Source organism: Eubalaena glacialis, chromosome 9, assembly GCF_028564815.1.
Source record: "Eubalaena glacialis isolate mEubGla1 chromosome 9, mEubGla1.1.hap2.+ XY, whole genome shotgun sequence".
Classification (NCBI taxonomy): Eukaryota; Metazoa; Chordata; class Mammalia; order Artiodactyla; family Balaenidae; genus Eubalaena; species Eubalaena glacialis.
This window is the reverse complement of record NC_083724.1, coordinates 34,663,062-34,782,540: the sequence shown is the minus strand read 5'-3', so window position 1 is coordinate 34,782,540 and position 119,479 is coordinate 34,663,062. Positions and strand designations below refer to the sequence as shown.

At 48.8% G+C, this 119,479-nt stretch overlaps 3 protein-coding genes and 1 non-coding gene across 7 annotated transcripts; 2 read left to right on the top strand and 2 right to left on the bottom strand.

The window, feature by feature from the left end:
* Positions 1-2,060: 2,060 nt before the first annotated feature.
* Positions 2,061-58,123, bottom strand: CORO2A (coronin 2A). Its single transcript, XM_061201110.1, has 12 exons — positions 58,070-58,123; positions 28,089-28,289; positions 12,816-12,932; positions 10,309-10,458; positions 8,899-9,078; positions 8,048-8,164; positions 7,332-7,436; positions 6,500-6,596; positions 5,466-5,578; positions 5,050-5,140; positions 3,877-4,151; positions 2,061-2,559 (listed from the first exon to the last, which is right to left on the bottom strand). The coding sequence occupies exons 2-12, from the start codon at positions 28,287-28,289 to the stop codon at positions 2,428-2,430; spliced, it is 1,578 nt and encodes a 525-aa protein (XP_061057093.1). The 5' UTR covers positions 58,070-58,123; the 3' UTR covers positions 2,061-2,427.
* Positions 58,124-63,057: 4,934 nt separating this feature from the next.
* On the bottom strand, positions 63,058-104,749 carry TBC1D2 (TBC1 domain family member 2). Of its 4 annotated transcripts, none has more exons than XM_061201106.1 (13): positions 104,090-104,749; positions 100,552-100,693; positions 98,049-98,196; positions 92,406-92,539; positions 88,086-88,282; positions 80,637-81,032; positions 76,749-76,859; positions 74,857-75,044; positions 73,281-73,757; positions 67,638-67,758; positions 65,130-65,315; positions 64,244-64,365; positions 63,058-63,609 (listed from the first exon to the last, which is right to left on the bottom strand). In XM_061201106.1, the coding sequence occupies exons 1-13, from the start codon at positions 104,747-104,749 to the stop codon at positions 63,402-63,404; spliced, it is 3,090 nt and encodes a 1,029-aa protein (XP_061057089.1). In that variant the 3' UTR covers positions 63,058-63,401. The 4 variants fall into 4 exon arrangements, with proteins under 4 accessions (XP_061057089.1, XP_061057091.1, XP_061057092.1 ...); XM_061201107.1 differs by having other exon boundaries at positions 63,519-63,686; positions 104,090-104,531; XM_061201108.1 differs by lacking the exon at positions 100,552-100,693 and having other exon boundaries at positions 104,090-104,178.
* Positions 104,750-110,126: 5,377 nt separating this feature from the next.
* Positions 110,127-111,018, top strand: LOC133098329 (acyl-protein thioesterase 1-like). Its single transcript, XM_061201104.1, has one exon. The coding sequence runs from the start codon at positions 110,234-110,236 to the stop codon at positions 110,948-110,950; it is 717 nt and encodes a 238-aa protein (XP_061057087.1). The 5' UTR covers positions 110,127-110,233; the 3' UTR covers positions 110,951-111,018.
* An 8,154-nt stretch (positions 111,019-119,172) lies between these two features.
* Positions 119,173-119,279, top strand: LOC133098473 (U6 spliceosomal RNA). Its single transcript, XR_009702174.1, has one exon. It is a non-coding gene; the product is annotated as a U6 spliceosomal RNA (small nuclear RNA).
* Positions 119,280-119,479: the final 200 nt, after the last annotated feature.

The window sequence follows — 119,479 nt, the reverse complement described above, 5'->3', positions numbered from 1 at the left end:
CTGATAAAAATTACCTATCCCTCTCCCTTGCTGTGAAATAATTTAAATAATTTATTGTAGATGTAAAAAAAAAAAAGAAGGAAAAAGAAGTTTGTTCATGGATGCCTTCGTATTGTTTTTAAGCACGAGGTCTGGGTCCCTTAGGGGTGGGGAGAGCTTGAGAAGGAAGGGATGTCTCTGTGTCGAGGAGGCATGCGGGAAGCTCTCCAGACAGGCCCCACCTCCATGCCTTGCAGCCAGTGCCTTTTGGGCTTGATGATTCTTCATTATCTGAGGTTAGGTCTTCCCTTCTGAACTTGGGGATAATAACACCTAGCTGACCCGTATTAGAGTAGAATGTGTCAGTGATTGAGGGTGGGAGTGCTTTGTAAACTGTGACATGCTGGCCGCAAATGAGGTGGGAAAGGTAACCCCATCCAGTGGAGCTCTGCTTCCCTGACAATGCCTGGGATCTGGCCTTTGGCAAGCTTGGCAGGCCCCAGTGACTGAGTAAACCCGACAAGGAACATGGGCACCTGGTGTGTGTGGGCAAACAAGGGGACGCAGCCATGGCTCGGGGAGGGGGCAGTCGGGAGCACAGAGCCCTCACTGTGCTGCAGTCAGGGTCCCAGAGACACCCAGGACAATGCTTCTTGACTTTTTTTAGGAGCTTCCAGCATGGACTTAGAAGATAGGGTTGAAGTCCCAGATCCTGTCTGGCGCTCATTGTCCTCATCTTCACTGCAAATAGGTACAGAGGGACTAGCCCAGTGGGTCTCTGTCCTCGCTGTATTGCAGAATTACCTGGGAACTTATAAAAACATACACAAGGCCAGGCCCTACTTTGGAGATTCGGCTCCAACTGGTCTGGGGTTGGGCCTGGGTATCTGCATTTCCTGAAGGCTCCCAAGGGGATTCTAAGGTACAGCCTGGGTTGAAACCTACCAGGCTAGGTGGCCTCCTGCAGTTCCCATCTTAGCTCCAGGATCGCCCTGTGCAATGGGCAAACTCATCGTCCACATAGCCTTGGTAAAGAGGGGCACATTTAACTTCCAACATTCCCCGTCTCTAGCTGGGTTGTTGTACTGACCACTGAGAAGGAGAGAACCTTAGAGAAAGGGCTCAGAATACAGATTCACAAAGGAGGGACACAGAAAAACTCTCAGGTCGGAAGGGAAGTCAGGGCCATCTGGTCCCGCTCCCTTGCCTAGTGCAGTCCTCCTTCTCCAGAAACCCTCATGGCTGGGCGGCCATGTGGCTCTGCCGGCACACTTCCAGGCTGGGGCTCCCTACCTCCTGGGGACCTCTTCTATTACCTTGGGCTGAAATCTGCCTACATCATCCTGGAGGAGGCAGGCTCTGTGACCTCAGGGCTTTGGTGGTGGCAGTCAGTAGCCACGGGCACCACTCTGCTGTCTGCATCCCCACATAAGGGATAGTGTCTACCCATATTCGGCTGATTCTGGTTGAAGAGAGAGAGGATGGCTTCCTGTCTGTGTTCTACAATTAGGCTGAACCCTGACTTACTTCCCTGAAGTTAAACTTCCTCTGCCTCTTTGTCAATGTCTTTGGAGTTCCTGCAGCAAACCCAGATCATCGCCCTACAAGTAGTCTTCCTTAGGTCAAGGCCAAGGTTTCTTATCTCAGGTGGCAGATCCTATAGAGGGCAGCGCATTCCAGGGTCCCCCTTGTTCAGATGGAGAAAGTGAGACCAGAGAGGTAATGACTTGCAAGAGGTCACTGAGCAAGTCAGGGGCACAGCTGAGGCCAGAACCAACAGATTCCTGCCTTGTGGGCTGAGAACTGCACATCTGCTACATCATAAACTGCAGAAAGGCAGACCCCGGAGACCAGGAGCTCAGCCCAGCCTGGCCATGAACTCTCTGGGGACCTTGATTACTTGCCTCTCTCTGGGCCTCATTTTCCCCACCTGTAAAATAAGGAAGTTGGGCCACGTCACTGGTTTTCAAACTTCTAATATTTTTTTAGTAGCAGAATTATGTATTCCATAGAAGCTAATATATAAAACAGAAAGAAGGGGAGCTGACTGGTAGGAATGGAGGCGGGGGGGCACAGCCCTCCTGACTTAGCCTTCCCCCCTTGCTATGGACCACAGTTTGAAAACCACAGGAAGGTTCACCTCCTAGGACCTTCCAGCTCTAACTTTCTACAATGTTCTTCCCCTTGAGAAGTTACCGTGGACCCTTCAAAACAATTAAACAGAAGGCAAGGTATCATCTAAAAAGAGTCAATTCAGACACTGTTGTTTCAAGAAGGCAAATAGAAAATCGGCACCAGGTCCCACTGGAATCTTTCAGCGACCAAGCGTTTCATCTCTGGTAAAAAATACAGAAATAGTGGCTGTTCTCGGGGGACCTGTGGTTTGGTTCCGGACCTCTCCGTGAGCCGAGTGGTGTCCCTGAGGGCGAGGAGGGCAGAGGACCCTGCTCAGAGCCTCTCTGAGTCCATCCGCAAGTTTTTGATCTCCAGTTCCAATTGTTTGGCCTGGACCTCACGCTGGGTCACCAGCTCCCGGAGCCTTCGGATCTCATCTTGTTGCCGATAGAACATCTGCAGCAGCTGGGAAAGCACAGAGCAGAGGGGAAGGTCACCTGGGTGTCCTGGGATGCAAGGGGTCAGGACACCAGCAGAAAGCATTAAACATTGCCCCTTTTTGACTCAGAAAGGTGGGTGATTACATTTACATGGCTGAGGCCTGAGGGGACAGCCATGGCATAGATCTTTTACAAAAACCTAGTTTTCTTCACCCAATAAATGAAAATCAAAAAGTCTTAACGTTTCAGACATTTTTTGCCTCCTTAGATTTCCCCATGAGTGGAGCAAAGGATACTTGGCCCTGAAGTCTTGGAGATTGGAGTTTTCACCACCGCTAAACTATGTGACCTCAGGCAGGTTACTTACCCTCTCTGAACTTCAATTTCCTCCTCTGGAAACTGGGGGTCAGAAAACTAACCTCAGCATTATTATAATTGTTGCCACTGTATAGAATGGTACTAGATGTTGGGTGTTCCCCCTAAGGATTTCGTTATTCCACTGGATGCTAACAACACCCCTACGAGGGTGGTAGTATTAGTACCCCCACTTCACTGTGGACACTGAAGCTGAGAGATTCAGCCATGCCGCGGAGCAACTAAGCCCATGCGCCACAACTACTGAGCCTGTGCTCTAGAGCCCGCGAGCCACAACTACTGAGCCCACGCACCACAACTACTGAAGCCCCCACGCCTAGAGCCCGTGCTCCGCAAGAGAAGCCACAGCAATGAGAAGCCCGCGCGCTGCAACTCGCCCCCGCTCGCCACAACTACAGAAAGCCCGCGCGCAGCAACGAAGACCCAAAGCAGCCAAAAATAAATAAATAAATAAATAAATTTATTTAAAAAAAGAGAGAGATTCAGCCCCCGGGTCCAAGGTCCTAGAAGTAGTGCTCAGTAGAGCCAGGATCAGAATCCCTCTGTGAGACACCAGCCCTTGTGTTTTTAGCCGCTACACGCTCCCAGGGCTGTTGAGAAAACACAGTCAGATGATATATCGAAGTGCCTACCTACCCAGGGCCTGGCACACAGTAGGCACTTAACAAATGTTGACTCTGAGCGCACAGAAAATCCTAGAGCATCAGAAGTGGAAGGGACTTTACTACCTACCAAGTCAAACCCTCGGCATTTTACAGATTGTTCCCTACCACCTGTAAGTAAACCCACCATCTTGACACGCAGATGGTGCTCATGACGTGTTTGTGAGTGAATCAGCAAAGTGAGTTAAGGGGCTAGGCCAGGCCACACAGCTGGTTATTTTCCTCGCCTCTCATGTTCTCCGCCCCCCTCAGCTGCTCACAGCTGCTCCCCTCCCCTGGCAGGCCTACCCCACCCTCGTTCGCACCTCGTTCTCTGTCTTTGGTGGGGGGCATTCGAAGATGTCAAAGCCATTTGTGAACCAAGTTTTCTTCTCCTCCAGTCTGTGTTCTGACGCCCACCGTGGCGCCCTCTCCTCCAGCAGGGAGAGGGGCCTCCGGCCATCTTCTGCAGCCAGCTTTTCTGTCTGGTTGAAGAGACGAGGCGAGGTGTGGGCCCTGGGCTTGGAGAGGGGTCTCTCTGGGGGCAGAGGCTGGGGGCTCAGCAGCTCGGAGCCAGGCCTAAGGGACATCAGGACTGGCCCTGGGAGGGAAGCAAAGGGCTGGGTGAGGACTGAGTGCCCCTGAGCAGGTGGGCATGGGGGGCACTGACACACGCAGACACACACAGAGCCACACGGAGACACAGAGATACACATGACACGTGTGGGCGATATGGCCACATGCAGACAGGCACAAACCCACAGACCAGGGCAAGCAGAGTGCAAATACACACTTGTGTGATTATCTAAGCGAGGCATGGTTTGTAGGGGCTGCCCCAGAATACCGCGGGCTCCTCGCGCCTGCCCTGCGCTCTGCCGTCTACCAGTTCATGAATTCTCCCAACACCCCAAGAAGCAGGGGAGGCAGGCATCACGGCTACAGTGAGGAAACCGAGCCCAGAGAGGAGCGAGACTGTCTAAGGGTTACACATAAAAGGGAGGGGGCAGCAGGCAGCTCCGGGGGCCGCAGCAGGGGTGGGAGCACACACTGCCTCCCCCTGCGCAGGCCCTTATGTTGACAGGCCAGGGAGGGAGAGTCAGGGCAGGCAGGGTGGACAGAAGGGCCCGGGTGGGGGCTGCTGCCTAGAGGGTTTCTGGGGTCAAAGAGTAATTGCAGAGGTGGCGGGAGGATGGGCAGGGGGCATCCAGCTGAGACTCTCCAGTCACTCTGCACAGCACAGAATTTAAAGACGTTTTCCTTGGAGCAAAATCCCTTGATTCGGAGGGAGTTTCCTGAGTCACTTGGGACGAGCCCCTCCCTTCCTGGACCCATATGCGACCATCCTAACCACTGGGAACCGACTGTCAAGGACCAGTCCTCCGGGGTTACAGGTTATGGGAGGACACAAATACCAGCCAAACCCCTCTCAGCTACTTGGGGCCACTGGATGCTCCGTTGTCCCCCACATTCACCCGAGGCCTTTTCTCTGCCTTCCTCACCTTTATTCATCCCACTGAGCCACTCCTGGGCCGTCAGAGAGGGCTGGGCACCTGCCGTGGGCGGGTAGATGTCCTCTTGGTAGGATTCCGACTGCAGGAGAAGTCAGGACAGTGAAAGCGGGGACGGTGGGGGAGGGCCCTTAGAGATCCAGGGGTGCAGACTCCCCTCAACCCCTGTGAGTTGAGGAAACTGAGGCCCAGAGAGCAAAGGGATGTGCCCAAGGTCACAGAGCAACTCAAGAGCAGAGGTGGGAGGGACAGCACGCTGACAACGAGAAAGGCTTCCCTTTGAGGAGGGGCCATCAGCCTCCCTGTTGCTCCCCCAGGGGCATGGGCTCCAGGCTCCAGGTCCCAGGGTCCTTCTTCTCCAGGAGGGGCTCCCCCCCTCCCTCGGAGACGGCTCACACCACCCTTACCCGCCGGGGTACAATCATGGATATGGGCTCGATGAGGCTTTTGGTTGTAATCAGCTTGTAGAAGCGGAAGATCTCACAGGAGGACACGTCAAGACCTCTTTTTGGCATAACACCTGTGGGGAGATGACCAAGGAGGGCCAAGAGATTCCTCAGGGTGGGCTGGGGCCCCAGGGACCCAGGGTGAGTGGCAAAGCCAGGCTGCACACTTGGATGTGAACAGAGACCAGCCTCTTCCCATTATCCTTCCTTTAACAAACAGTCCTACATTGGACCAGGCCCCGAGCTGGGGAAATGGGGTTGAAATCCTCAGACTTTGTCCCCTACCTTCAAGGATTTTAGCTAAACTTTTACAGGAAGTGTGCTCTGCTCAAGGCCCTCCATCACCCTCCCCACACCTCCCAACACAGATGCTCTTAATAGAGCGATGCCAGCGTTCCTTTGATTAGTGTTAGCATGCTATCTTTCTCCATCTTCACTTGTTTTTTTTGGTCGCGCAGCGTGGCCTGCGGGATCTCAGTTTCCCGACCAGGGATTGAACTCGTGCCCCCTGCAGTGGAAGCACAGAGTCTTAACCACTGGACCGCCAGGGAAGTACCTCCATCTTTACTTTTAATCTAGCTGTGTCTTTATATATAAGTGGGTTTCCTGTAGAGGGCATATAGTTGCGTCCTGTTTTGTTTTGTTTTGTTTTTAATCCCTAAACACACTTAAAAAGTAGGGCCTCTCTTAGGTCAATGTCCCCGATCTCCTTGCTGCTGCTGTAACTGCTTAACTTTCAGCTAGAACACCTTCATCCTCTCCCCATGCTGTGCTCTGCTTCCCTTTTGGCTCCTCAAGTCTTGCCTCCTCCAGTAAGCCCTCCCGGACTTCTTCCTGCGTACTCTCAGAGAACCTCCGCATACCTCAACTAGAGCCCCCATCGACTCAGAGCATTGACCCGCTGTCTCCCCTCCCCAGTGAGGGGCCCTCTAGGGCGAGGCCTGACTCATCCCTGTCTCCCCAGGCCCCAAGTGGCCTCAGTGTCCCACACTCACCGATCCCCTTCTGTGGGTTATAGGAGCGGTACTCGGTCAGGTAGTTCAGGTGAGGTTTGTCGCTGCTGACCTCATAGTAGCGGATGTTCCCGTCTCCCTGTGGAGGGGAGGGCACCACTCAGAGCCGGGTCCCATCAGCCGCCCACCTGGCCCCCACTGCCACACAGCAGAAACCTGGAGAGGACTGTGAGTGAAGAGCTGGCAGAGCCGCCTCTCACAAGGGCAGACCAGAGGACTGGCACCAAGGCAGCAGGGCACCAAGGCACCTCATTTTAACACTTAGTCCCCCCAACCATGACCCAAAGCCCACACAGATGCCTCCAAGGGAGAGGCTCTGGGAGCACAGGCCTGAACCCCACTCCCATCTGAGAGCCGCACACAAAGGTCAGAAGTGGGGTTCCTGAGACCATCCAGTGGGTCTTACCCCTGGGGCATTTCTGGTTGTCACTGTCATAATGACTGGGCGGGGAGGTGGGTGCTGCTCCTGGCATTGGTGGGTAGGGGCCAGGGATGCCAAATACAAGATAGTCTTACCCAGTGAAGACCTGCTCTGCCTCAAATTTGAAGGTGCCCCTGCCAAGAAACACTGACTGGTCCCTCCTTATCTGGACCCAGAACTGGGGAGGGACTAGCTCAGGGTGTCCGGCAAAACCCTGGCCCCAGGTGTTCTTGTGGAGCCAGGAAGGTGGGAGAGGGGCGGGGCTCACCACAGGGGGAGAGTATCTAGCCACTCTTGCCTGTCCCTGCCCCTGCCCTGTACCCCAAGGGCCCCAGGCTGCGGTCTGGCTGCCAGTGGCACCAGGCAGCCACCTCCCTCCCGTGTCAGACTGACCTTCCCCACCACGTAGAGCATGTTGGTGTCCGAGTCATAGAACGGAAACAGCACGCCTGAGGAGCCATCGAGGTCCTCCTCTGCGAGAGGCACAGAGAGGTCATCCTGCAAGGGAAGGGAGACCAGGAGGGCCTATGGGTCACTCATGGAGTGCACCTTGGTGGTGCTAAGAATTCCTGTCACAGGGCTGTGTGTGTGTGCATGTGTGTGTGTGTGTGTGTGAGAGAGAGAGAGAGAAAGAGAGACCACCTCCTTTTCCCTTGCTAGCATTTTACCTTTAACGAATGATTTCTCATACACATGATGTCACTCCAGCCCTCCACCTCCTGTTTTATATCTACTATAATGCAAGGAGATTCAGACAGAGAGGAAGCGATCTGTCGAACTCCAGCCAAGTGCTCCTTGAAATTAATACTACTTGGCCTGGTCTTCATCCCCATCCCCACCCCCACCCACCTTGAACAGGCAGCTCCTCTTGCCCACACAACTCCCTATTTCACTCTAAGGGCTTGCTCCAGCTGTTCCCTCTGCCTAGAAGGCCCTTTCCTTCTCCTGCCCTCCCCCCCATCCCCAAGTCCTGGTCCCAAACTCAGCCACCTCCCCTCCCCCACGCCGAGGCTTCTCCTGGGTCCTGACCCCTCCCCTTCCTTGAACAACAAGATGCACAAGGTGTGGCGCTGGTGAGGGGTGCTGGTGGGGCTGCTCGGGAGACTCACCTGGTCCCACAGGGCCATCTGCCGGTTGTTCCATCGGGATGTGCCCGTGGACAGCAGCTTCTTCAGGTTCCCCAGAAATAGCACTTTGCTGGCCCGGTGCCCCTTATAGCTGGCTTCCTGGAGGGACATGTGTGGTCAGGGACACCCTGTCTTTGCTTACGCTGCTGCTCCACCTGGAATACCTTCTTTTCTCATCCCAGCTCTGCCTGGAGAATCCTTCCAGAGGCACCACCTCCAGGAAGCCTTCCTGGGTCTCTCCCATCCACATAAAGTCTCTCTCACTATTTTTGTTGAGAGTTCTTTTTCTGAGCTAGGACAGAGGCAAACTTCGGCCCAGCTCCATGTTTTTGCTAAAAGATTATTATTGAGCATCCACTATATGCAAGGCATGGGGCTGGGTGGCCACTGTCACCTGGGATATCTCATTTAACCCTCCCAGAGGAAGAACTAATGGCCCATTGTTGCAGATGAGAAAACAGACACTCAGAGAGCAGAAAGTGCTTGTCTAAGGTCACACAGTGGATAACAGTGGTGCCCTGAGGTTTCTTGACCCCATGTCATGCCTCCTGACAGAGGCGAGGCACAATGACAAGCTTTGGAGTTACACCAGGTTCCAGTCCCAGCTTTCAATGTGAGCAAGTCCCTTAGCCTCTCTTCAGCCTCAGTTTTCTCATCTGAAAAATGGGTATGACATATTTTACACCCCCCAATAGATGGGGATAAACACACGTGAAGGCTTGGCCAGAACATTAACATCATTACTGCCCTGTTCTCAGACCTCCCCCACCCTGCCATGCCCACTCCACTCCTCGCTCCTCTGACCCCAAGCCAGACCCCAGCCCAGCACTGACCTGGAGGACGGCCCCTGCTCGGGGATCGACAACCCGAATCTTGCGGTCTTTACAGGCAGTGGCCAGCAGGCTGCCGTTGGTGTTGAAGGACATGGAGAGGATCACGTCTTGGTGACAGTTAATTGTCTTCACGGGGCTCACGATTACAGCCTCCTTTGTATCCAGGTTCCAGACCATCACCTGCATGGCAGAGAGCCGGCTCTGAGCACAGTGCATCACCCCCAAGCCCCGCCCTGGCCTCCACAGTCACGCGCCAGCCAGGCTGCAGTGAAACACGGTATCCCCGGGAGGGAAGCCACAGATGGCAGTTTGGCCAAGAGGCCTCGGTTGGGAGGATGGGTCTGCCGGCTGAAGCTGCCACGTGGCAGGAGGAGAAGTGGGGAGTCAGGCTGTCTGGCAGTGAAAAGAAAACACCATCTGCTTGGAGCAATGAAACATCCATGCTGGGAGGACCCCAGGGGACCAGATAGTCCAGGGGGTTTCAAACAGTCATTAGCAACAGTTTCTACCACACAGATAACAAGGGTTGCCATGTTTAGCTACACAGGCTGTGCACTGCACAGCTCCAGGGCAACCCATTCCCGTAGTCTATAATGCGAATAGCGCCCCCTGGAGTTGTGTACAGATAAACTGTACAACCATAAGCAGTAGCACACCCTACATAAACAGATAATAGAGCACTTCTGATCAGAACAGGGTAAAGGCCTCTCAACCACTCCCATCCCACATCAACCCCATTTGTGTGCAGACTGAGAAACTGAGGCCCAGAGAAGACAAGGGACTTTCCCAGGTCATACTGCAAGTCAGAGACGGAGTGAGAATAGAATCTAGGTCTCCTCTACTGTGAATTTTCCCAATCCACAGGGCCCACAGCTTGTTAGCTTGGAAGTCAATGGAGCAGGGGGAGGCATCTCTGGGCAGGGTCCAGCCCAACCCCTCCAGGAAGACTAATGGATTGAATAGTGTCTCCACCCCCCCCACCCCCCCCACCCACCAAACTCATATCTACGTGGGACCTCAGAATGTGACCTTATTTGGAAACAGGGTCTTTGCAGGTGTAATGCATTACAGTGAGGTCATACTGGATTTGGGTGGGCCCTACATGCAATGACTGGTGTCCTTGTACGAAGAGGAGGGGACGTATAGATACACAGAGAAGAGGGCAGATGACAGAGGCGGACTGGAGTGATGCAGCTACAAACCAAGGAATGCTTGGAGCCACTAGAAGCTAGAAGAGGCACAGAAGGACTTTTCCATAGAGACTTTGGAGAAAGCATGGCTCTCTCTCCTAACACCTTGATTTTGGATTTCTGGCCTCCAGAACTATGTGAGAATACATTTCTGTTGTCTTAACCCACCAAGTTTGGTCATATGTCAGGGTAGCCCTAGGAAACTAACACACAGACCCACCTTGTAGTCATAGCCGGAGCTGAAGAGGATACTGGCAGCTGTGGGGTGCCACTCTACCAGGCCCACTCTGCGTGCGTGGCCCACCAGCTCCTTCTTGAAGGCTGTGAGGTTCTTTGCCAGCAGCTGCTTGGGGATGTCCCAGATTTTAATCTGTCAGGGAAGACACGGCCCAAGGGAAGGGTTAGCCGGGGTCACCTTGGCCGCCCACGACCCTGAGCCACAGAACTGGCAGTGCTCAGCAGACAGTCGGGGGAGCTCTCTCTGTATCTACCTCTCACTCAATGGAGAGGCAGCTGGGGCCCCTCAGAGAGACAGACGCTTTGCCAAGGTCCTCCAGCCCAAGCAGGGGCTGGAGATGAGCCTAGGCCTCTGGTAATCTTTGCCATTCTTAGCGACCTGAGGCAGTGGGTGAGTGGATGGGCCACAGGCCTGATTCCCAGGCTGGATGTCAGAGCAAACCTGCCTCTCAGCCTAGAATACCCCTCAAAGTACAGTGCTCTACCCCCTCCTGGTCCCAAAGGCTCAGGGTAGAGCTTCAAATGCCAGGAGAAAGGGTTTATGCTATCTCCGCAGGGAGCTAGGGAGCCAGCGCAGTCTCTGGAGCAGGGCAGGGCAGGGACAACCCCCAACCCCTTCCGTTATAGGGGTCCCCTTGGATGGCCCGGAAGACTAAAGGCCAGAAGGCAGGGTTGGATGGGGTCACAGGCCTGTATTCCACAGTGAGGGCCTGGGAGGAGGGGCTGGGGATTCCTTCCAGAGCAGTGTTGTTGAGGATGGAAAGGGCTTACATGGTAGGAAGTCATCTCCCCATCACAGAGGCATACACATGGAGGAACAGAGGATGACAGAGGGTGACAGAGCCCAGGTTGGTGTTGACTTAACGTCCCTTATTGTCCTGCAGGGCTCTCAGGCCCCTATGTGGTTGTATGTCCTCTTTCTCTTAGGATATATGGGCTTTCAGGTAGACTTTGCTTTTAATTCAGCATTTATTTCCTGGTCATCTTGGATTTCAAACTAGAAAGCCAGCCTCACAATAGTGCCAGGCTCCAGAAAGATGGAGTCTGGTCAGGGCTGTTACCAAACAGAACTGGACCTGGCTGGAGGACAGACTCTGGGCAGGCCTGTTTGGTAGAAAAAGACACCATCCCTCAGAGCTAGAGGGTCATCCCTGCCACTCCCAATGGTTGTGTCCACTCCTCCTGCCCCCGAGGCAACTGGGAAGGGATGGGTGATGAGGCTAGCTAGGAATTTAATAAAGACCTTGAAGGGAGCCTTCAAAGCAGGCCTGAAAGGGCAGGTATTCCAGGAGTGAACACAGAGTCAGATACTTGATATCCTGTCAGAAGCCCTACACTCATTTGAGACAAGGTCAGTTCTCACAGGGCCCGGCTGTCCCTCTGGTGAAGCCACGTCGGCAGACACTGTCCTTTATGCTCCTCAGCAACCCTTATATGGAAAATGACACAAGTCCTCTTATAATTTTCTACCTGCTTCTCTCTATGAACGGGTCTGTTTCCTTTGATCAGACAGTGAGGCTATTTCCTTTTTTTTTGCCTTGGCTGCCAGGCAGCTCCAAGCTAAGCCTGGAATTCAACAGCTGCAGCCTCCAGAGTTAAATTCCTCCATCTGTGGCTGCTGCTCTTTAGGGAAGTGGAACAGCTCAGTGGAAAAAGATCGGGCTCTGGAATCAGGCCTTAGTTGGAACCCTGGCTCTGCCTCCACACACTGTGTGACCTTGGGCAAATTGCCACACTTCTCAGATCCTCAGCTTTTGCATCAGAAAAACATCCTACCTTGTGGGGTTGCTGGGAAGACTGAGTGAAATGATATGTGTAATGAGAGTCAGGGACACAGTGGGCTCACAATAAAGGGTAACTATGACTTTCATCCTTATTTCAATCATCTGATCATATCTGTGTCTTTTGTTTTAAGCCATACGCGCTGTTTTATAAGTAGGCAGAGAATACGTTATAAATAACACCAAATATTGTTGAGTCAGGGACTATGATCCTGGTACAGAACAGGGGCTCAAACAGTTGGTAGGACTGAAGCTTTTGGGATGGTTTTGGTGTTCACATTCATTTAATGCTCCCACTCTTATTCTTTTAAATCCTCCCTCCCCACTGTCTATGAGATTATGTGGCACAATATTTTCGGGCCACAGTAAAAATGCCCTTCACAGCATTTTATAGTTCCCCCAAAAGATGGGCTTTCCCACTGGGAAATGAATCTCATTGGATTTTCATTAGACGGTTGGGAGCTATTATGCTCATTTTATAGATGGGGGAACTGAGGCCCATAGAGAGGAGGGGTGGTACCCCAAGTCCCACAGAGCCCAGAGCTTCTCCTCCTCAATCTAACTTACCCCCTCCGCACACAGTGACCTCACCTCGTGAAGGATGAAGGAGTCAGGAACGTCAGAGCTGAGTCCAGACACCATTCCGTCTCCCTCTGCCCCAGTCCCACTCCTCTCGGGAAAGAGAACCGCCTCACGCACTGACACTCACCGTGGCATCTTCAGAACAGGAGGCGATCTCAAAATCATTGAAAGGGTTCCATTTGACATCTAAGACGTTCCCTCTGTGCCCGCAGACCTTTGGGTAGTGGGGGTCCAACTTTCCCGTCTGTAAAACAGTACCCAGGAAGGTTGGGGAGGGAGGGGGCTAATTCCACTTTAGCACCTGGAGGGTCCCTCGGGCAGCCAGCAATCACCGAGTAGACAAGAAAACGTACGGGACAGAACTGGGAGTGAATCTAGGACTTACCACTAACCCCTGTGTGATCTTGGGGGAGTCACGGCACTTCCCTGAGCCTGAGTGTCTTCCTCAGTAAAATAGAGGCGATGGTAGGTATTTCAGATCATTCGTGTGAGGATCATAGGAGATGAGGTGTGGGAAGGGTCTAGCACAGTGCCTAGCACATGGTAGGTGTTCAGTAAAAGGATGTTTCCCTTCGTATACTGCTGGCGGGAATGCAGAAATGGTGCAGCCACTGTGGAAAATAGTCTGGCAGCTCCTCAAAACGTTACACAGAGTTAGTATATGACCCTGTAATTCTACTTCTAGGGATAGCCCAAAGAGAAATAAAAACATAGGTCTACAAAAAGACTTGTACACCAATGTTCACAGCAGCATTATTCATAATAGCCAAAAGGTGGAAACAATCCAGATGTCCATCAATGGATAAATGGATATCTGAAATGTAGTATATTCACAGGATGAAATATTATTCAGCCAAAAAAGGGAATGAAGTACTGACACATGCTTTGACGTGGGTGAACCTTGAAAACATCATGCTAAGTGGAAGAAGCCAGACATAAAAAGCCACATACTGCATGATTCCACTAGAAGATGTACCGGATGTGGTTTCACTGCTTGAGCAAATGAACACGTCCCCTGGTACCTGGAATTCAGAACCCTGAATAATGATATGAAAAAAAAAAAAAAATCCAGAATAGGGGGAATTCCCTGGTGGTCCAGTGGTTAGGACTCAGCGCTTTCACTGCCGAGGGCCTGGGTTCAATCCCTGGCTAGGGAACTAAGATCCCGCATGCCATGCAGTGGAGGGACGGGGGTGGGCGGTGGGATCCAGAATAGGTAAATCCATAAAGACTGAAAGCAGATTAGTGGTTGCCTAGGGCTGGGGGGAGGGGGCAATGGGGAGTGACTGCTAATGGGTGTGGGGTTTCTGGGGGTGATAAAATTATTTTCAAATTAGTGGTGATGGTTACACAACCACGTGAATATCTAAAACTCATTGAATTGTACACTTAAGTGGTGAATTTTATGGTATGTGAGTCATACTTCAATTAAAAAGAAAGAGCATTTCCTTCCCTTCCCCTCTTTCCTGCTGAGAATTCCCATTTAGGTGCTAGGAGGACACACAGTTTTCACAGCCCAGGCTACACAGCGCTGAAGCTGAGATTTCCTGGGCCATGGGACAACTACACCAGTTCATCCATAGAAACCAGCAGCTGGCAGGGACCAACACACTCATTTTACACACCACACTGCATGGCCCTGGCAGTACAGGGACCAGGACCAGGCCCTCTGCCTACCAACGCAAGGATCCACTAGCCAGCCTCAGGTTCTAGAGCCCACCCACCGGAAGGCTCCACTTTTATATCTAAGTGAGGGAGAAACTGGAGAAGAAAACTGGCCAACACCCACCCATTCACCCCATCTTTACGAGGAACCTAGGGGACGGGCCCTGTGCGAGGTGCTGGGTGAACATAAGACGTAGTACTTGACTTCACAGAACTAACTGCCTCAGGATATTTAAAAATTAATTTTGAAGAACAGAGTGAGCTCAGGGAATACCCACGGTCTCTCCTTCCCTCACCTCCCCAACTCTGCAGAGACCACTGCACTCTTGTGGGACGTCCTGAGACCGTGCCCAAGGGAGACGAAGCAAAGACCAGTGATGGTCCCTGGCCTTGCTTACTAGGGCAGCAAAGCAGGGAGCTGCTGTGAGAACAGACACAGGACGCCCCTGTTCACCCTTGGCAAACTAGGGGACAGACAACCGAGACTCTGGTTCACGGCGGTTTTATGCATGCATCTTAGTAGCTCTGCAAACAGGCTGTGGTCCCGGGCTCCCCTTCAGAAGTACTCTGCCCAATTCCGATCTTGCCCCTCAGGGAAGGGTCTCAGAAACCTCACCCTAGACTGGATCCCTTCCTGGAGGGGGAACGCTATAAAGCACATTATTTGACAAACTGGAATGTGAATGGTAGATTAAAGTATTGTTGCAACGTTAAACTGAGTGAATTTGGCAATGTACTGCAGTTACGTAAGAGAATATTCCTATTTTTAGGAAACACACAAGTATTTAGGGATAAAGAGCAAAGATGTACGTAACTTACCCTCAAAGGGTTCAGAAAAAAAAAATACTTTCACATACACATTCAGAGAGAGAGAGAAAATAAAGGAAAGACTTTGGACTTGTGTCATTTGATAATGATGTGTGAGGAGGTGAGCGAAAGTTCCATTTCTTTCAGATGGGTCTGGCTCCTCCATGGATAGAGAAAATGAGCCCCTGGGCAGGGAAGAGAGCCTCAGTACATTGTCTGCCTCAGACCTGGAGGTGCCTGAGAGCCACGCCTGGCTCTGATGGGTGCTCCTCCCAGGCCTCTAAGAGCAGAGGCCCCAGCCTCACACAGCTTCTCTTCCTTCTCAGCAAGCAAGGGATGGCTGGTGCTCCCCAGAGGCTGTTAGGCTCTGTGCCTAAAAGGGTTTGTGTGGAGGACTGACATTAACAGACATTAGCCAGTCTGATGGGCTATTGACCGGGCTGCTAAAAGCCCTGTCAGGGCAGGGACATTTATAATTAGGAGGCCACTGCTGCCTTTCAGCCCATTAGGCCAGCAGTCAGCCAGGGACAGGCTTCTGATTTACGGGGGTGCAGGCTCTAAATCAGAGGAGATACACCTGCCCTCCTTGTAGACCCCAGGCAGCTGCTCAGCCTGGAGAGACGCCACCTCCGAGTCTCTGAGGGGCCACCCTGGGGCAGACGGAGTGGATGGGACTGTAGGACCCATAAGGCAGAGCCAGGTGGGTGGGGGACCTCAGTTGCCAGGATGGGAGAGGATGTAGGGCTATTGTTGTGACCTCTAGGGCTCAGAGGGAGCCGGCTGTCCCCAGAACAGCATCAGAGTCATGGCCTCGGGTGACCCTCCCCACAGCCCAGGTGGACATGGGAGGCAGAAGTAGGCTGCACAGTGTAGAAGAGGTTAGGCAGGCAGGCTGATCTGGCTTCCTGGGTTTGAATCCCTGCTACAGCACTTATTGCTGTGTGACCTGGGGCAAGTGACCTCAGCTCTCTGTGCCTCAGTTTCTTCATCTACAAAACGGCAACAGTAGTAGAATCTCATAGGGTGGGTATGAGGATTAAATGAGTTCATACACATAAAGTGCTTAAGACTCTGCCTCGGGAATCCCTGGTGGTCCAGTGGTTAGGACTCAGCGCTTTCACTGCTGGGGCCTGGGTTCGATCCCTGGTCGGGGAACTAAGATGCGCAAGCCGCGCAGCACGGCCAAATGAAAAAAAGAAAGAAAGAAAAAAAAAGAAAAAGACTCTGCCTGGTACATGGTAAGCTCTCAGGAAATTCACCAGTTTAAGTTCATCAGAACTCACACATTTATTAATTGTGATGATAATTAATCACAATTACCCAGTTTTATTGTTGCTCAGTATGTTTCAGAGGGGCCCAGGGGTGTACTTAGTGTGAGGCCAAGCTTCCATCGGGGGCTCCTATCAATTCCTACACAACTGATGGGCAATGGCTCCAGGGGGGCCCTCAGTGAATAAATTTATGTCTTGATGGTATTCCCACTGACGGACTCAAGCGCATTATCACATCTATAAGGAAGAGGTTTGCAAGTATTTTCTTCAGGAATCATAATTTAGGGAGTCATTTATGTGCCAGGCCCTGTGCTAGGGGCTCTGCTAATATTATTTACCTCCAACCACCCCAGGAAGTAGTGCAAAAATCTCCATTGATAATGCAGAAGCTGGGGATCGGAAGGGTTGACAATCAGAGCCACTCCATCCACGGCAGAACCATGAGAACTGGGAAAGCTTCCTCTCACTCTTGGTCTGCCTCTTGCTATCCTCACGCCATAGTTATCATCAGCATCATGCAGGCCTTTCACTGAGGACCTACTATGTGCCAGGTCCTATGCTGCGTGCAAGTGGTGGCAAAAGATGAATTACTCATGGTCCATGCCCTGCAGGAGCCTCCAATCTGTGGAGGTGACAGGATGTAGTGTACTCAGGGCTCACAGAGAGAAGCAGAAGCAGAAGAAAGGCCCGGGGGGGGGATTAATCAAAGAAGCCTTCCTGGAGGAGGAGGCCTTTCAATTGGGCCTTAAAGAAAGGGAGACTTTGACCAGGCTAGGGTGAAGGGGAGGCATTTCAAGTCAGAAAGGCTGGGCCTTAGGTAGGTTTTAAGCAGAGAGGATCCTAAAGCAGACAGCAGGGAACGTAGACTGATGGGTAGGACAGTAGAGGAGGTCAGAGAAGAGGGGAGAGGCTGTGGGCATGGAGACAGTCACCCTGCACAGACAGAGATGCCCATGGAGAGATGGACAAGTGGACAGATGAGTCATGTCCTAACTAGAGGGGGTGAGACTTAGCCAGAGGGTTCCCCAGAAAAGAGAGTTGAGCAGGGGAAAGATGACAGGAGTGTTCCCTAATCCTGAGAACACACGTGCTGCTAAAATGCAAATCATGTTCCCAGGAACGTTTAGGGCAGAGCGTCATTCATCAGCCCTCCCCTCACATACACAGATGAGCATGGGGAATGTTCACCACAGAACCCCACACCCAGGGCTGGAAGTGGTGAACTGCAGAGGCTATCTGGTAACCCTGCTTGGTTACCTCCAGAGATGGGGAGCTCACTTCCTCCATAGCTGGTTTATTCTACTTTTAGACCTTGCTGAACTGTGAGAAAGCGTTTCTTACTCGGAGCCTGGTGTAGCCTCCCTGTGGCCCTCCCTGCTCCCCTCACTCTCCATTTCTGGTTCTAGCTCTGTCTTTTGGGACCACATAGATACCTCCACTCCCATCCCACTCCCCTGGTCCCAGGCCAGCTCCTTGATATTTGAAGGCAGAGGACCCATTCCTTGAATATGTTCTTTTCCAGGCTTAAGAGACCCCTAGAACTGGAAGAGACATTCCCCCCAAATAAAAAAGTAAAATAGACTAGCCCACACCCTGCATTTCTAGAAGGGGAACCTGAGTGTGGAGGGCACAGGTGTATGCTGTGGAAGGCTCTAAGGTTCAAAACGTCAGCTGGGATGGGGATGAAGGATTTTGATGAGAAAGGCAGGAATTTGTGTGCAGGCAATGGGGGGTCCTGGGAGGTGTTTAGGCAAGGAAGTGACATGGTCTGACACAGGCTTAAGAAGGGTCCAGCTGGCCTCTAAGAGCGCAGCAGTGAAGTGCTCCCCTCCCCCCTGCTCCCAGACACTTGTTCGCCATGTGTCCGTTTGGCCCCTCAGGCCCATGCCCGACTCTGGCCTGGTCCACTCCCAGTGATGCTGCAGGGCCCACCCCCAGGGCTCTGCCTGCTTTTGCTGGCATTCCTCCCGACCTCCACACCTCACAGCAAAGTCCACCTCCCACTCTGATGGGGTGGGTCTGCTGTAGGCCGGGCGCCAGGGTCCAGAGCCCAACCTGGCATGTCCCCAGGCTCAGGGCAGGCCTGTCCCCAGACCTTCCCACTGAGCCTTTGTTCCCAGAGCACAGCCCTTGGTTGCCTAGGCTGCAAGAGCCACCCTGCAACGGGCTCACCCTGGGTCACAGCGTGCCAGAGGAAGGGACTGCGGAGTCACTCCCCTCGGGACACCTGACACCACCTGGGACAGCCTGGCCCTTCTGAGAATAACTTCTGGGACATGGTGGTGAGGCCAGGCACCTTCCAATCCTACGCTCCAATAAAGAATTAGCTAGCTTGTCTCTTCCTTCCTTCCTTTACTAACACTCTCTGTGCCCGGATGGGACTTAATCCCTGGTAACTGACAAGGAGCCAATGTAAACCAGAGGTAAACCTCAGGAGTGCAGGTCAGCTGAATGAGAGTGGGGCCCAAGACCATGCCCAGGTCTGGGTCCTCACCCTTCCTGCTCAGGGTCCTTCAGGCAGTCAGCTCCCTGAGCCTCAGCATTATCATCTGTATGATGGGGCAATACTTCCTAGAAAATGGGCTAATAAAGGCACAGCATAAGCCCTGTCCCCGCTGACTACATGAAAAAGGGCCGGCAGGCCTATCTGCCCAGGTAGGCACTGCACGATGGGACCAGCATGCGTGTCCTTTCCCTCTCTCAGCCTCTCCCCTCTGTTCCATCACACTGGATGTGGTTACTTAAGAAAATGCCAACCAAATGCAATGCGTGGACCTTTCTTGATCCTGATTCAAACAAACCAGGTGCAAAGAGGCATTTATGAGGCAATCAAAGGCATTTTTACATAACAGGCAATCGGTTGGCACAGGAGATATTGTTGATGCTGTGATCCTAGCATTGTGGATATGTCAGAAAATGTTACTATTTTTTAGAATTGCAAACTGAACTTTGTGGGGGTAAAATGACAAACTGTCCAGGATTTGCTTTAAAAAAAAACTTCAGAGGGGACTTCCCTGACGGTCCAGTGGTTAAGAGTTCGCCTCTCAATGCAGGGGGTGCGGGTCTGATCCCTGGTCGGGGAGCTGAGATCCCACATGACTCGCGGCCAAAAAAACCAAAACATAAAACAGAAGCACTATTGTAACAAATTCAATAAGGACTTTAAAAATGGTCCACATCAAAAAAAAAATCTTAAAAAACAAACAAACAAACAAAACTTCAGGGGAAAAAAGGGGATGGATGAAGCAAGAGTGGCAAAGTCTTCAAGATTCTAGAATCTGAGTATGAAGAGTTCATTACATTGTTTTTAACTTACCTTTGGGTTTGAAAGTTTTTCCTAATTATAAAAAAGAACTAGAATAGAGCCTAGCTGCTGAAAATGTAGTCTGTAAACCAGCAGCATTGGCATCACCTGGGAATAGAGATGCCAGATTTAGCAAATAAAAATAGAGGCTACCTAGTAAAATTTGAATTTCAGATAAACAGCAAAGAACTTTTTAGGAGAAGTATGTTCCATGTAATATTTTGCTTATGCTATAAAATTATTTATGAAAATATCTTGGCAGTTTCTTATAGAACTGAACATGTAACTACTTTATGATCCAGGGATTGCACTCCTAGGCATGTATCCCAGAAAAATGAACTTACTTATGTTCACACAGAAACCTGTACACACAAATGAAACTTCAGTTCCACAATAGACCATTCCTGTATATTGAAGTATGTTTTCTAATTAATATTTTTATATTGCTATGTTTATTCTACTTCTTGAATTGATTCCTTTTAGGTATAAATTCTCTTCCTTCTCCCCTCTGATGTTTTGTTAGTGATATTCATGATACAATAAATTCAAATAATATTAAAAGAAAAAAAAAAAAAGAAACCTGTACACAAATGTTTAGCAGCTTCATTCCTAACAGCTCCAAACTGGAAACAGTCCAGATGGCCTTCAACAGTGAATGGTTCGACAAACTGTGTGCAACCACACCACAGAATACTACTCAGCAATAAAAAAGAATGAGCAGTTGATACACACAACAACCTCGATGAATCTCTAGAGAATTATACTGAGTAAAAGCAGTCAAGTGCAAAAGGCTACATACTGTATGGTTCCATTTGTATGACATTCTTAAAATGGCAAAAGTATAGAAATGGAGAACAGATTTGTTCAATTGATGAAAATTTATAAGCGCCAACTGTGTGTGCCCAAAAGGTGATATATGGGTAAGCAAAGTACTGGTTCTTCCCCCCCCCACCCCCCATTGCAAGTACATTAGGAGGTGCTACCAGAAAAACACAAGTGACTCTAATTCAAAGTACTCAGGGCATGACATCCTAAGAAAGGAATGTGTTGTAGAATATGTCATAAAAAGGAGAATGCTGTGGACATTTGGGGGAAGGATAAAAAGTGGCTCTTCATGAACATGGTACATATCTCCATTTACTTAGGGCATCTTCAATATTAGTATTTCAATGATCCTCTGTAATTTTCTCCTAGTAAGTCTTTTTTTTTTAAAATTTATTTATTTTTGGCTGCGTTGGGTCTTCGTTGCTGCACGCGGGCTTTCTCTAGTTAGGGCGAGCGGGGGCTACTCTTCGTTGCAGTGCATGGGCTTCTCATTGTGGTGGCTTCTCTTGGTGCAGAGCACGGGCTCTAGGCACGCGGGCTTCAGTAGTTGTGGCACGCGGGCTCAGCAGTTGTGGCTCACGGGCTCTAGAGCACAGGCTCAGTAGTTGTGGCGCACGGGCTTAGTTGCTCCACAGCATGTGGGATCTTCCTGGACCAGGGCTCAAACCTGTGTCCCCTGCATTGGCAGGTGGATACTTAACCACTGTGCCACCAGGGAAGCCCTCTCCTAGTAAGTCTTGCTCATTTATTCCTAGGTATTCACTCTTCTCTTATTCTACTGAAAATATTTACATTTTCTAAGCACTCTTGGTATGTAAAAATGCAATTCATTTTTGTATTCTGATTTTTTATCCAGCCACCTTCCAAACACTCATTTTCCTTTTTTTTTTTTTTGCATACAGTTTATTTTGACAATCAAGATATGGCACAGTTCCATCACCCCCCAAAATACCTCCTGCTGCCCCTCTGTAGCCAACCCTTCCTCAACTCCAGCCACTGGCAACCAGTGGTCTGTTTTCCATCCCCATAGTTTTGCCTTTTCCAGAATGTCATATAAATAGATGCATACATATTTGTCCTTTTAAGTCTAGCTTCTTTCACTTAGCATGATGCATTTGAGATTCATCCTTGTTGTTGTAGGTGTCACTAGTTGTTCATTTGTTTTTTGAATGTTTGAATTTTATTTTATTTATTTTTTTATACATCAGGTTCTTATTAGTTATCTATTTTATACATATTAGTTTATATATGTCAATCCCAATCTCCCAATTCATCCCACCACCACCCCGTCTGCCACTTTCCCCCCTTGGTGTCCATACGTTTGTTCTCTACATCTGTGTCTCTATTTCTGTCCTGCAAACCGGTTCATCTGTACCATTTTTCTAGGTTCCACATATATGCGTTAATATACGATATTTGTTTTTCTCCTTCTGACTTACTTCACTCTGTATGACAGTCTCTAGATCCATCCACGTCTCTACAAATGACCCAATTTCGTTCCTTTTTATGGCCGAGTAACATTCCATTGTATATATGTACCACATCTTCTTTATCCATTCGTCTGTCGATGGGCATTTAGGTTGCTTCCATGACCTGGCTATTGTAAATAGTGCTGCAATGAATATTGGGGTGCATGTGTCTTTTTGAATTATGGTTTTCTCTGGGTATATGCCCAGTAGTGGGATTGCTGGGTCATATGGTAATTCTATTTTTAGTTTTTTAAGGAACCTCCATACTGTTCTCCATAGTGGCTGTATCAATTTACATTTCCACCAACAGTGCAAGAGGGTTCCCTTTTCTCCACACCCTCTCCAGCATTTGTTGTTTGTAGATTTTCTGATGATGCCCATTCTAACTGGTGTGAGGTGATACCTCATTGTAGTTTTGATTTGCATTTCTCTAATAATTAGTGATGTTGAGCATCTTTTCATGTGCTTCTTGACCATCTGTTTGTCTTCTTTGGAGAAATGTCTATTTAGGTCTTCTGCCCATTTTTGGATTGGGTTGTTTGTTTTTTTAATATTGAGCTGCATGAGCTGTTTATATATTTTGGAGATTAATCTTTTGTCCATTGATTCATTTGCAAATATTTTCTCTCATTCTGAGGGTTGTCTTTTTGTCTTGTTTGTAGTTTCCTTTGCTTTGCAAAAGGTTTTAAGTTTCATTAGGTCCCATTTGTTTATTTTTGTTTTTATTTCCATTACTCTAGAAGGTGGATCAAAAAAGATCTTGCTGTGATTTATGTCAAAGAGTGTTCTTCCTATGTTTTCCTCTAAGAGTTTTATAGTGTCCGGTCTTACATTTAGGTCTCTAATCCATTTTGAGTTTATTTTTGTGTATGGTGTTAGGGAGTGTTCTAATTTCATTCTTTTACATGTAGCTGTCCAGTTTTCCCAGCACCACGTATTGAAGAGACTGTCTTTTCTCCACTGTATATCCTTGCCTCCTTTGTCATAGATTAGTTGACCACAGGTGCGTGGGTTTATCTCTGGGCTTTCTATCCTGTTCCACTGATCTATATTTCTGTTTTTATGCCAGTACCATATTGTCTTGATTACTGTAGCTTCGTAGTATAGTCTGAAGTCAGCGAGTCTGATTCCTCCAGCTCCATTTTTTTCCCTCAAGACTGATTTGGCTATTTGGGGTCTTTTGTGTCTCCATACAAATTTTAAGATGATTTGTTCTAGTTCTGTAAAAAAAAATGCCACTGGTAATTTGATAGGGATTGCATTGAATCTGTAGATTGCTTTGGGTAGTATAGTCATTTTCACAATATTGATTCTTCCAATCCAAGAACATGGTATATCTCTCCATCTGTTGGTATCATCTTTAATTTCTTTCATCAGTGTCTTATAGTTTTCTGCATACAGGTCTTTTGTCTCCCTAGGTAGGTTTATTCCTAGGTATTTTATTCTTTTTGTTGCAGTGGTGAATGGGATTGTTTCCTTTATTTCTCTTTCTGGTCTTTCGTTGTTAGTGTATAGGAATGCAAGAGATTTCTGTGCATTAACTTTGTATCCTGCAACTTTACCAAATTCATTGATTAGCTCTAATAGTTTTCTGGTGGCATCTTTAGGATTCTCTATGTATAGTATCATGTCATCTGCAGACAGTGACAGTATAACTTCTTCTTTTCCAATTTGTATTCATTTTATTTCTTTTTCTTCTCTGATTGCTGTGGCTAGGACTTCCAAACTATGTTGAATAATAGTGGCGAGAGTGGACATCCTTGTCTTGTTCCTCATCTTAGAGGAAATGCTTTCAGTTTTTCACCATTGAGAATGATGTTTGCTGTGGGTTTGTCGTATATGGCCTTTATTATGTTGAGGTAGGTTGCTTCTATGCCCACTTTCTGGAGAGTTTTTATCATAAATGGGTGTTGAATTTTGTCAAAAGCTTTTTCTGCATCTATTGAGATGATCATATGGTTTTTATTCTTCAATTTGTTAATATGGTGTATCACATTGATTGATTTGCGTATATTGAAGAATCCTTGCATTCCTGGGATAAATCTCAGTTCATCATGGTGTATGATCCTTTTAATGTGTTGTTCGATTCTGATTGCTAGTATTTTGTTGAGGATTTTTGCATCTATATTCATCAGTGATATTGGTCTGTAATTTTCTTTTTTTGTAGTATCTTTGTATGTCTGGTTTTGGTATCAGGGTGATGGTGGCCTCATAGAATAAGTTTGGGAGTGCCAAACACTCATTTTTCTAATAATTTGACTCCACGTTCTTTTGGTTTTCTATGTAGACAATCACATTAGTAAACAATGCGGTTTTACCTCTTCCTTTTCAATCCTTATACCTTTAAGTTATTTTTCTAATCTTACTGTGCAGGCCAGCACCTTTTTGCTAAGTTTTGTTTTTTGGTTTTTTTTGGTTTTTTTGGCCACGCCCTGGGATCTTAGCTCCCTGATCAGGGATTGGACCTGGGCCACGGCAATGAAGCGCAGAGTCCTAACCACTGGACCACTAGGGAATTCCCTAAAGGGATGTTTCTCACATTCCTTCTTTATGATCATGTTTGCACGATATTAACAAAGATATCAAATATCACCAATATCACCAATACTGGGAAAAACTGATATCATGTGTTACATGATGTAATGAACTGAGGATACATCATTTGTTTAATACTCTTGCCAAAAATGTATACCATGAATCTAATCACAAGGAAACAATGGGACAAATCCAATTTTAGAAATGTCCTGCAGTATGGACACCAAGGGGGGAAAGCAGGGGGTGGGGTGGGGTGTGGCGGTGGTGGGATGAACTGGGAGATTGGGATTGACATATATACACCAATATGTATAAAACAGATAACTAATTAAGAACCTGCTGTATAAAAATAAATAAATAAAAATTTTTAAAAATTGAAAAACAAAACAAAACAAACAAAAAAAGAAATGTCCTACAAAACAGTGGGCCTTAACTGCTTTAATATGTCAATATAATGAAATAAAGTAGACTAAGAGATATGACAACTCAATATAATGCATGATCCTGAGTTAGAGTCTGTATACACACATATGGAGAGAAAGATATAAAAAAAGATAAAAAGTAAATTTGGCAGAATGTTAACTATTGGTGAATCTAGGTCAAGGATAATCATATATTCAAGTATTTTTGCAACTTTTCTGTAGGGTTGAGATTCTTTCAAAACAAAAAGTTTAAACAATTCTGTTTCCTACATGTTAGTGAAATTCCCTTTTCCTAGTTTGCAAAGAATTTTTATCATGAATGGGTATTGCACTCTATCAAATGCTTTTTCTGCATTTATGGAGATGACTATATGGTTTTTCTCCCTTCATTTGCAACATAATGATCTACATTTATAGGTTAACTAATATTAAACCACCCTTAGTTTCTGGAATAAATCCAACTTGCTCAGAATATATCTTTTTTTAATTCAATGCTAGATTTGATTAGCTAACAATTTTGCATTCATCTTCTTGAGTGATATTGGCTTGTAATTTTTCTTTCTTGATCTGTTCCTGTCTGGCCTTGGAATCAAGGTTACACTGGCCTCAGAACAAAAGGGGAGCAGTCCCTCTTTTCCTATTCTCTGGAAATGTTTGTAAAAGATTGGAATAATCAGTTCCTTGAAAGTTACATAGAAATTGTCTGTAAAACCACATGGACCTAGTGTCACCCTTACGTGTGTGTTTGTGTAAAATATAATATAAAAAAAGTGCATAAAATGTAAATGTTCAGCTTAATGAATTGTTGGAAAATAAATTTAAACATATAACTGCCATGAACTATTACTAGCACAAAGGAGACTCCCTGCTATGAAATACTTTCCAATCATAACTCCCTCCCTCCCCCAGGGGGTAACTATTATCCTGGCTATCTTCCCTTGCTTGCTTTTCTTTAAGATTTTTGTACCTACTTATGCATCCCTTAAAGTATAGTTTAATTTAGTCTGTTTTTAACTTTAGGTAATGACATTGTAATTTATTTGGTTTCTTCCCTTGACACTGTCTTTATGATTCATCCATGTGGTGGTATGTGTTTATATTTTGATCCTTTTCATAATTGTGTATATTCCACACTATGGATATACCGTAATTTATTTATTCAATTCTTGGACATTTGGGTTTTTGCAGTTTTTTTGATAACATGAACAATGCTCCCATGCATATTCTTGTGTTTGTGTTCTGGTGACATAAGGACACAGTTCTGCATGGTAAATACCTAGGAGTGGAATCTCCAAGTCTGTGCATTTTCCTCTTTAATAGAAACTGTCACACTTTGTTCCAACACACGTGTGCCAGTTTACCTGCCACCAGAAGTGCCTGAGAATTCAGAGGGCTCCGTGTCCTCATCATCACTCACTATTATTAGATTTTATATTTTTGCCAATCTGGTGGGTTGCAGTGGTATCTCATTGTGGTTTATTAACGAGGTTGAGCACTTTTTCAAATGTTTACTAACCGTTTGGATTTTCTCTGCTATGAGATACCTGTTCATTTTTTTTTTCCCCTAGTCCATTTTATACATTCAGGAAATGAGCTCTTTGTCATGATTACTGTGCAAATATCCTTTCTCACTCTATGGCTGCCTTTTCCTTCTTCTGTTTTCTTTAAGAGAGATTTTTATTATGCAATTTTTAAAATAGTTAAAGGACCATTCAGGCTTTCTATTTCTACTTGAATCAGTCCTGACAAGTTATATTTTTTTGTAGGAATTTGTCCATATTGCCAACGTTTTAAAATATATTGTCATAAAACTGCTCAGATTAGTGTCTTATATTTTGAAGCTCTACTGATACTGCATTTTGTTTGTTTGTTTGTTCTTGGTGTTATTTGCACCTTCCCTCTTTTATTCTTGACCATCTCTCCAGAGGTTTGTATATCAGTCTTTTCTAGGAACCAACTTTTGGCTCTTTTGATCCTCTTTAATTGATCTTTGATTCTCTTTCACTGATTTCTGATCTTTATTACCCCCTTCCTCAAACTTTCTTTGGGTTTACTCTGTTGTTCTTTCTCTAACTTCTTAGGTTGAATATTTAGTTGTCAATTTTACGCCTAATATAAGCATTAGTGCTATAAATTTCCCTTGAAGCACCACTTTCCCTACATCCCATAAGTTTTGTGATGTATTTCATTCTCATTCATTTCCAAGTATTTTTAAATTTCTAAATGAATGGGCATTTAAAATTTATCTTTTGTTATTGACTTCTAACTCAATTGCATTGGGATCAGAAAACCTGATCTATGAGATTCCAATTTATATTTGTGATTTTAACTTCTAAAAGGGGTTCTAAGTCTGTTGTTTGTTTTTTCAGCGGATGCTTACTCATGCGGGCTTACATGCTTGGTGTTCTCAGTTGATGAATTTCCCTGATCTTAATCTGTGGGAATCCTGTTCACATTGGAAATGCTTTCCTCTGGAGAAACCTTCTACCTGCTTCTGCTGCAAACCAGAGGCACAACCAAGCCCGGATCCCTCTAGCCCCTTCAGAGACTCTACCTCAAGGCAGAAACTCAGGATTCTGAAAAGATCTGCTATTAAGTTAGTCTATATGAAACCACCATTTTGGGGGTCAAAAACTGTTAAATATCAGCAATTGCATATGGCCCAACTTACACCGTCAACCTTTGCCGCAGGACAAGCCTGTTCTTCCTGTTCACTTGCTGCTTACCTCTCTTACTTAAATTTCGGCTCAAGGTTTTTTTCCTTTCTTGGAGAGAGGAGGAGGCTTTGGAGATTTCCCCGGCAATGCATTAAGAATTAAATGTTATTCATGAATGAATTACTTTGCAGTGGGGTGGAGGGGAGGTCCTACGAGTCCTAAACAACTGCTAGAAGCTGAAATCCCAGGAGAGGTATACTTTTTCAATGAGAAAACCAAGACTCAAAGGGGTGAAATGACTTATTCATGGTCACATGGCTGGTAACAGGCAGGGCTAGGACTTGAACCCACATATGGAACCAAAACTGAGGCTCTTTCTACTCTCCCTCTGTCCTGTGCTGCCTCCAGAGAGCTATTTGGGTCTGAGCTTAGCAGGCATCCTTACCTGGTGCAAGGGGATGACGAGGAAGGCCCCCCCACCAGCACACTCAGTCACGACTGCAATGAAGTGGGGGTTCACAGCACAGAAATGATTGTCGTGGACGCTGCGGGTGATGGGCACGGAGTCGTAGCAGTTCTCCTTGCTGGCTGGTTTGCCAAAGACATGGCGGAACTTGGAGCTCCGGTACTGGGGGTGCCATGACATCTGCAGGAGACAAATGGGACAGAAGGGCTGTGAGGCTCCCAACCTGACAGCAGGACACACGGAGTCCCACCTGGAGAGGACATAAGAGGGCAGGACCAGGACAGCGGTCAGTTCTATGAGGACAGTGACGTGCTATGAAGGGCACCCAGGTGAACAGGCTATAATTGTGGCTACTTCCAGGGACCTGGTGAGATGGCACATAACTACTGCTGACCTGTTTGCTTTTCATCCCTTCGTGTGCGAAAACAAAAAGGCAGAAAAACCGTAGAGAGAACTCACCCCGTTCCCTCCCCTATCCAGCACCTCACCAGACAGGCCAGCCTCCCCACCCAGCTCAGCCCAGCTAAGTGGGAAATATTGTGTCCTCTGGAGCCAGCCTGCCCAGGCTCCAATTCCAGCTCTGTGCTTGCCAGCTGGGTGGGCAAATGACTTAACTTCTGAAGTCTCAGTTTCCTCATCTGTAAAATGAGGATAAAGAAAGTATCTGTCTCATAGACTTGTCATGAGGATGAAATGAGATGATACACTAAGATCCCTTGCTCAACAGTAATAATTATTACCACTATCATCATCCAGGCATCTTGACCTTCCCTTGCTCCTCATCCGGCCTTGTATTTGTTCACTCAATATTTACTGAGTACCACCTGTGCCAGGCACTGGGGATCTGGAGAGAGCAAGCCTGAGCCCAGCCTTACAGGAGTGAAGAGTCCTATGAGTGAGGACATTAGCGGAGTCTGGGCCACTGGGACCCAGTGTGCTATAGGCAATAATGGACGTTTGTACATGGCAGTCAGGGAGGGCTTCCCAGAGGAAGTGACACGTGAACTGTGATTTGAAGAATGAGAAGGAGTTGGCCGTGTAGGCTGGACAAGGGTGAGCTGGGGGAGAAGGTGTCCCAGGCAGATGGAACAGCCTGAGCAAGGGCCCTGAGATAGAAGCGAACGTGGAATGTTTGGGAAACTACATGTGGTTTGGTAAGATTAGTAAGGAGATGCTAAAAATATATATATATATATATATTCACACACACACACATATTCATGTAAACTGGATGATGTGAATGAGGAGAACATGAGCTGGAGGGGTGAGCAGGGCTAGATCATGAATGGCTTGAAAGAGGGTCTAGGGCTCATTAGTGGCCAAATACATGATACCATGTGGCCTCCTCTTGGCCCTGCTGCTGCTCAGTTCAAACCCCCTCCCCTCAGTCTCGCTGACCCACTGGGCCCTCCCATCTACGCTCCCCATGCAGCCAGAGGGATTGTTCTGGACACCAAGCCTGGCTGTATTCCTCCCTCCCCGGCCCCCACCTTAGATCACCCTTCGATGCTCCCCATTCACTGCTGCCCTACAGGATCAAGGCCAAACTCAGCTTGGGTCCCACCCCATATCCCAAGATTTCGCTTTTTCTTGCTCATCTTCTAAACGACTCCTTCCAGACAAAGAACACCACACAGCTTCCCTGGTACCTGCTCCTGCATTTCCAGTCCTCTGGGCCTTCACCCTTGCCTTTCCCTCTGCTTGGCTTGCTCTTCCCAGCCCACTGTTGTCTGTACCCATCACTATGAGTCCAAACCCTTCCTTCCCCCAGCTCCCAGGTGCCCTCCCTTTACACAGCACCAGGTACCCATCAGCCTCGTGGCGGCAGGTCTGTCCTGTGAAGCTCAGACATTTCAACCTTCCTTTAGGGACCTTTGCCCAAAACCCTGGCTGCATTTGCCAGAGCTACAGGAAGTAGCACAGAACGCAGGGACTGCCTAACAATGCCCATCCAATCCCAGAAAGGATGTAAGAAGCCTTACAGAAATAGAGAAAACACAGATAGAAGGAAATTAAAAAAGCCGTGGTGAGGAAATGGGGACAGAGGGAAAATGCAGGAACAAAAAGAGATCACCTGAAATGTAGGGGGAGTCAAGCTACGATTGTGTGCTGCCAGGACCAGCACACAGGGGAGGTTTTGCGTCGGAGCTTCCTAGTGGTCAATTCGACAAGGGAAACAGAATCAGAAAGGGATTTACTCAGTGTCTGTAAGATAAATGCCTCCACTTGCTAAGGAGCAGCACAGCTTTTCTCTGCACTGAGCCCTGAGAGAAACAGGTCCTAAGGATCATCTAAGGAAAGAAGAGCAAGGATAATGATCTCCCTGGGGTCTTGGCAATTAGTGGCAGCTAAGGAGTTGCCTGGGGCCTGGGCTGCGGGTGGGAAAGTAGGGGGCAAGTCAGCAGGCTCAGCTCCTGGGCCCCCACCCCTGCCTCGCCTTGAGCAGCAGTTGGGGGTTGGGGTGCAGGGCGTCTGTCTGTGGCCCACGGTGATGCTCACCAGACACTTCATTGCTCCCCTCACATCCCAGCCTCCTTGCAGTTAGGCAGCCACTATTAGTCCTAACTAGTGGATCGTGGGTAGAAGTGATGTGTGCCACTTCCAGGCTGAAGCATGTAAGACCTGCCGGTGACCCTCCAGAACTCTCGTCCTTGGCTGGAGGGATGAGGAGGCCACATGTTACAGATGGTGCAGCTTCCATCTTCCTGGGTCCCCAAGGGACTGTGTGAATAGGGCACCTTGCCCCAAATTGACTCATATAGCATGACAGAGAATTAAACTTGTAGAGTGAACCACAGAGAAATAGTGGGGATACTTGTCACAGAGCATAAGCCTACCTGTCCTGACTAACACATTGCCCCAGGCAGGCCCAACCAATGGTACACAGGCAATGGCTGCCTGTGCTTGGTGTGGCCAGGGCACAGGAGCCTGCAGCGAAGAGGTGGGCAAGCAGGCAGGACCCAGATACCCTCAGAAGCCGTGTGAAAGGACTTGGACTCTGAGGGCAATGGGAGCTGCTGCAGGGGTTACAGCAGGGGAGGGGGAGGACCAGTTTTCGCTTTTAGGTGGATTCCTCTGATTGCTGAGGTAATCATGACAGTCGCCTGGGCTGAAGCAGGGCAGAGGGGATGGAGAGGATGGGATGTGTTAGTGAAAAACATGGGAGGGGGATAAAGCAGCCTTGGTGCTGTGCCCATGGTGGGCTGTGGGGTGAGGGGGCCAGTCATGGCTGCTGAAATCAACATGACCTGGCCAGCATCAACAGTCCTGGCCCCTCTGGCCACTCCCAGTACTCTCCCTTCACATCTGGGGGACGGCTCTGGTTCCAGGTTCAGGGTCAGGGGCCGTAAGAGGCCTGGGCAATGCTCTCCTGGAGCTCACAGTCACCTCCATGGCAATAACAACTCTTAGTCTTGGGTGCTTGCTATGTGCCAGGCTCCGTTCCAAGTGCTTCCCCTGTATGAACTTAGGTGCTACCTTGCTCCCTGTTACAGATGCAGGGGTTGAGGCAGAAAAGTGAAGCAACCTTCCTGACGTCACACAGCTAGGAGGTGGTGCAGCTCTGTCTCTGGAGCCCTCAGCTCCAGATAATGATGACGAAAGCTCTTTCACACTCATTACACCTTGGATCCTACCTCAGCCCCCAAGGGGAAGTGTCATGACCATTATTGCCCCTACTTCACAGAAAAGGACAACGAGGCTCAGTAAACCAAGTGGACGTCCTCTGGCAAAGGGGCTATTGGCCTCCACTGATGAGGCCGGCCAGCCTCCGAGCAGCGTTCGACCCCTGTGCCGAACTCCTCTCCCCCATCCCACCCCACCTGGCTCCAACACCTTACCTCCACTGCCAAGGTTCTTCCAGACTTGCAGCCATGAGGGAAACTTACAGAAGTGGGTGGGTGGCACCAAGCCAGGTGGGCCGTCTCTCCCTTTGCCCCAGGTATAGGACTGTGCATGCATATATGTGGGTGAAGTTTGTGTGAATGTGTGTGCACTGTGCGTGCAAGTCTGTGTGCGAACACTGCACTGATTAGGGTGTTCCTACGTGCTCGTGTACCCCTGTGGGTGGGTGTGTACCTGTGCATCTGTTTGGGTGTTTGTGTCTGTGCATGTACTGCACATGCGTGCCTGTGTTTATCAGTGCATGAATGAGTTTAAGGACTCAGCAATTCAGAGAGCAGGAGTTTTACTTTCCCCACAAGCAGGCACTTGCCTGAAAATGAGGACCATAGCGGGCCTTTAGCACTGTGAGGCTCTCGCCCATGGGCTGGGCCAGAACACCGATCCGGGCCAGGTTTACCCCACGCCACTTGTCCTATCCTGCCCGGTCCCATCCAGCTGGGCCCACGTCAAAGCCACAGCAGGTCTTCTTAGGCGTAGCGGGCCAGCCCACTAGGGCACAAAGCAGGGGGTGGTACCCATTCTGGCTGCTGCTATCCCAAAGGTGCTTAGCTGGCCTGATGCCATGGGATTAGGCTCTTTGTGCTGTGAATTCCCTGCCCTGCAAAAAGATTTAGTCATCGCTGGGTTTAACACCCCACTGAGTTTATTTTTTATCTATTTATTTTTATTTTTTGGCCATGCCGTGCAGCATATGGGGAATCTTAGTTCCAGACTAGGGATTGGACCCATGCCCCCTTCTGTGGAAGCGAGGAGTTTTAACCACTGGACCACCAGGGAAGTCCCCACTGAGTTTATTTCTCAGTGCCTGACAGTGGAATGGCTTGCTGCCTGTCCTATCCCTTACAACTCTCCTGAGGCCTGTTGTCCCCATTTGGTGCAGAGGAAGTGACTTGACCAAGATCAAATTAGTAGGAGGAGTGGAGATGGCAAGCAGAAGCCAAGACGTGGTCCAGATGCCCCTCTTCCCACCTCGTGCTCCTCTCTGATGTGTGTGAGAGAGATGGAGACAGAGACACAGAGATTTTCCTGCCTGGCCCCAGAGGCCTATCTTCCCAGCCCAGCCCTGAATCATTGCAGGACAAGGGTTAGCTGCAGGGTGGCTGAAACCGAACCCAAACTGGGTGTGGTACAAAGCAGCATAATAGATTATTCATTAATTGCGCTGTTCCTGGCCTCAGGGAGAATGAAATTACCTGATTTGGTCTTTGAACGTCAGAGGTGGGGAGGAGTCTGGCATTCCTGGCTACCATTGTCCCCTTAGTAAGTTTCTGTTTCCACATTTAATATTTGGAATTGTATTTTATTTTTTCCCTTAAAACCTGACCTTGTGGTCATCGAGCTGCCCCCAAACACGCCTCCTGGGAGGGTCTGAACCACCACACTTACCTCAGCCGCAGTTAAAAGAGGGAGATTACAATCACAAGTTTCCTAGCTTTACAAAGTGAAAAAAGATTACCATAAGGGTAAAGGACTCTGTATTTGAAGGTGATCTACAAAGCAAGAATTAACACGATACTTGCCTAATTATGGGTGGGTCCCACGTCTTGACTCTAATCCTGGGTTGACAATTATCCATCATAGAGTTTATCTAGATCCTGGCCTTGACCCCAACCTTGACAGGAAAGCACCTTTTTAATTCACCCTAAGTCCTTACCAGGGCCTCTGATCCATCCACAGGAGGGGGTGAGATATCTGGCTCAGGATGCCAAAGCCCAGTTGAGGTCAAGGCCCCCCTGCTGTCAATGCAGGTCTCTGCCTAACCATGGAAGCAAGAAGAGACCTTGTCGCTCTCCACAGAAGGAGGGTGACCAACTGTTCTGGTTTGTCCAGGATGCGTGTGGGGTGGGTATTCCTGGGATGCAGGACTTTCAGTGCTAAAATCAGGAAAGTCTCAAGCAAAAAGGGAAAAGCTGGTCAAATTGGGACTTGAACCCGGACAAACCCAGATTGGGACTTGAACCCATGGCCTTTTTTTTTTTTTTTAATTAATTAATTAATTAATTAATTAATGGCTGTGTTGGGTCTTCGTTGCTGCGCGCAGGCTTTCTCTAGTTGTGGCGAGCCGGGGCTACTCTTCGTTGCGGTGCACGGGCTTGTCATTGCGGTGGCTACTCTTGTTGCAGAGCATGGGATCTAGGTGTGTGGGCTTCAGTAGTTGTGGCTCGTGGGCTCTAGAGCACAGACTCAGTAGTTGTGGCGCACAAGCTTATAGTTGCTCCGCGGCATGTGGGATCTTCCTGGACCAGGGCTGGAACCCGTGTTCCCCTGCATTAGCAGGCAGATTCTTAACCACTGTGCCACCAAGGAAGTCCTTGAACCCATGGTCTTTTAATTGAGATCACACACCTGGTCTCGGGACTTAATGAAGCTCAGGTTCTTGATGTCTCGTCACAGAAAGAATTCAGTGAGAGGCAAAGAGACAGGTAAGAAGTAGGTTTATTTAGAGAGAAACACACTCCACAGACGGAATGTGGGCCATCTCAGAAGGTGAGAGGCCCTGAAATATGGGGTGGTTCGTTTTTATGGGCTGGGTAATTTCATAGACTAATGAGCAGGAGGATTATTCCAACTATTTTGGGGAAGGGGTGGAGATTTCCAGGAAGTGGGCCACCATCTGCTTTTTGAACTTTCATGGTTGCTTTTTGAACTTTGATGGTCGGCCTCAGAACTGTCATGGCGTTGGTGGGTGTGTCACTTAGCTAATGAATTACAATGAGCATATGAGGCTCAAGGTCTACAGGAAGTTGAATCTTCTGCCATCTTGGACCTAGTTGGTTCTAACCAGTTTTCGTCATGTTCTATGGCTATGCCATACTTTTAAAGGTTGTGCCCTGTCCCCTTCCCTCCTGTTTCACTGCCACCTATCATAGAGGCCTCCAGAAAACTTTCACCCTATTTACATGCAAGGATTCTACAGTAAGTCACTAGTAGCCTTGACTCTGACAACTTGCCTGTGAGACAGAAGGCTCTAGAATGAACTTCTTAAAGAGCCCAACATCCTGAACCAAAGAACAGAACACCTCAAAGCAGAAAAATCCAAGGTCTGTAAAGTGCTTATTCTGTGCAGGGTAAAGGGGAAATTCAGTCACTGTTCTCCACATGTGTACACTTCTCAGGGAAATGGCTGAGAGCGGGAAAGGATGAGATGCCACCATATTAACTGGCTGCTAAAGCACAGGGCAGTGGTTTGTAACTTTGAATGTACATTAGAATCACTCGAATCAGGTCACTGGGTATGGGACCCAGGCAGCAGCTCTGTCCAACACGGGAGTCTTTAGTCACACATGGCTTCTAAATTAAAGTTAAAATCAATTAAAATGAATTGAAATGTAAAATTTGGCTCCTCAGTTGCACTACCATTTCAAGTGTTCAAGAGCCACACGTGGCTACCGGCTACCCAACTAAACAGTGTAATTATAGGACGTGTCCACTGTGCCCATGTGACCTTGGGCCAGTTACTTAATGTGACTATTTCCTCACCAGTAAAATCAGGCATAATAACAAATAATAGCTAACACATTGCTTACTATATGTGAAGCATGTTCCAGGTACTAACTGGACCCTGACAGCAATCTGGTTAAGTACAGGTGTTAGAGAACCATTGACTGAAACTGCCCGCCCTGGCCAGGCACGATAATGACCTCTTGCAAGAGTTATCTCACAACAGGAGGTCCCAATAAGGAACATGGAACTAACAAGCTACTGCCAGACAGAAGAATTCAGGAGGGGCCAAAAGGAGGGAGCAGACGCCAGCCTATAATATATCCTACCAACCTCCCAGAAACTTTCGCGCTGGAGTCAATCTTGGCTGAGAGATGCGCGCCCCCAGGAAGGACCCTGAGTCAGAACAAATGCGGACACAAGCAAGATGATTGGCCAGAGACAACCTGGAAACTAACCTCATTATCATAAAACCTGAGACTGCGATCCACGATCCACGTGGCAGAGCAATTCTCCTGGGTTCCCTTACCCCACTGCTCTCCGCCCGGGCGCCTCTTTCCAATAAAGTCTTTTGATTTGTCAGCCCATGTATCTTCTCGGACAATTCATTTCTGAGTGTTAGACAAGAGCCCACTCTTGGGCCCTGGAAGGGGTCCCCCTCTTCCTGCAACATTATTATCACCCCATTTTTACAAATGTGAAAACTGGGGCACAGATAGGTTAAGTAACGTGCCCAAAATCACACAGCAAGTAGGCGGCTGAGCTGGAATCCAGAACTGAGCTGTCTAGTCCTGGGTCCACACTCTCCCACAGGGCTGCCCTGAAAATTAGATGAGATAATCCGCCCAGTACATGGAGCAATGCCGGTGCATACTTAGTCCTCAACAGATGTTTGCTGTGAAGACCGCTGTGGTCCCAGTGTTTACAGGACATTAAGATTTGACTTAGTACATGACAGGTACGTGCTGAGAGCCCAACATTTTGGGGATCTGAGTAAAAATCCCAAACCAGAAAGTGCAAAGCAGCCCACTAGGTGCAGAATTCCGACCCTCGGTGCTCACATTGATGAGGCACGTGAGAAGCTAACTAACAATCCCTGTGGATTCAGAAGAACCCGGAGAGGAAAGGCATTTATTTGTGCATGTCTCTGGCAGGGCTCTCCAGGGTACAAAAGCCCACAGCCTCCTAGACCTTCCTTCCCTTAGTTCCAAAGGGCAGATTCAAACAGTTACTAACCAGGGAGATGAGGGAATGCAGAAACAAAGGAAAAGCGGTCAAACAAAAGTGCAGCGATAAAGCAGAGTTCTGCTTTGTCCTCAAGGGATATATGGGATATACATAACAATATATCTTTGAGTTCTTCTAAGGGAACTAAGGCCCTCACCTAAATGAAGGATGGTAACTTCAGGTTGAGCAGGAGATTCCTGGAACACCACCCTGTTACCTCACCACCAACCAATCAGAAGAAAGTCACACACCCTGAAGCCCTCACCCCGGATTTTGCCTATAAAAACTCTTCCCTGAACACCACGGGGGAGTTTGTGTCTTTTGAGCGCGAGCCCCCCATTCTCCTTGCTCAGCCCTGCAGTGAACCTTCCTCTGCTCCAAACTCCCGACATTTCGGTTTGTTTGGCCTCGCTGTGCACGGGGCACACGGACTTGGGTTTGGCAGCAAAGGCCAGCAGCCTCACTCAGCCCTGTGCTGTGGGGCCTGAGGGTCTTGGTGGGAGTGGGAGGCGAAGGGCGGAAGGGCAGAGGAAGCCCTTTGGTTCTCTCCATGGGCACGGCTTTCCCAGGCAGGAAAGCAGAACCATGCTGCCTGGGGACCCCACCACCCCCGCCAGGCCTCAACCGCCCGGGGCCCATCAGCAGTGGAGGCTGAGGCACCCTGCAGCCAGCATGGAATAACAGTCCTCTTTCCAGGTTCTCTCTGCCTCGAGCACCCTCCCACCTCTGCCTTTATCACCCCTCCTCCAGCTCTGCGGTCCTTCTGGTCCAGCACAGATGCCTCCCTGCAGGCCCACAGGAAATACAGGCTGAGTCAGAGAGAGAGCCAAGAAAATGCCTCTTTCCTCCTGATGAGATTAGGCCTGAGAGAGCACCTCCCCTCCTGACATCTGACACTGCCCAGAGCCAGGTGCCTGGGCCCGGAGGAGGAGCAGGGCATCTCCTGAGATGACCTGGCCTCCCCTGCCACCCCCGTGCCCTTGCTCTTGACCCTTTCCTCAGGCTGTGTGAGGCCCGCCACTTCTCTCCGTGACTCCGTTCCTCCTCCACCCCAGCCCAGGCCTCCTACCCTGCCCCCACCCTGACTCTGTCATTTCCCTTAAGACTCCCCCAGCCCCAGGTCCCCTCTGTCCTCAGGATAAAGCCTTCAGCTGGACTTGGGTTTTGAGGTCCCTGCACATTCCCTGACGGCCTTCCCCTCATCTCCACACACCTGCCCTTTGAGCCACACTGGCTTATCTGCTCTCCCCACAAAGCGTTGGCTTTCCCAGACACCCCAACTTTGCTCACACCCCTTCTCTCTGCCTAGAGCCAAGTCAGCCCAGACCAGTCTGAGCTGGTAAGTCAGCCCAGGTAAGTTGAAGGTTGGCACTTAGCTGGGTTCCTAGGATGCCCCCTCCTCTCACTCCACCTTCCTGGGCCCGGCTCAAATAGAACCGCCTCCAGGGGGCTTCCCAAGTTCCAAGGCCTGAGCCATCTCTCTAGCCTATGAGGTCCCCCATCCTGATACACAGGGAGGGGAAAGAGGAGGCAACTGGTTCAAATCCCGGACCCTCATTTGTCTCTGGGCCCCAGCATCCTCATCTGTAAAAGAGTACCCTCGGATCTACCTCATGGGGCCTTGTCCAAGATTAAATGAGGTAACAGATGTAAAATGCCTTGCACGTGTCTGGTACTGTTACTGAACACAAGTTCATGTGCCTGACACACAGCGAGGCCAAAGCAACCAAAACGTCGGAGTTTGGAGCAGAGAAAGGTTTATTGCAGGGCCAAGCAGGGTGGCTTGTGCTCAAAAACCCCAAACTCCCCGATGGTTTTGGGGCAGAAGTTTTTATAGGCCAAATTTGGGGCGAGGGCGGCAGGGTGTGTGACTTTCTTCTGATTGGCTGGTGGTGAGGTAACAGAGCGGTGTTCCTGAAATCTTGTGCTCAGCCGGAAGTTGCCACCCTCCACCTGGGTGGGGCTCTTAGTTCCTGCAGAAGAGCCCAAAGATATTGTTAGGTATATCCCTTGAGGAGGAACCAGGATCCTGCTTTAATCACTGCAGTATAGTTTCTTGATTGTTCCCCCTTTGTTTCAGCATTCCCTATTTCCCTGGTTAATGGCTTTTTGAATCTGCCCTTTGGAACTCTGGGAAGGTCTAGGAGGATGAAGCCTTTACCCTGCAAGTAAGAAACGGGGGACCTGGAAAGGCTTTTGTGCCCAGGAGCCCCACAGGGTTCCGCTCGGTTTCAGTACTAAGTAGAAGGTCAGCTGATGGATGCTCCCTTCCTTTCCTCCTGTACTGCTCCCTGTGTTTCTCCCATCTTTCCTCCATCTATCTATCCATCCATCCATCCATTGGACTGTCAACGCCAAATGGTCCTCTCCCTTCAGCTTTGCCCACCCACAGGCCAGACCACACAGGCAGGCACCCAGGGGGAGACTGACTTGGCTCCTGGATTGAGCTTTCACTCACTCCACCGGCCTTTCCTGAACACCCCTTCTGGGTACTAGGAGCCAGGGACTGGGCCTGTCTCTTCCATAGCAGGCTTGCTGGTCACGTTGGAGAGTCCTAATTCTGATTGGCAAATTAGCCAATTTGCTACATGACCTTGGGCAAATCTTGTCCCCTTCTTAGGTTTTGTTTGCCTACCCATAAAATGGTAACACCTCTGCCCTACCCACCTGTTAGGACAATTCGCTGAGGGCTCTTCAGCCTGCATGTGCCAGACCCGGGGGGCCCGTGAGGGCAGTGGGACTGCCTGCCTGGCAGCTGCCCCAGTCCTCAGAGCTGTTCCTGCCTTGACCCTCTGGAGACACAGGGCAGGCCTTCTTCCTGTTTATTACCCCTGATCAGGCCCTGACCAAAACTCCACGAAGATTTATTGCCCCACAATTTCCTTATCTGTGAGTTTCGAGAGACAAGGGTCACGGAGACTTTTTAAAGATGCCTCCCAGAGGTTGAAAATCTGGCAGCTCTACTTCCTGCTTACTGTCCATTCTCTGGCAGAACTTCTGGATCTGTCTTTGGACAGAGAGGGACACTGAGAAACAAAGAAGGAAGGTGCCTTGTTTAGAGCCCCACAGTGATCCTGGAGTAGGGCTGAAGCCCTGAAGCTCTGTTCTGGGATGGGCACCTGGCCAGGGGGCCTGAATTCTGTCCTCAGTGGACCTACAAATCAGCTCTCACCCTGCCCTGCTGCAGGGACCTGGGGCCCAGAGTGAGTCCAGGCAGCATCACTGGGACCTTCTCTGAGTCCAGCCTGTGCCGGGTACCGTGGGGCAGAGGCAGGAACGATCCTTACCCCCCAGGAGCCCAGACTGATGGGAAAGGCCAGCAAACTCAATTCGGGGTAGCAGGGAGATTGAAACCTGGCGAGTGGGTAAGGGCTGCCAGGAGGCTGTGCTTGAGCTAAGCCTTCAAGGCTGAGCAGAGCGAGCCCAGCACAGAGTAGGGACGGCACTGCAGGTGGAAGGCTCTGCACTGAGCCACGCGGTGGGGGGTGGGCAGGCAAAGGCATATCCAGGGAACCCAAGGGTCCAATTCAGATGGGGCCTGAGCAAATGCAGAGGAGCAATGAGGGCTGTGACTGGAAACGTGCCGGGGCAAGGCTCTGAACGCTAGCTGAGCTGGCACCTGAGACCACGGAGGGAGGTGTCAAAGTCTATAACCAGGGTGTGACCTGCCAGGGCTGAGGCGGATTTAGCTCCTGCCATTAGGGAGGGCAAGTATTTTCTTTCCTCAACTGTGTGCTGTGTCTAAGGAAGAAATAAGTGGGTTCATTTGATGCCCAGCTCCAATCTGCTGGAGGGGCTGTGGAATATGGTGAGAGGAGGAGGAGGAGGAGGATTCTGAGGCCTTCCTTGTCTGGACCCAGGAGGAGAGGAGCCTGACTGATCAGGGAAGAGCTGGCGGATGGCTGACCAGGAGTCAAGGCCTGATCTCCCTCCACAGATCTCAGCTCTTTGAGAGAAACATGGAGCTGGGAAGCCCGGCCTCGAGGCCCATTCCTGGGCCACTTCTCAGCAGCTGGGGTTTTAGATCAGAAAATAGCTTCCTTTCATCATTCAACCCATTTCCCTATGGGAAGAGTCCCCAGGTATGACTGAGGGCTGCCTGCTCCTGCCCAAGCCTGGGCAGCCCAACCCTCCATTTCCTGGACCAGCCACACAGGAGGGTGATGGGAAATTCCCAACTGCTTCTCCCCAACCTGCGTATCAACCTGGAGATAAATGCCACTGTGCAGCCTTAATCAATTCCCCAGGCAGTGTCTGCCACAGACTCCAGGAGAGGATGGTGAGGACTTCTCCCCATTTCCAGCCTCTCTGGGCTCTGCCCACATCTGTTCAGGCTGGGCCTGCAGGCCAGGGAGGGCAGGAGGGTGGGAGGTTCACTGGAGGACGAAGAGTACAGGAAAGATGTCAGCACCCCGGGCTGAAGAGGCACTTCTGCCCTGAGACTGACTCTGCCAGGACTGGTGACAGTATCTCATTTACACTTTGCAAGAATCTCTCCCAACAGTGGGTCTCAAACTTGAGAGCACATCAGGGGCCCCTGTAAGGCTGATTAATACCCAGACTGCTGGGCCCATCCTAGAGTTTCTGATTCAGCAAGTCTGGGGTGGATCCTGAGAATTCTGCATTTCTAGCAAGTTGCCAGGTGGCACTGATGCAGCTGCTCCAGGGACCACTCTGAGAACCACTGCTCTACAGCCCTGCTGTATGATTTACAAAGTCCTTCCCGTTCACTATTCCATTCACTCCTCACAGCCGCCCTGGGGTGGGGAGAACTATCCCCACTTCCTGGATGCAGCGAGCTGCACTCAGCTCAGAGCGACGGAGGCACTTTCCCGAGGTTACACAACTAGTGGGAACCTGACCTCCAAAGGCTCTGTGAGCACACAGCCAGTTCCTAACTCGGGGTCACTTGGGGCTGTGATCCTGGGATTTCTCTGTCCAATACTCGTTTAAATACACAAACGCGGGTTCAGGCCAGCACTCAAGAATCGCGCAGGTGTTCCCACGACAGCTTCACCACCTGAACAGCAGGCATGGAGGGCAGGTAGTCAAGACACAGGCTTCAGAGTTAGAGACCCGGCTACCAACCCAACTCAGCTTCCCTAAGTCTCGGCACCACACGGCACCTACCTCTGGCCGGGCTGCTGTGAGATGAGGCAAGTAGTGGAACAGAGCCTCTAGCCTTGGCACACAGTGAGGCCTCAACAAACCAGTGGGCCCAGACAAGAGCCGGGGTGGGGGGAGTGGGAAAGATACCAAACCTCTCTGTGCCTCGGTCTCCTTATCTGTAGACTAGGGTCAATAACAGAACCTACCTTATAGGGGAATCATAACGATTCCATACGGTTATCCATTTACATTGCCTTAGAGCAGTGCCTGGCATGGGGCAAGTTGTGTGTTAGTGTCCTACGTACAGTTCCTTTGCTAAACATGATATTTTAGCACTGAATGCACATTTTTCATCCATACATGTAAGCAAACCATTAAAGAATAGAGTAGGCTACAGTGAAGTCAAAATTAAAAAATCATGGCGGGATGACTGCACAACAGTGTGAATGGGCTTCATGCCACAGAATGGTATACTTAAAAATGGTTAAAATGATAAATTTTATGTTTTGTATATTTTACCACCAAAAAAAAAAAAAAGAAAGAAAAAAGAAACAGCAGCACTGAGGACTTCCCTGGTGGCACAGTGGTTAAGAATCCACCTGCCAACTCAGGGGACATGGGTTCGAGCCCTGGTCCGGGAAGATCCCACATGCCACGACTAAAACCGTGTGCCACAACTACTGAGCCTGTGCTCTAGAGCCCGCGAGCCACAACTACTGAGCCCGTGAGCCACAACTATTGAAACCCACGTGCCTAGAGCCTGTGCTCTGCAACAAGAGAAGCCACTGCAATGAGAAGCCCGCGCACCACAACAAAGAGTAGCCCCCGCTCTCTGCAACAAGAGAAAGCCCGCGTGCAGCAATGAAGATCCAATGCAGCCAAAAATAAATAAAATAAAAAATTAATTAATTAAAAAAAAAAAAGAAAGAAACAGCAGCACCAAGCTAGATCAGCACCCAGCTCTCCTGCACTCCTTCACTGGCTCCATCTCTGCTTCCATGATTGTTTCCCCAGGGAGCACCTGCTTCTTTTAACCCTCCCTGAGCCCTGGCCTTAGAGTCGGTCCCTGACGTGACTTCAGGGGGTGGGGGGCAGGTTGGCTGCCCCTTCACCCTTTTACTCGTGGCTAGTCAGGGCCTTCTCTGCCTAGGCCTTGTGCAGAAGGGGCCCTGCAGGGTGACGATCCTCGCCCCTCCTTCAGGCACCTTCAGGACCGCCTCGACCTTCTCCCTGGCAGAGGGTGGCTTTTCCCATCATCTTCCCTTTGGCTTGCTTGCCCTCTCTATAGAGCTGGCTCTGCTCCTTGTGATGAAGGAAGGGGCCCCTTAAGGGAGCAGTGCCCTCAATAACCAGCATGTACTCCCACCGGGCTTCAGCTGGGAGCCCTGCTCTGTGGAGGGATGGTGCACAGATATTCTGAGATCAGGGGCCCGGCTCCATTCTGCTCTGCCCTCATCGGCTGTGTGACCCTGCTCAAGTCATTGTCCCTCTCTGTGCCCCTGGGCCCTATCCATAAAATGGGAATGTGCATCCCTGCCTGAAACCCTCCTGAGGCTTTGGGAGGCTCTGAAGGGAGAATGGAGGCAAAGGCGCTTTCTTTCTTTATTACACAGAGGACACTCGAGATCAATATGACAACGTCGAGAGGTGGCATAGCAGTGGTTACAGACATAGTCGGGAGCCCACCTGCTGGGCTCAAACATCAGCCCCACCTCATACCAGCCGGAAGACCCTGGACAGGTTAGTCAGCCTCTCTAGACCTCAGGTTTTCCATCTATAAAATGGGGCGGTAATAGTAAATGAGTTCATACCTGACAAGCATTTACAACACTGCCTGGCACATGGTAAACGCAAGGTAAATTCAAAATAAGTAATAACAGCAACAACATGAGATAGACCTAGAGAGTATTATGCTTAGTGAAATAAGTCAGACTGAGAAAGGCAAATACTCTATGTTATCACTTATATGTGGAAGCTAATAAAAAAAAAAAAAATGAATGTATACAACAAAACAGAAACAGCCTTACAGACATAGAGAACAAACTAGTGGTTACCAATGGGGAGAGGGAAGGGGGGAGGGGGTGATACAAGATTAAGAGATACTAACTACTATGTATAAAATAAATAAGCATCAAGGATACATTGTACAGCACAGGGAAATATAGACATTATTTTGTAATAACTTTAAATGGAGTATAATCTATCTATAAAAATATTGAATCACTATGTTGTACACCTGAAACTAAGAAAATATTGTAAACCAACTATACTTCAATAAAAAAAAATTTTTTTTAAAGAAGTAACAATGGTAACTTCTATTGGCTGCTCACTATAAGCAGGCACGGGTTTAAACTATTAACCTGTATTAATGGATTGAAATGAATATTTAGGACTTTGAACAGGGCTTACAGATTAAACCAGAAGCACAAAGTGCCCATGTTCCTTTTCTCTTCAGAGAGGCGACACCTAAAGATCTAAAGATTCAGGAGTGGGAGGGGTCATCTGTGCTGGGAGGCATGAAAATCCCCTTAACTGGATGAAAACAGAGGAAGCCTTATGCCCCTCCCCCAGCCCTCAGTGCCGGTTTAGAGCCTAAAGCTCTAATTCTCGTCTAATCTAATTCTCAGCCAGACCCACTAACCCCCTCTCTCAAATGATCTTATTACATCTGGGGGCAAGAAACAGACACAATAACCCAGGACTGCCCAGGGTCAGGGACCCAGGGAGGCATGCAGCCCAGCTCTCTGCTCTCCTTTCCACACCATTCCATCTGAAAAGTCTCGGCTTGTATCATTCTGCTGAAGGGAAGCTCACTCCTTCCGGGGGGCAGGAGAGCTCAACCGTTAGACTTCCTCCTTCTACTGAGCGGAAATCTACAAGTTCCCCCACTGCCCTGTCTCCATCCCTGGAGCCCCACCAACCACATCCGTTTCTCTGCCCCACGACAGCCCTTCCAGAGATCTGAGGCCCCTGACACCTAACCCTGGGATGGCTCTGCTCCAGGTTGGGGAGTTTCTTGTGTGACTCAGTTTCCCATCTTCGCCCCATTTTGGTTGCCTCACAGTAATGCTCCAAGCTGTCCCCATCTTTCACCCAGTTTGGAGACCAGACCATACCCAAACCCTCCAGATAGGGGCAAAGAACCACTCAGTAGAGCAGGTCTCCAAAAAGATCCCAGACTTCACATCTCAGAAAAGCAGCACTGGCCAGACCCCCAGAGATCACGAGGTACGAAGGGGGAAACTGAGTCAGCATGCCCAGGGCCACACACACAGGGCAGAAGCAGGAATGGGATCCAGGTCTCCAGCACTCCCAGCCCAGGAGAGTCCTCTAAGACACGGAACAAAGTCTCCTTTGATCCTGTGCCTGGATACGGTGTCAAATATTTTGTTTCTTATCTGTGCTGCTGTTCTCAGAGGAACAAATTCCAAGGATGGCTGGGGAAGAAGGTCTTCTAATTGTGAGGCCGAGGGTCATTCACCCTAGCTGGGTCCTCCTGAGGCTCAGACCTTTGAAAGGTGGGCTGCGTTTCTCCAGAGTGTGGTTCAGGCTGGGAAAGATGGGGCTCCTTAGGGTCAGGAGAGGAGACAGATCCCAAGTCTTTGCTGCTAGAAAGGCCAGTAGAGCATGAAGGATAAACTGAAGCACATCAACTCAACCCATATTTTCCAAGTCCCCAGTTGGAGACAGACCCCCATGCTGGGCTCTGTGGGCCCAGAGGTAGCCATGGAGTCTTTGCCCTGGGAACGGGTAGAAAAATGGAGAAATCGCATCTCACTCGAACAAAGTATGATCACAAAGGTGGTGGTGTGTCAGAAGTGGCAGCAGCATAGAAAAGACCAGGAAGTTACAGCAGTGGGCCCCAAACTGTTCTGATCATTTACTCCTTCCAAAGGGAAAAAAATCGAGCTCACCCACCCCAATATATTATATTATATACAAGTAACCATCACCTGTAGACATAAGGTACAATATATACAAGAGGTGAGATTCATCATTAACCAGAGTAACTGTAGATCTCTATTTCAAATAGTGTCCTCTCCCACAAAAAAAATCTTGTGCTGACTTCTTGTCTCATTTTTTTTTTCCTTGCCTTGTGGCTGACTGAAGTGATAGTGCTGGAAAGCCAAGTGTTAATTCTCCCATTGTCTTGTCCCCATGCTCTAGCATTATCAGAATTACTAACAATCCAGTGTCCTCGTAGAAATCTTTCAAAACCACTTGTCCATTTTGTGAGGGTAGTTTGTTAAAACTGGTTAATATAATCCACAAATCCAATCTGGGTTAATTAGTCTAGATTAACCTGGATTAACTGACCAGTTTAATTAGTTGGGATAACCTGCCTAAAACAAACCAAAGAGTAGGATGTCCTTGTCACCCCTTTCTCAGAGACTTCTGGAGACATGAGACATGAAGCTGCCTGACCCCTGACTGGAGAGTGTGTCAGTGTGTCTACACCTGGCAAATGTGAGCAAACGTGAATGATTTTCTTGTTTAGATGATATTTTTTCCTGCACCCCAATGAGCATCTTGCGTACCTCACCTTGGAGGCCGCCGGAATAGAAGACAGGGAGACTCTCAGAGAAGATTTTCAGGCTGCAAGGGATGGTAGGGATCACCTAGTTTAACCCCTCACTTTGCAGGTGAGGAAAAAAGGACCCAAGAAGGGATGTAACTGGTCCAAGGTGACCTGGTTGGTCAGTGGTAGATCCCAGAGAGAACGCAAATCTCTAGTTCTTGATGCTAACACCTCTGAGTCCTGGCCACAGTGGGCCCCTTCCTGGCTCTCTCACTGGGCCATAGGCAGCTGCCTGACCTCTCACCCTCTGGGCTGCCTCCCTTGTGATGTAAGATCACCCACTGGCTCTGAGGGTGGCCGTGGGTGGCAGGGAGATGTGTGTCTCAGCAAAGGTTACAAGTGCCATCAGGACGGAGGACATGGGGTCATCTGCAGGCCACGGTTCTGAGTCACTCTGAAGCCTCATCGGTGAAACGGGACTATTCGGGTCCAGCTATTGTCTGAGTGCCTATGAGGGCGACATCTGTGGGCTGGGAAGTAACCCCTGAAGGGTATTACTACTGTCCTTATTACTCTGGAAGGCTCTGTTTAGGAGGGTGAGATCTGGGGTTCCCCTAGAGCCCAAGAATTCTGCCTCTGACCACCAACTGCAGCCCTGGACACCGCAGGACTTAGAGCCCTGCAGCCCAGTGGTCCCCAAGGTATGCCAGCCCAGGCCTGGTAAGGTGTGGGCAGCTGTGGACATGGGTCCTGGGCCTTCTGAGGCACAGGCTGAAATCTTGCTCCTGTCTCTGTGGTTCTCTTCCCCCCTGCTGGGAAGGGGAAGTGGGGGGACAAAGGCAGCAGGGAGGTGAGCAGTCAGCCTGGGTGCAGACAATAACGGGGTGTATTTGCTACAGAGAACTTAAAAACAATAATAAGAGCGACAAAAAGCCTGACTTTATTATCGTGATGTGCCTATAATTCTAAACAATGTCAGTGATAAAACACTCCTCCCTGCCAGGGTGGATTGTTTCCACCTCCCTGCCCTTGGTATCTGGTCAGTATCTGATACTATTCCCTTTAGATTGAGTCAGAGCAGACTCAGACTGTATGTTCAATGCATCCCAAATAGGCTCAGTGTGCTTCCCATTGCCAGCCCTTGGCTTCTGTTGTTCCTTTGCCAATATCTCCCTCCCCATCACTATGTCCAGCTGCTACAAGGCTCAGCTTAGATGCTCCCTCTTCCAGGAAGTCTTCCTGCATGCAGTCCCGGCCATCCCCTAGCTGGCTACAACTCCCCTCCCAGGCTGCAGACTCAGCAGTGTCATGTTCTCAGGTCCAGAGCAAGATACAAGAAAGGAACTACCCTCTGAAATCTGGAATCCACAACACAGAAAACCAAACCAGGGAGCCACTTCCTAGCTGTGTGACTTCAGATGAGCCCCATGACTGAAACAGTTCCACTTGCTTCCAAAGTCACTCGTTCAAGCACCCCCTTGCTGATCACACCCTCCCCGCCTCCAGCTTCCTGGCACGTCCAGATAGGACCAGCCCTTTGTCAGCACCCCCGATGGGTCAATAAAAATGGGTTCAGGCCCAAGGAGAGAGCCTTGGACCAGAGACCCCTCTTTAGGACAACATAATCTGTCAAGCTTGGCTCCAGTTTTTCTGAAAGGCCAGCTTGTAGGATGGTGTCTGGGCCATGTGACATCTACACACCATGATGCCCATTTCTTGTACCAGCAACCTGGGACATCAGGCCAGGCCTCCCCCCACTGCAGACCTTCACCCATGAGAACTTCCATCACTGGCCTCCTCAACCTTCTCTCCTCCATCTGCCTCCTTCTCTCTTCACTCTATTTCCTCCCCCCAGTTCCACGATCCATCACCTCACTCTTATCAACACCATAAAATCCTTCATCCTGCTGACTTTTCCCATATTGTCTGGCAAAACCCTGATGCTGGATGAACCAGGATATCTAAGCACTGTTGGGGAAAAAAATAGACGAAAACCAGATGAGGGCAGGAGGCACACACAGAGTGAAGTCCTTTCCCACTACTGCTTGTCTCCCCCCAGAACCCCTCCCTCTGCGAGTCAGGCCTTGTGAAGGGCACTGCAGACAAGCCAGATCTCAGGGGTCGCCCATGTGGCCTCCTTCTCCTTGTACCCACAGCCAATCCATCATTCATCCCACACTCCTCCACCTCCTAAACATCTCTTAAACCATCCACATAGGTCCATTCCCACAGCTACCACCTGTTCTCACTTGGTCACTTAGTCTTGGATACCAACCATCTTGCCCCTGATCTTTTCAAAAGATGGAAATCTAAGCATGGCACTCCGTCGCCATTGCTGCAGGGCCTGAAGGCTCTGGCCCACTCTACCTTTCCACACTCACCTTGCCCAGGGATCCGAGCTACAGACACTCAGTGCCTTTAATTCCTCAAAAGTCCATTTCCTCCAGCCTCAGGGCCTTTGCACAGGCTGTTTCTCTGGTCTAGCATGTTCCCCTCCCCACCCTCACCTGGTTACTTCCTACTCATCTTTCAGATCTCAGCTCAAAAGTCCTTCCCTTAAAACAGCCTTCTGCAGTGATCCTGGACTAGGCACATTTCTCTACTCTGCATGCTCCTTATGCCCCTCTTCTCCGGGTTTTGTGGGACTCTCCAGTTACTGCCCAGCTCTTCTCTGGTCTGTGAGCTCACCAGGGCAGCCCCTTTATCTGTTTTGCTCTGCTCTGTATCCCTAGCACTGAGCTCTGTTTCACATGCAGAAAGTGATCAATACACGAACAAAGGTCTCCTTCAAAAAATTAAATTGAAAAATTACTATTTAGGGAATGAATGAGTGGATAAGTCTGAGTGAGGTTCTGGGGTATCTGTGTGGGATAGCCCTCTGCAGTCTCTCTCCAGGGCAGGCCATAGGCCAACCTACTCTTGGAAATGGTCATAACAAGGATGAGACTAATGACCCAGCCAGCAAGCTCCCAAAGCTCCTTCCTGTCCGTAAGCTCCCCAGCCCTCCTCTAGGCCCCGCATTCCTCAGAGCACCCAGCGTTTAACGGCCTGTCCACCAGGCATTTCTGCACTGACATACGTTTACTTTGCTGAACATTCTCTTCTTCCCAAGGGCCAGAGCTCAGGAGCCTTGTCTTTGTGGAGTTGGATTAGGAAAATGTGGTGGAATCCAGTTAGAACAGGGTTCAAATCCTAGCTTTACCTCTCGCTGACTGTGTGACTTTGCAAGTAACTTAACTTCTCTGGGCCCCTGTTTCCTCATCTGTAAAAAGAGAATAAGAATATCTAGCCACAAGGTTGCTGTATGGATTAAATGAGTGAATATACATTAAGAATCTAGGGTGGGGGGCTTCCCTGGTGGCACAGTGGTTAAGAATCCACCTGCCAATGCAGGGGACACCTGTTCGAGCCCTGCTCCGGGAAGATCCCACATGCCGCAGAGCAACTAAGCCCATGCGCCACAACTACTGAGCCTGCGCTCTAGAGCCTGCGAGCCACAACTACTGAGCCCACGTGCCACAACTACTGAAGCCCGCGCGTGCCTAGAGCCCATGCTCCGCAACAAGAGAAACCACCGCTTGAGGCAACTAGAGAAAGCCCGCGCGCAGCAATGAAGACCCAATGCAGCCAAAAATAAATAAACTAAATATATTAAAAAATAAAAATAAAAAATAAAGTTAGTTAAAAAAAAAAAGAATCTAGGGTGGGACCTGTCACACGTCATATTTAATTGATTCTAAGACACAAGAGTTTTTAACATTTTTAACATCTCTGAAACTGGGATGCAACTTATAGTTTAATTGGCTGCCCTTTTTCTTTCTTAATGGATTATAAAATAATGGTATATTATCTCACAACTGGCTGTGCCCTGCATTCCATGAAATAGGACAGTAGCTTGGTTTCTTTACTCTTTGCAAAGAGATGAGAAGGTCTGTGAGAGTCCCAGGGACCAAAGACTGACAACACACATCACTGAGGGCAAAGGGTCTTCTGGGGTCTGGCATGCTGAGGTGGAAGCCAGAAGCATCACAGAATCTGAAGGCACAGGCTCTTCCCCAGCCTGGCGGCCTCTGGATCTGTCCCAGCTGTCCCAGTCCCACTCAGGGGGTAGCCCAAACTCCAGCAAGACCTTCATTTTTCTGGATCTGACTCTATGCTTCTGCTGATGTGGCCTGGGGTTCCTGGTTTCAGGCAGTCGGTCATAATGCTGACTGTGCTTGCAGCCATCTAAACCCCTAGTCTTTGTCCCAAGAAGAGAGTCCTGGGAACAACTCCAGAGACCCTCAGAGACCTCTCCTCCCATGTGACTCCTATATCAAGCCATCCCTGGACCCTGTCTCAACTGTTCTGGAAGACCAGCACTGAGGATACGTCCTCCAGGCCTCACCCAAGTCCTCGTGCTGCAGGTGCCTCCTTAAACCCTCCAGCCTGGTGAGAGCAGGCTGGCCAGATTATCATACTATCTACATTCCACTGTACCATATATTACATACAGCCACATCTTTATAGAAATAAAATGTCTATCACATATAAAATTTCAAAATACAGAAAAAAGAAAACAAAATTTTGCCATCTAGTGATAACCAACCAGCTTGATGTGTGTCTTTCTGAATATTTTTCTGTATTTACATGTGTGTAGATCTGTTCTTTCCTCATATTCAAACCAAAATGGGCTCATACCACACACTGCTCTTTTCCTTGCTTTTCCAGGCAATACAAATTTGCAGACCTCCCTCTACATAGACTGGTTTCTTCCCAGTGACCTCACGGTGCTCCCCTATCTTCCATCCCTTCACCTGGAAGCTCTCTACAGTGCCTCTTGGTCAGGTCCCTGAGGCCTGATCAGGGCGCCGAGCCTCTACCAGGATGCAGCGCTTTTGGCCTGATGGGTTCCTATGGACAGTTGTCCCCCCTTCCTTGGGACAGAGCTGTGACTGGATCGTAATTGCTCTCAGGGCCTCATCAAAGCAAAGCCGTTCCCCAGCACAGAAATACTCTTGAACCCTTAAATCAAGGGGTGTGACTGTAGATCTTTCAAAACAGACCGGATGTTCTCCTGGACCCAGATGCTGCCCTGGTATTTCCCTAACCCCTGGGGACTCCAGATATCACAGTAAACAACAATGAACAGGTGCCTGGCATTTTATAGTTCATAAAGTGCTTCCATGCTTTCTATCCAATTTTAAGACTCACAACCGCTGTATACATTAGGCAAAGCACGTATTTATTATCTCAATTTTATACGACTGAGGCTCAGAGAAGTGGGGCAATTTACCCAATGACCTTTCTTGCTTTCTTCCCCTGCAGAGTCTGGCCAACTCCAAATCCCACTAACCTGGCCCAGGCATCACCTCCTCCAGGGAGCCTCCTTAACTCCCACCCCACCCCAGGCTGCATTAGGTGCCCCTCCTTGAGAGCCCACAGCTCCAGGGTTTCCCTATCAGAACTGAGCCCCCGACCAGACTGTGCGCCCTTGAAGGCAGTGATGAGTCTGGCTTATCTCCATCCTTACTCCCCAGGCATAGTAAAACCTCAATAGATGGCTGCTGGGATGAAGATTGTTACGATTATTAAGGCAGGAAATGCCCTGCCCACTTTATGGAAGAGGACAGGGGGCATAAAGAAGGGACAGGACTTGCCTACAGAGCATGTCAGTGGCCAGGTCAGGTCTCCCTCCTCAGAGGTGTGGGCTCTTTTGTTCCACTGTGTCCCTTGTTTGTAATCTTGGACTCCAAGCCACAGCCTGAGGTTCACTTCCGTCTCCTCTTGCACTGGCTGGGCCTCCCTGGTCGAGCCAGGTTATGAAGGGGAGCGTCGTGGAGAGGGCTCTGGCTGGGAAGGCTCAATCCCCCAGCCTGGGCCAACACCCTGGGGTGGCCCCAGGAGCAGCAACAGTAGTTGGCTCTCCACTACTGTGCCACGCCCTGTGCCAGAACTTTCCATCTACATCTCCCTTCATCCTGAAGCTGGCACCATTATGATGCCACTTTGCAGGTGGGGAGGGAAAGACCCCGGCCGAGGCTCACCCAGTGGCTGTGCTGGGATCCAAAGCCAGGGCTGCATCTCTAGCAGCAGGCGGCCCCAGGAGTTTGCTGGCACCAGAGCCAGAAATAAATGCACAGTCAGAGTACAAGAGACAAGTCCCAGGGGGCAGAGGCCTGCCCTGGAAGTGCCCAGCACTCTGTATGGGCAGGGTCATGGCACTTGCCAGCCCCCTGCTAGCTCTGGGCTCAAGGCCAGGCTGGAAGCAGCTGTCACATCAACCCTACAAATTCTCAGCTCCCTATTTCTTCTTAGAATAAGACCTCACATATCTGCTTCCAACTGGTTGAGAGATGCTGAGCAAGGTGCCACCACTCACTGGGCCTTACCTTCCCTATCTGTGAAAGGATGCTGGGGGTGGGGTGAGTGCGGGGTGGGGGGGTGTCTCAATAGAACCCACCAACTGACATTCCAGGTTTGCCTACAGGCAACACAGAGAGGTGATTAAGACCCTGAACACTGGAGCCAGATGACATGGGTCCAAATATATGACCCTGGGCGAGCTGCCCAACTTCTCTGGGCCACAGTGTCCTCATCTGCAAAATGGGGATAATAGTAGAAAAAGAAACCCAAGTAAATATACTAAAATATTTATATTGATTATCTAAGATAAAAAGAGATGTGATTTATTTTGTTTTCCTCTCTTTTTTCTACATTCTCTATTATCATCAAGTACTTATAATAGAAAAAACAAATATACTTTCTTTGTAAATTAACTTCATTGAGATATAACTTACGTACAATATAATACACCCATTAAAAATAATAAGTAATAGTATCTATTCTATAGATTGCTTTGAGGATTCGATGGGCCAGTGTATGTAAAATCTTAGATGGTGCCTGGAGCATAAGAAGTGCTATTAAGTATTTGTTAAATAAGTAAGCCCAAGACCAGCCTGGCTTCCTCCTCTTCCTACTCACCTGGCCTGGACCCCTACCTCACCCCCAGCACCAAGCTTGGCAGATCCTCTGCCCGCTTGTTCAGTGGTTTATGCTGCCTGGGTCCAGCCTTATCATCCCAGGCCTGGACTATTTCCACAGCCCTCTCTCTGCACCCCAGAGGAATCCCACTAACACTCAAATGTGGGGACTTCCCTGGTGGCACAGTGGTTAAGAATCCGCCTGCCAATGCAGGGGACACGGGTTCGAGCCCTGGTCCGGGAGGATCCCACGTGCCACAGAGCAACTAAGCCCGTGTGCCACAACTACTGAGCCTGCGCTCTAGAGTCCACAAGCCACAACTACGAAGCCTGAGTGCCACAGGTAGTGAAGCCCGCGTGCCTAGAGCCCGTGCTCCGCAACAAAGAGAAGCCATCGAAATGAGAAGCCCACGCACCACAACGAAGAGCAGCCCCCACTCACCGCAACTAGAGAAAGCCCGCGTGCAGCAACAAAGATCCAATGCAGCCAAAAATAAAAATAAATTAAAAAAAAACAAAAAACACTCAAATGTGGCCATGCCCATAACTGGTTCAAAACCCTCCCATGGCTCCCACTGCCCTTGACCAAAAGCCCTAGCTCCTCTATGAGACCCTGTTTCAGCAAGTTACTTAAACTCTCTGTACCTTTGTCCCTTTAACTGAAGAAGAGATATACAAGTAGTACCTCCCTCAAACTTACAGGAGTCCATCATGTTGTACGAGACAGGGTACACAATCGGACCTGCGGCCTCTCTCACCTGTCTCCTCTTCCCTCGTGGCACTCTTCTCATCTGCCCTTCCTTCAACGTGTCAGGTATGGTCCTACCTCAGGGCTTTTTTCTTGCACTGGCTGTTCCCTCTCCCTGGACGGCTCTTCCCCAGGAATCAGCCAGCTCACTCCCTCACCTCCTTCAAGCCTTTGCCCAAAAGTGATTCTCAGTGATACCCCTCACACACACCCTACTTGAAACCACAACCCCTCCTTCCATTCCCCCTCACACACTCAAAATATCCTCCTATGTTTTATTCGCTCCATCTCATTTATCACCACCTATTGTACTTAGTGTTTATTGTCTGTCCTTTTTTCCTATTAGATTGTAAGCTCTTTTAAGACAGATTTTTTTTCTTTTTGGTCTATTTTCTTTACTGTCAAGAACCCCCTTCCCCCCAACACCTAGAAGATACCTAGCGCAATGCAGGTGTTTAATAAATGAAAGGTTGAATGATTACATGAATGACTGTGAAGCACTTAGGACAATCAGGCAGGTGGTAAGTACTCAATGTTAGCTTATTATTATTGTTGTTGTTGTTGTTATTGATTCTTTGAGGTGAGGTTCCCATGTCCTTCCTACTTGACTTCTCCAAGCTTATACAGTAATCACACTGTCCTAGTCCCCACCGCAGCCTGCCAATCTCTCAATTATGGTAAGGAGCACAGTGCTTTTTACTTATATCTTTTTCCATTTAGGCTGAACCAAATAAAATGGCCATTTCTTGTAAGTCAAAAACAGCCAGATATTGGCCATTTCACATATAACCTAATACGTTTCACATGGCAGCCTGCAGGCCCTTGGGAGGTACCTCAAGGCCTAATACACAGTCAGTGCCCAGTAAATGTTTGTTCACCAACTCCTGGCCCTTCATAATAGGTGTGATTGCTAAACACCTCCAATCTGTTCTGAAGAAGGCAAGGCACGGCCTATAGACGTAACATAATAAATGGAAGATCTTGCTGAATTATTTTCCGATCCTCCTGAAAAATCTCTGTCCCCTGATATTTGGTAAAGAGGATAAAAACAAAAATACAGTAGGTTCTAAAATAATCCAGGTTCTGGAACTTCCCTGGCGGTCCAGTGGTTGAGACTCCATGCTTCCAGTGCAGGGGACATGGGTTCGATCCTTGGTCGAGGAACTAAGATCCTCCATGCCAAGGGGCACGGCCAAAAAAAAAAAAAAAATCCAAGTTCTGGTCATTTGGAGATAACAAAGGTCTAAGGCTGAGGGAAGCCCCTTCCCCTAGCTAGCTGCTTGCCTCTAAGGGGATTCATTTAATGATGGGGGAGGGAGGCTGCAACAATCTTTGGTTATCCCTGTGTTCACTGCTCCTTCTAATAAAGGCTTCCTCTACAGAGATTTGCTAAGTCTAGAATGTGGGTTGTCAGAGTTCAAAGAAATTCAGCAATCACTGAATCTACCCCATTTCACATATAGGGGAAGTGAGGTACAGAAAGGGGCAGGGATTGACCTCAGGTCACACGGTGGGGTAGAGGAAGAGCTCATCCTGGAATCTAGGCTGACAGGAGTCTCATGGCTTTTCCTCCGGACCACACTGCTCCTGTGCTGGCCAGACTCTGGACATGGAAGCTTTACTATCACTATTATTAAAGCTGTACTTTTTAAATGAAATGTTTATTAAGCCTCAGATAAAACACCAAGAGCTTCTTCACCATAAAATAACTTCTGGTAAATAACAGCACTACACTCGTCTCTATAATTACTTCCTTAGGGTAAAGTCCTCAAATTAGAATTCTAGGGGCAAAGGGAAGTTAGGATCATTTTCATGGACTTTTGTAACAAACTGTCAGGTTGCTCTGCAAAATTAAATGCTACCGGAGAATCCCTATAGCTTTGCCAGCATAGATGTTTATCCTTTTATATTTATTTCTGCTAACTTTATAGGAATAAATACAGATTGCTTTCATTTACTATGTGGTATGTGTTTCCAAACACACACACACACACACACACACACACACACACACACACACTCTGGTCCTGGAATCAAGATCGCTGGGCTTGGTTGCTCATCTGCTGTGTGACCTTTGACAAGTCACATCCCCTCCAGGGATAGGGGATACCTATCTGTCAAATGAGGGGGTTGAATGAGATGATTTCTTAAGATCCCTTTCAGTTTAGATATTCCATAATTCCATGGTGCATTTTAAAATTATTGGCATAGGATGACTTTTTAATAACCAGAATCTGTTATACCTCTAAATCAAGGCCCAAATAGCTTGGACTAGTAGAGCAGGAAAACGGAGCCCAGATTATACACAGGTAGAGATGACAGGAGACATAGGTAGCACTTAAGTCTGTGCGTCGGAGCTATGCTCAAGTGACAGCACATATACTTAGTCTGCTTTTATGACGGGATAATAACACTCTTTTGTGGTCTAGCTTCAAGTTCTGTGCAGCTCCACCATGGCCAGAAGGTAAGGTCATAGTCACTCTACTTCGGCCCTAGAGTCCCAGACTTGCAGTCAAAGGCAGCTCACCCCCAGCAAGTGCTCATCCAGCCTCTGCTCACATACCTCTGAGGACACGGTGCTCACTACCTGCCCTGGCAGCGCCTCCCTTCTTTTGGCTGTAAGAAAGCTCCCAGGTGAGGGGCAGGTCACGAGGGGGGACAAGAGAGACCAGAAGGCCCAGACTTGATTCTCAGAAACTACTCCCTCAATCAGGGCAGGCAACAGAAGACAGGGAAGAACACGCATGGGCTGGAAGGCCTGGAGAGGGGCTCCTCTGGCTCCTTCTCTCACTCCAGACCTCTAAGGTAGCTGCTAACCCAAGGGTACAGGGGACACATTCCAGTCCTGATGACAGTGGGTTCTGAATAAGCCCCAGGCTGACTACTGCCTGCTCTGGGGCAGACACCTCAGCTCCCTCGTCTTGCCTTTGCTCCCTAAGGCTCTGACAGGAGAAACAATGCTGGATCTGGGGCTGTTTAGCCCTGAGGTGAACTGATTTAAGGGACCAGATGATTGCCTCGGGGTGGGGGATGGAGGGGTCAGATGTTGTCTGTGTGCTCAGAGCAGGACTAGCAGATTCTAGCTCTGTTTACAGCTAGTGAGATTCCCATAACAAGGGGTGTGCAATGGGACAGCAAGACCTTCCAAAGGGGATCTGACCAAGGGGCTGGGCCAGATGCCAGAGGTCTTCTTCACCCAGAGAGCTTGGAGCCACAGTCCCTCAGACATCTGCTCTGTCCCAGACCGAACCCCACTCAGACATGGCTCTCTTGGCACTGTAGCCCCTCTGGGGTCCGTGTGTGGACAAGCCATCCCTATCACACCAGGCTGGGACGTAGAGCTGGGCGTCAGCACTGGTGGGGAAGGGATGGGGAAGGGCATGTTCCACACCATTCCCTAAATACAGGTGTCTGCATGGGTCTGGTCTAGGCAAGTCTGTGGCCGAGGGCCCCACCACCTCTAACCCAGGGCTCCCCCAGCCCCAGACCGAGAAGCAGACTTGGCAAGCAGACTCTGACCCGCCCCACCCTGCATGCCCAGGCCGGCTCGATAGGGACTTGGGGGTGTCCCCCCGCTTTCTGTTTCCTGTACAGGGAAGCTGAGGCCCAGCAGGTTACTCAGCCAGGAGAGGGAAGAGGTCCCGACACAGGTCCCGCGAGGCACCCAGGCCACTAATGGGGGGACTGTCGGGACCGACTCGCCACAGCCAGCATGAGAGGCCCTCACTGCGGCTGGGCTGTGCAGACAGTACCCATCCGGGCCCCTCGCCGTCGGGAGGCTGGAGCTTGAGGCGGCCCCTCCCAAGAGCCCAGCGAGGAAGGGGCCACCACTGGGCCCGCTGTCCCGATGGGGAAACTGAGGCCTGGAGAGGAGCAGTGCTTTGTGCAAGGTCACGCAGAGGGGCTGGAAGCCAGGTCCCCCGAGCCCCGCCGGGTCCCCTGCGGTGCGCCGAGCCCCAGCATCCCTCTGCGGGCGCTGCAGCCCGGAAGCGCAGCGCGCACACTTCGCACAGACAGGGAAGGTATGGCCGGTGGCCCGGGGCCGCCCTACCTTGATGACTGCTGCGCAGGTGGCTGCGGCGGCGGCGTGCGGCTCCGGCTTCGTGCTCCTCGCCGCCCGCCGAGTCCCGGCTCCCAGCGCCGCCTCCTCCCTCCCTAAGCACGGCAGGCGGGGCCGGTGGGCGGGGCAAGGGCCCGGCACAAGCCCCGCCCTCGCTCCCCGCGAGCCCGCGGGGCCACCACTGCTTCCTCACGCCCTTCGCCGCGCTCCGGGCCCCCCGGGGTTGGCCTCGGGGCGCGCACACGCGCACAGAACGGGCGCGCACCCCAGCGCGCACTCGCCGCAGTGACTGGGGCGGGCTGCCCCGCGCGACGAAACAGAAGCTGGGGACAGTCACACTCTCCTGCCTTCACGTCCCGCCGCTCCCTCGCTGAGTGGCTTGGAACAAGGGACTCGACCTCCCGGAGCCTCAAGTTTCTCCCTTGGTGAAATGGAAACAGTAACCGTGTCTGCCTCAGAGAGCTGTTTGAAAATTAGATGAGACGATCTAATTTACCCCGCACGGCAAAGTGCGCGCGCAGAGCCCGCCACGGGAGGAGCGCTCGGTGAACCTGGGCTGGTAGAGTAATTCCTGAGGCTTCCCAGTCCGCCGGGAGGAAGAGGGCAGGGAGGGCCGCTGAGTATCGGGAGGACGCCCTTCTTTCTCTCGGTAGCCAGGAGGGGGCGCTGCTGCCCAGTCTCGCCGGCTTTGGGGTCCAGCATGCTAGGCAATGGGGCGGAGATGGGGAGGTCCAGCCGTTTAGTAATACCACCACCTAACACTTAATGAACAATGAACCCGGCACAGTTCTAGGCACCTTAATTGAATCAGCGTACTTTACCGTCACACAAGCCTATGAGGTTATCTGTTACCTATCTTACACATAAGGAAGCTGAGGCGCAGAGGGGTTAAGTATCTCACTTAAGATCACACAGGTAGTAATTCACCCCTAGGCAGCGTGGCTCCCAAACCCAAGCTTATAAACACTCTACCACACCACCTCTCTTGTGAAGAGCTCTTTGTTCAGTGGTGTATCTCTAGGGCCTAGAACAGTGCGTGGCTCAGTGTTAATTCGCCTGAATGTCTTAATTCACCTAGTGCTTGGACAAGTAACTCTGGTGCATTCCCCACGCCCTTGCACTCTCATACGTCTATGCCTTTGTTCACACCGTCCTTTCTGCCAGGAATTCTTTTACCTCCTCATCTCCTGTCTTTTTTTTTTTTTTGATTTATTTATTATTTATTTTATTTATTTTTGGCTGCATCGGGTATTAGTTGCGATATGTGGGATCTTCGTTGAGGTATGCTGGATCTCTCATTGCGGGCGGGCTCTTCGTTGTGGCGCGTGGGTTTTCTCTCTCTAGTTGTGGCGCGCAGTCTCCAGGGCGCATGCGCTCTGGGGCTCTGGGGCTCTGTAGTTGTGGCACGCGGGCTCCAGAGCACGTGGGCTTTGTAGTTTGCAGCACGAGGGCTCTAGTTAAGGCACGCGAGCTCAGTAGTTGTAGTGCGCGTGCTTAGTTGCCCCGTGGCATGTGGGATCTTAGTTCCCTGAGCAGGGATCGAACCCGCATCCCCTGCATTGTAAGGCAGGTCCTTTACCACTGGACCACCAGGGAAGTCCCTCCTACTGTCTTTTAAACAGACTCATCCTTCTTTCCAGGGTCGGTGCCAATGTACCTCCCCAGCAAGTCGTCCCAGATCCCTGTGGATGTGCCCTCCCAGCCTTGTATCTGCATCTTACCACTCTGTGCCATGACGGTAGGTGGCTGGGGCTGTGTTTGGGGAAAGGCTGGTTTGACAGGGACCTTTCTGGGGGCCATGGACATATGGACCAGTGGGCTAGAGGGGAGGCCATTAGAGGCCTCTGCAATAGACACAACCTGGGACTCTTCCTAGAGATGCTGTGTGTATATGTGTGTTCTTTATTCTCCTGTCCCTTCCATCCCCCTAACCCTGGTCCATTTGATGAAGGCTACCCACTGACCATCTGAATTGCACACATAGGGAAACTGAGGCCAGAGCGGGGATGACCTATCCAGGGGTCCCTAGCTAGGAAACACACAATAGGTCTGGTTCCAAAGTTGGGCCCATCTGCTAGCACCTTCTGTTGGGCCTTATTGCTGATTGAGATGGGCCAGAAAACCAACACCTTCCTGTGTCAGCACGGCCTTTGTTTAATCTGCCGTGTGTGGGTAAATTTCTTGTGGGTGACCAGAACATGTGTGTGTGTCTGTGTGTGTGAGAGAGAGGGTGGCAAGTTCTCTACCTGCCCAACATGGAGCTTTCTGTACAATATGGTCCTGTGCCCATGGCAGATTGAGCTGAGAAAGAATGAGGGGACAGCAGCACCTGGGAGGTGAGGTTCTGAACATGGGGGAGAGGACTTCTGTAAAAGTGAATGTGCATCTCCCACTTTAGGGTGGGGGTCTTCCATAGTGCCCTCCCTCCTGTTTTGAGGAGCCCCTTTATTCTTGGGGATATTGCCCCAGGAAGTTTCCCTGGGTAATTTCTCTCCCCTAGAGAATGGAGCATGGGCCTGAGCTGGGTGGGGGCCTAGTTGGGAGAGGGATGCTTTGAGCTAGAGGGCCCACCACCTGGGGTAGGGAGGTGGAGCTGTGAGGGATCAGATCCTCCAGCCTGGGAAAGCAGCAGCCCCTGGGGATGGGGGCAACAGCTGTGGTGCAGGGCCAGGAACCTGACACCAGGGGTGGGCCCCAAACGCCTTTCAGGAAGAGCTGAGGGAGGGTGGGCAGGCTCCCTAGGAGCAGCTGCACCCCAGACATTCTTGGGGCTCGGCACCCCCCCACCAGTTCCTGCTACAGCCTCCCTGTCAGGTAGATGTTTCTTCCTCTCATTTTCCTTTTCCTGGAGCTATCCCCATAGGACCTACACCACTCAGGAGGCCATAGGCTAGACTTGTCCTTTCCCCTGGGGGAGGTGTTCTAGGATCCAGAGAAGGCGCCGTGAGCTTGGAGGAGCCCTCCCTGGTTTTGCAGTTAGCAGCCTCTAAGGCTTGAACATGGCTTAACCACTCAGTGGCTGTGTGACTCTGGGCAAGTTAGTTAACCTCTCTGAGCCTTGTCTCCTCATCTGTAAACTGAGCTTGGCCTGGAGTGAGCAGGTGTTGTAGGACAGGCAGTTCACATTCTTGCTCTGGCTCCAGCTCCCGGCTACAGGGCTGGAGGCCCCCTAGTCAGTCCTGATTGCCTGTGGTCCCCAACCCTGTTGGTGTAGCACAATACCCACGCCCTACAAGAGGCTGAGTGTAGGACCCAGCGCTCAGGTGATTCTGTGGTGCAGCCAAGTAGGAACCAGAGGTGACCCAGTGCTGGGTCAGCTGCAGAGTAACACCCCTCTCAGTGAGGGAGGAGGAGGGGGGTAGATACCCAGCTTTGGGCAGAGCTTCTCCTCTGCCTGGGTGTGTGAATGGGAAAGATGGAGGAGGGGGAAGACAAGTGGAGGAGGGAAGAGATGAGGGAAGGAGGAGAGGGGAGAGGTTGGGGGTGGGCAGAGGAAGGGGAGAGAAGGGGGGTGGCAGGCGGGAGGGGAGAGGAGGGTGCCCTCTATCCAGCAGCCCCAGTCTGAGCTGGGATTGCTTGCTGTATTTTTGCTGAGGAGGGAATTTGATTTTTAAGGCTCGAGTCAGAGGGACCAGCTGGACCTAGTCTCTCCTGGAGCCTTGGGCCTTTTCTAGACCTCAAGGCCCTCCTGGTGACATTTTCTTCATGGAAAGGGTACTCACTGCCCAAGGCTGTACTTGACTCTGTGCCAGGCACCAGGCTCAGCACCAGCGTCCTCTCCTTTCATCCTCCTGGAGTTCCAGGAGGCCGGACCCCTTGTGTCCTTGGTGATGGCCCTGAGGGTTACAGCCTGTTGGGGGTGTAGCCAGGACGACCCCCAGGCTGCCCTCAGACCACCATCATGCTTCACAGTTACTGTTTGGTGGTGAAAGGACCTCAGCAGATGAAAAAAGTTTAGCACAAATGAGAAAGGCCATCAAACCCTCGTGTAGGGTGTTCACAGGAAACTGGGCTGCCCAGCAGCCCTCGTAAATGTGGGAGGAAAGGAACCCTGAGGGTCCCCACCCCAGGGCTGGGGGGGAGTGGTGGGAGGGAACCAGGTGTCTGGTGCGCCAACCCCTCCCTGAAGTTCACACCAGTGGGTGACAGAAGGGCCTGTCCCTGGTCCCCAGCAATGGGTGTGGCCTCCCAAGCCCTGATAGGAGCCTCAGATCAGAGGAGGAGGTTTCCCTGTGAGAATCCCCACCCCATCCCTTCATATCACAGATTGCTGAGCTCAAGGCTATCCCGGCACAGGCACAGGCTTTGCTGAGAAATGAGCTGCCGAAATCACTTGTGCAGCCTCAACCCCCCGCCTTGGGGGGAATGGGGGAAGCCTGTCTGCTGAGGAAGGGCCTGGAAGAGCCCAGAAGAACCAGAGCTGAGTTCTGCACAAGCCAGCCCTGACTTGGCAACAGGCTGCAGGCTCTGTCCATCTCACCGCCTGTTCCTCTCCCTCCCAACCACCCAGTTTTCAAAGAGGTGACTTTTCTTGCCCCAGACTCTGAATCTGGTGGTGGGAGATCAGAAGTTGGGCACCTAACCCCGGGCTTTCAGCCCCTACACCAAGTTCCTCCTGGTAGTGGACAGGGGTTTCCCTGGGAACACCCTCCCCACCCCCTGTCCCCCTGATGGGCTGTGAGGAGAAAGGCGAGGGCAAGTGCAAGGCTCAGGATACAGGCCTTGGAAGGTGGGAGTCAGGACTGGAACAAAGGCCCAACCAGGACTGGAGAGGCGCTGTTGCCCGGAAAGACGGAAGCCCTAACTGCACACGGCCCCAGCTTCTCCAGGAACCAGGACCGGCCCTGCAGAGATGCCAAGAGAAACAGCAGCCAGGGGCGTCCCGGGCTGGGAAGGCCCTAGCGGTGGGACACTCTGGAGCCCTGGGCCCGCCCAGGAACAACTGGTTACTAAGAATCGTTTAGGTTCCAAAGCTTGTGAACTATTTCCAATATTTACACTGTCATACACAGATAAAACTTAGAGAATGTTCAAGGTTACCCTATGAAGACAGCACTCTTGCTTGTCTGGGTGCTAAAATGCTCTGCAGAGGAAGTGAGAAGGGGTGTATCCTGGGTGTGTGCTCAGGAGGAGATAACCCAACCAATGGCTTCAGGAGCCAATGTTCCAATGGGGAGACTGAGTCCCAGAGAGGGGAAGGGACTCGCCCAGGGTCACATGGTGATGGGGCTCAGCGGAGCCTCGACCACTGCTCCGTGGCTGTCCTCCTATGGGCCTGCCAGCCAAGGGCGAGAAAGGGCTTTGGGGAGGGCAGGTAGCCAAGTCAGGGCTCCGCCTCGCCCTCATCCTCGCTGGTGCAACCCTCGGGCACTGCAGGGCCCTGGGCTGCCCGGGTCTCCAAGTACTCGGCCTTGAGCTGCTCCAGCTCGTGCAGCTCAGCCTCCAGCCGCTCCCGGTGGGCCATCCGCAGATGGCGTAGCTGTTTCTTAGGAAAGGGGTTCATGTCGTTGAAGGCGATGTTCATCAGCTTCCTGGGGGGAGAGCACAGTCACAGTCACCGGGTGTCCCAGGCACCCCTGCATTCGTTCTGCTCATGCAGCCGAGGCCCCTTCCAAGGAGGAAACAGTAAATAAGAAGACAATTTCCACCCAAAGTGACAGGTACTGAGGCAAGAGGAAGCTTAGCACTGTGGGAGCTCTAACCCAGAAAGGAAAAGTTGGTCAGGGAAGGCTTCGTGGAGGAGGGGACAGTGAGCTGAGTTTTGAAGAATGAGTACAGGTAGGCCAGGCAAAGACGGTGGTGGTGGAAGTGGCAAGGAGGCATTCTAAGTAGAAGAACCTGCAAGGCCAGAAGCCCAGAGATGGAGGTTGTCCTAGGAACTCAAATAATTCTGTTTGGCAGGATCATAGGGCATGGGTGTTGGGGGCAGGAGAAGGCGGGCAAGAAGTGAAACAGCATGGAGGCCCTGAATGCTGTGTTAAGGGGGCAGACAGACGCCGAGGCAGTGGAACGTCCCTGAAGATTTCTAAGCTGCAACGGAGGATCAGAATCGCTAATGAACCTACCTTTGGAAACACCAGCCCCCTCTCTGCTCTGTGTCCCGGGGGGATGCGTGTGGGGTGGGCACGGTGGAGGGGCAGGGTGGGCCCAGGAGTGGGTTCTCACCGGCTGTCGCAAACGGTCTTGGTGAAGAAGCGCAGGTACTGGTAGATCTCCAGGCCATCCTGCAGCCTCAGGATCTCCTCCTCGTTGTACTTGAAGATGGCCAAGGCATAGCGGAACACCACCTGGGGGGTAAAGTGGGGGCTCAGCGGGGGCACAGGAAGCCAGGGCAGGGAGTCCCCAGAACCCACACCCCCAGGCGCTGTGGAAGGCCCCGGACAGGCTGCAGAGGTTGAAGGCTTGGAGGAAACGTGCGGGGCAACGCCAAGGGGGGGCGGACTGGAAACCCCACGGGAGAGCACAGCTTGGAATCTGGGGATTGGGACTGTCCTGGGACCCTGGGCCAGGCATTGCCCTGTTGGACTTAATGGCGGGTAACACTGTCTTTACATGGGGCTCCAGTAGGAATCGAATGGAGAGACAGATCCGAGGGCGCTTGGTGAACTGTGAGGTCAACCACCATGGGGAAACTGGGCGGAGGTTGGGGAGGGCCTGCCCAGGGTCTCCTTGCAAGGTAAGGGGCAGAGCTGGGACCAGATCCAAGTGCCAGCCTCCCAATCTGGGGCTCAGTCCAAACAGGAGGAAGAGACGGCAGGTGACTGAGGGGCAACGGACGGAATAGCGATGCGCCTCCTGGTCATGCTTGTGCCTCCTCTCCAGGGAAAGGGAATCCCCCCAACTTTAGGACGCATCTTCAGAGGCAGAAGCACCACTTCCCCTCAGGGGTGCAAAGTACTTGAGTTTACAAAGCCAAGCTCCCAGGAGAGGTCCTCCATGGCCCTGACAGGTGGGCTCTGTCCTCCCATCGTCCAGGGGCAGAATTGAGACCCAGAGGATGCAAGGACTTGCCCAGGACCCTCCTGCTCACCACCCCCCCGCAGTGCCCTACCTTGGTGCCCTCGTAGAGGAAGGCGTCCCAGACCTGGAGGAGGATGTTGCTGATGAGACTGTCTGCGAAGACTACGAGGAGCCAGTTGAAGGTGATGAAGGACAGGTCCACACGGCGCTGCCCCAGGTGGGCCATCAGTTTGGGCAGCTTCTCCGAGAGGAGGTCCTGCAGCACTCGCTGGTCCACCTGCAAGCCGAGAGAGGGCCTGTCAGCTGCTGCCCTGCGGAGGGGGCTGCCTCCCTCCGGTCCACCCCTGCACACCCGGCTGGTCCACACACGGCCCTGGGCTGCTCCCAGTGGGTCCTGCCCCACCTGGGGGCACAGAGCGCCCGGAGGAGCTAGAGCCCAGCCTGGCCGGGAGACAGGTCACTCCACTGGCGAGCAGCCTTCCAGGTTGGAGCTTTGATGCAGAGGTCTCTGTGGACTGTAAGTTCTTGGCCAGTGGAGTTTTGGCTCCTTTGTCCCCCAGGCTTGTATCGGCCGACACCACGGCCGCTTCCCGACACCTGTTTTGGGCCTGATGCACAAGATGCTCAGGGCAAGGTCCTGGGGGCTGGTGTTGGGAGAGCCACACCTGACATCAGGGGGTGATGCTGCTGGGTGATAGCTGCTAATGACCTCTTAGTGTGGTCACATCATGCTTCTGTCCTTCTTTCACTGGACCCGGTTGATCACTCCCCGCACTGGCTCCTTCCCTGCCCCAGGACATGGTGGTTCTGTGGTTGCCTCCTACTTCTGTGACAAGACCATTTTAGGCTCCTCTTGCTCTTTCTTTCATGGAACTGAGGGTTTCTCAGCCCTCTCCCTCCATTTAAGTTTTCTTCCAGACTTAGCTCTTGCTGTGGCAAACACCCTCTCCCTTCCTTCCCTACCCTGAACTCCAGGTCTGCTGTGCAGGCCAAGAGTCCAGCTCAAAACCTAGGGCAACTCACTGAATCTAAGATGCCACTGAACCTACTGAAGGATGTACGGATGAACTGATATGATGTCTGAGATTTACTTCAAGGTCATCAAAGTAGGAGGAGTGGGTGTGAGTATAGGTGAAAACAGTACTGGCTATCCTGTGTTGATAATTATTGAAACTAGGTAATGGATACATGGAGGTTCATTACACTTTCTCTATTTTTTTGTACATTTGAAATTTTCTGTACTCAAAACAAAACAAAAACACTGTAGTATATTGGTTATACAACACACCTCAATTCCAGAGATGTTAAAAAGTGAAAATAAAATATTTGTAAAGTGAAATATTTGTGTATTTCCCAGCCTGCCTTGCAACTAGAGGTGCCATGTGACACAATTCTGACCAGTAAGATGTAAGCAGAAGTTGTTGGGTCGGGAAAGCTGTCTGAAAGGGAGCCGGTGCCTGTCTTTCACCCTCTGCTTCTTTCAGCCTAGACCATGGCCACAGTGCCAGAGATGGTGCAGCCATCTTGTGAACACAAGGTGATGAGCAGGAGGATGAAAGTCACATGGCAGAGCAGTTAGCTGGAAGGAGCCTTCAGCTTTCTCATTATCTGAGAAAAATAATCCCCCATTTAAGCCACTATTAGGTTGCGCCTCCCTGCCACACAGCAAAACACAGTCCTTACCTGATTCACCACCTATTTCCTGATGACTCCTAAGTCTTGGGATCTTCATCCCTCATCTCTCTCCTTACCCCTCCACCCAGGTGGGCATCCCAGAAGGAGGAAACAGTGTTCGGTGCTCGCAGTAGGAAAGGAGAACAGGATGGGTGGGCAGGTAATGGCTTGGTAGGTTTTGTGGGGGAGTGAGACGGTTCCCCCTGGGTGGCGTCTCTCCATAAAGCAGACGCACTGATACAGCAAGAATGGGACGAGGGGCGAGGAGGGAGAGGCTGGAGGGTGGAGGTGGGAGGTCTGAAATGGTTTCGCATTTACGCCTCTCAACAAGCCCAGGAAGTAGTGTTACTTCCATTCAAAAGCATCAGAGAAGTGATGCCACTTGCCAAGGCCACACGGCTGGTTTCTGAAGGGTTGGCTCTGAACCCAGCTCCACCTGACTCCAGGGCTGGTCTGTGCTCAGAGGGCAGTGGAGGGGGTCATGAGATGATAGAGGTAGCTGTATTTCTCAGTAGGTGATGAAGCGTGTGTGTGAAGCATCACTGTCACCTCCCATCCTCCCAGTCCCAACTTCCACCCTACCTGACCTCTGTTTTGAAATTCTTGACTGGCAAACACCAGTCAAAATCTAGTGACACTAGATTTTCCCCTCCTCCCCTCCATAGGATATCCACTGTTTCTAATGATGTAATGTCCCCACTGGAATAACAACAGTCTATCGTGTGGGCAGGGCCCCAACAATTCTCAAGGCCATCAGCTGACTGGAACATCACAGCAGTCCCAGAGAAGGGTTATTGGCCCACTGTACAGAGGGAGAAATGGAGGCCTGAGAGATTCCTGACTTTTCCAAGATTCACTGACTTGTAAGAACAATTCAGGGGCACCAACCTGCATGGCCCCCAAGTCCCCTCCCTGCCCTGCTCACCTGGGATGCCAAGAGCGTCTTGCTGTAGTAATCAGCTGGCATGATGGTCTCCACAATGGCCACCAGACACCAGAAGGCACTCTCCTCCTCATCCAGGACCAGCAGAGCGATGGCCGCCAGTCTGGAGTGGGAGGGAAGGAGGCCTGGAGTGACCCACAGAAGTCACGACCAGGCAGCCCATGGCAGGGGTGACTCCCTGGGGCATGTCCTGCCCAACCCCACTCTCTAACCAGGCTGGTGTTCCTGGAAACTGGGGCGAGATGAACATGCTTTTGAAGAGGACTACCTAGGGGATTTCCAGAGCAACTGGGATCATCTTAGAGCAGGGCCTCTGGAGTCTTGTTGCTTCCTTGCTGGGTGACTGTGGGCAAGTTACTTAACTTCTCTGAGCTTCAGCCTCATAATAATCACAGGACTGTTGTAAGGATGAACAGAGTAAATACATGTTAACTGCCCAGCACAGTGCCTAACACGTAGTGAGAGCGCTTTATAAAGGTTAGCTATCCTCATCTTAATATTCATTACCTGTCAAGTGGGGTTAACAGTATCCACCTCCCAGGGCTGTGAGGCATTGAGAAGACAGACATACAGCATCTTGCTCACTGTCTGGCATGTACCAGGTGCTCAATACTCAGAATTCTTTTTCTCCTTTGCTTCCCCTCTCCCCTAGAGTTATCATGAGGCTCTAATGAGATCATGGATCAGACAGAAGACAACCCACAGTGCTGAGCAGGGATGTCTGCCTGGAAGAAGCACTGTTTTATCTCCTTCCCCCACCTTCCCTGGCAGGTCTTGTCCAGGGTGAATCCAAGAATACATTTCCCAAAATGTACTGGTCTCTCAAGATGCTGGGTGAGCACATGGACCCATATGCAAAGATGTTGGGGAACACTGCATACTCTAGCCCCCTTTCAGAGGCTTATGATATACATATCTTAACAAAGCCTCTTAGAAATCTCACGTTAACAAAGCCCCACGTGACTAACACAGGGCTGCCTAGTGGGGCTGTGCACAGTGCACCTGCTGAACACCCTTAGGGAGATGCCGCGTTCAGCATGGGGCAGCCTCACACTCTCAATGGACTTAAAGAGCACATTTCATTGTCTAGATACTCATGCTTCCCTGGGCTCTTACTAGGTTGGATTCGTGACCTCCAACATCTTCTGAGGTTTACACTTTTTTTTAATAAACAGGGTTTCTGAAAAGAAAAAAAGAAATCCTTTTCCTCTCCCTAGTGGATTGGGAAGGTATTTCTCTCCACTCCGGCTAAAGTATTTGTACAGACCCTCCTGAGTTTAGCTGAGTGGATGGAGAGAACAGTTACGGGTCTCCTGGAAATAGTAGGCTTTGGCCACTCAGAGATGGGAAAGTGGGAAGGCCTACAGAGATTATTTAGCTCAGAGATAGCAAATGGGATACACCAGCCACCACTCTCTTTGTCTATGCCCAGGGCAGACATAACTAATTGATCATGGTACTCTTTCCCACTGAGTCTGGAGGCTGCCTCAGAAACTCACAAGATAAGGCTCCAGGCAGCTACTTTCTGCTGGTCATCCCTGGTCATTGCAGAGACAGGAAAATCGAGGCCCAGAGAGCAACAGTGACTTGTTCAAGGTCACACAATCAGTTGGTGGCAGAGGACCCCCAAAGTCCAGCCTGTTCTATCCTACCTCATTCCACTGTTCTCAGTCCAGGAGTGGGTATCAGAATTAGCTTCGATTTCTGCTCACATTAAAAGGTCAGTGATTTGATGTGTGAGCCTGTTGATAATGTTCAGTGATTTATACTATTTTTAATTTTTGCACACAATCCTGAACCAGTAGGATAAAGCTTTTGTGTCAGAAAAGGAGGTTTAATCCTGCTAAGATTCCACCCATGGAAGGCCCTAAGCAAGGCCCAGGGCCTTTGGGAATGGACACCACTGTTTTTGAGAGTCCCAATAATGCCACTGGGGGCAAGGGTATGACATGAGCTCTGAATCCAGGAATGCTCTCAATATGCTTGGTGGGATACTCAGGACCCCTCTGGTGGAGGAGGCCAAAGGACCTTGTTTTTACTTCATGAGCCTTGTTTCCAAATCATATTGCTCTTAGCCTCTCAAAGACTGGTCTCCCTGAGGAAGCCCGGGCCATAGGTTCTCATTTACAGTCACAAGGAGGTTCCTTGGCCCGTGCCTCAGTCTTTGGGCTTAACTCCTGAAGGACAGATCTGGGAAGCTGCCTGACCCTCAGCCAGCCTCTGCTTTCCGCCCTTGACATGTACTGGCCACCCCTTTCCTGACTCCTTGGCAGGTCTCCCTTCCTCTCTATGGGCCTTACCTGTTGGTGTTTGGAAATTTGTTAGGGCTAGTGAAAATTTTAGATGTGTATTCCTCATGACTTTTTCACTTTTTGGGTGTGTTTTAATGCTACAGAAATAATAGCACAAACACAAGAATATCTGTGGCAGCATTCTTATAACCAAAAAAAAAAAAAAGAAGATTTACATACTTTATGGTGCATGGTGCATTTAGACAATGGAAATTGAATCTCTGTTAAAAAGGATGCACCCAAGAGAAAGGAAAATATACACCCACACAAAGACTTGCCCAGGAATGTTCATGGCATTATTCATAATAGCCAAAAGGTAGAAACAATCCAAATGTCCATCAGCTGGTTAGTGGATAATCCAAGTATGGCACATCCATGCAATGGAATGCTGCTTGGTAAAAAAAGAACAAAACACATGCTACAACCTGGATGAACCTCAAGAACATGCTAAGTGGAAGAAGCTTGATGCAAACGACCACATATTGTATGACTGGTATATGAAATGTCCACAACAAGTACACTCATAGAGACAGAAAGTAGATATGTGGTTGTTCAGGGCTGGGGGTGGGAATCGAGAGTGACTGCAAATTGGCACAAGGTGTCTTTTAGGGGTGATGGAAATGTTCTAAAATTGGATTGTGGTGATGGCTGTGCAACTCTGTGAATTTACTCCAGATCATTGAGTTGTAAACTAAAAACCCGTGGAAAAAAAAAAGGTCAGTGATGAGAAGCTGCTGGCACTCACTAGGGCCCTAGCAACTGCTCGGGGCTACAGCCAGACTCCAGCTGAAGACATTCAGGCCCAAGTAGGTCTGCAAAGGAGGGTGATGTGGGAAAGGAAAAACTACTTTAAATCGCTCCACTTATATTTTAGAGAGAAATGGATTTTAAAATTTTGCTCTGAATTAGCATTAAATCATTACTATGATATCTGTCTCCCTCTAAACAGGCTGGTTTTTTTGCATAAAAGCAGGTTCTGTCCTCGAGACACCACACATGCAGTTCTAATAGCCGCCACTAGATGGAAGCACTCAGACAAGTGAAAGGGGCTGCAGAAGGGCCTTTGAAAGAATACAATGCACTCTCCACATTTAAACAGGCTCTATTACAAATAATCTTCTATTTAAAGCAATAGTATGAGTACCTGCCTAAATGCCAATAACTATAGCATTCAAAGAAAGAAGTAAAGAAATACCTCTGGTTTTGGTCTCAGCTGTTCCTATATACCCCTCAGCAACTTTTGGTGCTGCCTCTTTCCACATAGGGAGAGGCTTCTTTCCCTTCTACCTGGCTTACCTTAAGATCCCCTCCTGCTTTGGGATCCTCCCCCTGCTCCTTCAGTATAGATTAGACTCCAAAGCCCATATGTGGCTAACTCCATTCCTGCTCTAAAAAAAGGTTATATTTGATCAGGAAGAAAGGTTTCTGAGTGCCCTCAGCACACTCTCTCTGCTACAGCTCCCATTCTCAGTGAGGGCAGACGGTAGGAAGAACCAGGTCTGGGGTCCGGAGACCAGCGTTAGCAGCCCATGCATGGTGAGGCCCAGGCAGGTTCCTTAGCTTCTCAGACCCTCTCTTATCTCACCTGGCAATGGCGGGCACCAACGCCCACCTCGCAGGGTTTTCCTGAGGATTAGATGACGTCAGGTATGTGAGTACCTGGCATGCAGGAGGCCCTCATTAAGTCTTAGCTCCTACCTGACCTTTGCATGAAATGTACAAATTATTCATACAGTCTCAGAGCTTCTAGCTCCCTTCAAATCTAATCTTAAAAAGAGGATTCAAAAGTTTTGTGCCTTCTGGATTTTAACACGTTCAAACAGATGAGAAGTGTGCAGGCTTCTGCTCAGCTGTTAAATGAATGAATGAATTTCTATGGACATCTCCTGTAGCAGACGTTTAGAGCAGCATGAAATCTGAACATGTTTTCCAAGGAGGCTTAGACTGAGAGGCATTACTGTTCGGGCTTAACTCTGAATTCCCAGTAATGGTACATGTATATGCTCAATTTCACCCAACTTAAGCTGGAAAAAAAGTATCAAAAATATCTATCCTTGGGAACCATTCAAATTTGAGTAGGGACACTCTGAATATTTATTCTGTGTTAAGTAAATGTCACACACTGCCTGAAAAAAAGAGCAGAATGAGTTATGTAAAATTTGCTTGAGTATATATGTGTTAATAAGTTGAAGCGTGGGATAGGGAGCGTGGGAGGGAGACGCAAGAGGGAGGGGATATGGGGATCTATGTATACGTATAGCTGATTCACTTTGTTGTACAGCAGAAACTAACACACCATAGTAAAGCAATTATACTCCAATAAAGATGTTAAAAAACAATAAAAAAATAAAATAAAATATTAAAAAATAAATAAATAAAATAAAATAAAATAAAGTTGAACCGAAACTTGCTTTGGGAAATATGTGAGATTATGCCACCTCTATTGAGATAACTGGGGGCAGCCACGAGAGTTCCCCAAAGTACTGGCAGGGGCAGCCCTACCAAGTCACCCCACCCCACTCCCAGCTCCCATCCCTTGTCTCCTGCTGTTGAACCAGAAGTAGAAATTAATCCAGGCTGGGCCAGATTCCTTCCTTTGGGAATTTAGGCCTGAGACGTGAGGGTATCGACAAGTGGATTGCTGAAAGGCTTGACTTAGGGGCTGAGGACTCTGCTCTGACAGCCCTGATGGGCCCTAAATGTCCAAGGAATGACAGACGTTGAGGCTGGTCTGCTGAGAGAGAGGGAAGCAGCCATGTATTATGAGAGAGGCCAGAGACCACGCAGCCCACAGAGGGCTGCACAATCTCAGGGGACAGTGTCCCCCTGGAATATGGCATGAGTGGTGCCCCCTGGCATTGTGCTGGGCCCTGCTAGACAGAGTGGTTGCCTTGGCTTCCGAAGACCATCTATCTGGTCCCTAGCTCTACTTCCTTTTTCTGGCTTTTGGGAGCTTCCTCTGTAACATTTACAAATTCTCTTTTCCTTGGGCTCCTCTGAGTGGATTTTGTTTAAAGCAATGATCCCTGACCCAGGCAGTCATGCAGTACGTGAGCTGGCTGTGGGCTATACAACCCCAGCGGGCCCGCTCACGTGCTCTCTATGGGAGTGGCACCACCCTGAGGACAAATCACAGGAGAGGGCACGGGACAAGGAGCCTGGGGCTCTGGCCCAAATCTGTCTTGAACACGTCCTTTCACCTGCTTGTCCCCATCCATATGGTGGGGACCAAGCCTCCTGGGTTGACCTCTCTGGCTTCTTGGGAGGCTCCAAAGAGACAGAGAGGTGTCCTGGAAGGCAGAGGCTGTGCCCTCACGGGGGCTGTGTGGCTTACCTGTTTAGGCCCTGGCAGTAGCCGATGGCAGGGTTCTGCCAGGAGAAAGCCAGCAGTACCCGGCGGAGCCTGTCAGGGAAGCTGGAGGCGGGACAGGTGAAATGCTTGTTGCTGGGGAAGGTCCGGTTCAGGTCCAGCTCGATCTGGCGTGCGGCAGGGTGCTTGCAGGCCTGGCCCCGGCTCAGTAGCTCCTGGTAGCGGCCGGGGCCCTGCAGGTGCTGGACACGGAGGCGGACCAGCCATTTCCAGACGCGCGGCCGGTGCTCGCGGGGCACGCCCGCCCGCAGCAGCTGCTTGATCTCCAGCGAGGGGGCCAGCTCGCCCAGGGCAGCCCAGCGCTCCCGCAGCGGCTGCTCCACGGCCTCGTGGGCCAGCAGGTGGTGGGAGTGCACTTCCAGCGCCTGGATCTTGGCCAGCAGCCTCAGGTCTTCCACCTCGTAGTTGGGTACTGTCAGGAAGCCGTACTCGTCATACTCGCTGCCAGCAAAAGCCTGTGTCAGCGACACCTTGCAAGGCCCTTCCCCAGATAAGAGGCAGCGGGGAGAGGGTGGACCCTGGGCAGGAAGCCTGCCTGCGCTTCACTGCAGGTTGGCCATGTAACTTTGGGCAGGTCACTTCAGCGCTCTGAACCTCAGTTTGCTCTGTACAATGGGTATAGGAACTCCTGCTCTGCCTCATGAAGACCCAATGAGATCCTCTGATGTAAACTGCTAGGGGGCTAGACAGTGCCTGGTACATGGCAAGTGCTGAAAAGATATTTGCTCATTAATTCCGTGTAAATATAAAGGACCCTCTTATTATTACTCCATGAAGCCTTAGGCCCAAGAAGTCCTTTACTGCCATTACAGAACCCCACTTCCACAGCCAGTAAGCCCAAGGACAGATGGGGAACAGGAAGTACCAATAACAAGCAGAAACAGGAGAGCTGGGGACCCATTCCAGATGGCCTTTCATAGAGTCAACATTTACTGGCCCCTATTATGTGCTCTGCCTGTGCTATCTCATTTAATCCTCATGATCCTGCAAAGCAAGGATCTTAGCCCGCATCTTATGGAGGCTGAATATGAGGCTCAGAAAGGTAAAGTGACTTGTCCAAGGTTACACAGTGAGAAAGCCAAGTCTGGCTCCAAAGCCTGGGCTCTGGCCACTGGACCGACCATCCAGCCTCTAGGGACCTTTGACCCCAGCCACAGCCCCTTCTGTTATATTTATCTACCCAGGTCCACTGTGCTCAGCAAAGGCTTGGCTCAAAGGAGGCAGCTGGCTTGTCTCCCCTCCTCCCCTCTCTGACAAACACCCCTGGGAGGCAGCCTGGGGAAGTGGAAAAAACAGAACTCTGGAGGCAGGCCCACGTCAGATGCGCTAATATGCTGTGTGGCCTTGGGCAAGGGGCTGCCTCCTCTGAGCCTGCGGTGCCTCTCAGCTGTAAAATGGGGCTCATTTCAACCACATGATCACTAATCTGGAGGTACAAGGAGGTAAGCATGTGCAGGGCTCACACACGGTCAGCAGCAACTGGTAGCAGGGCGGCTGGCGGCCCCCAGGTCATGCAGACCCAGCCCTGCTCTGGGCTCACCTGATGGGGCTCAGCACGACGCTGTCAGCTGAGGCCTCGCTGGCTTCCCACTGCAGCGCCTCCTGGATGAGCTGCCTCAGTAGCTCCGAGCACTCGCCTGCCTCAACCCCCACGGCCTCCTGCAGCCTCCGCAGCCCTGCCAGGTACTTGCTTTCCACCTGGCAGTTCTTGGCTTGGAGGTAGGCACACTGTGGGAGGGAGGGGTGGGGCTGGTCAGGCCACCTGGTTGGGCTTGGGCCAGAGGCCTGAGGCCTGAACAGCTTTAGGCAGTCCAGCCCTTCTTCCAGCTCTCACCTCCCGTCCCCCACCCCAGCCATTCATATAAAGGAAAGGAGAGGAGTCCTGAATCCAAGAGTTTACAGCAAGGCAGACAGGGCTCCAGGAAAGAGAACCAGGCCCAGGGCTGGGGCTGGATTCAGAAAAATGAGGGGAAAGGTGGGCAGCAGCATAGGCTCTTGCATTGCCTGCAGTCCCATCCTAGATCAGTTACTGCAGGCTGGGTGATCTACGGCAAGTTACTTAACCTCTCTGTGCTTTAACTTCTTCATCCGAACAATGGGGAAAATACAGAGTCTGCCTCAGAATTCTTATATGTGACTCTAGATGAGCCAATGTATACAAAGCCCTTCCAGGGCACTTGGCCCAGAGCAAGCTCTCTGTAGGGGGTATACCTGAGCAGTGCCCAGGGGATGGATGGACACAGAGCTCTGGACACTGCCCTTGTGCCTTCTGCCACCACGTGGGCTTTTTCCATTTCTCCAACACACCACCTCTCTCCCACCTCGTGGAACACACACTGCACATTCCCTACCTGCCTACCCCCGTATCTTCCTGTTTCTTTGTATGCTTTGTGATATTTTGTTGAAAACTGAACATCTGAACCTAATAAGGTGGGGTGGAATTAATTAAAGAAAGCTCAGCTAAAAAAGAAGTCCGGTCAGGCCTGTATGGGGACCTCTCAGGCCCTGCCATAGGCATCACTAATTTCTCCAAACAGGAAGAGATGTTCACCTACATCTCTGACAAGAAGCTGCCTCTACTATCCAGCAGGAATGGGAAAACTTCTCTCCACCTCAAGACAGCTCAGCCAATCAGGCACTGTAGCAATCCAGCCAATGAGAAGCCTCCATACTTGGGACTCCTAGTTTCCTCCAATGGACTTTTTGGTTATCACAGCCCCTCCCAACCCCTTCCTTTTCCCTATAAAAAGCAAGTTCCCCTTCCTTGTTCCCTGAATCTGCCTGTGGTTCACCATAGTTCAAGTATCCCAAATTGTAATTCCTCTGGTTAGTCCTGAATAAACCCGCTTTTGCTGGTAAAATAACTAGCTATTATATTATTAAAAATGACAGTGTTAACTCTGGAAATCAGATACTCCTTCTTACCTAGGGTTTGCTGTTTTGGTTTTTGGTTTTGACTGTTGTAGGCTGTCTCTGTGCCCAGGATCAGCCTGAGGTATAAACTTAAGTTCCTCTTAGGTCTTTTCTGAGCCTTTCCCTGGGCACGCGTGGTCACTTTCTAATTTCCCCCATATTTGTGGTGGTTTTGGAATGTAGAGTTAATACCTGGCTCCCAAAAGGGGAAAAAGAGAAATACAAAGAGGGGGAAGGCCCTTTAAATCCCCTGGCAGTTACTTTAGGGGGTGGGGGCTTGCAGCAATGTGGGGAGGTGGGACAGCAGTGGCTGCCTGCCTCTTCCCCTCACCTCTGTGATCAGAAGCGGCAGTCAGCAGAGCACAGATCCCTGATATATGGAAGACAGCTCATGAAGGGCACGGTCCAGAGGGAGAGCAGTCAGGTCATGAGGAGAGAGTGAGACAGTGGTGAGGTGGTGAGAGGGCTGAAAGGGTGGCTGGGGACAGAGAGGGCCAGAACAGGGCTCCCGCGCCTCACCTTCATCAGGAGGGCCTTCTCCTTCTCAGCCACCTTTCTCCAGATCTTTGTGACCTGGTGGATCTCGGAGTTGAGAAAGAGGTTCTGGGTCCGGTATGCTTCCATGTCATCCTGGAGAAGAGAGCAAAGCATTTAATGAGTTGCACCAGAAACATCTCCCTGGTCCTCACTCTCAGATGAGCTGCCAACACTTTCTTCCTTTAGAAATTTCCAATAATGGCAACAGAAAAGGAAGTCTGAAAGAAAAAAAATAATAGTGATAGCCCCCTTCTCTAATCTTGATGCCAGCATGACATGGTGGAGAGAGCATTAAGCCTGGACTTCAAGTCCTGGCTCTGACTTCCTGGCTGGGAGGCCTCACTGAATCAATCTGACCCTCTGCTTCCTCATCTGTAAAAGGAGCAAATACCAACTACCCCACTTGGCAGCTGCTGACTAAGTGAGGTAACGTGCACACTAAGTACAAGGACCAAAACAGAGCATTCAAGTAGTGTTTGTTTTTTAAATAAAAATATTTTGTCATATATTGGTGATCATACTGAACAATTTTGGGTGAAAATTTTTTACTTAGTGTCACTTTGTAAATACTTTTCTATGTTGCTACAGAAGCTTCCCAATGATAATTTTTAATGTCTGATGACTATTCTATTTGGTGAATTTACCATAACTTAGATATAATCCTTCTCCTGTTGCTTTTTTAGTTTGAGCCCTGGGTGTTTTTGGTTTGTTTGGTTTTTTTTTGGGCTGTGCCATGTGGCATGCGGGCTCTTAGTTCCCTGACCAGGGATTGAACCCATGCTCCCTGCAGTGGAAGCATGGAGTCTTAACCACTGGACCACCAGGGAAGTCCCTGGTTTGTTTCTATTATGAATAAAGCTGTAATGTTTATATCTGAGCCTAGAGTTTTCCTTTTGCAAGCTGTCCAGGGGAGGGAGTATGATCTTCCTGCTGGGGCATGCAAGGAGAAGCTGGCCATGCACTGGGGAGGGTCAAGCAGGAGCCTGAAAGGAGTAGCTGCAGCTGCAGCCATGGCTCTCAATCTTTATTCTGATTGGATGGACACTGTGGGAACAATGGACAACACATGCTCACAGTGATACCTAGCAATTCCAGGGCATTTACTAACGGAAACTCAATCCCTTTCTCTCTCACTCAAGAAAATGTACTGGCCTGTAGATGAGTACAAGAGACTATTGCAGGTACGACTTCGGATAGGCCCTGATTTATCAGGAAATTAAGAATAGCACACCTCGCCCATGGCACTTCAATGTCAGGGATGGGTCACTTGTGTACAGCTCATAGGCCGTGCTGACCCTCTTCATTCTGGCCAAGATCCCTCCCAGCTCAGAAACTCCAATTCATGTCCAGGGGCTCTCCAAGGCTTTGGATGTGTCGCACAGGGCACCCTGCTTGCAGCCCAGACAAGGAGGGCAGGTACGAGCGCCCCTCAGAGCAGCCATGGGCCTGGGTGGGGTGGCACCTGGGCAGTGCCTTCCCGTTCACTCATTGCCCTACCTTGAGTGTTCTTCTTGGCTCAGAACTGTAGGGAGGAAAAAGAGAGAGCTCTGAGAAGAGAAAAGCCATGTGACTGTCACCAGTGAGGCAAAGGAGGAAAACACAACTGGAGAAAGGGGACAGGGAAGAAGAGAGTTTGCCCTCCTGCTTTCACAGGGACCAGGGACCAGGGACCCGGGAATCATCTTCAGGAAATGACGTGTGGACTAGCCCTTGTGCTAGTGGGGAAGGCAGTGGATTGGGCGTGGGGACACCTGGGGTCAGGCTGTAACCCTGCTGCTTGTACTGTGCGACCCTGGACCAGTCCTTTCCCCTCTCCAGGACTTGGCCGACCGTGCCAGAAAATGAGGGGGAAGACTAGATCTCTGAGTCTTTCCGGCTCTGATATTCAAGAAGTTAGTGATTCTGTCCTCACACTGACAGTTTCAACAACAAGGGGGGCATCTCCTTAAAGTTGAGTGTCCTTAACCACAAGGGCAAGCAGGAAATGTGAACACACTCTGTCCCAAAAGTTAAACACAGTGGAGTTTTGATGGGTCTTCTATTTTTTTCTAGATCAGAGACCTAAAGGCTAAAAAATAAGGGAGTCTAGTACATGCAACTCCTTCTAGCAGAAAACACCTCCAAGGTGTCAGCTGCAGGACTGATAGCTTTCTAACAACCTCTGAGGAGCAGCCGTAAATGTAAGCATGGTTGATGTGAATTGTACCCAGAATCTCTTCATATCCGGGCTCACTGATAAATTAAATTCCTGAACATGCAAACTCAGGGGCACGCTCAGTCATTTAGGTGAGTCCATACTTCCGGACAACTCTCTGAGACAGTCTGGAGGCACCCAGCTAGTCTATCTCTTTGACCCCCATGCTGCTCTACTGGGTCTTCAACAGTGGATTCCAGCAGGATGGGCACAGAAAGAAGACACTTAGCAGGGCAGAGCAGGGTAGGAAAGCAATCTCATGGAAGCAATTTTCACTGCTTTGTGAGGGACTCACAGCTTTCTAACAACCTAGCTGCATCTGCATTTGAAAGGTTTTGTTTTCATTTTGCACTCAAAAGAATCTCTGATTTTAGACCAAATAAGGGAAAAGGTTCAGAGACTGGTTATATGCTTTTTCATGCTGAAAGAAAGGGAAGGAAATCTGGGTTTCATGTCATCTTCCTTTCCCCTTCTAACAACTCTGTAGGACTGGTTAGGCCATGTTATATAAAGGTGAGATAACTTGCCCAAGGTCATACAGCTAGCAAGAGGCAGTCTGCCTGACTTCAGAGCTTGGGGAGTGGCCACTATACCACACTGCCCACTGGTCTCTCAAAAGCTCCCAGATTTCTCTCCTTCTTCCTTTCCTCCTCTTACCCCATCCGACAGCAGTTCTTTGATACAGCAGCACAGGATTTCCGTGGTAATCCGATGTATACTCTTGTGGCTGTGAGTGCGAGGGTTGCGGAAGGACTGACTGGGGCTATGTGGCTGCCTGTAGGGACGGTGGGTACTAGGAGCACCTATCCCCAGCTCCTGTCACCACCCTCCAGAGAGGAGGCTGCAGCCCGCGGCAGGTATCACACTTAAAATAAAGTTCCTGCCCCCTGTGTTGCAACTGGTCCCTGTGGGATGGGGTGGCCTTTCCCGGGTGAGAGGCACACCCTGGGCAAGGGTGAGGCCGGGATGACGGTGGTGGCTGGAAGGGCCACAGAAGCTGGAAGGCGGCAGAGCAGACAAGGCTAGTCAGAGAGGTGAGCTGCAACCCAGTTCCAGTCCCCCCACTTCCTCTGCACACGGTCCTGGGCAAGTTACTTCACCTTTCTCAGCCCTGGCGTTCTCATCTGTAAAGTGGGGAGCACATAAGCGGCTGCCTCACCAGGCTGGTGCGAGGACTAAATGAAGTGATGAAAGTAAAGCACTTAGGACAGTGCCTACCACACAGTACACAATCTGTAAGTAGGAGTAGCGATTATCGTCATTATCACGAGCAAGTCACAGCCAGCCACAGGTCACTACTCGTGTGCAGGACTTCTGGGGAGGGCTGCCGGGCACCTCGGGGGCTCCTGCGAGCATCAGCGTGGCGCTAAAGGAGGCTGAGCAGGCCAGGCCCCAGAGCGCTTAGGAGTTCTGACTCCATCTTAGGCTCTTCATCTCTACTTTGATAATTTAGAGATACCTTCACTTTTCAGCCTAGGATATCATGAAAAGGTCAAATTGCATTGGGCCCTCTGGTTAAGAAGGTGAGGAAACGTGTAGCAACATTTCTACCAATGTCTGTTTCAGATGTGAATACTCCAGTATTAAGGGGCACCCCAGCTCTGTCTAGAAAACCCTTGGGGTCAAGAGCAGTGCCTTCCCCCAAGGGCCCAGGGCCTGGAGGGAGGGGCCCCTACCTTCAGGTGCTCCATCTTTTCCTGTTGGCTCAGGAGGTCCCTGTCAGCTGCATCTGGGGGCGCAGGGGGCTGGCGGGGGGGATGCATGAAGTCCTGGGTGACCTTCTCAGAGAGTTTACAGATGACCTGCTGCTTAGCCTCGTTCTTGTCCATGAGCAGCTGCACGTGCTGCCGCAGCTCCTGCACCTCCTGCTCCCGCAGGCTCGCCGCCTGCACCAGGCTCTCCCGCTCCTGTTCCAGGGCCTCCACCCGCCTGCGCAGCTCCGCGATCTGCCGCACTTTGTGCCGCACCAGCTCCAGCCGGTCCTTGTCCTCGGCTGCTGCCAGGTACGCACTGGAAACCCTCTTCTCCTGCTGGGCAGCCTCCAGCGCCTTGTGCAGGATCTTCACCAGCTCCTGCACGGGGAAAGAGAAGAGCCCGGTGAGCTCGGGGAAGGCCTGTTACGTGCCAGAGGTGAGGCAGACGCTGTCATCAGTTCTCCTAAGAGCCCTGAGAGGTGGCGGGCAACATCCCCTAGGGCATCACTGACCAGCACCCACATTCTCTTTTTCTACTCAAAAGAGTTTTAGTTGGACACATGGTTCCCCAGCAGAGGACTACATTTCCCAGCCAAGCTCATAGCTAGGTGTGGCCAAGTGTGCCCAAACTGTGCCCAAATGGGATATGAGAAATGCTGTGGGCAGCTTCTGGGTCATGCCTTCCAAACCACTGCGCACGTGCTCCCCTGGCCTAGTTCCCTTTCCTCCTGGCTGGGAAATGGCAGGAACCAGAGCAGCCACGCTGGGCTCACAAGCAGAAGTTGCATGTTGAGGATGGCACAGTCGCGCCACCAGCTCAGAACTGCACACTTCACTCTGGATTCTTCAGTGTCAGAGAGAAATAAACTTCCAATTTGTTTTAGGCCACAGTACTTTGAGGCTTCTGCCCATTCCCCAATATATGTCTGTTTCAGAAATGAACAAACTGAGGCCCAGCAGAGTGGAATTTAACTCCAAATCATCCAGACACTGAGCATCCTGTGCTCGGTCAGTAATGAAAGCAGGGGTGGCAGCGGCGTGGCACGTGGGCATGGCTCTTCCTTCTCACCCCTGAGGCAGACATCACTCATCAACCTCAGTACTCTTTCCTGCTAAAGCCTAGCTGAGGCCTCAGAATCCTTCTGAACATGGCATTCAAGCAGTCACTACCAATCGAGCTGAGGCGGCATTAGAGAGAAAACAAACTGGCAATCCTCACACCTCGCCACACACCCAGAGCTTCATTCAGTCCATCTGTGCCCACCCCTCAGACCATCCAACGATGCCTGCAAGGCTGGTGCAAAGAAACGTCCGGGAGTTCAGAAGCAACGGGCTTTGATTTATTCCTTGGCAGGGGCAGCCGATTCATGTGGAAATTCAAGGTTTGGCTCCCTGTGCCTTCAAGCCTCCAACCTCCCCAGCATTCAGGGACCTGTCCTGCCCCAAAGCAGGGATGTGAATTCATTCAGGACCAGGATCAGAATATCAGAAGCCAGGCAGCCCAGCAGCCGGTCCCACGTGAACCGCAGACCTGGCAGTTAGGGCCTTTAGCTCACACTGCTGTGCTCCATGCCAGTCTCATCTGGAAAAGCGTGGTTTCCTGGAGACACATTAACTGTATGCATGCCAAAGTATTTAAATAAATGATCGGCTGGATAGGCTAAGAACAATTCCATTTTGGAGAACTGCCCAAAATCATGACTTCATTTCAGAAGCTAACGGTAAGACCAAATTAGCATACCCCTTCTGAAACCTTCGTACTAGTGACTGTCCCTTCTCCGGTTCTCTCTCTTCTATCCATCCATCTAACCTTTATCAAGCACTCACTCAGTGCCAGCCCCTGGGACCCAGAGAGGGACCAGTCACAGTTCCCACACTCAAGGACCACGAAGGCTGGTGGGAGCAAAGGTGAACCACTGTCACGGAATGATTTACCGTGAGAGGGGGAAGCAAGGGTGTTTGTGGGGACTCAGGGCAGCAGGCGATGACTTCTGCCTGGGGCGGAGGCGGGGGAAGACCAGTACATTCTACAGAAAGGCGGAGCAGTTTAAACTGATCCTGAAGAATGAGGAGGGCCAGTGACAGTCAAGCAGCAGGGGGGAGACAAGGGCAGAAAGTGGGAGCTGAGGGTTGGGAGGGCTTTCCAGATGGGGCTGAGCCAACAGCTTGAGCAAAGCCTCAATGGAATGAAAGAACAGGTACGGAGCTGTGGGTCCTGGGTGTGGCAGGAAGGTGGGGAGGGGCGGGTGGCTGCAAACCGAACTGGCACGTCAGGGATTTAGAAGTCAGCTTCCCAGGGCGGTACTGACCGAGATCAACATTCCTGTGGCTGCAGGATAACTGAGAAGCCTAGACCATTTTCTGAGTCAGCTGAGATTTGGAGATTACCTGGGGTAACTGCCTCGTGAAATAACAAGTACATGCCACTGCTCAGACTTGCCCTAGCCTCAGAATCAGGGGGGTATCTGTCTGCCAACTTTGGGAGAGTCAACTCTGAAACCCATTTCACTACATCAGCTGTCTCTCCCTTCCCACATCTGGCTCTCCAAATCCAAGACCAAGACACCAGCCCGGGAGGCTGTCCTCCCACCCCAGGACCCCTGCACCAGAATAAGACAGGAAGAAAGGAACCCGGGAGAGGGATGGAGCCAGAGCAGGAAGTGTAAAGTGAGGAGTGGGAATGGATCATGGATTCGGAAAACCTGGAGGCTGGATGGCCCTGGGAGACCACCTGGTTCAGTCACCCCGCTGTCACGCGGGGAGACTGAAGCTCAAGAAAGGAGAAGAGAGGACTAAAGGGACCTGGTGGATCCCCATGAGTGGGAAAACCGCAGCTAGAACAGAAGGCTCCCAACTCCAATCCTAAGACCCTTCACTTCTTCATGATGTGTAGTTAACGGATTTTGCATCGAAATGCTTCTTTGAATTTCTTTAAAAATGGGAATAACCCATGTTCATAGCAGCATTATTCACAAGACCGAAGAGGTGGAAACAACCCAAGTGTCTGTCGATGGTGAATGGATAAACAAAATGTGGCATACAATGGAATATTATTCAGTCTTAAAAAGGAAGGAAATCCCATCACATGTTAAAACATGGATGAACATTGAGGACCTTATGCTAGGTGAATTAAGCCAGTCACAAAAATGCACATATACATCAAATAGAAATAATAAAAACAAAAAGGAAAGCTTGAATATCCCATTTTGAAGCTGCTTTTGTCCTTACAATGTGATGACGCCTCTCCAGGTCAGTCATTATCAAGCAACACTATCATTTGCAACAGTTCAAGAGTATTCCTTGTATGGAGCACACAATTCCCTTCACCCCACCTCCTAGGATGGACATCTGGGTTGTTTCCAATTCCCACAATCATAAGCAATGCCTTAGGACCAAGTCTTGAAGTAGAAGAGCTGATCAAGTGATACTTTTAATACTTCTTAATTGAATCATTGTTTGGTCGAGCTTAGATTTCGACAACTGGTAATAAGTTGTCATTTTAGTAAACATTTTAAAAGCCAATAAATCATTTATCTTATTAAAGTGTGGATACCTTCATTGCTCACTAGAATCAAGGTGGGCGGGTCCAACAGTGCCTGTGGAAAGAGCACTGGACTGGGAGTGCCCTGGACATGACGGCCTCTGACCCCTAAGGGGCTCGGTGCCAGCTGGGAACAGGTGAAGGAGCACTGGCTTCGGAGTTACAGAGGCCTCGGTTCCCATTCCAGATCCACTAATGCGGGTGTTTCAGAAAACTGAACCTCAGCTTTCTCGTATGTAAAATGGAGATGACGGTCCTATTCCACCAAGAGTCACTGAAAGGGTGAGAGAGAAATTGTGACAAGTGTGCCTCCCCAAGCACAGGGGCCCTCTCACCCCCCTCCCTCCAAGGCCTGTACCCCTCCCCAGGACCTGTACCCTGAAGTCTCCGGCTGCGGTTCTACGGAAGGGAGAGGCTGCACCTTGCTCTGATCAAGTTTCCTCAGTGAATTATATGCCTTCACCAAGTAATCCTGAGTGAGCTAAGCTGGCCCCTGGCAGGGCCCGGGGGAGGGGTTCACCATTCCTGGCAGCCAACATCCCCACAAACAACAGCCCTCCATCTGTCGGAGCAGACAGCCTTCAGGTTGGGTGCAATGCTGCTGACTCTGAAAGCCTGAGTCACCAGGCCAAGCTGCCATCTGGTGCCGTCTCCCAGAGTCCAAATCTCTTGGGGGGCCAGCGCTGCAGGGGACTGGGATGGATAATGGCTTAATGGGTATTGGAATCACAGGGAGTGCATTCATTTTTTCTGAGGAGCAGTCGCGGTGCTTGTGTCTGATACTGGGCTACACTGCGAGAGCATGGAGGAGACGGCCGGGCTGTGAGGAGTCCTGGACCTGGGGAAGGAGACCAGTGCCCACGTCCTGGCTCTTCCAGCTGTGTGACCTTGGACAAGTCAGCCACCTTCTCTGAGCCCCTTGAACGTGGTGCAGTGAAGAGGGCAGAAGCTCTGGAGGCAGACAGACCAGAGCCTGAACCCTGACTCAGCGCCCAGGAGGTCATGGGCATGCAGAACCTCTCAGAACTTCAGTCTGTCAGGAAAAGGAGAGGATAACTGCTGTAAAGAGGACAGACAGTGTGTGGAAGGCACCAGCCAGCACAGTACTGGGGCCACACTTCATACCAGCAGTTACTTGTGCTCACATCTTCTCCTCACCCACTGGATGGTGAGGTCCCCAAGGGCAGGGATTTGGCCCAGTGTACCTCAGTGCCCTCCATAGCATCCAACAGAGTTTGAGATACAAATTCTTAAAAATCGCTAAAGCTATTGGCAGTGTCTGCCTGGCTGGCTGAGCCAGGATGAGACCCCCAGTTCCCATGTCCTCTTGCAGCCTGAGGCAAAAAGGTGGCACCTTCCCACTGAAGAGACACAGGAGGGTATCTTGTAGACATGGGCCCAGGAAGTCCAGGGGACTGTTTCCCCAGCTGAGGTATTACACATAAAAGGTCTCAGATGGAGAGCTGCTCTCTGACCAGCATTTTTGAGTGCCTGGGGTACCAATGGGCACCCCAAGATTGTGCCAGACTCCTCTGTCTTACCTCTAGGTCAAGAGTCAGTCTCTTTTTCTCCTTCTCCTCACTGGTTTTGGTATTTGGGTTGAACGTGAAACCCCACAGTTGGTCTGGCTGGGGTCCCCCTTCTACATGTGGAATAAAGGTAAGGACGGCCTCCTTCCATCACTGCTATACCCCACAAGCACATCTCCCAGAGTCCCTCGGGGAGGGAGGGGGGTGCTTTTACTCCTTGTAAAGCGGGAAGGAATCAACAAGGAGAGCAGGGAATGCCACAGTCACAGCCAAAATAATCAAAGCCTGCAAGTTTGGGGCAGCTGCTGGGTGCCAGGCACCCAGCCTTATGAATCTGGACACAGGCCTCTTCAGAAAACATGATTGTAAGTCCATATAAAGAGGAGGAGGGAATTCCCTGGAGGTCCAGTGGTTAGAACGCTGCGCTTCTACCGCAGGGGGCGTGGGTTGGATCCCTGGTCAGGGAACTAAGATCCTGTGTGCCGGGGCGGTGCGGCCATCTGGGAGATGGGTCAGAGAGCACACCATCCACTCATTTCGTGAGTCAGAAGCTAAACCCCAAGACTTGATCTCCTCCCCACTATCTGCCCCAGGATAGGGTTGAGGTCTGCTGGAAAGTGAATTAGTAAAAAAGTCCAGATTCTTTAATGTTGGAACAACTTCCTCCTGACATTTTCACTCTGACTGTAGGGGAGTTGTCAACATCCTGGGCAGCCCGTACTAATCTCCAAGAGCTTGCCTCATTTCCTGAAGAACGGAGAGTCCTCCAGAGCTGCACAGCCATGAGGGGCAAAGCGGAATGAAATCTAGGTCTCCCGGGGCCTCTCCACTTCATTTGACGATTCCTAATGCCTTAGAAGGAAAGGCCGAGTCACGGGAGGCTGCCCACATTTCCTAGAAAGGAGGGGAAGAAGCACGGAAACGACAAGCGGTGTTTACATTCTACATTGCTCTTCCTTTCCAGGTCGCGTTTGGGACTGAAGCTGTACTGATACAGGGATCGGGAAGCTGCTACAGCTCAGCTTAATGCCCTCAGCTCTCAGGAGCGGCCAGCAGCCTCACGACAGGAACGCAAAGGTGACGGAGGAAAAGGGTGATGGCTGGGCTGCTAAGTGGCATCAGAGGAGACTTCACATGCTGTAAGGATATATTTGGGTGCTATAAGCCTGCAAGGGCAGGGCTGTGTCTTTTCTCACTGTTTGTTCCCCAGCACCTAGAACACTGCATGCCTGTAACAGGCCCTCAATAAAAGCTTCGTGAATAAACAAATGAATTGAGTACACATGAATGATTGAGCTTCCTCCTTTGAGGACTCTAATCACCAGCTGCTTCATTAAATGTAACCCCTGAGCTGCCAGGAATGAAGCCTCTGCTGGTTCCCGTAATAACTGCTTAGGGGCAAGAAAGGCAAAGAAGGGGCAAAACTAGGTAGGGAGAGCATTTTTCTGGACTGTGTCCTCTAAAAACAGAGCAGAAAGGAAAAGAAGAAATGTACAAAGGGGAGACTATTTAGAAGTAAATAGAGTATACCCCTTACCTCCCCAGGAGCAAGAACAGAAATAAAGCAGACAGAGATTCAGAGTAGCCAAAGCTCAAGCAAAAGAGCTTAGGCCTTCCTCTCAGAGGAAAAGGAGCCTGGGCCCTCAGTGGGGCCCATCACGAGAGTACCACAGGCACCACGCTCAGGATTTTTGGTAACAACTGTGCTGGCTTAATCACTTTTATTGTGCTAAAGAGAGCCTACTGCCCATGCTGCATCCCCCATTGCCTCCCTGCCATGTGACCCTTACTACTTCATGAGGTCACCCCTGGATGTGAACTTGATTTACTCTCTGAGTTGTAGGATTTTTTAGTGATTTTAACGTCTGTGTACGTGTGTGATCTATTACCTACAATGACCATGTAGCTCTTTCTTTCTTAACTGCTATAATTAACTTCTCTCTCTATGAAGCCTAAATCTTCCTCCCTGTCACTGTCTTCTGTTGGGCCTGGCTCAGCCTGGTTTCTCTGTCCTGCACCCAGTTACCAGCTGCCAGGTCAAAGATCCCCCAGTTCCTTCGGTGGCCCCTCCCAGGACCCTGCATGCAGATTACCCTCCTCCAAACACTGTCTTTGGGTGTGGGGTCAGATCATGCACAGTCTCCCAGGAGAGATCCGAGAGACCTGCCCTTGGTGGCCTTCTGTCACCTAGCTCGAGTGACAGTATGTCCCTGACTGATCAACAGCACAGCATTTCCAGCCACCTGCAGTTTGGCAGTTAAGGACCACAGGCTGGCTAATGCATCACATCTAGCTTGTCCAGGGGCTCCAGGCCCAGAGGGGTCCACTGGAGCCTGGGGCCTCTCTGGGGCCAGAACTCACCTTCTGAGCCTTTAGCTCCTTGGTGAGCATCAGAACCTGCTGCTCCAAGGCCAGCACTTTCTCCTGGGCGGTTCGGTTCCGAGTGAGTCCTTCAGTGAAGAGCGGGAAGGTGTTGTTCTGGCGCTTGGGTTTCTGAATGAGATTGGCGGTCAGAGAGGACTTGGGTGTAGGCTTCAGAGAATCTGCTGGATCTTTCCCTGCTCAAGAGGAGGAACACAGAGGTTGTGATCAGCGGTTTCAGTAGTTCTCAAACTTGGGCTTGCTGCAGAAGCATCTGGAAGGCTTGGTAAAATGCAGATTGGGGGGACTTCCCTGGTGGCGCAGTGGTTAAGAATCCACCTGCCAATGCAGGGGACACGGGTTCGAGCCCTGGTCCAGGAAGATCCCACATGCCGCGGAGCAACTAAGCCCGTGCGCCACAACTACTGAGCCTGCGTGCCACAACTACCGAAGCCCACACACCTAGAGCCCATGCTCCGCAACAAGAGAAGCCACCGCAATGAGAAGCCCTCGCACCGCAATGAAGAGTAGCCCCTGTTCGCCGCAACTAGAGAAAGCCTGCGTGCAGCAATGAAGACCCAACACAGCCAAAAATAAAATAAATACATAAATTTATTTAAAAAAATATTTTAAAAAAATGCAGTTTGGGGACTCTACTCCCAGAGCTTTCCATTTAATAGGCCTGGGGCGCAGCTTGAGAATTTGTATTTTTAAATGTTCCTAGGTGATGCTGATACAGCTTGTGCAGGGATCATACTCTGAGAACCACTGGACTATATAAACATTGTTTACACTGTGCCGGGTCATCCAGCCCATCCTCTACTCTCTGTTCCCTACTCTCCAATCTCAACCTGCACGGGTTACCTCCTACTACCCCGCTAGTGTTTGCCAGGTGGCCATCTTCTCAGGCACGGGCCCAGGCAGGATGTATTTTTTCTTATTTCGGGATCTCACCTCCAGGCTCTGGGCAATTTTCAAAGCACACAGATCTGTCCATTGATAGGAGCACAAAATATCTGTACTCTGCATTCTTGCCCCAGTGAGTAATATAAACTCTCATTTGATTCTAATTACAAGCTAAATTAGGAGACATATCTCCCACAGCTGAATGTCTCAAGGCTGTATCCTTTTATTTCCAGTAGAGCCTGGGTCAGCAACCAATGGCCCACAGGCCAAATCGGGCAGCCTGCTTTTGTAAATAAAGTTTTATTGGAATACAGCCATGCCCATTTATTTGTGCATTGTCTGTACTGCTTTCACTCCACAAAGGCAGAGTTGAGTACTTGCAACAGAGACTGTATGGCCCACAAGGCCTCAAATATTTACTATCTGGCCCTTTACAGAAAATGTTTGCTGACTGGTGCTAAATTTTCTTTTTTTTAAAAATAAATTTATTTATTTATTTATTTTTGGCTGCATTGGGTCTTCGTTGCTGCGCATGGGCTTCCTCTAGTTGTGGCGAGTGGTGGCTACTCTTCGTGGTGCACGGGCTTCTCACTGCGGTGGCTTCTCTTGTTGCGGAGCACAGGCTCTAGGCGCGCAGGCTTCAGTAGTTGTGGCATGCAGGCTCAGTAGTTGTGGCTCGCAGGCTCTAGAGCACAGGCTCAGTGGTTGTGGCACACGGGCTTAGTTGCTCCACGGCATGTGGGATCTTCCCGGACCAGGGCTCGAACCCATGTCCCCTGCATTGGCAGGCGGATTCTTAACCACTGCGCCACCAGGGAAGTCCCTAAATTTTATTCTTAAATCCAATGTTAGAGAATCACTCACCCAGCCCGCCTTGTCCTGCCCTACCCTCAGCCTGTGCTTTAGGGCTCTGCCATCAGCCTGCATCAAGGGACATGTAATGGCCTGATTATATGGTCAAGAGACTCTGAGAATTTTGATCACAGGGCACATACACATTATGTCCGTTATGAGGCCCCAACATAAATTCTTCTCAGCTCTCAGGGCCAGCTTTCCTTCTTTCAAGAAAATATGTGTTTATAGTCTTATGGACACTGGAAATAACCTAACCACTTGCCTTTCCCTCTTTGCCTTGGCTGCTGAGAAGCTCAGAGCCACGTTTGCTGCCCACCTTTGGTACACCGCAGGATTTTTTCTTGAGCCTATCTAAATTTTCTAACTCAAATTACTCATTTATCTTCCCCCTGATATACATTGCAGTAAGTCACACCCAGTTCTTTTGGGACTATGATGTTAAAAATAAGGATGTGGTATGAGATCCCAGGGGAGGGGACAGGGCTTGCAGGACAAGCTGAATGACTTAGCAACTTTGTTCTGGGGACCAGGCCAAGGGCCAACCAAATAGTCTTGAGCAGATAAAAAACTGCTCTAGTAGGTGACAGGAACCAGAAACTCCTTGGCCTTGCTGAGTACAAGAACAGAACGGTCTTGTTTCAGGCTTAAAAGAAATCTGGTTGAGCCAGGTACGAAGCAGCCTGCAGAGCTCAGACGAATGCAATGCTTCTTTCCCTTTCTTGCCACGGGATCTAAGAGAGCAAGGAGGCTCCCTGGAGCCCTGCATGCTACTGTCCACCAACCCTGAGGGCAGGCAGGGTAGGATCACTGTGCCCATCTTACAGTTGGGAAAAACAGAGGCCTAAGACAGTGGTTTTCAATCAGTGCCCTAGGATTTCGTGGGATCGCCTCAAGGGCTGGCTGGGAAGGGAAGAGGGTGGGGCGGGAGGGGCTGAGGGGAGCCTAGACTCCCAACCCTGCCTCAACTCTGCTTTTATTTGCTTTGTGTATCAGATTTTGTTTATGGGGACAAGGTTTCATGGCAATAAAGAGGTAGTTTGCAAAGTCACTGACTCAGAAAAGAGGCTTCAGGCAGGAATATGGGGCCAGACTGTTTGGTCTGAATCTTATTCTGTTACTCACTGTGCAGCTGTGAGCGAGTCATTCCTCACATCCGTTCCCAGTTCCCTCAGTTATTAAATGAGGAGAACAGTATTTACCGCTCAGGTTGTTGTAAAGACTAAACAGGTTAATGCACGTAAAGCACTTCGTGCATGTGGATGAAACTTGAAAAGATTCTGCTGAGTAAAAGACGCCAATCACAGAGGACTACATATTGTAGATTCCATTTATATGCAATGTCCAGAACAGGCAAATCTACAGAGGCAGAAAGTAGATTAGTGGTTGCCTAGAGCTGAAGGGAGGTGGAGACTGGGACTGATGGCTGAGGGGTACAGGGTTTCTTCTGGGGGTAATAAAAATGTTTTAAATTTGATTATGGTGATGGTTGCACAACTCTGTGAAGACACTGAAAGCCACTGAATTGTATGTTTCAAAGGAGTGAATTGTATGGTATGTGAATTATAGCAGAATGAAACTGTTACCAAAAAAAAAAAGGCTTAGAGTAGCCCTGGCACAAAGTACCTGCTACATGTAAGTGCTAGTTCTATTATTATTATTGATTAGATACAGTACTGATCTTCTCTTGGGCTGTTCATCGTGATCTGTGGGGCCTCATCAGGCACTGCTCCAAAGTGGTGCTTTTTCTAGAGTAATTTCTACACAGCCCAGGGGTCCTCTCTACCATAAGACCCCTCAGTGCTGCCTTAGCCAGTTTTCTCCCAACTGTTTCTACATAGTTAAAACATGTTTTAAGGGCATTTATGCTAATTTCAAAGATGCCAAACCCCCCCCCCGATGGTATGGGTCACTAATATTTTGTAAAGAAATAAAGTGCCATGTCACAGAGGGGATGAATACCTTGAGGTCATTTGTTCTGCTTCTTCAGGTAGATCTGATTTTAATCATCCCAGAAAAGCATTTTTATATCCTTTCTTTATAAATTAAAAAAAAAAAAGGAAGAAAAGAAAAAGCGACAGATATTTTTCCTTATTACTTCAAGAATCATTGCTTGGTGTTTCAGTTTGGAAGATGAAAAGCGTTCTGGAAATGGATGGTAGTGATGGTTGCACAAGAACGTGAATGTACCTAATGCCACTGAATTATACACTTAAAATTGGTTAAAGTGGTAAATTTTGTTATGTATTTTTACCACAAGTTAAAAAAAAAAAAAGAAAAGGAAAGAAAGAAAGAAAGGAGGGAGGGAGGGAGGGAGGGGGGGAGGAAAGAAAGAAAGAGAAAGAGAGAAAGAAAGAGAGAAAGAAAGAGAGAAAGAAAGAGTGAAAGAAAGAGAGAAAGAAAGAAAGAATGAATCATCACTACCAGACCCATGGAAGCCCAGGAGGAGTGACCTGGAGAGTTCCATCTTTGACACACAAAAGCACGGATGTTTGTTTATGGGGAGGAGAGAGGGCACCCACTTAGTCTCTGAAGGCAGCTCAGACCCAGGCAGAGGCTCACCTGGGGCGCTGAGGTCAGGAGGCGAGGGCTGCTCCTCCCTCTGAGGCTCCTCGCTCAGTGGAGAATCTTCTCCTGGGGGTCTGTGGCCTGTTCCTTGGGTCTGCTTGTTGCCCCGGATGTTGTACATCGTGTTTCTGAAAGGAAAATAGAGGATCATGGGGCTGACAGCCCTGCTATCTTGCCCACTACCCTTCCCGCTGCCACTGCTGGCGCTCAGGCCGCATCTCCACCCCGGTCATGACTTGATCAGTCTGCCTGACTGCAGGCACCCTGCAGGAGGCAACCCATCTGAGCCTCTCCCATCACCCTTACCCTTCTCCTTTTCATTTTTCATCATGCATATCACCTTCCATACGCAGTATTCCTTGTAAACAATACAAGCTTGACTCCTCTGCCTCCAACCCCACTGCTGGAACATAAGCTCCATGAGGGCAGGGACATTTGTCTGCTTTGTTCACTGAAATGGATTTGCCAAACTAACTTTCCCGAAACCTTCACCTGGTCTTATAACTACCTGGCTTAAAAATCACCAGTGGCTCCCTACTTCTGCTGATAAAAGTTCCAAACACCTCCTGGCCTCTTGCTCCCCTTGCTTTCTTTCCCTGCTCAGACCTGTTCTCTCTGTAGCCTTCACTGATCACCTCACAGCCTCCAAGGCGCTTATTGCACTTCATGCATGGGTCACTCTTTGACCAAGTACTTGTCTAGACTGAGTAGTGGTGTCTTTTCTTCAAGAACTGGGCACTAACCTACCTGCATGCCTACTGGCACCTGGCACTGGGTCACATGTGCCCAGAGTACAGACTCAATAGATGTTTGTTTTGCAGGAAGGAACTAGGTAGCACCAAAGGCTGGCCTGGCACCACAGACCACAGAGAAGTTCATGAGTTGGATGAAGAGGCAGTTCAATTGAGTTTATTTTCCCTTTGCAAAGGTATAAAAGTAGACATATTCCAAAACTAATAACAAGGAAGAAAAAATGACTAAAGAGTTCACTAGGTCAGTGTTTTTCAAACTGCAGGATGTGAGCCATTGGTAGACTGTAAAATCAGTTTAGTATCGCGACCAGCATTTTAAAAAAATGGAATGGAAAATATCAGAATGCGCCCCACTTAGAAAGGATTAAAATTTTGTGAATTACATATATGTGTATTGAGCCATATAATAAGATGTATTTCTTACTGGTCAACAGTTTGAAAAACACTGCAGGAGGAGGTCAATTACCTAAAGGGCAGCAATAGTGTGGCCAGAAAACAAAGGGATGAAAAAGTCTGTAGACTTGTGATGGAGTCCTGGCTTTGCTCTATCATCCCTCCATGTGATGTATACGTCTAGCAATATGGTGGACAAAATACTCTGAAAAACCCTTGTTCCACAAGCACCTAGATGCTAGATAAATGCAAAACATATTTCAAAAATATTTAGCTGAATTCTCAGAAAAGGAAGGGAAAATCCCTAGGGACTAAACACAAAAAAGGAGTTGAAACTCAAGTGGGAAGTAAAGAGGAAGATGAATATATAGATTAAATTACTTTTCAGCAAATATTTACCCCTTCCCCTCCACATCCACAGGAGTAGAGTACGTCCCGCTCCTCCTTTTGATTTTGGGCACAGCCATGTGACTTGCTTTGGTCAAAGGGATGTTGGCAGATATAATGTAAATATAGGCTTAAAATGTGCTTGCACGTAGGGCTTGCCCTCTTGAAGAACATGCCTCATAGCTGCTGGTCCATGGAACGTGAGAAATATGTGGAGGAAACCTAGATCTTCCCAACGGCGTGGAGCCAAGACCAGGTGAACCTAGCCTGTATCACGTGAACCCAGATGTGCAGGAAATGAATGTTTATTATTACATGACACTGAATTTTGAAGTGTTTGTTTGCAGCATTATTATTATGAAAGTTGGCTAGGACATGAGTTTGTCCAGGGATCAACTGCTTTTTTTAAATTTGAGATATAATTGACATGTAACATTATATTAGTTTCAAGTGTACAACATATTGATTTAATACATATACTTATTGCAAAAGGATCACCACAGTAAGTCTAGCTAACACCTATCACCACACATAGTTACATTTATTTTTTCTTGTGATCAGAAATAAACTGTTGATACCAGAAACCTAGAGCCTTGGTTGCAAAGGAGGAAAGAAAACAAGGTTTTGGACCCATGCAAAGTATGAAGTTAAAACTGAAATTCTTACATAAAGCTGAGATTCATGAAGGTCCATGCCCTTTGTGAAGTTAGAAAAAGAAGCCTGCTGGCAAAATTAATATAAGGAGAGTCTAGGTGAAGGCTCTGGGTGTTCAAAACATTACCTTTGTGTGGTTTTGGTTATTAGGATAATATTGGCCTTATAGAATGAATTGGGAAATGCTCTTTCCTCTTTTTTTTGGGGGGGTGGTGGTAAAGTTTGTGAAGAGTTGGTATTAATTCTTCTTTAATGTTTGGTAGACTTCACCAGTGAAGTTATCCGGTCCTAGGTTTTTGTGTGTGTGCATGTGTGTGTGCAGGTGGGGTGGGGTGTAATTTTTTGATAACTAATTCAATCTCTTTACTTGCTACAGGTCTATTTAGATTTTCTATTTCTTCTTGAGTCAGTTTCAGTAATTTGTCTTTCTAGGAATTTGTCCATTTCATCTAAGTTATCTAATTTATTAGCGTAGAATTGTTCATGGTATTCCCTTATAAACCTTTTTATTTCTGTAAGGTTGGTAGTAATGTCCCCTCTCTTGTTCCTGACTTCAGTCATTTGAGTCTGCTTTCTTTTCCTGGTCTTTCTAGATAAATGTTTGTCAACTTTGTTAATCTTTTCAAAGAACTATCATTTGATCTTAAGTTTGTTTTTAAAACAAAATGCAGTTTTTTGGTATAGTTGGGTCCCGAATAGGAAAAGAGTGAGATTGTACTTTAATGGAGAGTACAGATGACTGATGGAAGGTAAAATTAATCAATTAAACTTAGAACAGAGAAGAAATTAGAACTCAGCACTCCTAACACCTGACCTTGAATAAGGAGCCCTGACTCCTTGGGCTAGTCATTTCCTCTTCTTAGTTCTTACTTTACCCATCTAAAAATAAAAGGGTGGTGGTCATATTAATATGAATGATGACCATGAGAGGCACTATTTACTGAGTATCACTCTGTGCTGGGTCTTGTGCTGAGCCCCATTACATGGATCTCACACACCATAAGCCACATGATTTGGCAAGGACCCTGGGGCACATCCCTACAGCCAGGGGCACTGGCTGGGTGGGGTGACCATTATTGCTGCCCATACTTCCCCTTGTCCAGGGGCTGCAGCCTCCCCAATATGTCCAGGGCCTCACAAGCAGTCACTCCTGGGGTGTGGGAAGGCATAGAAACCCCAACTTCAGGGCAGCAAAGATCATTCTAAGCCCTAGCACACGTCTCCTCTGAGGATGGGCAGCTCACTAACTACTGTCACAGCCCAGGTGGCCATTACCCAGCCAAACTACTGTGCTTGGAAGAGGCATCTCCATTTCATAAATGTATTGACTTTGCTTGGAGCAGTTCATGGATCATTTTCTGTGTAGGTTTAGCTCTAGGTCTGAAAGGCGTGGTCAGCATGGGAGTAGTGGTCATAAGGACTTGTTCTGGAAGGATAGATAACCGTGAGCAGGACATTTATCCTCTCTGAGCCTGGATTTTCCCATCTGCAATGGGATGAGGAACATATCCACAACAAACAATGACTGGGCCCTTGCATGGGCCAGGTCTATGATAAACCCTAGGAATTCAACTCATCTAATCTTCACCCACATGCATTTAACTCTTTTACTCCTCACAACAGCCCAATGAAGTAAGCACTATCATAACCTCCACTGCACAGTGAGAACTTTGATTTGGAAAGGATAGGTAACCAAAGCCACAGAACGAGCAAATGGTGGGGTTGAGCAATAGACCTGGATGTCTAATCCATGGTCTGAGAACTTAACCATTAGATACCACTTCACAGGTTTGTCCAGATATCTTGTTGAGAGTGTAAGGCACCTAGCACAGTGTCCTTCCTCGAGTATGACCTGGGCTCATGGCAGACCCAAGAGCAAGCACCAAGACCCGCCAGGGAAAGGGGGTGCAGGAGACATAGGGCAACCCTGGTCTTTCCGGGGCTGTCAGCAGCCAGGGCACTTGCAAAACCGTCTCACATTTTCTGTGGGTTATGACATGTAACTGACTGATCCTCGGAAACTTCCTTCCTTTCTTGGTCTCTGCAGGTTCTCGGTTCTGCTTCTGTTGTTGGGTGGCCATCATTAGGCACGAACCTGGCTTAATCTTGGTGAGACCGCCCTGGACACACACTGGCTGGGTGGCTGGGCTTCTCAGGTCCCCTCTCCCCACAGCAGGCTCCCCATGTACCCAGTCCTCTCCAGCTCCTCCCAAGGGAAGATCCCCTGCAGGGCGCCGTCCTTGTCCTCTCACCCTGGGGGGCTCAACCAGGTCCCATACCCCCCAAGTCTCTCTCTCCGGCTCAGATCTCTCTCCTGAGTTCTAGGCCTTTCCATCCAAATGTCTGTGGGGTAGTTCCATCTCTAGCCAGTAGACCCTAAAGGACACTCATCATATTTTCCCTAAAACCTGCTTCTCTCCTGAGAACAGCATCACTCTCCTGCTAGTTACCCAAGCAAATTCAAACACTGAAGCCGACAGAGAGAAATGCTACGCTTGAGTCACACAGAGGCGGGGTCTCTAATCTAAGTCCAGGGAACAATCTATTCTGCTTTCTAAGAGGTCCCAGTTTGTCTGAAGTCCACACAGAAAATAAGCACCCAAACAGGATCAGTGTTAGGTACAGTCTGAATTCCCAAAAGCTTCCATCCCTTCAATTAGAGCAACAATAACAGCAGCAGAGTAATATTTAAGTGCTTACTGATCCCCAAGCACAGTTCTAAAGCAGTTTACATGTATTAACCCATTTATAACCCCCCCCGCCCCACCCCAAACACACACACACTAATCTAGTAAGGCAAATACTGTTGTATTTACATGTACGAATAATTTAAGTGAAGCACAGAGAAATCAAACAACTTGCCAAGGGTGGAACAGCCCATGACTGGTGGAGCCAGGATACAAACGCAGGCAGTTTGGCCCCAAAGCTCAGGCCATAGTGCTATCTTCTTATGAACTATTTAAAACAAAGCCTGCCAGTGGGAAATATAAATTGTATATATCACACATTATTAGATGAAAAAGAAGCTAAGATGTAATCGACGTACAGTAAATTACACATGTGAAAAGTGAATAATCTGATGCATTTGACATATGTAGACATTTGTGAAGCCATCACTCCATTACATTGAATATGATCTCAATTATGCATATATGTATATAGAAAATGTGAGAAAAGTGATGCTAAGAACGCTTGTCTGGGTGAAAGGACTATGGGTAATTTTAAATTTATATCTTTCTAGATGTTTCTAACTTCCTACAAAGAAGGTGTACTACTTTAAAAATCAGAACAAATGTAGTATTTTAAAGTAATGATATAATGAATTGAAAATAAAGCCCCTAACCCCCAACCCAAGTCCACCTCCCTGCAGGGGAGTCACACCAGATCACTGTAAGCTCCAAAGAAGGTGCTGCCTGCAGCCTGGCAGGCCCCTCAGCTCCACTGCACTTACTGTATTTCAGTTCCCAGGTGCTTGAGGGAGATATTCTGAAGGGCCAAGGGCATAGCAGGGACCGGCTGCAAGGCAGCTGCCATGCCCACAAGCCCAGTAGGCGTTTTCACGGGACACAGGAACTCCTCTAGCTCCGCCTCCTCTTGCTCTGGGGAACAAAGAAAAGGAAAATCATCCATGCTGGGGTCGGGTCACTGCACTTAGAAAGACTAGACAGGGTGGAGACTGGAGAGGTGGGGCAGCCGTCTCCAGACAGCTAATCCAGGGCCTGCCAGCTTGCTCAGGGCTCCAGGAATGTCTTTCAGGGGAAGGTTTCGCAGGGGCCCTGGGTCCAGAAGGGTGAAGGCTTGCTGCGGGACGAGAAGGGCTTCAGAGGAGAAGCCTACACTGTGGCTTCCTGTGTCTCCCCGCAGCGTCCTCAGGAGACTGGTGCCTGGTCATTATGGCAACCATGCCCACAGCAGGGGCTGGCCCAGAAGAGGCCCGCTGAGTGTGCTGAACCAAAGCCATTCTTCTGATAACCTGGTTCTTCTGATTTCAGGACACTCAGGAATTCTGTCTTCGGGAGGGTTTCTTGTTGCTTCTAGACTGAGGCGGAGCCGGCAACTGTGTCAGCTCAGGCTGCAGTTTCCCGCACAGCCAGGGCTGTTGGCTCTCCCGCAGATGGGAGTGGAGGGTGAGTAGAAGTGCAGAAGCAAAAGCAAACAAACCCTTCCCCAAAGAAAGTCCTTACAAGCATAAAACACCCAGAAGGCTCTCTGGGAAAATTACAGATGAGTATCATAAACCATAAAAAGGAGCATTTACTATGACAGTTAACAGTGTGCAGGTACACATATAATAACTGTATTATCAGGACAGTTCCCACACATTGAACACTCACTATGTACCCGGCATTCTGCTCAGGGCTTTACATTCCTTTCCTCATTAATGCTAAAATTCAATGTATTCGCTCACACATTCACTCAACAAATATCCAATGTGCCTGGCAGGGTACCAGATACTTGGGACGCAGGTGACAAAGACATGGCCCCCACCCTTGAGGGCTAGGGGGCAGAGACTGACAAGGACGCTGTGATTAGAACACAATGTAACCATCCGCAAAAAGTGTTGAGGGCTCACAGAGAGTCCAGCAGGCAAAGTCCCGGAAGGCTTCCAAGAGGAGGTTGGCAAAAGTGGAGCTTGGCCATAGAGAGTAAGCAGGAATTCGCCAGGCAGAGAAGAGGGGGCAGGGACGCCTCTGGTGCTGCTGAAGTGCACAGCACGAGGCGGGCACTGGGGGAGCAGGCAGAGGTGAGACGAGGAAGGATGAGGCCTGAGCCTGGTGCTAAAAAGCTGGGACTGGGCCTGGGACATGGAGGGCGGCCACGGAAGCGGGGTGGGGCTCAGGCGCTCATTTGAGAAAGCTTGCTCGGGCTGCAGTGAAGAGGTTGGGTCTGAGGTGGCAGGCTGGGACATGGGGACACTGGAGAGGAGACTGCTGTGGTTTTCTAGCTAAGAGTTGAGGCCTGACCCAAGGCAATAGCAGTGAGGGCCTAGATCTGACGTGTAGGCCAGAGGGTAGACATGGCCAGCCCAGGTGACTGGACCGGCTATCTGAGATCCAGGAAGGGGCAACTAGGTAAATGAAGCCCATTTACTGAGGGAAGGAAAAGTGGGGAGAAGGGTAAGGGCAGATGAGCTCAGTCTGTAAAGCATCTGGGTACCAGGGTCTAGGAGGTGCCCGGCCACAGGTCCTGCCCTCGCCCATTGGGCTTCCCTGTCAACTGAGGGTGAGGCGTGTTAGACACACTGCAGCTCGGTGGGTGGTCTGTCTCAACTGTGAAACCTGCTGGTCACAGTGCTGGCTGCAGCATGGGGGTAGGAGGGTATGAGCTCCCGGACTCCTCCATGCTGGGATGTTTTAGGATTTGGGATCATGTGGGCCACCTGGAGGGGGTGAAGCTTCTGCCCACGGCAACACTGGGGATAAGATCACGGATCTACCCAACTCACAGCACAAAAGCATTCATGTAAGAAGCAACAAAAATAACTGCATTTTCTCATTAACCTTCCTCACAGCAACTCTGTGAAAGTTTCATTTCTTGAGATCTTCCCGTAATTGTCATCATCATAATAGTAACTGACATCTACTGAGCTCTGACAATGTGCAGGCATTATTCCAACCCTTTAAGGTGTAAGGATTCATTTAATCCTCATGATAACCCTAAGGAGTAGGTATTCTTTATAAACCTCATTTTACAGGAAAGGAAACTGAAGCTCAGAAAGGTTAAGCAACTTGCCTAAGACTGCACAGGATTAGGATCTGAGCCCAGCCAGCCTGGCCTCAGAGCCCATATTCTTGCCCTTGATGCTATACTGTTGCCCTAGCTCATCCTGAGTCACATCCCTGGCTCTCTGCTTCTTTAGCAGAGGGGTCCTCCCACTCACTCCCAAAAGGAGGGTAAAGGCTTGGTCACCAAGAGCCCTGGGTGTGTGGGCAGGAGGCAAGCCCGTTGGGTACCTAGCTCGAGGCGCAGGGCAGGCCCATTCCCAGCCAGGGCAGCGTCAGGGACGGCGGGAGGTGCAGGCGGGCTGTTGTGGAACTCCCAGCGCTTCATCTGCAGCTGCTGCAGCCAATATAGCATCGCTTGCTTGGTGGCGGCCTGAGAAGCACAAGGGTTAGTTGGCAAGGCCCCGTGCCCGCATGGTGGCACTGGGTGTGGGATGCGGGAAGGTCATGGGAGGCTTGGCAACTCTCTCCTTCCCAGAAAAAAAAAAATTGTCACTGCGGGTGACACCTCTGAAACACCACATGCTTCTTGGCAACAGAAGACAATCGGGCTCTGATCTCCCACTCAGAGGTTCCTTAACCTTTCTGGGCCTCAGTTTTCTCATCTGTCCTACGGTGATGATAACACTCATTTCACAGGGTGGTTATGAGGGTGAAATGAAGTAAGGAAAGTAAAGTGTCCAGCATAGTTCCTGACATGAAGTAGGTGCTCAAAATCTGCTCACTGGATAAAAGAATTTGGAGGTGTTAAGAGAGAGGGAGAGAGCTTTGAAATTCTGACTTGGCTGGGGCCCTAGTAGCATCATTACCTCCCTGTGTGACATCTCAGTGTCCTAGCTGACTTTGTGGAATGGGGAGAATCTCTCCTGTTTTGGGGATGATGTGATTGGGGACTGGAAAGCCATATGCACACAACATTGTGGCACCCTCCAGGCAGCCCACATGAGGTATGGTTGATGCTGGTCATTAGTCTCCCAGCACTGGATGGTCCACATACCTACTCTCACTTCCATTATGTTGCCGGATCCTCCACTGGGGAGGCAGGGCGGGAGTGATCGGCCCCTTCCATAGATGGAGAAACTAAGGCTTTGAGGTCGCCCAGGCAGGTGGTGGCAGAGGGGGTCCCAGAACCCGGGTCTCCCACTTCTAGACCAGAGATTTGTTGTAATTTACAGCCAGGAGATCGTGACTTACATAGAGAAAGCCTAGGATCGGTTGGGCTGCAGAAGCTGGGCAGCTTGCTGGGAGTGGATGGTGAGCCTCACAGAGCTGCCCACAATCAAGGCCATGCGAGAACATCAGCAGGCAACCAGGGCAAGCCCCCTTCTCAAGAGGACCACGGTGAGGTGTGCACAAGGCTAGGGGGCTCCCTGAAAGAGGCCCTCGGCCTGTCATGGAGGTATCAAATCAGATAAAATGATGCCCACCATTCTTCTCTTTCTATATACTTTCCCTGAGAGACCTCAGCCCCTCCCAGGGCTTCACCATGACCTTGTGCTGACAAGCTCCCGCCCATACCCGAACAGCCCATTTTATTAATTCATTGGACAGGTGTATATTGAGCATCTGCTATACGTGTCAGGGACTGTGGAAGGCACTGGTGAGCCCACACACACGGCCCTATCCTCTTGGAACTTAAGAGTCTACTGAGGGGGACATATAACTATATACCCTGCGGTTTCCTCATCCTGGGTTCCCTCCTGTCAGTGACTGCCCCAACCAGGCAGTCAGCCAGTTACACAAGCCACCCCTGACCCCTCCCTCACATCCTTAGCCACCCCCATTTGTCTCCCTCCCCACTGCTACAGCTCTAGCTCGGCCGTCATTCTCTCCTGACCACTTCCTGACGGACTCCCGAACCACAGCCTTGCCTTCTCCTAACTTGTTCTCTACCCAAAAGCCAGATTGACCTTTCTTGACATTCTAATCTCACAGTGCTTCCTTGCTTAAGGCTCTGACAATTTCCCACAGTCCATAAGACAAAATCCAAGCTCCCTGGCCTCACAAATGCCCTGCCCCTGGGCCTCTGCTCTTCCACTCCATCTTGTGGGCCCCTCTATACCCAAGGCTCCTGGGATTTGCCTGGACATTCCAGGCTGTACCATGTTTTCCTATGTTTACTCATGCGGCTCTCTTGGCCTGGAATATCCTTCTCCCTCTGTCTGCTTGTAGAAAACCGATTTTCTCTTTCAAGCGTCAAGGTGTGGTCGCCCCCTTCCCACCCCACCCCCACTCTGGCCCATGAGGGCCTCTCTGGAGAGCCCCACCTACTCAGTGGAACAGACCCTTCCTGTCTCGGCACGTTTCTGGTATAGACTTATCATACTGTCCCTACAGAACATTTTATTGCGCATGCCAGTCTCCCTGTCGGTCTCTCACAAGACCTTAAGTGGTTTGAGCCCCAGGGGGCAGGTCTGATTTTGCGCCACACCCCAGTGCCTAGCACAGTGCCAGGCACACACACGGATCAATGGAATAGTAAAAGGCACGTGTTAGCGACCCTGTAGACAGCATTCAATGTGTGGGAGCAGACACATGACCCATAAGCCATGTAACCCTAAAATGCCTGCCCTCCTGGCCTGGAATTTCTAATTTGCATTATTTTTGCTGATCCCCCCCACCCCCCAGCCTGGTCACTAGCCTGGCCCAGACAGTAAAGTGGAACTAAAGCTGTGGGCTATATCCAGGGGGCTCAAGAGATGCCCAGTTGGCTGGAAGTAGGGGTGGAGGTGTGGGAAGACAGGGTAGGGGGCCAGGGAGGAGGCAGTCTTCTGGCACACTCTCCTCTGATGATTGTGAATTCTAGAACTCTTAGCCCACACCTGTCTTTCCAGTTAAGTTCTAGGGCACTTCCTCTTGACATGACATGAACTTTCTGACCTTGGTTCTATCACTATGTGTGTTCATTCAACAAATATTTATTGAGGACCCACTAGGTGCCAGGTTGTATTCTAGGCACTGAGATTAATTCAGGAACTTGTAGGTGCCTGTGATGTGCCAGGTGCTTACACACCCTGTTATAAATCTCACAAACTATCTAGGTACTAAGAGGTTAACTTGCCCAGAGACACACAGCTAGTAAGTAGCTGATGTAGAATTTGAATCCAAGCCTGTCTGATTTCAAAGCACATGGCCTTTGCACTGCTTCAGGCTTTCTCGGTTAAATATGATAATAAAACAAAACCTACTGATGAGGAAACAGATTTAGACGTGCATCAATGAACAATCTAGGTTGATCAGTGAAACCTAAGTATTTATCTCCCAATCTCTGCCAACGTTTTCTCAGCATTCACTCCCTTTGGCCACAACATCAAGAAAAGTAATTCAGGATCCGGGCCTTGAGAGAGGATGGCAAAGCTCATATCTTGACTATACTTCAGCCCCAAGTAAGAAAGTTAAGGTAACAGCATTGTTAGCCACACCTAAAAGTAAAAGTTTTGACACAGTACTGAGAGGTAGAAAAGCTATGGGATTCCAAGTGTGGGCTACACCACTTTTTAGTTGTGTGACCTCGGACCAGTCACTTCATCTCTTTGTGACTCAGTTTCTTGATCCATAATATGGGTCCATCATCCCGGGCTTTGTTGTGGGAACCCAATGAGGAAGTGGGTGTGAATGTGCTTTGGAAAGTACAAAACCCTGGGCACCCAGGGTTCACTGGGCTGATCAGGGTCGGTGATGATCGTAAGTTTACTGTGACCACCCACCTGCGCCCTGCTGTGCCCTGGGATCTCATCCCAGCTGAAAAGGAAAAAACTGCTCCATTTACCTTCAAGGTAATAATCCGGCTGGGAGTCTTGATTTCGAAAGTCCCCTCCTCGGCGTCCGCCTTGCAGTCAAAGACTGCACTGGAGAGGTCGATACTGTCCAAGGGATTTGCATCCTGCGCGGTCCGCGAATAATACAGGTGGCATTTCCTCTCGTCGTAGAAGAACCAGCGGGATTTCCAGCCCCGGATGGGCCCTTTGCCGCCAAACTTACTTAAATATCCACAGAGTTTCTTGGGGGTCGTCTCCAGGGGCCGGGCGCAGCCTTCCGACTCCTTGGGAGGCAACACGTCGGGGTCCCTGGCCAAGCCGGCAGGCTCTTCGGACCCGGGGACGGGGGAACTAGACTCCGCGGGTTTCTCCTGGGTGCTCTCCATCGCCGAGGGACTGGAAGTCGGCGGCCCAACTCCCGTCAAATCTCGGAAACTCAGGTGACACCTTCCAAGAGGGAAGTTTCCGGACAGGGGCGGAGCCAGTGGTGACCCGCCCCCAGGAGACGACGGAGGGACCCGGCTGGCTGCGGTGTGTGCGCCTCCTTGATGGAAAGCCCAGTAGGGGCTGCTGGCTACGCCCATCCGAACCTCTCTGCAGCCAGGACACGCCCCCTGCCGGCTCCTCCCACTCCGCCTTCTTCCGGCTTTTCCTCCGTGCCTATCCGCCATCTTTACTGGGGGCAGCTTCGGGCGTGAGGCGGTACTCAGGTTGAAGGCGTGGTGACCCTGAGCTAGGTTAACCGGCGAAAGGGAAGCTGGAAGAGACGCCCGTCCCCGACTACGCTGCTCTGGTAACTCGCGTAATGACGTGAATGGGTGGTCTCTTCTCGCGCCTTATGGACCTTCCGCCTTTTTTCCCCAGGTGCCGCTCGGGTCACCGTCGGACGGCGGACCGCGCGGCCATTAGTTGAAAGGGACGCCCGGCTCGGTGACGCTACTTCCGGCGCCGCTCAAAGCGCGCGTGGCTCGTGGGCGCTGCCAGGGGCTTATTATCCGCGGGGCTAATTTAGCACCCCCGTGACTGAGCTCTGACCGCGGCGGCTTCTGCTCCCTCGGTCCCACCTCCCGCTCGCCTCCTTCCCTGGCTGCTCGCGTTATATGGGGTGCCCGGGCCCGGCTGCTGCCCTTCTGGAATCCAGTGCCTGGACGGAGTTGGGCTCAGTAAATTGGGTAAATAAACAAATATGTAGCTAGGCCCTGACAAGCTCGGTCAACTTCATGCCTCATTCTACCTCTTGTCCTTAAGTTTCTCCCCTTCCCTTTTGTCTTAGGCGCATCCCTCTACTTGGGCTGTGGAGCCCATTTCCTTCCATCTCTTTAGGGGCATCACGGTTCTCCTCTAGCCCTTTCTTATCTTCGCTCCCTTTAGCTTCTCCCCCTCTGCAGTCCTTAAAATTCTCATTGTTGGGGGGCAAATTATGCTCAGAGACTGAGATTGTCTTTGCCAGTAATTTATTTAACACCGGTTAACTGCAGGAATTATCATTTATAATAGTATTTCACAAGTCAGTAGCATACAGGATAATAATGTCTTTTAATAAGCTAATAAATAACATCCTCCAAACTGTAACAGGGCCACAAGGCTAAAACTTATGGATGGTTTCTAAGCGAAATGTTTCCTGTCTTGTCCCTCTGTTCCTGGGAACTAAAACTTACATTCTTGTTACTGCGCATTCATTGTTCCTGATGAACGTGGGCGGGCCTTCTTGCCGTTTTTGCTTGTTCCTCTTAACCGTAGCCCCAACACTTTCCTTTAAATACACCTGCTTTCTCCCCAGAAGGCAGGACGTTAGTTTTCAGGACATTAGTCTGCTACCCTTCTCATCTGCTGGCAATCAATAAATTTCTCTTTCCTTTATCCTCAAAACCTTGTCCTTGTTATTCTCATTTGGCGTCAGGACTAGGACCGAATTTTTGGTAACAAAATTGGCTGAGCCAGCCAGGAGGCACGTCGGCGCCCCTGTGGTGTGCATCCCGCTCTCGACCTCCCACCTAACGCTGTCGGAGCAGAGAGGGGTGCCCTGGGTTGGGCTTGGAGCCCTTGCCTGTGGGAGTGCTGCCTCCTGGGGAGAGAGTGAGGGGCTGTCAGCGGCTGGAGCCCCATCTTACTCCCGTCTCTCTCCTTGAAGAGGACGTGGTCTCCTGTAGCTTGAACCTTCTTTGAGGAAGAGTTGCCACACCTTGGCCATTTGGGGAAGTGCCTCCCCCCCCCCCACCTTGATTCCACACTTTTGGGGAAGGTTGTGAATCTTCCAGCCTGTTCGGAGGCATTTGTGGCGCCGTTGGTGTGGAAGTCATGGTTGAGTGGGACCAGGGAACCCAGCGAAGTCGTTCCCTTTTGTTCTCTTTTGAGTTTTGAAAGGTTCCTGTTTGTTTAGTTGGCCTTCGTTTTGATATATTTTGGGTTGGTTCCTTTGTTGTTCTTTAGTCATTTGTCTGCTTTTAAACATGGGAGTGCCGTTTTAATTCCATCTGAAAGTCCCTTGGGAAGAATTCTAGCCGAATGGCCAACTTATAGCTATAAGCCTTTGTCTAAAAGGAAAATGGGAAATGAGAGCTCTTTTCCATCTTGTAGTTGTTCCCTAGGGTGTATTTTACACAACTGGGGGATTTTTAGTATGCTCCTAGTAAGAGAAAGTTAAATGATGAGAATTCATTGAAGGTCTAGATCATTTTTTAATAAGATAAAACACTGGACACAGACTGCTAGACAAGTCTGAGTTTGCCTACTTTTGTCTTCTTATGAGAGAAAAACTAAAGATGTTTGGGTTTATTAGATACACATCTTTTACCACATCGAAGAAAAATTATGCTGTGGAAAAAAATGTATATTTTTAGAGGTTATGGAATATGTTCTTAAGTTTGCCAGTCAGGAAATACTGGTAAGACAAACAGTTCATAATTGCTTGCTTCTTGGTTTTCATTTCAAGGGTTAAAAATTGTAATATATGTGCAATTAAAAACTACTAGAAATAATAAGGGAAACATTTCAGTATGTAAATAAAGTAGGATACATGTTGTCGGTAAGAGAAGGTGAGAAGAATGGAGATATTTTTGTTAAGGAAAAAGAGTAATTTTGACCTGAAGCTAGTTATTTCTAAATGAGGGGGAAAGAGAGGAGGACAAACTTATACGGATATAGGAAGTGATGGAACGGTTGTGGGAAAGGAACCTTGAGAAGAGAGTTTTATGCGTGGTCAAAACTGGCTAAGATTAGATTGAATTTAATTAAGTAGATGAATTTGTTATTAAAAGTGAGCTGGTACAAGGCTGGATTTTGGTTTACTCTCTCTCTGTCAAGAGAATAGTTTTTCCTGGAATATTGAGCTGCTTTTGATAACAAACTAAGTTTCTTCACTTTTTAAGTGATCTTTAGTGATCTATTGTAACGTTCTGTATTTGACTCTGAAATCTTTTATTGTTACTTTTGTTAAAGTCAGTATTGTTTCATAGTGACTTATGATCCTATTTGACCAGGTGTTTTAAAACTTTTTGATATTTTTGACAAACTTCCCAAGGATCAAATTCTAAATGAAGTTCTTTTAGCCTCTAACTAACTTTGGGATGTTTCAATGGGCCCCTGAGGTATCTCAGAGAGAAATTTTAAATTAATTTGAATTATTTTGTATGTTAAATTACATTGGAAACATTGTCAGGTGAGTGGTGATAAACCTTTTTACGTTATATTGTATGGGTAAATCTTATTAAAATAAATGTTCTAGAAATTAGATGAAGTTCCTAAAATTTGGATGTGTCCTGGTATTGTTATCAGTCATAATTCTAGTTATTATCTTAAAATGTCGTACGTCATAGCACTCAGTTAAGCTTCTTTGTCAACTGCATTGTAATCAGATCTTTAACCGTCACCTTTATGTTTTTTGTCATTCATAGACAGTTATTATTTTACTCTGATGCTTTGCAAAACTGCTTCATCTTTAAGACGAATCATAGAAAGGACTTTTTGACAAGTACAGCTTTCTGATAACTTTCAGATCATACTGCTGAATTGGGTAGAAATTACAATTCTAATGGAAACCCTGATGGTTTCATAAACTGTTAGCAAAAGGATTAGTTACATAGGCTGAGTGAACTGATGAATATGGTTGTAATTTTTTGGTTTTTATCTGAAATATTACTGGCTTTTAATCTGTGTTTTTCAGATGTAAAGAAACCTTTCCCCTTAAGCTAATTATGATTTATAACAACTTGGTAAATTATACCCTTGTAAGTAGAGTTGAAGCATTTATCTTTTCTTTCTATCTGATCCCTCCAGAGCTTGGAAACTCTTGGGTTCCCAGAAGTCTTGTCAGATGAATGAGGAAGGTCACCTCCTGTCAGGTGCAGGAATCTCAAGATATTCTGGAGACCTGGAGAAGAGAGGAATTTACCCAAATCTATAGATATCACAGGCAGAATCTGAAGGCAAGCCATTAGCATGGCTTTCCTAGCCTTGAGGGGCCTTTTAAAAGTTCGATCTGGAATTCCCAGCCAGTTTAAGAGAGCCTATATGAGCAATTACACTTATGCAAATAATCAGGCCAAGTTTATGGAAACCGGACTTATTTTGAACAAATTAGTCTTAACACATTATTATTATTTTTTATAAGATACTTAAAAAAATATATATATATTTATTTATTTATTTGGCTCTGTGCTGGGTCTTAGTTGCGGCACGCAGGATCTTCATTGCTGCATGTGCGATCTTTAGTTGAGGCACGTGGGATCTTTTAGTTGTGGCATGCGAGATCTTTTTAGTTGCAGCATGTGGACTCTTAGTTGCAGCATGCGGGATCTAGTTCCCTGACCAGGGATTGAACCTGGGCCCCTTGCATTGGCAGCGTGGAGTCTTAACCACTGGACCACCAGGGAAGTCCCTTTAACACATTATTGACTGGAGATGTATTAATACATCTTTTGTTACCCGAACGTTATTGACCGGAGATTTACCAATATGTTTTTAGGGAGTGATACAATTAATATCACCGTGTGAAGTTGTTAAAGCTTAAAATTGATCAAGGGTTGGGACTTCCCTGGTGGTGCAGTGGCTAAGAATCTGCCTGCCAATGCAGGGGACACAGGTTTGAGCCCTGGTCCAGGAAGATCCCACATGCTGCGGAACAACTAAGCCTGTGCACCACAACTACTGAGCCTGCGCTCTAGAGCCTGCGAGCCACAATTACTGAGCCCACGTGCCACAGCTCCTGAGCCTGCGTGCCACAAATACTGAAGCCCGTGCACCTAGAGCCTGTGCTCCACAACAAGAGAAGCCACCGCAGTGAGAAGCCTGTGCACTGCAACGAAGAGTAGCTCCCACTCGCTGCAACTAGAGAAAGCCCGTGCGCAGCAACGAAGACCCGACACAGCCAAATAAATAAATAAATAAATAAATAAATAAATTAAAAAAAATAAAAATAAAATTGATCAAGGGTTCATTATACAACTAATGACTGTTGTTATCGTTCACATTTTGCTCCATTAGGTTTTTGTTCCAACCTTGTGTATATTATAAACGCAAGCTTATTACTGTAAAATTTTCAAAAATGATGCATCATGAGATTTTGGGTGAAGGAGAATTTTTTGATGAATTTTATGCAGATATTTTCTCTGATTGTCTGAGCGACATATATACTAGTATCCTGGAAAGTGATAGTTCTTCAGAATATAGTTCTGATTCAGACGATGTGAATGTTAGACCAACAAAAAGACAAAAAACCTTAGTGATTGATTCTGATACAGAAAGTGAAAATGAAACTCACAGTGGTGGAGAATGCTCCTTTGCTTCTACAGAAGAGTGGATTGAAGACAGCATTTGACAGAAATTAGAAGACTTTACAGGTGTGTCAGGTGTAACTATTGAATGTAGTAACCCGCAAAGTGTTAGTGAAATAACAGCATTAATTTTTGGTAACGACTTTTTCGAGTTGGTCACTTCTCAAACAAACTTGTATCATCAACAGAATGAAAAATCATATAAAAATTATGATAAGGCTTTAAAGTGGAGTGATGTAACCAGTAGTAACATGAAGTTTCTTGGATTAATAATTTTGATTGCACAAATAAGAAAGTCACACTGGGCGCCCCTGTGGGCGGGCCGGACTTGGCGCTCGCACCCCCTTGGCTGCAGCCCGGCGCCTGCTCCGCCTTCCACTTAGGATGCGCGGTCGGTCGAGCCGGTGTATGTGCCACAATAACATGTCGGCCCCGCTGCCCGCCATTGTGCCCGCCGTCCGGAAGGCCACCGCCGCGGTGATTTTCCTTCATGGATTGGGAGATACAGGGCATGGGTGGGCAGAAGACTTGGCAGGTATCAGAAGCGCCCACATCAAATACATCTGCCTGCATGCACCGGTTATGCCTGTAACGTTAAATATGAACATGGCCATGCCTTCTTGGTTTGACATTATTGGTCTTTCACCAGATTCACAGGAAGATGAAACTGGAATTAAACAGGCAGCAGAAAGTGTAAAAGCTTTGATAAGGCAAGAGGTGAAGAATGGCATTCCTTCTAACGGAATTATTTTGGGAGGATTTTCTCAGGGAGGAGCTTTATCTCTGTACACGGCACTGACCACACAGCAGAAGCTGGCCGGCGTCACTGCTCTCAGCTGCTGGCTGCCCCTGCGGGCTTCCTTTCCACGGGGTCCTATCAGTGGCTTGAATAGAGACATTTCTATTCTTCAGTGCCATGGAGATTTGGATCCTTTAGTTTCCCTAATGTTTGGTTCTCTTACTGCTGAAAGGCTAAAAACATTGGTAAATCCAGCCAATGTAACCTTCAAAAGCTATGGAGGCATGATACACAGTTCATGTCAACAGGAAATGATGGATATCAAGCAGTTCATTGATAAACTCCTAACTCCTATTGATTGATGTCACTAAGAGGCCTTGTGGAGAAGTACACACCAGCATCATCATTGTAGAGTATAAGCTTTTTCCTTTGTCCGATCTTGAAACCTCTAATGTTTGCAGTGTTAAAATGTTTTACAAATACACACCAATGACACAGGCTAAATAAATCTCCTCATGGAAAATTTATGATCTTTTAAGTTTCTGTGTATGTATTTGTGTAACATGATCCAGAATATATTAGTATTAAAATAGGTGAAGCAGCTAGCTTCTTTCTCCCAAATGTAATTCAGCAAAATAATAAAATACTGCAACCAGATTTTTTATTACATCCCTTGAAAATTATTAGTATGCTTAATGAAAACTTGTTCAGGTATAAATGAGCAGTTAAGACATAAACAGTTTATGCATGCTGTGACTTAGACTCTGGACTTATTCTCAAATTGCTTAGTCACCATGCAGTATCTGTATATATATTTTTAAAATTAATTTATTTAATTTTGGCTGCGTTGGGTCTTCATTGCTGCACACGAGCTTTCTCTAGTTGCGGTGAGCGGGGGCTACTCTTTGTTGTGGCGCGCGGGCTTCTCATTGAGGTGGCTTCGCTTGTTGCGGAGCTTGGGCTCTAGGCGTGTGAATTTCAGTAGCTGTGGTGTGAGGGCTCAGTAGCTGTGGCTCGCGGGCTCTAGAGTGCAGGCTCAGTAGTTGTGGTGCACGGGCTTAGTTGCTCCATGGCATGTGGGATCTTCCCGGACCAGGGCTTGAACCCATGTCCCCTGCATTGGCAGGCGGATTCTTAACCACTGCGCCACCAGGGAAGTCCGTGTATTTTTATATATGTGTTCATACGTACTTAATGATTATAATACATAATAAGAATAAGGTGTTATTACATTATTCCTAATAATAGGGATAATGCTTCTAAGTGTCAATAAAGAGTACTATTGCTGTCTTCAATTAATGGCCCTTTTATTTTGGGGACCAGGTTTTTCTTTCCTGAATATAATTTCTACTTAATATTCTTTTTTCCTCTCTAGAAAAGAAATGTGTTCTTTCTTCTTTTATATCCTTCATAACGGACCAAATATTGCCTACTTGTCATAGACATCTGCTGTCAATACGTGCTGTAATTTGACATTCTGAATCACAGACGTGACGGCATTGAAAACGTATTCATACTTGTAGAAAGAAACCAGACATCTCTTCAAAGTTTCTACACTACTTCTTAAACTGGACCTTTGTCTGCCATTTAGGCCGGCAGAGTTACTTGAATCTTCAGTCCAGGTAACGAGAATAATTCTGTGGTTGTATTTTTCTGTAATTAACTGAAAGAATAATTAGGTCATATTCTAGTATGTTCTGAAATATTTAAGACTGATCTTACAAATTGTAATTTCTAAGATGATTTGCTCTAAGATGATTCTCCTCGTAGCACAGAGTTTTAGTTTACTTATTTTGCACATATGTTTGAAACCGACTGCTGTAGGAAATGAACAGTCCATTCAAAAAATTTGCTTTACTCTTTTCTGCCAATGAACTTATTTGAAATTTTCACTGTTGTCAGAGAGTTTCTGTGCAAACATAAAAGTAGCAATTATTTGATTTTAAATAGATTTTTCATATTATTGGTTAACATTATTTGAAAGCAAGTTTATGGGTAATAAAAGTTAGTCAGAACTCAATACATATGGTGTAGTTACCACCCAGTTTAATATGTAGCAAAAATGTACACCTGATATTTCTGAACTGTTAATTTTCCTGCTGTATTCCAACTGGCTAGAACACAGTTAGGAATGCATCTTTATAAATGGGTGCTACTTGATGATGGAAATGATTTCGTATGGACAGTATAGGATGTTAATAATGAAGCCATACGTTTATGTCTGGATTTACAGTTTTAAATAATCATTTACTAAGTCATTTTGCTTTTATCTTGAAGAATATAAACTGTTGTTTCACTTACATAAATCAGCAAAATCTAATTTATGGCAAGAAATATTCCGTTGAAATGTTGTGCTGTAACGTGGGAAAATGTAAATCTTTTTCACGGTTTCTATCAAAGTGAAATAAAATTTAATTCTGAAAAAAAAAAGAAAGAAAGAAAGTCACACTGGGAAGAACATTGGTCGACTGATCTCTTACTTGAAACACCTATCTTTCCAAAGATTATGACGAGAAGAAGGTTTGAACAAATAATAACATTTCTTCACTTTAACGATAACTCAGAAACTCCACTTCCTGCAGACAGAATTTCAAAAGTTAAACCTCTTTTGGATTATTTTCTGCCAAAATTTCAATTGATCTATATACCCAAAAAAGAGCTATCACTTGATGAGGCAATGATAAGGTGGAGAGGACAACTCAGATTCAAAACCTGTAATCCTGGAAAACTTACAAAATATGGAATTTTAGTCAGGATGGTTAGTGAAAGTGAAACTGGATATATATGCAGCCTTGAGATTTACATGGGTGAAGGAAAGAAACTGCAAGAAACAATATTGTTGGTCCTACAACCTTATCTTGGTTCATGGCACCATATTTACCAAGACAGTTATTACAACAGTGTGTTCACATCTGAAATAAGAGAGAATCGTGGTCTACTAAACCGATTAAAGGAGAAATCTAAAAATCTACAGAGGGGAGAAATGACATTCTTACGGAAGGGAGAAGTGATTCTTCTTATATGGAAAGACAAGAGGCTAGTCCGCATGGTGACAACTATTCAAGACACCTCCATAGCATCTACAGGAAAGGAATGCAGGAGGACTGGCCATCAGATAACTAAGCCCACTTGTATATAAGAGTATAATAAATATATGAAAGGAGTTGATCGATCCAATCAGTATCTGGCAAACTTAAGTATCCTCCGGAAAACTCGAAAATGGTTTAAGAAAGTGGGTTTCTATTTGAGTAATTGCGGTTTATTTAATGCGTTTAAAATTTATTGTAGCCTTATTGCACAGAATAAAATGACTTACAAGCAGTTTTTGTTAGCAGTAGTTAGAGAATGGGTAACTGACCATTCTGGTGAATGTAGTGGTAGCCCCGCACCTGGTCCTTCAAGCCCCCCGCACAGATCCACCTTGTCGACTATCAGGTAAAATAAAAGAACATATTCTAGAGGAAATAATACCCACAGGACTAAAAAAAAATGCTGCTGGGAAGTGTAGAGTCTGTTCTTCTAGGGGAAAGCTCAATGAAACATGGTATATTTGTAATAGATGTTCTGTTCCCCTGCACAGAGGTGCCTGCTATACTGCCTATCACACTCTAACGAAATATTAGAATGCTTTAGTAAGACGTATACAAAGTTTCAAATAAATACATTAAGTGCAAAAAAAGTTGCTGATATTTACTCAGATGCGGGTGTTTCAATATTCACTTACATAACAAATTGCCAGCCATGGGCGTTAGTTTCTGCAAAAATCCCCTGGTCAGTAATGTGTTAATTTGGCTAGATTTAGTAGAAATGAGGATAATTTAGAGAGAAAAATTATGTTTCAATAGTATACCTTTGGATATTGAAGTTTTGTATTTGAGGTTTTGTATTTATTCTCTACGTCCAAGATGGCTCCTTGTTACTATGTTACATTATTTTAAGGTTTAATTGAATTATTAAAATAATCTTCTAAGCTTGTTTCTAAAGCCAGTCACAGTAATCTATCTTTGGATGAAGATCAGATGCCCTGTGACTTGCAACTAGGAGATTATGCACCCTGGAAAAGACATCATTTAAAGGACTGTCTCCAAATTAGACAAAAGGACCCTTATCAGGTACTCTTTAACTAGCGTATGTGCAGCAAAATTGAAAGAAATTGATTCTTTTATTTATTTATTTATTTGGCTGCACTGGGTCTTGGTTGTGGCATGTGGGATCTTCGTTGCAGCATGCAGGATTTTTAGTTGTGGCATGCGGTATCTTTAGTGGCGGCATGCGGGATCTTTTAGTTGCGGCATGTGGGATCTTTTAGTTGCGGCATGTGGGATCTTTTAGTTGCAGCATGTGAGATCTTTTAATTGCGACATGCAGGATCTTTTAGTTGCAGCATGCGGAATCTTTAGTTTCAGCATGGGGGATCTTTTAGTTGTGGCATGCAGGATCTTTAGTTGCGGCATGTGAACTCTTAGTTGCAGCATGTGGGATCTATTTCCCTGACCAGGGATGAAACCCGGGCCCCCTGCATTGGTAGCACGGAGTCTTAGCCACTGGACCACCAGGGAAGTCCCTGAAGGAAATTGACTCTTCATGTTTTCCGCTTAAGAAGGGCCTCTGCATTGGACTGTCTATAGAAAAGACTGCTGACCACAAATGACACCCATACCAGAATGAGAAGAAGGTAACAGTAGTGGTAGGCAGCTGACCCAAAAATCTGGACCAGGCCTGTAAGAACCATCCAACTAATTTATTTATTATTATTTTAAAAATATTTATTTATTTATTTACTTATTTTTGGCTGCGTTGGGTCTTAGTGTGGCATGCGGGATCTTTTTGTTGTGGTGTGTGGGCTCTTCGTTGCGGCACGCGGGCTTCTCTCTGGTTTTGGTGTGCAGGCTTCTCTCTAGTTGTGGCGCGCGGGTTCAGTAGTTGCAGCGCATGGGCTTAGTTGCCCCACGGCAGGTGGGATCTTAGTTCCCCGACCAGGATCGAACCCTCATCCCTTGCATTGGAAGGTGGATTCTTAACCACTGAACCACCAGGGAGGTCCCATCCAACTAACTTAATTAAACTGTTTACCAAATGTTTGTCTTCTATCAAAATGGAAAGTTATTGTTTTACTTCTAACCATACTTTTAACTCCATTGTTCAGGATGGAAAGAAAATTCTTTAGTGAAGTTGTCGTCAAGAGTATAACTATTCATGACATGTATCACTGCTTGCTTTGAGTATACTGCTAAAAGCACATATACAATGTTTGAATGACAATTTGGTATAACTGATAAAGCATAGAGCCTATAAAATGTTTCTTCGTTAGCATACGTCTGAGCTTGTTCACTATGTTTGATTAGTTTTCCTCCAATGTGGATAACTAGGCATACGCGCACACACACACACACACACACACACACACACACAGAGTAGGCCTAGCACTGAGGGGCATGGTGGACCTAGGGCCGGCAGCAACCACCCTGGCATCAAGCGACAAATATTTTGATCATCAGTGCTTTCTATTGAAACATTTGCAAACAAAAAGGGGAAATTATAGAAGAAATTTTCACATATTGAGGTATGGCGAAGTTATTCTGGCTTTTACATGATTTAACTTAGATTAGAACAGCCTGTTTGTGACCTGTCAGAGACATGCATTGTACATCTGCTTTAACCAGTAAGAAAAAGAATACATTTAAAAATCAAAGTAGAGTAACTGGTTCAGGCATCCAAAATGAGCTGGATGGCCATTCTGAACATGGTTTCAGACACATTTCTGTACTACTGAGAACCTGATTGCCAACTGCAACCTTATGGCCTCAAGGTGCTATTACAAGAAGAGGTGATGTCAAGCCAGAAAGAGAAAAGAAAAAGCCTCTCTGCATATCTTGCAGGATTCTAGAGCATCTTTTGGGACAAGAGAATTCTTTAAAGTGAAAGTCCAGAACTTTCTCTCCTCTAATCCTCCTCAATTTTAACATTGCCCCTGTTCAGCAGGAAGTAGCCAGATGACTTCATTGCCCTCACTCCCATAGATATGGAAGGTTATAACTGACAGGGCCACAAGGCTAAAACTGTTTGATGCATGATTTCTTTTTTTTTAAATTAATTTTTATTTTATTTTTGGCTGCATTGGGTCTTTGTTCCTGCACGCGGGCTTTCTCTAGTGACAAGCGGGGGCTCTAGGCGTGCGGGCTTCAGTAGTTGTGGCACATGGGCTCAGTAGTTGTGGCTCGCGGGCTCTAGAGCACAGGCTCAGTAGTTGTGGCACATGGGCCTAGTTGCTCCGTGGCATGTGGGATCCTCCCAGACCCGGGCTTGAACCTGTGTTCCCTGCACTGGCAGGCAGATTCCCAACCACTGCGCCACCAGGGAAGTCCCTGATGCATGATTTCTAAGTGAAACTGTTTTTCCTGTCTTCTCCCTCCGTTGCTGGGAACTAAAACTTACATTCTTTGTTATTGTGCATTCTTTGTTACTGATTAATGTGGGCGGGCATTCTTGCTGTTTTTGTTTGTTCCTCTTAACCCCAGCCCCAAGATTTTCCTTTAAATATGCCTGCTTTCTCCCCAGAAGGCAGGACAGCAGTTTTCAAGATGTTAGTCTGCTACCCTCCTCATTGGCTGGTATATCAATAAATTTCTCTTTTCTTTATCCTCAGAACCTTGCCCTTGTTATTTTTATTCGACAATGGGGACAAGGACTGAATTTTCGATAACAAAATCAATGATATATTAATTTATACTGTTGTTCCAGGCAAAGGGGTGAATGAAAGCAATAAAGTCCAAATTTAGTTCAGGTATACCCTTCTATGAGTTGGTTCCCGGTAGATTGATTCCTTCCAACTAAAAGTCGGGTATCAGCTGCTGGCTTAGGTCCCAGTACCAGTTTTGGCAAAGGTTGCTCCAGAGGTTATTACTCCAGGGACCCTCACATGGCTTGCGCCACTGCCTGTGAGGACTGGTAGTGCCAGGGCAGGAACGGATATCTCTTCTCTTCCTGAGACTGCAGCACAGTTTAGCACCACTGCTGACCAAGAGTAGCCTGGCTAGGGTAGGAGCAAGTGTCTCAAGAGCTCTGCAGAACTATTTGGATCAGCAAAGAGTAGCCTTGCCCAGATGGAACACCCTAGACTTGCTGATCAAACCTCTTGGTTTTTATCATTTAAAAGTCCATCATGTGATGGATACCACTGCAATTACCCTGGTATCAATGATGTAATGCTCCTGTCCACTCCAGGTGCAAAAGCTCTGTCAGAAAGTCCTAATATCCAACTTCAAAACAATTTCATCAAAAAAAATTTATTCACAGCATGTTCAAATCACAACCAACTTGTCCAAAACAAGCTTTCCAAACATGGATTTGAAATCATAACAAGTTGATACATGACACTGGTGCACTCTCAGTGATAGCAATGAGAGGCAGTGGATAAAGGCGAGGGCTCTGCAGTCCATTTCCAGCACTGCAATCTTGAGTGATTTACTCAACCAAGGTCTCAGTCTTCTCATCTATAAACATGGAACTAAGGAGAACATCTGTCTCTGGAGGCAGATTTAGGTGAAGTTAATGAAGCTTAAGCTCACCTGCAGGGGCTGCTCAATTTGTTATATTTATTTTCTTATTCTGAATAAGCATCCATCTTCATGTCTAACTTTGTGTTCATAATTGTGTTTTTTTCTAAGGAAGCCTTCAATACTATATAAATTCCAATCTCCATAAAACCTGAATACACTTCTATCAATATCCCTAGAGCTATTTTGGTAATTAAATAAAGTAATTTGTGTGAAGCTGTAAGCACAGAGTGTGGGGCACAGTAAATGCTCAGTAAACATTAACTATAATTAAAACAATAAAGTAGATCTCGAGGCAAAAGGCAGTAAACCACAAAGAGGATGGAAGATTATATAGTAGAATTCACACCATTGAAAACTCGGAAATACTATAATTGCAATTGGAGATTTTAACACACCACTTTTAACCTTTGTGAGATTTGCTAGAAAACAGCCACAGAAAACAAAGATACAGAGATCAGAATGCTATGATAAGGTAGGGTCAATTAAATAGGGATTATTTAGTCTTTTTATATTATGTTCCATGTCAAAAAGACATTTTTGGTTTCCAAAAAGATTTTGTGCCAGAAGTACCTTGTCATTAATATTTGAAAATAATAAAAAAGTTAACAACCAAACAATCTAATCCCTTAGAAATAAAAACAATAAATTTTCTAAATAACTATTGGGTAAAAGGGGAAATAGAAGCTGCCATTATAAACTTTTTGGTGCAGGAGGCTGGAATACAATAAAAGCTGTACATATCAAAATTCAGCCTGAGTGCTTAGTCACTGGTGTCATATGGACTCCAGTATTAGAATTCTAACACCAGTGATTAACTGTGTGACCTTGGGACACAGACTAGAACACTGTCATTCTTGTGGGTAAAGAGTTGGAAGGGGTATTGCAGGTTTTTCAACTTTTTCACCCTGTTACAGGTTGAATTGTATCTCCCCTAAATTCATATGTTGAAGTCCCAACCCCCAGTATCTCAGAACGTGACTGTATTTGGAGATAGGACCTTTAAAGAGGTAATTAAGGTGAAATGAGTGCTCGCTTCAGCAGCACATATACTAAAATTGGAATGATACAGAGAAGATTAGCATGGCCCCTGCACAAGGATGACATGCAAATTCGTGAAGCGTTCCATATTTTTTTATAATCCAATAAAGATGTTAAAAGAAAAAGGTGAAATGAGGTCATAAGGTGGGCCCTACTCCAATTTGACTTGTGTCTTTATAAGAAGAGATTAGGACACATACACACACACACACACACACACACACACACACACGGAGGGAAGACCATGTGAAGACACAGGGAAGACAGCCATCTACAAACCAAGGAGAGTGGCCT

Bases quoted from the DNA above. Each gene is read 5' to 3' on its own strand.
- CORO2A (XM_061201110.1), bottom strand. From the start codon at position 28,289: ATGTCATGGCACCCCCAGTACCGGAGCTCCAAGTTCCGCCATGTCTTT. The intron at 12,933-28,088 runs GTAAGGATGCCT...ACTGTTTTACAG, and splicing joins TCGTCATCCCCTTGCACCAG to ACGGGAAAGTTGGACCCCCA. The intron at 4,152-5,049 runs GTGAGGAAGGCA...CTTCCCTCCCAG, and splicing joins GCTCAGTGGGATGAATAAAG to GGCCAGTCCTGATGTCCCTT.
- TBC1D2 (XM_061201106.1), bottom strand. From the start codon at position 104,749: ATGGCGGATAGGCACGGAGGAAAAGCCGGAAGAAGGCGGAGTGGGAGG. The intron at 81,033-88,085 runs GTGAGTTCTGGC...TTCCCCGTGCAG, and splicing joins AGGAGCTAAAGGCTCAGAAG to GAGCTGGTGAAGATCCTGCA. The intron at 67,759-73,280 runs GTAAGCCACACA...CTCCCACTCCAG, and splicing joins TACTGCCAGGGCCTAAACAG to ACTGGCGGCCATCGCTCTGC.
- LOC133098329 (XM_061201104.1), top strand. From the start codon at position 110,234: ATGCGCGGTCGGTCGAGCCGGTGTATGTGCCACAATAACATGTCGGCC.